General features: G+C 60.8%; 4 protein-coding genes and 2 long non-coding RNA genes across 6 annotated transcripts; 3 read left to right on the top strand and 3 right to left on the bottom strand.

The window, feature by feature from the left end:
• Window positions 1-22,689: 22,689 nt before the first annotated feature.
• Window positions 22,690-23,772, bottom strand: LOC309600847. The gene is made up of 3 exons (XR_014230479.1): window positions 23,686-23,772; window positions 23,281-23,369; window positions 22,690-22,708 (listed from the first exon to the last, which is right to left on the bottom strand). It is a non-coding gene; the product is annotated as an uncharacterized lncRNA (long non-coding RNA).
• Window positions 23,773-23,882: 110 nt separating this feature from the next.
• LOC309600893 (adenylate cyclase type 10-like) lies at window positions 23,883-27,050 on the bottom strand (the record flags this gene model as incomplete). The annotated part of the gene is made up of 4 exons (XM_082333522.1): window positions 26,781-27,050; window positions 25,641-25,679; window positions 24,867-25,010; window positions 23,883-24,112 (listed from the first exon to the last, which is right to left on the bottom strand). The coding sequence occupies exons 1-4, from the start codon at window positions 26,797-26,799 to the stop codon at window positions 23,883-23,885; spliced, it is 432 nt and encodes a 143-aa protein (XP_082189648.1). The 5' UTR covers window positions 26,800-27,050.
• A 7,361-nt stretch (window positions 27,051-34,411) lies between these two features.
• On the bottom strand, window positions 34,412-69,102 carry LOC309600891 (adenylate cyclase type 10-like). The gene is made up of 31 exons (XM_082333518.1): window positions 69,084-69,102; window positions 67,959-68,416; window positions 66,824-67,063; window positions 65,845-66,076; window positions 65,487-65,571; window positions 60,918-61,061; window positions 54,392-55,090; window positions 52,854-52,958; window positions 51,717-51,755; window positions 50,943-51,086; window positions 49,983-50,188; window positions 49,452-49,545; window positions 49,047-49,135; window positions 48,282-48,473; window positions 48,046-48,167; window positions 47,473-47,549; window positions 46,979-47,168; window positions 45,996-46,048; window positions 44,796-44,949; window positions 43,897-44,089; window positions 43,255-43,341; window positions 42,589-42,872; window positions 41,832-41,968; window positions 40,843-40,968; window positions 39,746-40,000; window positions 38,718-39,056; window positions 38,429-38,480; window positions 37,713-37,935; window positions 37,206-37,319; window positions 36,869-37,047; window positions 34,412-36,206 (listed from the first exon to the last, which is right to left on the bottom strand). Exons 7-31 carry the CDS (start codon window positions 54,576-54,578, stop codon window positions 36,023-36,025), a joined length of 3,825 nt encoding a protein of 1,274 aa, XP_082189644.1. The 5' UTR covers window positions 54,579-55,090; window positions 60,918-61,061; window positions 65,487-65,571; window positions 65,845-66,076; window positions 66,824-67,063; window positions 67,959-68,416; window positions 69,084-69,102; the 3' UTR covers window positions 34,412-36,022.
• A 1,068-nt stretch (window positions 69,103-70,170) lies between these two features.
• LOC309600835 lies at window positions 70,171-77,206 on the top strand. The gene is made up of 3 exons (XR_014230476.1): window positions 70,171-71,665; window positions 76,552-76,713; window positions 76,865-77,206. It is a non-coding gene; the product is annotated as an uncharacterized lncRNA (long non-coding RNA).
• A 131-nt stretch (window positions 77,207-77,337) lies between these two features.
• LOC309600890 (adenylate cyclase type 10-like) lies at window positions 77,338-96,893 on the top strand. Its single transcript, XM_082333517.1, has 25 exons — window positions 77,338-77,389; window positions 78,340-78,444; window positions 79,542-79,580; window positions 80,211-80,354; window positions 81,109-81,314; window positions 81,752-81,845; window positions 82,162-82,250; window positions 82,822-83,013; window positions 83,128-83,249; window positions 83,746-83,822; window positions 84,129-84,318; window positions 85,279-85,331; window positions 86,366-86,519; window positions 87,225-87,417; window positions 87,973-88,059; window positions 88,442-88,725; window positions 89,346-89,482; window positions 90,346-90,471; window positions 91,314-91,568; window positions 92,258-92,596; window positions 92,834-92,885; window positions 93,379-93,601; window positions 93,995-94,108; window positions 94,267-94,445; window positions 95,108-96,893. The coding sequence occupies exons 2-25, from the start codon at window positions 78,426-78,428 to the stop codon at window positions 95,289-95,291; spliced, it is 3,552 nt and encodes a 1,183-aa protein (XP_082189643.1). The 5' UTR covers window positions 77,338-77,389; window positions 78,340-78,425; the 3' UTR covers window positions 95,292-96,893.
• Window positions 96,894-104,313: 7,420 nt separating this feature from the next.
• Window positions 104,314-109,521, top strand: LOC309600889 (adenylate cyclase type 10-like; the record flags this gene model as incomplete). Its single annotated transcript, XM_082333516.1, has 9 exons — window positions 104,314-104,534; window positions 105,632-105,670; window positions 106,301-106,444; window positions 107,199-107,404; window positions 107,842-107,935; window positions 108,252-108,340; window positions 108,913-109,104; window positions 109,219-109,340; window positions 109,515-109,521. The coding sequence occupies exons 1-9, from the start codon at window positions 104,516-104,518 to the stop codon at window positions 109,519-109,521; spliced, it is 912 nt and encodes a 303-aa protein (XP_082189642.1). The 5' UTR covers window positions 104,314-104,515.
• Window positions 109,522-130,314: the final 20,793 nt, after the last annotated feature.

The following is a 130,314-nucleotide window of genomic DNA, read 5'->3' as shown; positions in this document are numbered from 1 at the left end:
TATTAATTCATTAATTATCGTCATTATTGATATAAATAATTAATTATTTTAATTTGATTTAATTTATTAATTTATTAATTGTTATATATTATTATATATTATTGTATATTATCATTAAATAATTTATTAATGTAATTATTTAAATGATTACTTTAAAATTTAATAATATAAAATTTGATAATTTATATAGGAATCTATTTAATTATCTTATTAAATAATTAAAAGTAATAAATTAATTTATTGTTAATTAATATTTAATTAATTTATTAATTTATTGTTTTACAGTTCCAATTTCAGTGTTTATTAATTTATTAATTAGGAAAGGCTTAAAATGTATCCTTAATCATAGTATTAAAGAGAATGATGCGAGCGTTATTACTTTCTCACATTTATCGTGATGGAATTCTATGGATTCTTTGGAATCATACAATAATTCTGTATTAGTAAACGTTATTAGTTATAATATTAATAATGAACGACGAATCATCTCGTATTTAGGCCGATCTGGGTGAGGGGGGTCCCGGGGGGGGAGTCCCCGGACCCCTGGGTGCCCCGGGGGGGGTGGGGGCCCCTCCCGGACCCCTGGGTGCCCCCACACAAACTGGACGAGATCCTGGCCGCCGCCCAGCAGAGCATCAGCGCGGGGGAGGGGCCGGGGCCCCCCTGCCCCCCCCGGGCAAGAGTCGCCCCAAGGGCTTCTTCAGCCCCGAGGTGGGTGGCCCCTGGGTGCCCTGGGGGTGGGGGTTCCAAACCTCTGGGTGCCCTGGGGGTGGGGGTCCCAGACCCCTGGGTCCCTTGGGGGTGGGTGGGGGGGTCCCTGACACATGGGTCCCCTGGGGATGGGGGTCCCCAACAGCTGGGTCCCTTGGGGTGGGGGTCCCAGTCCCTGGGTAGGGGTCCTGGGGCCATGGGGGGGGGGGCCCGGGGCCATGGGGGGGTCCCAGATGCCTGGGTCTGGGGGGGGGGGGGGGGTGTGTGTCCCGGACGCCTGGGTGCATGGGCGGGGGGGTGCCCGGGTCCCCCGTCCATGACCTCGGATTAGGAGGAGATGGGTGAAGGGGGATCCGGGGGGGGCACCTGGGGGGTGGCACCTTGGGGGAGGGCACCCTGGGGGGGGGTCCTGGGGGGTCCCTGGGGGAGTTTGGGGGGGCTGAGGGTTCCCAAGGGGGGGCACCCTGGGGGGAGGGGCCTGGAGGGTCTGGCGGTGGCGGGGGGGGAGTGCTTGGGCTGGACCTGGGGGTTCGGGGGCGCCCAGGGGGGTAGGTGGGGTGTCTGACCTCTGCCCTCTGCCCCCATCGGCCCCGCAGTGGAGAAGGGTGAGTGGGGGAGGGGCAAAGGGGAGGGAGGGGCGGTCCGGGGGTTCCCCCCACCCAGGACACCCTCCCCCCCGCGACCCCTTTGACCTTGAAGGGTCCTTGACCCCCCGTGACCCCCCCATGACCCCGGCCCCGCCCCCGTAACAGCCTCTCCTGTCTCCCCAGTCTCCCCCTGGAAGAAGTTGAGCCGTGAGTGGGGCTCCCGTGACCCTCGCACGCCCTTTGCACGCGCGCCTCTGTGCACCGCTCGCACGGGCCTTGCACACTCATTGCACCTCCGTGCTCTGCTCGCACGGTTCTCGCACACTCATTGCACTTCCCCTCTTGCACATTCATTGCACTTCCAGGGTCTTGCACACTCATCGCACCCCCATGCACCACTCACACCGGCCTCATGCACTCATTGCACATGTGTGACTCCTTGCGCACTCATCAGACCCCCAATTCTTGCACGCTCATTCCACCCCCTCGTGCATGGCTCGCACAGGCCTTGCATACTCGTCGCACCCCCGGACTTGCACACTCATTGCACCCCCTCGTGCACAATCATTACACCCCCGTGCGCTGCTCGCTCAGGCCTCGCACACTCATTGCACCCCCCCCGTCTTGCACACTCATTGCACGTCTGTGACTCCTCACACACTCATCGCAACCCGTTCATGGCTCACACAGGCCTTGCGCACTCATCGCACCCCCTGGGCCCTACACACTCGTTGCACCACCATCTTGCACACTCATTGCACCCCGTGCACCGCTCACACCGGCCTCGCACACTCATTGCAGCCCGGGCCTTGCACCCCCATTGCGCTCCCAGCACCCCCAGCACCCATCACCCCCCCTCCCCCGCCCCCACTGCCCTGGTTTCAGCCGGGACCGAGTTCATTCTCTCCTTGGGAGCGGGGGCGGGGCTGTGCTTTGGGTTTAGGGTGAGAGCCATGGCGATGATGCCCGGATGCTTTGGTTCTTGCTAAGCGGCGCTAAGCTGGTGCTACAGCGGTGCCGAGGGGGGCTCACACCGGTCAGGGCCTTTTGAACCCTTCCCATTGATTTGACTTCAGGTATTCAACTGTTCTTGGCTCAACCCACGAGTTTTCTCCCTTTTACCCTTCCGATTCTCTCCCCATCCCAGTGGTGGGGAGCGAGCGAGCGGCTGCGTGGGGCTTAGTTGGTGGCTGGGGTTAAACCACGATACCCACCCACCAGCCCCCCCGGCACCCATCGCCCCCACCCCCCATTGCTCCACCCAGCACCCAGCCCCCCCATCCTCCCCAGCACCCATCCCCACACCATCGGCCCTCCCAGCACCCAGCCCCCCCAGCACCCACCCCCCCCCTCCCCAGAGCAGGACCCCTCCTCGGCCACCGAGAAGCGGCGGACGGTCTGTCAGATGGCCCTCAGTGAGGGGGGGGCATGGGGGAGGGGGGCTTGGGGGGGGGGGGTCCCAGAAACCTGGGTGCCCTGGGGGGATCCCTTGGGTGGGGGTCCCTTGGGGGGAGGTCACTGGGTCCCTGGGGGGTCCCTTGGGGTTGAGGGGGGTCTCGGACACCTGGGTGCCCTGGGGGGGTTTCCCCGGGGGGGTCCTGGACCCCTGGGAGTCAAGGGGGGGTCCCTTGGGTGGGGTTCACCTGGGGGGGGGGTCCCCAGGCCCCTGGGTGCCCCAGGGTGGGGGTGTGTGTGGGGGGGGTCCCTCCCGGATGGCTGGGTGCCCTGAGGGGGGGTCCTGGGCACCTGGGTCCCAATGGCGGGGTCCCTTGGGTGGGGGTCCCCTGCACTTGGGGGTCCCCTGGGTGAGTGGGGGTCCCTCCTGGGCACCTGGGTCCCAAGGGGGGGGGGGTCCCCAGACCCTTGGGTGCCCAGGTGGGGGTCCCTGAACCCTTTGGTGCCCTAAGGGGGGGTCCCCGGACCCCTGGGTGCCCCGGGGGGGGGTATGGGGGTCCCTCCCGGACCCCTGGGTGCTCCCACACAAACTGGACGAGATCCTGGCCGCCGCCCAGCAGAGCATCAGCGCGGGGGAGGGGCCAGGGGCCTCCTGCCCCCCCTGGGCAAGAGTCACCCCAAGGGCTTCTTCAGCCCCGAGGTAGTGGCCCCTGGGTGCCCTGGGGGTGGGGTCCCAAACCTCTGGGTGCCCTGGGGGTGGGGGGTCCCAGAGCCCTGGGTCCCTTGGGGGTGGGTGGGTGGGGTCCCTGACACATGGGTCCCCTGGGGATGGGGGTCCCCAACAGCTGGGTGCCTTGGGGTGGGGGTCCCAGTCTCTGGGTGGGGGTCCCCAACAGCTGGGTCCCTTGGGGTGGGGGTCCCAGTCCCTGGGTAGGGGTCCTGGGGCCATGGGGGGGTCCCGGGTCCGTGGGTGGGGTCCCAGAAACCCTTGCACGGGCCTTGCACACTCATCTCACCCCCGTGCACTGCTCACAATGGCCTCGCACACTCATTGAACATCTATGACTGCTTGCACACTCACTTGAACCCCAAGTCTTGCACACTCATTGGAGTCCCCCTATGCACAGCTTGCACGGGCCTTGCACACTCATCGCACCCCGTGGGACTCACACACTCAGCGCACCCCCTGGGCCTTGCACACTCATTGCACCCCCCTGTACACCGGTCACACCGTCCTCGCGCACTCAGTGCACCTCCATGACTCCTTGCACTCATTGCACCGCCCCATGCACGGCTTGCACGGGCCTCGCACACTTAATAAGCATTTTCAGAATATCATCCAGAGATCTGCCCCAAGGCTGGATAGTTAGGAGTGGCAGGGTGTGGGGGAGGGTATGGGCAAATGCCGAGGACGGTGGGCCCCTCCAGACTTTTGGAATTTCACCCCTGAACAAGTGCAGAATCCTGACAAATTAGTAGAACATTTGGAGAAAGTATGCTGTCATCCTGACAATTGTAGGGAGACGCAAACCACTGCAATGTGCTGGGGCCTGGCCCACGCCTACCGAGCCGTATTAAACACCATTCAGAACCCTCAAGGGGAAGAGAAGGTCTCTGGACCCGACAACAAAACGACGGGCGCTGCGGCTACGCCAGCCCCGGCAACAGACACTGCGGCTACGCCAGCCCCTGTGACGGGCGCTGCCGATACGCCAGCCCCAGCGACAGGCGCCGTGGCTATGCCAGCCCCCGTGGCAGGCTCTGTGGCTATGCCAGCCCCGGCAACAGGCACTGCAGTTATACCGGTCCCGGTAACAGGCACTGCGGCTATGCCAGACCCCGTGACAGGCTTCGTGGCTATGCCAGTCCCGGTAACAGGCGCTGTGGCTACACCAGAGAACCAACCTGTGCCAGTATCATTTGCCCCTAGACAGAAGAAAAAATACACGAGAAAATCAACTCGTTTAGTAAGGGCTGATGAGGAACCAGGGCCATCACAAGAACAGGAGGAGGAAGAGGCAGAACCCACAACTGAGATGGTGACAACCCGATCTCTGTCCCTGAGTGAGCTGCGAGAAACGCGAAAAGATTTTAGTCGTCATCCAGGCGAGCACGTCATCCCTTGGCTGCTCCGATGCGGGGATAATGGGGCCAGTAGCCTGGAATTAGAGGGTAGGGAAGCCAAGCAGCTGGGACCCATTTCGAGGCAAGGGGGCATTGACAAAGCGATTGGAAAAGGGGCAAAAGCCCTCAGCCTCTGGAGGCGACTCCTGGCAGCTGTGAAGGAGAGGCATCCCTTCAAGGAAGAGTTTTACGTCAGCCAGGCAAGCGGACCGCCATGGAGAGAGGTATCCAGTACCTGAGGGAATTAGCCGTGCCGGAGGTGACGCATAATGACCTGGACAACGAGCAGTTATCCAAAGAGCCAGATGAAGTCCAGTGCACACGACCCACGTGGCGGAAGTTTGTACGGAGCGCACCGTCATCGTACGCAAACTCTTTGGCAGTAACGACCTGGAAAGATGAAGAGGGACCAACAGTGGAAGAATTGGCTGGCCAACTCCGACAATACGGAGAAAGCCTCTCTTCCTCCCCACGGGCCTGCGTCTCGGCTGTGGAGAAACCGCCTGACGTGCTAGCTGAGAAATTATCCCGGGAGTTCCAGCGATTCAGGAGGATGTGTCCTACTCCTCACCTGTACGGACCAGTATCTCAGCCATCAGGAGTAAGCGTCCCTCTCAAGAGAGAAGATACAGTGGATACACACCACGGGCCACCCTGTGGTTTCATCTGCGTGACCGTGGAGAGGACGTGAGGAAGTGGGACGGAAAATCGACCTCGACCCTACAGGCACGGGTACGTGAGTTGCAAGGAAAAACAACTACAAAAGGGGGTTCTGCCAGGAAAATTGCTGCTCCGGTTTCCAGTGAGCAGTTCCCCAGGCAGGGCAGAAGGGCTGATTTTGCTTCCGATCTCAATAAAGGGGTTTTTGAGTCGCATTTACAAGAAGCGAGTAACGAGTGCTGTGACCAGGACTAGAGGGGCCCTGCCTCCAGCCAGGTGGAGGAGAGGGACGACCGGGTGTACTGGACTGTGTGGATTCGATGGCCTGGCACATCAGCCCCACAGGAGCAGAAGGCTTTAGTAGACACCGGTGCACAGTGTACCCTCATGCCATCAAGCTGTAAAGGGGCAGAACCCATCTGTATTTCTGGAGTGACGGGGGGATGCCGACAGCTGACTGTATTGGAGGCCCAAGTGAGCCTAACCGGGAAGGAGTGGCAGAGGCACCCCGTTGTGCCCGGCCCAGAGGCTCCGTGCATCCTTGGCATAGACTGCCTCAGGAGAGGGTGTTTCACGGACCCAAAAGGGTACCGGTGGGCTTTTGGTATAGCTGCCTTGGAGACGGAGGAAATTAAACAGCTGTCTGCCCTGCCCGGTCTCTCGAAGGACCCTTCTGTTGTGGGGGTGCTGAGGGTCAAAGAACAACAGGTGCCAATCGCTACCACAACGGCGCACCGGCGGCAATATCGCCCCAACAGAGACTCCCCGATTCCCGTCCATAAGCCGATTCGTCAGCTGGAGAGCCAAGGAGTGATCGGCAAGGCTCGCTCACCTTTTAACAGTCCCCTATGGCCAGTGCGAAAGTCTAATGGAGAGCGGAGACTGACAGTAGACTGTCGGGGCCTGAACGAAGTCACGCCGCCACTGAGCGCTGCCATGCCGGACGTGCCGGAACTTCGATACGAACCGGAGTCAAAGGCAGCCAAGCGGTGTGCCACCACTGACATCGCTAACGCGTTTTTCTCAGTCCCTTTGGCGGCAGAGTGCAGGCCACAGTTTGCTTTCACTTGGAGGGGGGCCCAGTACACCTGGAATCGACTGCCCCAGGGGTGGAAACACAGCCCCACCATTTGCCATGGACTGATCCAGACTGCGCTGGAACAGGGTGGGGCTCCGAACATCTGCAATACATTGATGACATCATCGTGTGGGGCAACACAGCAGCAGCAGTTTTTGAGAAAGGGAAGCAAATAGTCCCAATCCTTCTGGAGGCCGGCTTTGCCATAAAACAAAGTAAGGTCAAGGGACCTGCACAGGAGATCCAGTTTTCAGGAATAAAATGGCAAGATGGGCGTCGTCAGGTCCCAATGGATGCGATCAACAAAATCACAGCCATGTCCCCACCAACCAGCAAAAAGGAAGCACAGGCTTTCTTGGGCGTCGTGGGTTTTGGGAGAATGCATATTCCAAATGACAGTCTCGTCGTAAGCCCTCTCTATCAAGTGACCCGGAAGAAGAACGATTTCAAATGGGGCCCTGAGCAACGACAAGCCTTTGAGCAAATTAAACAGGAGACAGTCCATGCAGTCGCCCTTGGGCCAGTCCGGGCAGGACAAGATATTAAAAATGTGCTCTACACTGCAGCCGGGGAGAACGGCCCTACCTGGAGCCTCTGGCAGAAAGCACCGGGGGAGATTCGAGGTCGACCCCTAGGGTTTTGGAGTCGGGGATACAGAGGATCCGAGGCCGGCTATACTCCAACTGAAAAAGAGATATTGGCAGCCTATGAAGGGGTTCGAGCCGCTTCGGAAGTGGTTGGTACTGAAGCACAGCTCCTCCTGGCACCCCGACTGCCAGCGCTGGGCTGGAGGTTCAAAGGGAGGGTCCCCTCTACACAGCACGCAACTGATGCTACGCGGAGTAAGTGGGTCACACTGATCACACAACGGGCTCGAATAGGAAACCCCGGTCGCCCAGGAACCTTGGAAGTGATCATGGACTGGCCAGAAAGCAAAGATTTCGGCATATCACCAGAGGAGGAGGTGACGCGCGCTGAGGAGGCCCCACCGTACGGTAAACTATCAGAAAATGAGAAGCAATATGCCCCGTTCACTGATGGGTCCTGTTGTCTTCTGGGGAAGCATCGGAGGTGGAAAGCTGCTGTATGGAGTCCTGTAGGACAAGCTGCAGAAACTGCTGAAGGAGAAGGTGAATCAAGTCAGTTGGCAGAGGTGAAAGCCATCCAGCTGGCTTTAGGTATTGCCGAACGAGAAAAGTGGCCAGTGCTCTATCTCTGTACTGACTCACGGATGGTGGCAAATGCCCTGTGGGGGTGGCTGCAGCAATGGAAGCAGAGCAACTGGCAGCGCAGAGGCAAACCCACCTGGGCTGCCGCATTGTGGCAAGGTATTGCTGCCCGGGTAGAGAGCCTGCTTGTAAAAGTACGTCACGTAGATGCTCACGTACCCAAGAGTCGGGCCACTGAAGAACATCAAGACAACCAGCAGGTGGATCAGGCTGCTAAGATTGAAGTGGCTCAGGTGGAGCTGGACTGGCAACAGAAGGGTGAATTATTTCTAGCTGGGTGGGCCCGTGACACCTCAGGCCACCGAGGAAGAGATGCAACATATAGACGGGCTCGTGATCGAGGGGTGGACCTGACCACGGACGCTATTGCACCGGTTATCCATGAATGCGAAACACGCGCTGCAATCAAGCGAGCCAAGCGTTCAAGCCTCTCTGGGATGGAGGACGATGGCTGAAATATAAATACGGGGAGGCCTGGCAGATTGATGATAGCACACTCCCACGAACCCGCCAAGGCAAGCGCCATGTGCTTACAATGGTGGAAGCAACCACCGGATGGCTGGAAACACATCCCGTGCCCCATGCCACCGCCCGGAACGCTATCCTGGGCCTTGAAAAGCAAGTCCTGGGGCGACGTGGCCCCCCAGAAAGAACAGAGTCAGACAACGGGACTCATTTCCCAAACAGCCTCATAGACCCCTGGGCCAAAGGCACGGCACTGAGCGGGTACGGCACATCCCCTATCACGCACCAGCCTCCGGGAAAATCGAACGATACAATGGACTGTTGAAGACTACGCTGAGAGCAACGGGCGGTGGGACATTCAAACACCGGGATACACATTTGGCAAAGGCCACCTGGTCAGTCAACACCGGGGGATCTGCCCATCGAGCTGGCCCTGCCCAGTCAGGACTTTTACGCACTGTAGAGGGGGATAAAGTCCCTGTAGCGCACCTAAAAAACATGACAGGGAAGACGGTCTGGGTTACTCCTGCTTCAGGCAGAGGTAAGCCCATTCGTGGGATTGCTTTTGCTCAAGGACCTGGATGCACTCGGCGGGTGATGCGGGAGGATGGGGAAGTCCGATGTGTACCTCAAGGGGATTTGACTTTGGGTGAAAATAGCCAATGAAGCGAATTGTATCGTGTTAGTTGCTATGTAATACTGGATGTCATCACTGCTATGGTTGCTATATGCCATGTCAACAGTACACAGCAAGAATCACCCAAATTAATGAAGAACGAACTTTGAGGAAACCGAGCAAAGTGCGGCGGGGATGGAACCAGAACTGGCTCCAGCATGCAACACTCCAACACCGCACCCCAGCTCTCCTGCCCTGGAAGACTGTTAGGACAGATGGAGCCCAAAGTCATGGACCAAAGGAACTCAACAAACATTTGTGGAGGGATAGCCTATAGACTAGGAAAACTATATCTATATGTGTGTGTATATATATCTATAAAAATAGATCAAAAGACTGGAAAAGTGGTAGCGATTAACTGGAATGTATTTGAAAGTGTAAGACCTGGGCATGACGTATATGGTATGGAATAAGGGCTGGATACGGTCCTGGTTTTGGCTGGGACCGAGTTCATTTTCTCCCTAGCAGCGGGCACAGCGCTGGGGTTTGGATTTAGGCTGAGAATAACGTTGAGAACGCCCCGGTGTTTGAGTTGTTGCCGAGGGGGGCTCACACCGGTCAGGGCCTTTTCAGCTTCCCCTGCTCTGCCGGGGGCACAAGGAGCTGGGAGGGGGCACAGCCGGGGGGGCTGACCCCGACTGGCCCCAGGGCTGTTCCATACCCTATGGCGTCCTGCCCAGTATAGAAACTGGGGGGAGCTGGCCGGGGGGGAGCGATCGCTGCTGGGGAACGGGCTGGGCATCGTCGGGGGGTGGTGAGCAATTGTGTCGCGTACCACTCGCTTTGTGTATTATTATTGTATTATGTTGTTATTATTATTACTACTCCTACCATTCTGTTCCATTTGACTTCAGTTACTGAACTGTTCTTATCGCAGCCCACGAGTGTTTCTGACTTTCCCCCTTCCAGGTCTCTCCCCCGCCCCACCGGGGGGGCAGCGAGCGAGCGGCTGCCTGGTGCAGAGTTGCCGGCTGCGGTTAAACCACGACAACCGCTCACACCGGCCTCGCACACTCAGTGCACATACGTGACTCCTTGCACACTCACTGGACCCCCAATTCTTGCACACTCATTGCACCGCCCCATGCACGGCTCGCATGGGTCTTGCACACTCATTGCACCCCCTCGTGCACACTCATGGCACCCCCGAGCACTGTTCGCACGGGCCTTGCACACTCATTGCACCCCCTGCGCCTTGCACACTCATCGCATCCCCATGCACTGCTCACACCGGCCTCGCACACTCATTGAACATTTGAGAATCCTTGCACACTCATTGGACCCCCCGTTCTTGCACACTCATTGCACACCCCGGTGCAATGCTCGCACGGGCCTTCCACACTCATCGCACCCCCCCGTGCACCGCTCACACCGGCCTCGCGCACTCAGTGCACACCCGTGACTCCTTGCAGACTCACTGGACCCCCAGTTCTTGCACACTCACTGCACGGCCCCATGCACGGCTCACACGGGGCTTGCACACTCATCGCACCCCCCGGGCCTTGCACACTCATTGCACCCCCCCGGCCTTGCACACTCGTTGCACAGCTGTGACTCCTCACACACTCATTGCCCCCACGTCTTGCACACTCATTGCAGCCCCTGGGCCTTGCACACTCACTGCACCCCCGTGCACGGCTCGCACCGGCTTCGCGCACTCAGTGCACATCCATGACTCCTTGCACACTCATTAGACCCCCAGTTCTTGCACACTCATCGCACCCCCGTGCACTGCTCGCACGGGCCTCGCCACTCATTGCACCCCAGGTCGTGCACACCCATTGTGCCCCCATCGCCCCCAGCACCCATCGCCCCCAGCACCCCCGCCCCCACCAGGCCCCCGGCACCCACCCCCCCCCGCCCCCTCCCCCCCAGCCCCCCCCGCCCCTACCCCCCCCACCCCATCGCCCCCCCAGCACCCAGCCCCCCCCAGCCCCCTGTACAGAACCGGTACCAAATGCGGCCGTGTCGCGACACGGCCGCTGCGGCGCCCCCCGCCTCGCGCTCCGAGAAGCCGCTCTTCTCCGCGGTCCCGAGCACAGCGCCCGCGTGCGCCTGCGCGGGGACGAAAGGCGCGAAAAGCGCCGAGGCGGGGGCAGCGCGGCCGTGGCGAACCGCACGTGCGCACTTGTGACCCGCGCGTGCGCGCCAGCCCCGGCGTGAGGAGCCCCGCGGTGCCCCGCGGCGGGGGGCGGCGGCGCGAGGCCGCTCCTTCCGTTCCTGCGCCCCCAAGGCCGCCCCCCCCCCCCCCCCTTCGGTCCCCGACGAATCCCGAGGCCGCCGCAGACCCCGCGGAAGATCCTCGGACCGAGGCGGTGGTGAGAAACTCCTCCTCCTCTTTCTGACTCTCTCTCCCCTGTTCTTTCCCTCTCCGCCCTCGCCCGCCCTCCTCCCTCCGTTCTCTTCTCCCCTCGAGCAGAAGTGAGAGGTGGTGCGGCATCTGGCCGCTTCCAGCCTCTTCATCTCGTCCTTGGGATCGGATCGAAACCTCCCCCGACGCTGGATCGGGACACCGAGGCACCCGAATCCCACCCAAAAAGGGACCCAGGGCACCCAAATCTGACCCAAAAGGGGATCGAGGCACCCAAATCCCCCCAAACGGGACCCAGGCACCCCAATCCCACCCAAAACTGGACAAGGGCACCCAAATCCCACCCAAAAAGGGACCCAGGCACCCAAACCCCCCCCAAATGAGACCAGGGCACCCCAATCCCACCCAAAACTGGACAAAGGGCACCCAAATCCCTCCCCCGCCACGGGACCCAGGCACCCGGGCCCTTCCCCCGCCCCCCCCCGGGGTCTGGGGTCCCCGGCCCCCGCACCCAGCACCCACCGATGGGTTTCTGGCGCCGCATCAGCCCGGGGGGGCCCGGGGGGGAGGAAGGGGCGGTCGCAGCCCCCCGGCCCCATGCAGGGCGCCTCGAAGGGCGCCTGGGCGGCTGTCAGGGACCTGGTGTCTGGGACCCCCCCCCCCAGGGCACCCACCCAGCAGGGACCCCCACCCCACCCCCGGGGGACCCCGGTGTCCGGGACCCCCACCCTAAGGGACCCCAGGCATCAGGGACCCCCACCCCAAGGGACCCAGGGGCTTGGGACCCCCACCCCCAGGGCACCCAGGGGTCCGGGACCCCCCCCATCAGGGGACCCAGGTATTCGGGACCCCCACCCACAGGTTTCTGGGACCCCAGGGGTCTGCGACCCCCACCCCAAGGGACCCAAGCATTCGGGACGCCCACCCACAAGGGACCCATGGGTCTGGGACCCCTCCACCCCCCCCGGCATTAGGGACCCCCACCCCCAGGGGTCTGGGACCCCCCACCCCCAGGGCACCCAGAGGTTTGGGACCCCCACCCCCAGGGCACCCAGGGGCCACCCACCTCGGGGCTGAAGAAGCCCTTGGGGCGACTCTTGCCCGGGGGGGGCAGGGGGCCCCCGGCCCCTCCCCCGCGCTGATGCTCTGCTGGGCGGCGGCCAGGATCTCGTCCAGTTTGTGTGGGGGCACCCAGGGGTCCGGGAGGGACCCCCACCCACCAGGGGACCCCCAAGTCCAGGGGACCCCCACCCAAGGGACCCCCCCATTGGTACCCAGGTGCCCAGGGCCCCCCCTCACGGCACGAGGGGGGCATGAGGGGTGGGGGGGGGCCGGGGGGTCCCAGGCCCCGTGGGCACCCATGGGTGGGTTCCCATCCCCCGTGGGTGGGTCCCTGCCCCCAGTGGGTGCCCGTGGGTGGGTTCACATCCCCCGTGGGTGGGTCCCCATCCCCCGTGGGTGGGTCTCAGGCCCCGTGGGCACCCGTGTGTGGGTTCCCAGCCCCCGCTGGTGGGTCCCTGCCCCCCGTGGGTGGGTCCCCATCCCACGTGGGCGCCCATGGGTGGGTTCCCAGACCCCGCGGGTGGGTCCCCGCCCCCCGTGGGTGGGTCCCTGCCCCTCATGGGTGCCCGTGGGTGGGTTCCCATCCCCCGTGGGTGGGTGCATGCCTCCAGTGGGAGCCCGTGGGTGGGTCCCTGCCCCCCGGCAGTGGGTCCCAGCCCCCGTGGGCACCCATGACTGGCTTCCCAGCCCCCGCGGGTGGGTTCCAATCCCCGTAGGCACCCATGGGTGGGTTCCAGCCCCCGCTGGTGGGTCCCCGCCCCCCGTGGGTGCCCGTGCTTGGGTTCCCATCCCCCGTGGATGGTTCCCTGCCCTCACGGGTGCCCATAGGTGTGTCCCTGCCCCCCGGGAGTGGGTCCCATACCCCGTGGGCATCCATGGGTGGGTCCCCGTCTCCCGTGCGTGGGTCACCGCCCCCATGGTTGGGTCCCTGCACCCCATGGGTGGCTCCCGGCCCCCATGGGCACCCATGAGTGTGTTCCCAGCCCCCGTGGGTGGGTCGCTGCCCTCATGGGTGCCCATGGGTGGGTCCCTGCCCCCCGGGAGTGGGTTTCAGCCCCCGTGCGCTCCCATGGGTGCATCCCCGTCTCCCGTGGGTGGGTCTTCGTATCTCGTGGGTGCGTCCCCGTTCCCAGTTGGCGTCCAGGGGTGGGTTCCCAGTCCCCGCGGGTGGGTCCCCGCCCCCCGTGGGTGGGTCCCCCTCCCCCGTGTGTGCCCGTGGTGGTTCCCAGCCCCCCTGGGTGGGTCCCAGCCCCCGTGGGCATCCATGGGTGGGTTCCCATCCCCTGTGGTTGTGTCCCTGCCCCCCGGGAGTGGGTCCCAGCCCCCGTGGGCATCCATGGGTGGGTCCCCGTCTCCCGTGCGTGGGTCACCGCCCCCATGGTTGCGTCCCTGCCCCCCGAGAGTGGGTCCCAGCCCCCATGGGCACCCATTGGTGGGTTCCCAGCCCCTGTGGCTGGGTCCCTGCCCCCCGTGGGTGCCCATGGGTGGGTCCCTGCGCCCGTGGGTGGGTGCATGCCCCCAGTGGGAGTCCGTGGGTGGGTCCCTGCCCCCCGGCAGTGGGTCCCAGCCCCTGTGAGCACCCATGGGTGGGTTCCCATCCCCTGTGGTGGGGTCCCTGCCCCCCGTGGGTGGGTTCCAATCCCCGTGGGCACCCATGGGTGGGTTCCCAGCCCCCGCGGGTGGGTCCCCGCCCCCCGTGGGTGCCCGTGCTTGGGTTCCCATCCCCCGTGGATGGTTCCCTGCCCTCATGGGTGCCCATGGTTGGGTCCCTGCCCCCCGGGAGTGGGTCCCAGCCCCCGTGGGCACCCATGGGTGGGTTCCCATCCCCTGTGGTTGGGTCACCGCCCCCATGGTTGGGTCCCTGCACCCCATGGGTGGCTCCCGGCCCCCGTGGGCACCCATGAGTGTGTTCCCAGCCCCCGTGGGTGGGTCCCTGCCCTCATGGGTGCCCATGGGTGTGTCCCTGCCCCCCGGGAGTGGGTCCCATACCCCGTGGGCATCCATGGGTGGGTCCCCGTCCCCCTGAGGTGCCCATGGCTGGGTTCCCAGCCCCAGCGGGTGGGTCCCCAGTCCCCGTGGGTGCCCGTGGTTGCGTTCCCATCCCCCGTGGGTGGGTCCCTGCCCCGATGCGTGCCCATGGGTGCGTAACTGCCCCCCGGCAGTGTGTCCCATACCCAGTGGGCACCCATGGGTAGGTCCCCGTCTCCCGTGCGTGGGTCACCGCCCCCATGGTTGGGTCCCTGCACCCCATGGGTGGCTCCCGGCCCCCGTGGGCACCCATGAGTGTGTTCCCAGCCCCTGTGGGTGGGTCCCTGCCCTCATGGGTGCCCATGGGTGTGTCCCTGCCCCTCGGGAGTGGGTCCCATACCCCGTGGGCATCCATGGGTGGGTCCCCGCCCCCCTTGGGTGGGTCCCTGCCCCTCATGGGTGCCCGTGGGTGGGTTCCCATCCCCCGTGGGTGGGTGCAAGCCTCCAGTGGGAGCCCGTGGGTGGGTCCCTGCCCACCGGCAGTGGGTCCCAGCCCCCTTGGGCACCCATGGGTGGGTTCCCATCCCCTGTGGTTGGGTCTCTGCCCCCCGTGGGTGGGTTCCAATCCCCGTGGGCACCCATGAGTGGCTTCCCAGCCCCCGCGGGTGGGTTCCAATCCCCGTGGGCACCCATGGGTGGGTTCCCAGCCCCCGCGGGTGGGTCCCCGCCCCCCGTGGGTGCCCGTGCTTGGGTTCCCATCCCCCGTGGATGGTTCCCTGCCCTCATGGGTGCCCATAGGTGTGTCCCTGCCCCCCGGGAGTGGGTCCCATACCCCGTGGGCATCCATGGGTGGGTCCCCGTCTCCCGAGCGTGGGTCACCGCCCCCATGGTTGGGTCCCTGCACCCCATGGGTGGCTCCCGGCCCCCGTGGGCACCCATGAGTGTGTTCCCAGCCCCCGTGGGTGGGTCGCTGCCCTCATGGGTGCCCATGGGTGGGTCCCTGCCCCCCGGGAGTGGGTTTCAGCCCCCGTGCGCTCCCATGGGTGCGTCCCCGTCTCCAGTGGGTGGGTCTTCGTATCTCGTGGGTGCGTCCCCGTTCCCAGTTGGCGTCCAGGGGTGGGTTCCCAGTCCCCGCGGGTGGGTCCCCGCCCCCCGTGGGTGGGTCCCCCTCCCCCGTGTGTGCCCGTGGTGGGGTTCCCATCCCCCGTGGGTGAGTCTCAGCCCCCCTGGGTGGGTCCCAGCCCCCGTGGGCATCCATGGGTGGGTTCCCAGCCCCTGTGGCTGGGTCCCTGCCCCCCGTGGGTGCCCATGGGTGGGTCCCTGCGCCCGTGGGTGGGTGCATGCCCCCAGGGGGAGCCCGTGGGTGGGTCCCTGCCCCCCGGCAGTGGGTCCCAGCCCCCGTGGGAACCCATGGGTGGGTTCCCATCCCCTGTGGTGGGGTCCCTGCCCCCCGTGGGTGGGTTCCAATCCCCGTGGGCACCCATGGGTGGGTTCCCAGCCCCCGTGGGTGGGTCCCCGCCCCCCCTGGGTGCCCGTGCTTGGGTTCCCATCCCCCGTGGATGGTTCCCTGCCCTCATGGGTGCCCATGGTTGGGTCCCTGCCCCCCGGGAGTGGGTCCCGGCGCCCGTGGGCACCCATGAGTGTGTTCCCAGCCCCCGTGGGTGGGTCCCTGCCCTCATGGGTGCCCATGAGTGGGTCCCTGCCCCCCGGGAGTGGGTCCCAGGCCCCGTGCGCACCCATGGGTGCATCCTCGTCTCCCGTGGGTGGGTCTTCGTATCTCGTGGGTGCATCCCCGTTCCCAGTTGGCGCCCAGGGGTGGGTTCCCAGTCCCCGCGGGTGGGTCCCCGCCCCCCGGGGGTGGGTCCCTAACCCCATGGGTGCCCGTGGGTGGGTCCCCCTCCCCCGTGTGTGCCCGTGCGTGCCCGTGCTTGGGTTCCCATCCCCCGTGGGTGAGTCTCAGCCCCCCTGGGTGGGTCCCAGGCCCCGTGGGCACCCATGGGTGGGTTCCCATCCCCTGTGGTTGGGTCACCGCCCCCATGGTTGGGTCCCTGCACCCCATGGGTGGTTCCCGTCCCCCGTGGGCACCCATGAGTGTGTTCCCAGCCCCCGTGGGTGGGTCCCTGTCCTCATGGGTGCCCATGGGTGTGTCCCTGCCCCCCGGGAGTGGGTCCCATACCCCGTGGGCATCCATGGGTGGGTCCCCGTCCCCCTGAGGTGCCCATGGCTGGTTTCCCAGCCCCTGTGGTTGAGTCCCTGCCCCCCGTGGGTGCCCGTGGTTGCGTTCCCATCCCCCGTGGGTGGGTCCCTGCCCCGATGGGTGCCCATGGGTGCGTCACTGGCCCCCGGCAGTGTGTCCCATACCCAGTGGGCACCCATGGGTAGGTCCCCGTCTCCCGTGCGTGGGTCACCGCCCCCATGGTTGGGTCCCTGCACCCCATGGGTGGCTCCCGGCCCCCGTGGGCACCCATGAGTGTGTTCCCAGCCCCCGTGGGTGGGTCCCTGCCCTCATGGGTGCCCATGGGTGTGTCCCTGCCCCTCGGGAGTGGGTCCCATACCCCGTGGGCATCCATGGGTGGGTCCACATCACCCGTGGGTGAGTCCATGCCCCCCGTGGGTGCCCGTCGGTGTGTCCCTGCCTCCCGTGAGTGGTTCCCCGTCCCCCTTAGGCGCCCATGGCTGGGTTCCCAGCCCGCACGGGTGGGTCCCCAGTCCCCGTGGGTGCCTGTAGTTGGGTACCCATCCCCCGTGGGTGGGTCCCTGCCCTGATGGGTGCCCATGGGTGTGTCCCTGCCCCCCGGCAGTGGGTCCCAGCCCCCGTGGGCACCCATGGGTGGGTCCCCATCCCCTGTGGTTGGGTCACCGCCCCCATGGTTGCGTCCCTGCCCCCCGGGAGTGGGTCCCAGCCCCCATGGGCACCCATTGGTGGGTTCCCAGCCCCTGTGGCTGGGTCCCAGCCCCCGTGGGCACCCATGGGTGGGTCCCCGTCTCCCGTGCGTGGGTCACCGCCCCCATGGTTGCGTCTCTGCCCCCCGGGAGTGGGTCCCAGCCCCCGTGGGCACCCATTGGTGGGTTCCCAGCCCCTGTGGTTGAGTCCCTGCCCCCCGTGGGTGCCCGTGGCTGGGTCCCTGGCCCCCGGGAGAGGGTCCCAGCCCGTGTACGCACCCATGGGTGCGTCCCCGTCTCCCGTGGGTGGGTCCCCGTATCTCACGGGTGGGTCTGCGCCCCCATTGTCAGGTCACTGCCCCACATGGGTGGGTCTCAGCCCACGTGGGCACCCATGAGTGTGTTCCAAGCCCCCGTGGGTGGGTCCCTGCCCCCCGTGGGTGCCCGTGGGTGGGTTTATGCCCCCGTGGGTGCGTCCCAGGTCCCGTGGGCACCCCTGGGTGGGTTCCCTACCCCTGTGGCTGGGTCCCTGCCCCACGTGGGTGCCCGTGCTTGGGTTCCCATTCCCCGTGGGTAGGTCCCTGCCCTCATGGGTGCCCATGGGTGGGTCCCTGCCCCCCGGGAGTGGGTCCCAGGCCCGGTGCGCACCCATGGGTGCATCCTCGTCTCCCGTGGGTGGGTCTTCGTATCTCGTGGGTGCGTCCCCGTTTCCAGTTGGCGCCCAGGGGTGGGTTCCCAGTCCCCGCGGGTGGGTCCCCGCCCCCCGGGGGTGGGTCCCTAACCCCATGGGTGCCCGTGGGTGGGTCCCCCTCCCCCGTGTGTGCCCATGCGTGCCCGTGCTTGGGTTCCCATCCCCCGTGGGTGAGTCTCAGCCCCCCTGGGTGGGTCCCAGGCCCCGTGGGCACCCATGGGTGGGTTCCCATCCCCTGTGGTTGGGTCACCGCCCCCATGGTTGGGTCCCTGCACCCCATGGGTGGTTCCCGGCCCCCGTGGGCACCCATGAGTGTGTTCCCAGCCCCCGTGGGTGGGTCCCTGCCCTCATGGGTGCCCATGGGTGTGTCCCTGCCCCCCGGGAGTGGGTCCCATACCCCGTGGGCATCCATGGGTGGGTCCCCGTCCCCCTGAGGTGCCCATGGCTGGGTTCCCAGCCCCTGTGGTTGAGTCCCTGCCCCCCGTGGGTGCCCGTGGTTGCGTTCCCATCCCCCGTGGGTGGGTCCCTGCCCCGATGGGTGCCCATGGGTGCGTCACTGGCCCCCGGCAGTGTGTCCCATACCCAGTGGGCACCCATGGGTAGGTCCCCGTCTCCCGTGCGTGGGTCACCGCCCCCATGGTTGGGTCCCTGCACCCCATGGGTGGCTCCCGGCCCCCGTGGGCACCCATGAGTGTGTTCCCAGCCCCAGTGGGTGGGTCCCTGCCCTCATGGGTGCCCATGGGTGTGTCCCTGCCCCTCGGGAGTGGGTCCCATACCCCGTGGGCATCCATGGGTGGGTCCACATCACCCGTGGGTGAGTCCATGCCCCCCGTGGGTGCCCGTCGGTGTGTCCCTGCCTCCCGTGAGTGGTTCCCCGTCCCCCTTAGGCGCCAATGGCTGGGTTCCCAGCCCGCACGGGTGGGTCCCCAGTCCCCGTGGGTGCCTGTAGTTGGGTACCCATCCCCCGTGGGTGGGTCCCTGCCCTGATGGGTGCCCATGGGTGTGTCCCTGCCCCCCGGCAGTGGGTCCCAGCCCCCGTGGGCACCCATGGGTGGGTCCCCATCCCCTGTGGTTGGGTCACCGCCCCCATGGTTGCGTCCCTGCCCCCCGGGAGTGGGTCCCAGCCCCCATGGGCACCCATTGGTGGGTTCCCAGCCCCTGTGGCTGGGTCCCAGCCCCCGTGGGCACCCATGGGTGGGTCCCCGTCTCCCGTGCGTGGGTCACCGCCCCCATGGTTGCGTCTCTGCCCCCCGGGAGTGGGTCCCAGCCCCCGTGGGCACCCATTGGTGGGTTCCCAGCCCCTGTGGTTGAGTCCCTGCCCCCCGTGGGTGCCCGTGGCTGGGTCCCTGGCCCCCGGGAGAGGGTCCCAGCCCGTGTACGCACCCATGGGTGCGTCCCCGTCTCCCGTGGGTGGGTCCCCATATCTCACGGGTGGGTCTGCGCCCCCATTGTCAGGTCACTGCCCCACATGGGTGGGTCTCAGCCCACGTGGGCACCCATGAGTGTGTTCCAAGCCCCCGTGGGTGGGTCCCTGCCCCCCGTGGGTGCCCGTGGGTGGGTTTATGCCCCCGTGGGTGCGTCCCAGGCCCCGTGGGCACCCCTGGGTGGGTTCCCTACCCCTGTGGCTGGGTCCCTGCCCCACGTGGGTGCCCGTGCTTGGGTTCCCATTCCCCGTGGGTAGGTCCCTGCCCTCATGGGTGCCCATGGGTGGGTCCCTGCCCCCCGGGAGTGGGTCCCAGGCCCCGTGCGCAGCCATGGGTGCATCCTCGTCTCCCGTGGGTGGGTCTTCGTATCTCGTGGGTGCGTCCCCGTTTCCAGTTGGCGCCCAGGGGTGGGTTCCCAGTCCCCGCGGGTGGGTCCCCGCCCCCCGGGGGTGGGTCCCTAACCCCATGGGTGCCCGTGGGTGGGTCCCCCTCCCCCGTGTGTGCCCGTGGTGGGGTTCCCATCCCCCGTGGGTGAGTCTCAGCCCCCCTGGGTGGGTCCCAGCCCCCGTGGGCACCCATGGGTGGGTTCCCAGCCCCTGTGGCTGGGTCCCTGCCCCCCGTGGGTGCCCATGGGTGGGTCCCTGCGCCCGTGGGTGGGTGCATGCCCCCAGGGGGAGCCCGTGGGTGGGTCCCTGCCCCCCGGCAGTGGGTCCCAGCCCCCGTGGGCACCCATGGGTGGGTTCCCATCCCCTGTGGTGGGGTCCCTGCCCCCCGCGGGTGGGTTCCAATCCCCGTGGGCACCCATGGGTGGGTTCCCAGCCCCCGCGGTTGGGTCCCTGCCCCCCGTGGGTGCCCGTGCTTGGGTTCCCATCCCCCGTGGATGGTTCCCTGCCCTCATGGGTGCCCATGGTTGGGTCCCTGCCCCCCGGGAGTGGGTCCCGGCGCCTGTGGGCACCCATGAGTGTGTTCCCAGCCCCCGTGGGTGGGTCCCTGCCCTCATGGGTGCCCATGAGTGGGTCCCTGCCCCCCGGGAGTGGGTCCCAGGCCCCGTGCGCACCCATGGGTGCATCCTCGTCTCCCGTGGGTGGGTCTTCGTATCTAGTGGGTGCATCCCCGTTCCCAGTTGGCGCCCAGGGGTGGGTTCCCAGTCCCCGCGGGTGGGTCCCCGCCCCCCGGGGGTGGGTCCCTAACCCCATGGGTGCCCGTGGGTGGGTCCCCCTCCCCCGTGTGTGCCCGTGCGTGCCCGTGCTTGGGTTCCCATCCCCCGTGGGTGAGTCTCAGCCCCCCTGGGTGGGTCCCAGGCCCCGTGGGCACCCATGGGTGGGTTCCCATCCCCTGTGGTTGGGTCACCGCCCCCATGGTTGGGTCCCTGCACCCCATGGGTGGCTCCCGGCCCCCGTGGGCACCCATGAGTGTGTTCCCAGCCCCCGTGGGTGTGTCCCTGCCCTCATGGGTGCCCATGGGTGTGTCCCTGCCCCTCGGGAGTGGGTCCCATACCCCGTGGGCATCCATGGGTGGGTCCACATCACCCGTGGGTGAGTCCATGCCCCCCGTGGGTGCCCGTCGGTGTGTCCCTGCCTCCCGTGAGTGGTTCCCCGTCCCCCTTAGGCGCCCATGGCTGGGTTCCCAGCCCGCACGGGTGGGTCCCCAGTCCCCGTGGGTGCCCGTAGTTGGGTTCCCATCCCCCGTGGGTGGGTCCCTGCCCCGATGGGTGCCCATGGGTGTGTCCCTGCCCCCCGGGAGTGGGTCCCAGCCCCCATGGGCACCCATTGGTGGGTTCCCAGCCCCTGTGGCTGGGTCCCAGCCCCCGTGGGCACCCATGGGTGGGTCCCTGTCTCCCGTGCGTGGGTCACCGCCCCCATGGTTGCGTCTCTGCCCCCCGGGAGTGGGTCCCAGCCTCCGTGGGCACCCATTGGTGGGTTCCCAGCCCCTGTGGTTGAGTCCCTGCCCCCCGTGGGTGCCCGTGGCTGGGTCCCTGGCCCCCGGGAGAGGGTCCCAGCCCGTGTACGCACCCATGGGTGCGTCCCCGTCTCCCGTGGGTGGGTCCCCGTATCTCACGGGTGGGTCTGCGCCCCCATTGTCAGGTCACTGCCCCACATGGGTGGGTCTCAGCCCACGTGGGCACCCATGAGTGTGTTCCAAGCCCCCGTGGGTGGGTCCCTGCCCCCCGTGGGTGGGTTCCCGTCCCCCTTAGGCGCCCATGGCTGGGTTCCCAGCCCGCGCGGGTAGGTCCCCACTCCCCGTGGGTGCCCGTGGTTGTGTTCCCATCCCCCGTGGGTGGGTCCATGCCCCGATGGGTGCCCATGGGTGCGTCACTGGCCCCCGGCAGTGTGTCCCATACCCAGTGGGCACCCATGGGTAGGTCCCCGTCTCCCGTGCGTGGGTCACCGCCCCCATGGTTGGGTCCCTGCACCTTATGGCTTGCTCCCGGCCGCCGTGGGCACCCATGAGTGTGTTCCCAGCCCCCGTGGGTGGGTCCCTGCCCCCCGTGGTTGCCCGTCAGTGGGTCTATGCCCCACGTGGGTGCGTCCCAGGCCCCGTAGGCACCCATGGGTGGGTTCCCTACCCCTGTGGCTGGGTCCCCGCCCCACATGGGTGCCCATCGTTGGGTTCCCATCCCCAGTGGGTAGGTCCCTGCCCTCATGGGTGCCCATGGGTGGGTCCCTGCCCCCCGGGAGTGGGTGCCATACCCCGTGGGCATCCAGGGGTGGGTCCATTTCACCCGTGGGTGAGTCCATGTCTCCCGTGGGTGCCCGTCGGTGTGTCCCTGCCTCCCGTGAGTGGGTCCCCGTCCCCCGTGTGTGCCCGTGGTGGGGTTCCCATCCCCCGTGGCTGGGTCCCCGCCCCCCGTGGGTGCCCGTCGTTGGGTTCCCATCCCTGCCACCTCTCAGGGCACTGCCTCCTGCCTGCCAGGGACAAGGCAGGGCAAGCTAGAAGGCACATCTCTTTCTGGTAAAGGTCCCCTGCACTGTCCCAGGCAGCGTGCACGCCCCCGCCCCGCCACACGCTGACTCACTGTATCTCCACGCGCATCGTGGAGCACAAGGCGAAGATCTGAAGAGCGCTCTGCAAGGCGTGAAGGCTCTCACAGGGCAGCTTTACTCCAGGGAGTCCAAACAGACAGAGGAACGTGCAGCCCTGCCAAGGACAGATGCAGCACGCCTTGCTACAATGCCCAAGAGGGAGTCGCTCCCTCTTGTTCGCTGCCCACCCTCTCGGGGCACGGGGAGGCGATCGCTCCCCCACACTCACTTTATCAAACAGGAGGTCTTTGTTCACTTCAGCCTTGTGAGGACTGAGGATTTCTAGCGTCATCCTGCTGACGTTGTGGAGGATGGTGCACAGATCCACTGCGTTGATATCTGCAGCCAGCTGCAGGTGGACGAAGAGGCTGGTGACTGGCCGTAGCTCAGAGAAGAGGTCCAGCGGCACTCTGTCATCAAGCTGTAAGACAAGAGCACGACAGCTTCGCCATCCTGCTCTCCCGGGGGCTCGCTGCCCACACCAGATACCGAGGGAGAGCAGGCGTACTGGCAAGAGCAGGTACTACCGGAGGAAGGGATAATCCTCCTCCCGGTGCAAATGGCGGGCAGGCTGCCCAGCCTGCGGCAGGCAGATACCGAACCATAACACAAATGACAAAGGAGAGAAAGGCGCTCCAGTGACACCCCATCTTGGGACAGGCATGGACATGAGGGAAGACCCTCAGGGATGCTCTAGGCGCTTCAGGAGAATCTCCCTTTTAGCCCACTGCCACGTCCGCAGCACATCCAGGACCACACCCATGGAAAAGACGGAGCGACGCAAGACCGCCTCCCGCCACCCGTCTCTCTCCGAGGACAACATGCGCAACGGTGCGGCACCAGTGCCCCTCAGCTCCGATTCCCTGCCATGTCGTCTCAGGGTGCGTTTTCTTTTGTTGGTCTGTTCTCGTGAGAACTCCATCTCTGCCACGCACCCCTTCTTCTGCCCTCCAAAAATGCAGCAGCCCCCCCGCAGCGGTGGCCTGGCCGTACCTTCCTGAGAGCAGCTTCTGGGATGTACTTCATAATCACCTCCTCCGCATCAGGATCAGTGGGCAAGAGAAGAGCAGGACTCGGGGCACCTGAGGAGAGAAAACGCAGGTGATCGCTGGGAGGATGGGACTACGAGGTGTTGGAAAGCAGGGGCCGGCACTGGAAATGGGGCAGAAAGAGTCTTGTGCGTTTGCTCGTGTTGCCACCTCCAGACGCTCCGGGCGGAGCTGTCCCCTGGAAGGAGGCGGCGGCAGCAGCGATGCCCCAGCTCACGCACAGGAGGACCAAAAGCACGAGTGCTGCCTGAAAGGGGGAAGAGGGTGGCGGTGCTTCCTCTCTGGCCCCCAAAGCGGCCAGGCCCCCCCTTCCTTGGCAATCGCAGAACAAGGGGAAGGTTGCACTCACTTTCCTCTTCCGAGGGGCGACTCATTTGGCGGTGTACAAGCTTGCGTAAAGCGTCTTGGCATTCTGACTGAGACATCTGATCCATGCCGCTTCAGCCGCCTGCCCGCTTTCACAGCTACAGCTGTGAGCCACATTCAGCTCCTCAGCCTTCTGACACCTCCCTCCTTGGTGGCCAGGTCCGGCTCCTCAGAATGGCTCTAGAGGCCGTCCCATCCACCTACCTTCACAGCTCTTTTGCCTTCAAGATGCTTGGTCCTGAGCCGGCGCTGCACACAGAGCTCCCAGGCGGTGGCTGAGAGGACAACTTCACCTGCATTCGCAAGCTCCTCGGCCTCACGAACTTCAGCCAGGGCCTGGCCATAGATACAGAAGTACTGCCGCCTCCCGTCTCCGGCAATCAGGAGGCTCATGGGCCCCGCGGAGATGCCTGGTGAGAGAGAGAGAGGGAGAAGCACAACTGACACAGGGTACGTTTGGAGCTCTACAGTCCCCAGCATCTCAGCTGTTCAGAAGCTCATCTGAAGCCCAAGCGGGGAGACGGGCGTTGTGGAGGGGGAGGGCTTCCTACTCGGGGGGTACCGACACAGGTCCCTGAAACGGGGGTCTAGAAACGGACAAAGTCGACGTTGACAACGTGTCGCTGAGACGCGAGAGTGCCAGGCGTCTTACCCAGCTGCCCGTCCCAGACGCCCAGCAAACCAGCGGGCTTGAGCACCGCCTGCTCCGTTTACATGCAGGCAGGTTGGAGCTGTCTGCTGGAGACAACACAGCGGCCTGCAAAAGCCCTTCTCACAGCTGTAAGCAAAGCGGGGCCCTTTTGCTCTTTGTCAAAGGCAGGGGAGAATCCAGCAGGGGAAAGGATGCAAAGCTGCCCCAGCTGGAAAAAGGAAAGGCTAACTGCCTCCCCCAGACATCTGCGCTGAAGCAGCCATTCAAAGACCCCAATACTTGATCTGAGCCCCGCTCTGCCTTTAAGCTTCCTCTGCACCTGCAAAGGCACGCAAACCCAGCAGTCCTGGTCTCCCATCCCTGCTCCGACTACAGCTGGCCCCTTGAACGCTGGCAGGAGATGCTTTCCTTTGGCGCTAGCCCCAGCAGGGATCCCCGCGTTCCCTGCCGGTGCGAAGCACCCTGTGGCACGGCAGAGTGCCACGCATCTGCGCCTGGCACAGCACCCGTACCTATCTTCAGCTGGATCTTCAGACCCACGGGCGTGTCGCGACTCCCGTACTTCTTCTGGATCTGCTGGCTACATTGCAGCACCAGGCTGATGGTCTTAGCCAGCTCCTGGAGCGACGTTCTCCACAGCACCAGCACAGCATCCCCTGGGAAAAGCGAGGGGAAGGCAAAGGCTCTGCCGAGACCTGACTCTCCCCGACCTACGCTCAGTGGCAGGGACGGCAGAACCCGCACAACGTGCGGAGGAAGATGGGCTCGTGGGAGGGCAGCGTCCTGGAGGACCACGCCCTGGGCGCCGGGCCACCTCTCCTCTCCCGGGCCAGCCACAGCAGCAGCCAGCCGGCGGCGGTGCCAGCCCCTGCCCCGAGCGCTCCTCTGCAGCTGCGGCACGCCAGGGACTCCTCCTCCCCTCGCGGCCTGGCAGCCCCAGCTCTGCATCACCAGGGCCTCCCTGCCCCTCGCTGCCACCCCAACACGCGCCTTGGGCTGCGCTTTCTAGGGGGTCTCCTCCTCTCAGTGCTTCCTTGCCCCCAGGGCCCTGCAGGCGGGGGCAGAGGGAGGGGAGCCACAGCCCTTGCAAAGCCAAACCGCAGGCAGGCCCGGGGCAAAGGGAAGCCTGGGGAAAGGGCGCTGCAGCGGGGGGGGTGTGCGTGGCCAGAAAGCTGGCTCAAGGTGCTGCACAGAGCCTCTTGAGAAGGAGAGCAGAGCAAACGGCCGCCACATCAGTTAAATGCTGCAGATCAGTACGCGTGGGCATCATCGTCCCGAGTACGTACCGGCAAACTTCAAGATGTCTCCTCCAAAACTCAGCATCTCTGCGGACAGAGGGAGGAAAAGGAAGAGTCGTGCGGCCACCTTCTTCCAGAAGCCACAGAGCAAGCCCCTCTGCCCGGAGAGGAGCACCTGGGCGAGGGTGCACCGTGGGGCACAGCTCAGGAAAGCACCACTCCGGCCCGTCTCCCAGGCTCACAGTGGCCCCAGCCCTGGCACCCACACAGCAGGCAGGGAGGCAGGGCCTCGAGATGCCACCAAGTCTCGGAAAGGTGGAGGCTGGAAGGGACCTCTGGGGTCTGTCTGGTCCAACCACGCTGCTCAAGCAGGGCTGCGCGGTGCCAGCTGCCCAGGACGGTGGCTAGATGGCTTTTGAATAGCTCTGAGGAGGGCGACTCCACAATCTCCCTGGGCAACCTGGGCCAGTGCTCAGTCACCCCCACAGTCAAAAAGTGCTTTCTGACGTACGGAGGGACCCTCCTGTGTTGCAGAGCGTGCCCACGGTGTGGCCTCTGCTGCTGACACTGCGCACCACTGGAAAGAGCCTGGCTCTGTCCTCCTTGCACCCTTCCTTCAGCTTTTAGACACATTCCTAAGATCCCCCTGAGCCTTCTCTCCTCTAGGCTAAGCGGTCCCAGCTCTCTGAGCCTTTCCTCGTAGCAGAGATGCTCCAGACCCTTCCTCACCTTTGAGGACTCCCTTGCTTTGCTCTACAAGTGCTGCTGAAGGGGTGGCCATGATGTGCTCACGGTCAGCTCGGAAGAGTCACGATGTCCCCTGTGCTGAGGGGCTTGTGAGGGTCACACACAAACACACACACACACACATCAGCGCCAGCATCCTCGGGTCGCTTGCGCACTGGCACTTGCCGGATGCCCTCAGCCTGCTGGGGGCCCTAACGCATCACGGAGCCGGGTGTTCACGCCAGAGGCACAGAGGTGGCTGCTGAGAAAGCGGGGAGCAGAAAGGACCTGCGCTGGTCCTGACTCGCCAGGAGACCCTGGCTGCTCTGGCTGTTCCTCTGGGCCACAGAAAGCCCCAGCCCTTCCTCGGAGGCAGGACCAGGCTGCCCAGCATGTCGGCCTCCACCCTCCACGAGCAGCCTCACAGCCCAATGCCAGAGAGTCCGACAGCACGGCCCTTACCCTTCAAAATGTCACACATGTAGTAATTGAGGGTTTGCGCCAGCTCATCAGTGCCTCTCTCTGTGCTGCTCCGCTGGAGGAATTTCTCTGTCAAAGCAGTGAAACCTGTAAAAGGGACACCCAGCAATCACGAAGTGCCCGTGTGGGCCTAAGGACCTGGCAGCCAGTTCCACGCTGTTCTCCAGGATGAACAACTCCAGCTCTTTCAGCCTTTCCTCATAGCAGAGGTCTTCCAGCCCTCTCATCACTTTTGTGGCCTCCTCTGGACCCTCTCCAGCACCTCCAGGTCCTTCCTGTGCTGAAGAAAAGAGCTACCATCCAGAGCTACCTTTCCGTGCCACCGCACAGTTCCACTACCGATGGTGTGCAGGCTCATCCATAAGGAAAATAATACAACCCACCAGCCTAGGAGTCAGACAGGTATGGAGGGAGGGCAAAAGGAAGAAGGAGGAGAGTACGTCAAGGGTGCAGAGAGGATGACGCGTGCTTGTCCAACTTAAAGCCAGCACCTACAGGGAGACCGCTGCCATGGCCTCCATAGAAGGACACAGTCCATTCCACTTCCCACCCACCACCAAGCTCTCTTGTGGTCGCACTATACACTTTTAAGTCCCTTTTAAGTTCTGTGTCTAATAGAAAACACCTGGCTAAGCCTGGGTGCCACCAGAAACACCCCAGCCTTCACTCTAGATTGTCAGCACATCAACATTCAGGGATGAGCACCAGCCACGTCCGTCGCCTTTGGGCATTCCCAAAAGCCAAGCCTGCTGGTGAAGCCCTTCCTCACAGCAGTCGTTCCCCATTTCTGGACATCACCCCTCCAAGGAACAGAGGGGAAGAGACAGAGGCACACCCGCCAGAGGGACCCCAGTCCTGCTCGACGCCGGTGTGAAGCAACGGAAGCTTTCGGAGCAGGAGGCGAGGCACAGCTGTAAGCTCGGCCTGCCTGGCGTTCCTGGGGTGGCCATGGCAATTCTGTGCTACGGAGGGTGCCAGAAGCAAAGCTGCATCTGCAGAGCTCCTGCAGGTGACTGGAAGCTCCCGGAATGAAGCCCCTGCCATCCTGCAGGTCCCAAACGGAGCTGCAATTAATAGGTAAAGCCAAAGTGAGCTACAGCGGATGTGCAGAAACAGACTCCCCAGCCCGTAAGGCTGTAAAGTAGGTATGTTTATTCCGCGCTGGGCAGCACGGGGGTCATCCCGCCAAAGTCGTGCGCGCCCACGTGGTGGCTTGTCCCGGATTTATACGACAAAGTGTTACATATACATAAGGTTTCCCAATACGCCTACACATATGCACTGCCTGTCCCCGCTTCATATTAAAATTCGCCCCCAGAGGTCGTTTCCATAAACCCCTCCCAACTCTGCTTGCGCGGTGCCTCCTGGTGGGGGTCGCGGGGTTCGTGGGGATGAAGGCTGATGACTCTTCTTCGTCACCGCTGGCAACCCCTTGTTCTTGCTCAGACTCAGTTGCTCCTTGACTCTTGTCCAAGCTGCAGGGTCGGTTTCAGCTGGTTTTTAGGACAAGTTGCTGTTCTGATCAGGAACTGTCCTTTGCTGAGAGATTGCAATCCTTTTGTACAATAGGTAAACTTTTGTAGTTACACTCTAAAGCCCCTTTTCAGTCCCCCCTTTTCTATATAGTTAGTAAATTCTTTTACTATAGCTTATTTTTAATAGACTGTTTCTTTATGTAGCATCTTCTCAAAATATTTGTTAGATTCTAGTTTTCGTCGAAGTTGGTTCTTTTTCCTTTCGCTGTAGGAATCCCCTGTGCTCTGGCAATACCACCAAGCACACCGAAGTATCACACACAGGGCCATAGACAGAATTGCAACTCTAATAGTCGCAATAAACAATTGGTTTAACCGTGCCAAGTTTGGTAACCAAGGTGTTAGTGTTCCTATTAAGTCACTAAATCCCCAAGATGTGTTATCTTGGGCCGCTTCATGCAAGAGTTTGGGTTTTTCCCAAATTTGAGATAAATCCTATTTAATCCTCTTGGTTAACATAGGTACAGCAATGTTCACCGAGAACCGTATACAATCCTCCTTCTTTAGTAAAAAGCAAATCCAGCCCTAGCCTGTTTTGAAGTGTTACTTGTCTTAAGGAAGAAATTTCTTTCTGTAGAGCCGTGAGCGCATCAGCTGTAGCATTACTGATCATTTCCATTGTAGCTGAAATGTTAACTAAGGCCTTTTCTCATTCACTAACTCCTAACCATGGAAGAAACCACCTCGCAAAGCTATGAAACCTGGTTGGCCTCGTTATTAAAGGGTTCAGTTTTCTCTTGATTGGATGGGTTACAGGTTTCATATAGGTGCGTAATAGGCCAAGCGTGCGTAAACTGGTTACGTCCTGTGCAATCGTAACGTTAGGAACTATGGTCCCTACAGCACATTGGCCCTTCCACCCTAAAGGCAATCCCTTATATCCCCACTTCCCACAGATCCAATACCATCCCTGACCTACAGGAGTCGGCCAGCCTTTGGGGATACTGCTGGCGTTTCTCCGAGTCTGCTTGCTATCCCACATATTTGCACCTCCATACTTGATGTAACTAGTGCAATTGGAGTAGGCCCCAACAAAATTCCACAATGTCTGTCTGTGCTATTCCCTCCCGTGTTCTGGGTGGTGTTTTCTAGGTAGCACCTCTGGACACAAGGTACTCCTTCCGTCTCGTTCCAGAGTAGGCTTAAATCTCTCTGCCATTCGAGATTCCTTTTTGGTATCTCTGCGTGCTCGGGGAGGGATATATTGTCAAAGGCATTAGCTATCTCTGAAAAATTGGGGAAAATGATAGCGACCACGGGGTGGCCATGTCTTGCGTTTGTGGGCAAGTGTGAGCAAATCCAGCAGTCAGACCAATTTATGGTACTAGCAATTTTGTCACGTAGCTGCAAAAAGGTATTACTCTCTCATGCCCCCAGTCTTCCTATTAGGCTTACAATCAGCGTCGTGACAAGGTAAGCTTTCCTTGCTGTACTTGCCGTGAGGTAAGGAGCACCTGGAAAGATCCTTCCCACCGTGGTTCTTTCTGCAAAAGACCTCATATAGACATAATCTCCAGGTTGGATATTATGTACAGGTCCATCCAAACATCTACTCCGAGTCCCGACCACATGTTCCTCAACTTTGTTGAGTTGTTTGCTTAATGCTGCCATGTAAGAGGTTATAATTTCATCCCCAGCCTGTGCGGCCATCCCTTTCTGTATTCCATGGGGTCGTCCACGTAAGATTTCAAAGGGCTCGGTTCTTCCTTTGCTCTTGGCCTAGTTCGTATGCGCAAGAGAGCCAAAGGGAGAGACTGAGGCCAAGCAAATTATTCTCCTGTCCCAATTTCACCGTCTGCTCTTTGATTAAGCGGTTCATTTTTCTACTTGGCCTCTCGACTGCGGGCGATATGGGGTGTGAAGCTGCCGATCTATACGCAAATGGCGGCTAACTTGTTGTACTACCTTTGAGATAAAATGTGGTCCTCTGTCAGAGGATACGGTTGCTGGAACCCCAAAACGTGGTATTATCTCTTGCAGTAATAGTCTAGTTACCTCCCGAGCCTTGGCTGTCCTGGTAGGGAATGCTTCTGGCCAACCTGAAAAAGTGTCAGTTAATACTAGCAAATACCTGTAACCCCCTTCTCTGGGGAGTTTCGAGAAATCTATCTGCCAATTTTGACCTGGAACATTTCCTTTGCTGATATTGCCAAATTTCACATGGTTTTCTACTTCTGGGTTGTTCTTTAAGCATACTTCACTTCTGTTAACTACAGTCTTTAGAGTCCGATATAAATGTCTAGCTACAATTTGAGAGTTGTATAAGGCTTCAGTTCCCCGGTGAGTTTTGTTGTGCTCTGTTTTTATAAGTTACCATAATATGCTAAAGAGAACTATTATTCTGGTCTCTTTCAACAGTGCCCATCCTGATGGGCTGATTTCAGCTCCTAAGTTAGGGACCAGCTTCTGATCCTTTTCATCATATTCGATGGTTTCAGGTAGTGGCAAAGATTTTTCAGGATTTATACTTAATACCTCCCCTTGTTCCACAGCTCGCCTTGCCTCCTAATCGGCCAATTTATTTCCCACTTCCCTGTCAGTGTTACCTTTCTGATGTCCTTTGCAGTGCATAATTGCCACTGCTGATGGAAGTTGTACGGCATAAATCAGATCAGCATGTTTTATACCTTTCCCTTGAGCAGTCAAGAGTCCTCATTCCTTCCAAATTGCTCCATGGGCGTGGACTACACCAAAGGCGTATTTTGAATCCGTCCATTTACTCGCAGCCCTTCGGCCAGCTCCAACGCTCTCGCTAGGGCAGTTATTTCAGCTCGCTGTGCAGATGTGCCCTTAGGGAGTGACTTTGCTTCCACCAGTCGGTCTGTGGTGGTTCCAGCATAGCCTGCCATTCCAGCTCCATTCTTTACGAAACTGCTCCCATCAGTGTACCACCTTCGGTCGGCTTCCTCCAGTGGCTCCTCCTCCAAGTCTGGTCTGCTCGCATATAGAGTCTCAATAGTTTCTATACAATCATGCACGACAGTCTCCATTTCCTGCTTATCGCTTAAAAAGGAAGCAGGGTTGATAACTGTAGATGTGTCTATATCATCCTGTTCCATCAAAACTGCTTGATAGTTCAAGACTCTTGATGTGGAAAGCCAGTGTCCCCCTTTTTGTTCTAAAACGGAGGTTACACAATCATCCTTTGTCCCAAAGTGAATTTTCAAGTTTCTTGGATAGTCAAAACAACGGTGGCCACTGCCCGAAGGCATCCCGGCCATCTTTTGCTTACTTCATCCAATTGGTTAAAGACGTATGCTACAGCTCGTTTATAAGGACCCAGCTTCTGGGCCAGAATTCCCAGAGCCACCCCTTGCCTTTACATCTCGGAGGTCCAAAGCTGGAGCCTTCATTAGCTCCAATTTCGGTTCCTTGCAACCATAATCAGCACCAACCTGTCATTCCCAGAAAGGTCCGAGGCTCTTTTACCATGGTCGGTCCTGGAGCCCTGCAGATAGCTTCCTTTCGGTCATTGCCGAGCTGTCTTTGTCCCTTAGAAATCACGAATCCCAGGTACATCACTTCCTTCTTCAGGATTTGGGCTTTCTGTAATGAGACTCGATAACCACTTAGTCCCAGAAAATTCAACAAGCTCGCAGTCCGTTCCTTACACTTTTCAGCCTTTTCTGTGGTTATTAAGACATCATCCACATATTGCAAAAGAATCCCATTTCCTGGGGGCCTCTCCCAGGTCTCCAGTTCCTTAGCTAATTGATGTCTAATAATGGTAGGGCTCTTTTTAAATCCTTGGCGCAGCACTGTCCAGGTCAGTTGGGTTTTTCATCCTGTATCGGGGTTTTCCCATTCAAAGGCAAATAAATTGTGGCTTTCTGGAGCCAAGGTAAGGCAAAAGAATGCATCCTTTAAATCTAACACAGTAAACCATTCATAGGTTTCTTTTAAACCAGTCAGCAGAGTACATGGGTTTGCCACTACCGGATACAAATCGTCACCTATTTGTTTTGTAGCCCGCAAATCTTGCGCCAATCGATAAGTTTTGCCATCAGGCTTTTTGACGGGCAGAATGGGAGTGTTATATTCTGAAGAGCATTCAATTAATAGTCCAAATGTTATAAACTCTTCTATAATACTTTTTACCCCTCGCCTATCTTCCAATTTCAAGGGGTATTGCTTTAACCAAACTTAACATTCCAATGTGATTTTCATCTGGTATTTTAAATTCAATTTCCCCATTTCTATATTTTATTTCGGGATTTAGTTGTTCTAATAGGTCCCTCCCCAGTAATGGTCTAGGAGCCTCAGGCAGGTAGAGAAGTTTGTGAATCCCCACACTCTTCCCAATTCTAAATTTTAATGGTCTCAAGAAAAAGCCTTTTCAACCTGCCCAGCGTTCCCACATCATTAACATTCTGTTTAACAAGGTTTGAGTCAATGCAGAGAATGTGGCACCTGTGTCTATTAAAAATTCGACAGGTTTCTCTTCTTTCCCTAGCTGAACTTTTACCAAGGGTCCCGCGAGGGAGGATTCCCCTGGTCCCCGGCAATCGTTCTCTTGTACTTCTTGCCACAGTCTTCAAACTACGTCTCTGCTGGGTCATGCTTTTTCCAGTGTCTGAACCCTTTACAATAAGCACATTGCTTATATCTCAAACTACCCCTTCCTCTACTGTTCCGTCCTCTCCCTGTTTGCCCAGTTCCTCCTGGTTGCATTCTTTCCAAATTTTGCTGAGCTAACGCAGCCGCTATCTCCTTTCCCAGTTTCCTTCTGTCCTCCCCCTCCCCATTCCGATATACTCGCCACGCTTCCTCCAGCGACTTTCTAAATTCCTTATATCTGGTTTCTGAAGTTTCTTTCTGATATCGTTAGTGGATTGTCCCAAAACCAGATACACCAACTGCTGTGTGGCAGCTTCTGACTCCAGTTCCATAGTAATAAATCTTCTCACAGCAGCCCGTAAGCGATCTAAAAAGCTCCGTGGGCGTTTCAGTCTGCCCCTGCTTGATAGCATCCAGAGCAGACCAGTTAACTGCCTTTGGGCTACGTGAGCTCGGGCCGCCTTTAACACAAGCTGCTGCTCAGTTTCAGTCATAGCATCTAAGATAAGATCCACATCTTTCCAATCCGGGGCCAAATTCTTAGTAATCCACTCAAACCTTTGCACAACCCCACTTGGGTCCTCCCTGTACCCCTTAACTGCATCCTTCCACTTCTGCACACCACCCATCTGGAAAGGCACTTTTCTTCCGCCTCTCTGGGTTTCCCTTTCACCTTCAAACACCTCTGTCCAATGCTACGTGCTGAACAACACCGCTTCACCTTCTCTAACTCTTTCTGATTTTCCTTTTCCAAAGCCAACACCATGGGATCTTGGGGAGCAAAATTAAAACCACAATCTTTCTGCCACTCAGGGTAATTTCGGAGGGTGAAAAACATACCTGCATACAGAGCTTGGTCCCATTTTCCCTCTCTCCTTAAAAATAACAGGAGTTGCAGCAAGACATTATGCTTCATCATCTAATTTATACAATGGCCATCACTGATTACAATACTTAATTAGAGTTTATTTATTCACATTTCCTCCCGGAGGACCCCCATGTCCTTCCAGCGATATAAAATACAACCAATGGAGATTTCTTTGGTATCTTTTTACTTTGCTGGGACCCTCCCATTTTATCGGTCCCAGTTCTCTCCTGTATTCCCACAGTATCTTAACAGTTAGTTCCACGGTCCACACTTTACCACTTAGAGGGTTACAGAGTTACTGTTTTACATCCTTACAACCTTTTTCTTTCGCTTCGTCCGTCTCCGGCCGTTTCCCTCGCGGGACAACGAAACAGCGGATCAGGACCCCGCACTCACTTCACAGCGATGCTGTGTCTCAAACACACGTACAGACAAATTTTCATACAATACATACATATAATATGTGCAATAGCCGGGTAAATGAATTATCGCTCCAGTTGATATCCCTTCAGCAGCTGCAAAGATTTAAAGAATTTTTGGTGAGAGGTCCGCTTACCCTTCTCCTGCTTCTTATACAGTCATTAGCAGGTCCATCCTGGCTCCCGATACCAGGATGCAGCGGTGACCTCAGATTTGCTCGATCTACCCCCAAGATCGCTAGCGGCCGCTCTAACGCTCAGCAAATCTCCTTGGCCACTCTATCGGCCAGCAAATTTCTTTGGCCGCTCTATCGGCCAGGGTACCCTCCTCCCCTACGGGGACTGTGCTGCACGCCAGACGTCTCTGTGCGGTTTACCAGCAGCCCCGGCCAAGCGTACGACTTACTGGCCCTTCTCGTTAAACATACCGTTTAATCCGCGGCTTCAGGAGGTTGTTGTCTGCTCCGCGGGGAGCGGCTGGCAGCGGAGGCTCCTCCGAGGAAGGTGCTCGGGGCGCGCCCAGGAGCGTCCGCTCCGCAGTCGAGACTCGCCTGCCTGGCTCGCCAAACGGACGTGCGGAAACAGACTCCACAGCCCGTAAGGCTGTAAAGTAGGTATGTTTATTCCGCGCTGGGCAGCACGGGGGGTCATCCCGCCAAAGTCGTGTGCGCCCACGTGGTGGCTTGTCCCGGATTTATACGACAAAGTGTTACATGTACATAAGGTTTCCCAATACGCCTACACATATGCATGGCCTGTCCCCGCTTTGTATTAAAATTCGCCCCCAGAGGTCGTTTCCATAAACCCCTCCCAACTGCGCTTGCGCGGTGCCTCCTGGTGGGGGTCGCGGGGGGTCGTGGGGATGAAGGCTGATGACTCTTCCTCCTCACCGCTGGTAACCCCTTGTTCTTGCGCAGACTCAGTTGCTCCTTGACTCTTGTCCAAACTGCAGGGTCGGTTTCAGCTGGTTTTCAAGACAAGTTGCTGTTCTGATCAGGAACTGTCCTTCGCTGAGAGATTGCAAGACTTCAATCCTTTTGTACAATAGGTAAACTTTTGTAGTTACACTCTAAAGCCCCTTTGGTTAAGCCCCTTTTCACAGCGAGCAGCTGTGTGGGGCTTAGTTGCCGGCTGGCGTTAAACCACGACAGAAGCGCAGAAGACAACCTCCAGATGCAAACCTTTCTCCTGCCAAAGCCCTTGGTAGGCAGCTGGAGGGGACGAACCCAAGGAATTCTTCCGCCAGAAGGAGCGCGGCCAGCTGGAAGGGCAGAGGAGCAGACGTACGACCTGCCTGCGTGCTGTGTCCCCACATTCTTCCCCAGTCTCTGCGGCGCTGCTTATAGACCATAATTGCTTGCAGAGTTTTGGCACTGACACGGGGGCAACGCTAGGCACAAGGGTGTGTTGTTTCACGCCCCCCGATGAGCTCAGTCAAGGCAAAACCTTTGGAGATACCTGCCCAAAGTCCCCTGGGCGTCTGGGGCGTTTCCTGTCACCCTGGCCTTATTAAACAGGTTTCTCCTCCCCTTTAGCTGGGGAAAGGTGGGGAGCAGCAGTAGGCGGCTGACCGTACGTGGGTGGTGAGGAACAAGAGCAACAGAGAGGGCTAGGCTTTGAGAGGGTCTCTGGCTTTAATGTGACCTCCAATCAGCAGCGTCTTCAATCACGACTCTGCACCAGGGCCTGCGAGAGAGCTGTAGGCATCACAGCTGGAGCCACGGTAGCCCTCAACAGAAAGAAGACGACAGCGTGTCTTTTCGTGCCTCAGAAAGAAAGGCCCGACAAGAAAGGTCTTCCAAAAGGAGATGTTTAATGAGAGAACTTCATTTCCCCCCTTCTGTTCTAACGCTGTCTGTGGTGGGAGTCTGCCGCCTGATAGGCGTCCGCTGCCCTGTCCGTGTTGGCCTTCATGCGCGCTGCCAGGCGGGAGAACGTCCGTCCGCTGGAAGTGCCCTCCAGGCTGAAGAGGTGCTCCAGTAAGGAAAGGCAGCAGCTCTGCCGCAGCAGCCAGGCGAGCCTCTTCCTCCTGCCACACAAGAGAAACGGCTGGGCCCCGAGGCACCGGACACCTGGCCCGGAGGCAGGGCGGCCGATCAGCCAGGAGACACCTCCCTGGAAGAAAGGGAGTTGCTGGAGCGAGGGCTGCTGGAGCGGAAGGGGGCAAACAAAGAAGTGCTGCTGGGGGAAGCTGACCGCTCGAGGGGGCGTCTACAGCGCCGGGGGGGCACCAAGCAAAGCCGGGAACTGGCAGGAAAAGGGGCATCGCCCTCGGAGCTTCCTCACCCTCACACCTCCCCTCCACCTACTGCTCCTTCCCCATGTCCTGCTCCTGCCTCCAGACCCCCTGCCCCTCTTCAGCCTCTGCTCCCTGCTTACAGCTCTCTCTTCCCAGCCACCCCCAACCCCCTGCCGCAGCCAACACCTGCCGGCAGACGCATCCCCAGCTGCAAGCTGCTTTTTGCCCAAGGGCGTGCTTTGTTCCCATGACTGCGCAGGGAGGGAGGGAGGGAGTGTGGGGCTCTGCAGTTCCCTGTTCTACCCGCACATGGCTCCTTAATGCCTCCGTCCGGCGAAGGCCTATGCGTCTGGTTAGGCGCGGCCTCAGGTCCAGGCAGGTCTGGGCCCGGACGCCTGCGACCGGGCAGGACATGGCTCTTCCTCCCCTGAGCTCTCAGTTCTGCTTCTCACCGGGCCTCCTGCGGAAGGGAGGATGCTCTTCTGGCAGCAAAGGCGGCACACGGCAACTTTTCCACCTGAGACTTGACAAAGGCTCCAACGGAGGTCCGGGGGAACTGCCTTCTGAGCAGGCGCAAAGCCTCCCTGATCATTTTCTTTGCCAGCTTCGCGTGTCCCATACGACAGCAGACCTGCACGGGGAAAGGGAAGCATCCCGATGTGGACGAGTTGCCCAAGAGCCTGCAGGAATCTGCCAGTGGCGGGAGAGGCCAGGGATATCCCCTGCAACCGGGGAAGACATCCAGCCCTGTCCCCCAGGAGATCCCTCCAGACCTCCCGGTCTCTTTACCTCCCCTTTGAGGCTGAAGAAGGTGGCCTCTTCAAAGCAGGCTGTCCCATTCCCATCCGCTTTCTTCTCTAGTGAGTTCCTCAGGACCTCCGCTTCATTCAGCTTCAGCAGGGCCTTGCGCAAGCACACAGAGAGCAGGTGAGCGTGGGCGCAGAGCCCGTGGCCAGCCTCATCCTCCCCCGTTGCCTCTGGCATCTGTCTTAAGAGGGCCTGTTTCTGCCCCTGCTGATGCCCGCCCAGACGCAGTCCCGCTGGCTCAGAGCACAGGCACCAGGGATCCTTTTGCCCGCCTCCCTGCTAACGCCCCTGGTGCTAAGGGCACGGTGCCCTGTGTCTCTTACTGCACAAGAGGCAAACCAGAGGCAAAAGTCAGGGTCCGACCCCAGCGGTTCCCTTCCAAGGCCCTGCGAAGGCACGCCCTATTGCAACGGGGAAGTTGTCCTGCCCAGAGCCAGGCGCCTGAGAGGACTCCACGCGCAGCGGGTGCTGGCAAGCAGGGCAACTCACCATGTAGCTGTTGGAGACGTGCAGGTAGGCAGCCGCACACTCCAGAAGGTAGTAGAAGGCTCTGGCAGCGTCGCCCATTGCCATGTAGTGGCGAGCCAAAGGCACAAGCACCGATTCCACGATGGCTTTGCATTCACACGAGCGCACGCCGTTGTGCTGCCCCTTGGTCTTGCTGGGCAGCTCAGCTGTCTGTTCGCTCTTTGCCAGAAACCACCCTGCCGCACTAGTCAGGGGCCAGTGCCCAGGGGAAGAAGAGAGCAAAGAAGACACGGCCGTCACTTGTACTGCTCTTTCTCCCCCCAGAGACGGCATCAAAAGCCCTTTGTTCAAAGCAGAGCACGAGGCCACGGGCAGGCGTGACTCCTACGGGTGCTTTGTAGGTAGGGAGAAAAAGACAAGCTGGGCTTTCTGTCACCTCCCACAGGCAAACCACCCGAGTCCCTGGGGTGGCTTTTGCCCTGCACATTTTGCAGCGCTGCTCTAGGAACTGGGAAGCAAGGGCTGCTCCAGTGGAGTGTGACGACCGCTCTGAGCCCACGGGCTGCCTCGAGCACTCCCTCCTCTCCATGGCCATCTCCTCCCAGCTCCCACCCCACAGAAAGCCTCTTCCCTAAGCTAGGCTCACAACCGGCAGCCAAATGCCAGCGCGTCCTTTGTCTCCTCTGGAGACCCTCAGCTCACTGGCTTCAAAAAGAATCAAAACCTTGTCCGCTCACCCAACATCCTCCTCCGGGAAAGCCTGCTGCTGCTGCAGAGCATCTGCAGCACCTGCAAAGAAAACGGGGGGCTAGAGACCTCCTCGCCTACCCTGGGCTAAGAGCTGCTCTCCCTTTCCCAGCAGGCTCGCAAGGAGCCTTGCAAGGGTCCCGACGCACTGAGGAAAGACTGTAGCGGTCGTCCTCACCGCCGGGGCTCATCCCTAGCAGATCTACTCCCACCCGATGCCCAGCACACACCCCTGGGCTCCTGGAGGGCCCGGGCTGCGGAGCATGGCGCGCAGCATACCCTCAGTGGCGCGGGTCCTGTCCCTCTTCAGCCGTTCTCCTGCCAGCACCAAGGCCTCCCAGCTGCGTGAGTCGCCCTGGTCAGCAGGGCCCTGACAGCTCCCTCCGTCCTGGGGGCTGGTGGCGGCGAAGCGGTGGAAGGCAACAAAGTCCCCTTGGCTGCAGCTCTTGCACTTGTGCGCGTGCTGCTCCAGGAAGGCGGCACACTTGCGGTGCAAGACCACCCGCTGTTTCTCGGGCCACAGCTCGTAGGCAGCCTCCCGCAGCAGCGGGACACAGAAGGCCAGGACGCCAGACTGCTGCTCCGCGGTCTTCTTGCTGGGAGAGGGCCTCTCCGCACCTGCAAGGCAAAGGGCCTTTGCATCAGCCAGGGCTGGGGCCACGGCTCAGGGCCGTCCCAGCCGGGGCACCAAAGTCGTGCCTTGGTGCGCATCCTTGGCAGCGAAGCAGCGCTGCTGCACACCGAGCCTTGCAGCGTGGGGCGAAAGGGCCCGGCTGGCCTTGCTGATGGTAGCACCGCCCTGGGACACAGCGCTCAGCTGCGCTCCAGGCGGGACCTGGGGACGTCGCCACCAGCCGAAGGAGGCCTCGGCTAGCGCTTTCTCCCCGCTCTTGGCAAGGCAGCCCCCGGCCTCCTGAGCTTCCCCTCCCTGCGCCACAGGGGAATCCAAGCTGAATAAGAGCCTGTCGAAGGCCTTGGGGCACTCTGGAGGGCATCTTTGATCCGGATGCGGCAGGCGGCTGGGAGAGGATGACAGGGATCCCTACGCCCTCCCGTGCCTGCGCTGCGAGCAGCGCTTGGAGGCAGGGGAGCAGGGGCACTTGGGACGGCTGGTGGGAACTTCCCTCCAGCGCAAAGCGAGCGTGCTTTGAGATTGACTTGGAAGATCTTTGAACAACCCGTCCCCAACAGCCATGCCTGCCTGAGCTCTGCCTACCCAGCAGCAAGGGGGACGCGCACCGTGCCCTGGGGAGCCCCGCCAGGACACAGCTGGGAGCTGCCTTGTCCGCCTTACTGCTACCACTTACTGCTCTCCGCCTCCGGGGAGGTGGCTGGCCCCGTGGGAGGATCCTGGACACCTCCTGGCACCTCTGGGTTTTTCAGCCACTTCAGGATGTTGTCGTGCACCAGCATGTCCAACAAGCAATTCATCTTGTGCCTGAAGCCCGTGGGCAGGATGTGCGACAGCAGCTGGGTGGTAAACACTGGCCCGATGACAGCTGCAAACTTCAGAAGCATCCGCTTCAGCGGCTTTATCTGGTCCAGCTGAGCCAGCACAATCTCTGTCAAAAAGAAGCAACGCGTCTCTCTCTTGCCTCTTCCCCATGCTGAGGCTGGAGTGGCTGGAACGGTTCCGCACATGACACGGGCTAGACTTTGGCCTCCTCTCCTCGGGACCGCGCCTGCTGGGCAATCGCAGCCCGGGGCAGGCGTCTTCAAAACGGCTCCGCTCCTGGTGGAATCGCAGGCCAGGGGAAAAGCGAGACGCTCAAACAAACACTCCCCCACCAAGGGTGAGGAGGGCAGGATCCAGCAGGCACCTGCATCCCGTGCCGTGCCCTACCAGATCTGGAGTAGGTTTTTGCCCAAGACTGCACGCAGGGAACAGAGAACTTTCCCCCCCTCAGAGGGGGACTCAGAGCTCCCCACAACGGATATCTTAAGTATTCCTTTCTTTCCGAGCCAACCCACAGCAAAAAAAAGGGATTTGGTTAGGATGAAGTGCCTTGAGTCCAGCGTTAGCTGGGGAGCTTCCCAACAGAACAGGGAGGTAGAAGCCACGTTCCAAGTTGAATCAGAGGCAAGGCAAAGACTTTTCCCAGCAAAGGCTTTGTTTCTCTGAGGAAAGGGAGTCATTTTAGTGTTGCACCAATAACCCTTTCCCTCCTGCCTGCTGCTGGAGAGCAGCCAGCAGGCTCACAGCTGGTCCGCAGCCAGGAGGGGAAAACGGCTGCCCGCAGCCCCAAGCCTGTTTCTGGTGGGACCGGAGCCACCTTCCCAGCAGAGCCCCCAGGCTGAGAGGGTGACTCTGCAGCACCCAGATGCCCAGCCTCCCTCTAGCTGATGCCCCGGGAAGGGGCCCCGGCACAGCCGCCAGCCGGCAAAGCGGCGCTCGGCCCCTCACCTTTCAAGGTGGCAGGCAGCACGGTGTTCTCCAGGTTCACGTCTGGTCTGACGACGCAGACCCTGCCGTCGTTCCCCGCGCCGGAGCTCGAGGCTGCTGCAAGGGCTGAAGCCTCGGCCGCAGAAGCTGGGTGGAGCAAGAGAGCACAAATAAGGCAATTTGCAAAGTGACTTGCAGCTTGCAAACCTTTCAAAACGCACCCGAGATGGGACAGGTCCCACCTTGCGTGGTCCAGTGCGGGCGCATGGACCTGCCTGCGCTGAACGTGGCCATTAAGCAGAGCAAAACAGTTCCCAGTGCGAGCGCCTCTTTGCGTAGCCCTCCCAAAGGCGTTCTGCCTTCAGACCCGCTTTCCCAAAGAGTCCTTCGGTCACAGCTTCCAGACTTCCCGGGGGGCGACGGAGCGCCCCGGGACAGAAAGCAGCAGCATTGCTGCCTTTGACAGCGCTACCTCCACGCCCAGGGAAATTGCTGGTGATAATGCAAAAGGTAGCGTCCGTCCTGGCTCTTCCCCAGGCCACGGCGCTCCGGCTGGCACTGCTCTCTCGGTGGCGTTACCGCTGCTTTCTTCCATGACCAGCACCCTTGTGGGGATTTATGGCTTTGGATTCAAGTTTCCCAGGCCTGTCCCTCACCTCAAGCTGGGATTTGTTCTCAAGTGAGCTGGCGTTTGGCCAAGGTTACTTGCGTGCCCATTAGAATGCTTAAGACATACCAGGAACACATGCGCTCTGGAACCATTTCCCCTGTGTTTTAGCCCCCCAGCCCCCACCCCAAGAATTCAGGCCCCTCCGAGCCACCACAACTCGCTAGTCCCCGCTTTGGCTGTCCCAACAGCAAGGCTTGCAGGAGCCCACGCCTCCGCCACACCAAGTTCTGCACTGCTGCAAGAGCCGACTCTGCCAACATCCACGGGGGAACAACGGGGCAAGACCGTGCTGCGGACAACGCGCCACAGCAACTCGCTAGTCAGCAGCAAAGATGCTTACTGATCAGGCTCTCCCAGTTGTCCTCTGCTTTTACACCCCGCCTCCGGGTGCGGAACAAGAGCACGTCGTTGCAACGAAGCCAGCGCAGCAGCTCCTCGCAGTAATAGGGGATCCCCGAGCTTCTTTGGATCAGGAACCTGGACAGGAGTAGATCCGGCAGCGAGCAGCACAAGGAAAGTAAGGCGCAACACAGTTCAGGTGGGCGGCGAGGCACTCGAGCCTAACAGGGCAGCCAGCATCTTCGTCACAGCTACACCTCACTTTTGAAAGGGACGGTTCTCCCACTGGCTTGGGCTTTTTGGCCCCCGTGAACCTCCAGCCTTCGCTGAAGTCCACGGGAGAAGCATTGCGCACGATGCCCAAAGCACAGAGCAGCGAGCCCTGCCTTTCCTCTCCTCAGGAGCCTAGCTCCTCCCTGGCAGCAGGCCGGACCTCTGGCCCGGCGAATCTCCCCCACAGCCTGGCCACCCAGACCAAGGCCTTTTCACAGCCCGGCCACGCTTGGGTTCGAGACTCTTCCTCCCTTCCTCCCTCCCTGTGCAAGAGCGAAGGGCTGACAGCTCCCACGCGCTGTGAATAGGGGATTGCCCGCTCTCAGCTCACACCTGCCAGGGCGAGGCGTAACAAGCAGCCCACGGCCGCTGCTCGCTAGAGCCAGCCATGCTTCTAGCGGCCCGGCGCTCCCTCTCCTGGGGGGTTGATTCCCTCCCATGGTCTGCATAGGTTCAAGCCCTCTGGAAGAGCTCCTCGAACTTACCTCGCTAGATCCCTGGCGATGCTGACCACTCCAAGGGCCTGGCAGACCTTCTGCACCACAGCGGAAGGTTTCAGCTCGGCCAGATGAAGATAGGCGATTTCCTGGGATGTTGCGTTGCCTGCTGCGGCTTTGCAAAAGCTCTCCATTCTCACGCAGCCTGGAGCTAAGCTCATGACCATGAAGTGGGAGACATTTTGGAGCGCACGTGACATGAGAGACCAGGAGGCAGGGTCGATGAAATGGGCGTTGTCGATGACAAATATGCCAAATTCTCCTCCAATGACCTGAAAAAAGCAGGTTGTTCTGAGGGGAAGCCGGTGGATTCTCACGGGTCTTCCAGGGGAGGAGATTTAGCCTCTGTCTCTTGAGAGGATGCTCGGAGGTCTCTCCCCAACCACTTCCCTGCTCAGAAGCTTACCGACTCTTAATTTCTTTGAGACTTGAAGGTCACACCTAGCATCACTTGCCCTGCACAAGGAGGGAGCTTGGGCAAGGGAACGCAGAAGACATCGTTCCTCCTCCAGGGCCACTTTCCAGGAAGAAAATTATTGGGTGTGTTTTTCCCGGCGGCTCACACTGCTGTGGTACAGAGCCCAGAGGCAGCAGGGCTGTTGTCCTTCTCTGACCCAGGAGGAAGGAAGGAAGGAAGGAAGGCGAAACGCTCACCTTCTCAAGCACCTTCACCCACGTCGAGCACAGTTCTGCTTTTCTTTGCATTTCACACATCTCGCGAACCTTGTCCGAAACGGGAAACTGGCCAGAAAAGCAGCAGAGTCAGGGAGCAACATCACGCCGGGGCTAGGCACACCTACCCGCCAAGCAAGGGCGCCGAGCAAACCGCCACTGCTGGCCTCGGCACCTTAACTCTCCCCAACAGAGGTGCAAGGAGCCCCACTGGGGCCTTCACCTAGAGCCTAAAGCAGAGGCCCTCTGCTGAGGGTGTCTGGCAGAGCTGGGGCTTGGGGGTGGCCTCAAGAGCTGCTTCTCTGGCTGCGGGAATCTTGGGCTGGCTGGAGCAGACCACTCGCACACCGGTGACCTCAGCACGAGGTCGGCAACAGCCTCTCTCCAATGCCACTTCCAGGGTGCTGAACAAGGCAGCGGGCACTGCCGCATGCAGCGCGGGACATGAACTCGGCACAGAAAGCGAGCCCCCCGGGCCCGGCAACGGGAAACGTGTGCTATGACCCCTGCGACTCCCACCCCCGAGCTAAGGCACTCCTCCCAGCAGCGTGCCCACACGACGTCAGACCCAGAAAAGCTGAGGAGAAGGCCTTCTCCAGGGCCAGAGAGGCCTCTCGCTCTCACCTGGACAAGGAAGCTGTCGTTGAGGAGGCAATAGCTGCTCTCTTCGATTGCCCCTCGGAGCTCTGTCCGCAGCACGCGCTGCTTGTCGCTGCAGTTTTCACAGTCCTGGAGGCCCAGGGCCCTGGCCACCAGCGTAGAGACGGCAGAGAAGGACTGCCTGACGTTGACCTCTAGCAGCTCCATGGCAACCACCCTGCCGTGCAAAAGCAAAAGGGACTGAGATCCCCAACAGCCCAAGCCTTCTGGACAAAACGGGTGGAGATGTCCTTGGCGGGGGCTCTTCTGCCACCCATCCCAAGGTGCTTCCCAGAGAAGGCCAAGCTTCTCACTCCTCGTACGAGAAAGGGCACAGAGGGGCGCTTGCTGCCAAGGCACTGGGAGAGCCGGGTCGAGAGCCCGTGTCTCCGCAGCGCCGGCCCAGCTCTCGCTACGTCCCCGCTGCAGAGGAACTGACGGGGCTAAGAGGCAAGGATGGAGCGAGTGGTGAGTTTGCCTTTGGGCTCCAGACCTCAGCAGTCTGCCTGCCAGACCGCAGGAAGGCTTTTCTGCCCCAGCGCTCCTCCTGGGAAACAGGCAGAGGGCAAGCAGGGCTTCTGAGACAGGCCACTGTGCTGTCTGTTGGGTCTGGAGTCGGATGAAAAGCCCTGAGCTTGGGCACTTTCCTTCCAGCTGTGCCCAGCCCAGAGGTGAGGAGGAAAGGCCATGGCTCAAGAAGCCACCGCCAGCTCCCCGAAGAGCTGGCAGAGCACACGGGAGCTCCTAGGGAGTGTCTCCAGGAGGCTTTTTGGGGAGGCTGCAGTCCAAGGGCCAGGCGCACCGGCAGAGGGGCGGGAGCGTTCCATGGCTGTCAGGGGACGGGCAGGGGCAGTGTCCCAAAGCTACACATTCAAAACCCGTACGTGTGGCCAGCAGCCTGGCCTAAATAGGCCAGTTCAGTAAGTAAGTGGCTCTTCCCGGAGCCCATCGTGCCCTCAAATGCCAGGATGTGCCTTTGTCCTAAATCCTCATAGGCTTTCAAGCAGCTGACAAAGAGGTCAATCTCCTTCTCCCGACCTGTGAAGACAAACAAGAAAACGAGCTGCTGGGGCGTGCCGACAAGCAAAGAGTCGCCCCTCGTGCTGGCACCCTCCACCGCAGCTTCCCTCCCCGCCACCACAGCCGCCAGCCTGCCTACACCCAGGCCTCCTTCCCGCCCGCTCATCCCAGGCGGGCAGGGGGTCCCGCTACCTCTGCCTTCCTGGGAGCGGCAGCGGGACCCCCTGCCCGCCTGCCCCACGGCACACCTCCCATGCCCTCTTCCCCGCCTGCCCCCCTCCCAAAGGCCCAGAGATTCAGCCGGCCCCGTGCAACTCCCCACAGTGATCCAGCACCAGACTGGAAGGGATGCTTTGAGTCGCTGCAGGCAGCTGCGTCCCAAACGGACTCAAAGCATCTCCTCACCGCACCATGAGCCACAGAGCACTTCCCAGTAGCTAAGGCAGCGTCTTCAGGCCTGGACTGGTTTGGGCTGGGCTAGAGTTAATTTTCTTTGGTAATAGCTCGTGTGGTGCTATGTTTTGGACGGCTGACCAAACATCGGTGGGGCTAACACAACGATGTTTTAGTTATTGCAGAAGAGCGCTTGCGCAGCGTCAAGGCCTTTTCCGTTTCTCACGCCGCCCCGCCAGCGCGCAGGCTGGGGGTGCGCAAGAAGCTGGGAGGGGGCACAGCCGCGACCGCTGACCCCGACTGCCCAAAGGCCTATTCCACACCATAGGACGCTGTGCTCAGCAAGAAAAGCTGCGGGAAAGAAGGAGAAGGGGGGACGTTCGGAGTTACGGCGTTTGTCTTCCCGAGGCACCGTTACGCGTGATGCTTTCCTGGAAATGGCTAGACACCTGCCTGCCGACGGGAAGCAGGGAACGAACGCCTGAGTCTGCCTTGCGCACATGCGCAGCTTTTGCTTTACCTACGAAGCTGTCTGTATCTCAGCCCACCAGCGTTAGGGCCGCTGCAGGCAACACCATCCCTGGCAAAAGCTTCTCCCTTCCCAGCGTGGCACTAAAAGTTACCAAGGGGAAGAACCCGGGGTTCAGAAGAGCAAGGCGTTCTCTACCTACCCAGCAAGGGGACGTACTCTGACCTCTCCTTGGTAAGACCCATGCCAAACATGCTAGAAGCAGGGCAAAAGAAAACACAAGTCAATTAGCTGGCAGTCAATTAGTCAAGCAGCCTGGCCTGGAGGGGCAGGGCGTGCTCCTCGGGTACCTGCTTTTCTTTCGAGCAGCGTGTTATTCTCTGCACGCTCCCCCAGCCAAAGTTCAGGCTGCACGCTAGGACAGCTTCAAGCATACCGAAGCCCAACGGCCATGGCGGGACGGGAGAACGTATCGAGAGCCCATCACCAGAGGCCAAACCCAGAGAAACCGGAGACACGCGAAAGAAGCCAGGCCGTGTTGTTGGCTAGCAGACAGCTCTACCTCATTGGCCAACAAAAACAAGTGTCTTGGAAAGAAGGACTTGTGTCCCTGAATGGGTGGGGATGCCAAGCACCCGGCACCTTTGGCTCAAGTCTTCCTGTAGCTTCCAAGAGATGGCAATGTTAACGTTCAAACCGTCATCCAAAGAGGTGGTCAAATCCTGGCTCAGAGGAAGAGCCGGAGATTTCAGCAGGAAGACAGGAGGAAGAGTGGCCCGTTAAGTCCCCGTGTCCCCATGGGAAACTGGACTGGTTGGACACGGACATGGACAACATGGACTGGCCTAAAACTTCCCGCTCAGAAGCAGCCGGGACAAAAGCCTCCTTGGGCACGTGGTGGAGCAAGCACAGTCAAAAGCCATTTGTACAGAGCCTGCGAGGCCAGGTTGCGTCTACCGAGACAGACGAACCTTCTCCATCCCTGTGGCTTCGCTCCCGCCCTCTCAGCAGCAGGAGACAGCAGGGGAGAGAGGCAGAAAGCCTCCCACGCCAGGGCTTCCGACCGTCTCAGCCAGAGGGAGGGGAGAGCAGCTTGGTCTCTCTCTGCAGGACTCCTCTTTGCAGGCCAAGGCTGCGCCTTTGGTGCCACCGTCCCCTCAGGCAGCCCTCTCAGAGGACCCTCACCTCTCCTTGGTGATCCCCACGTATTGATAGAGAGTGCCAGCATGGCTAACGCCTTTCATCTCTCTCTCCGGCAGCTCCTTGAAGCAGCAAGGGGGCAGCCGAGAGGCGGCGTAGGTCACTGCATCACAGGACACCAGCCCAGGGTAGTGCACCATCATCCGGGCTGCCAAATTCACCTTCTGGCCAATGGCTGGAGAGAGAGAGAGAGGGAGAGCACGTGTTGCTGGACCTGTGCCACCAGCCCTGCGGTGCCCTTCCAGGCCAAGGGCTGCCTCGCCTCCGGCACAGGCCAACCCCGCAACGGGGTCAGCAGAACCCAGGGGAACAACCGGCCACGGAGCCCCTTCTCCCGCCCCGCGCCAGGACCGGCGCTGCCTAGGCCCTTCCTGGCCGGCTGCTGGGCAAGCCCTCTCCCAGCGCGCCTTCTTCTTCCAGACTGCTGTGCTTAAGCAGGCCCACGCCAGCCTCCCGCGCCTCTGACACACGCCTCGTACCTGTGTATTCATGCCTCTGAGGGTGGCCAGTGACTCCGCAGAACACCGTCCCGCTGGTCACCGCAACAGACACCGCCCTGGCACACCGGGAAACAGGGCGGCTTCAGCAGCGCCCCAGGCGCGGTCCTGCCCACCCAGCTTCATCCCTTCCCGCACCTCCCCTCGGCGCTAGCCTGGGCCGCCTGCTGTCCTGCCCTGCCGGCACGGGTCTTGGGGCCATGGAGAGCTCGGGGGCGCAACATACCCATGTTGCAAGGGACAAGGGACGGGGTAGAGCGCACGCAGGAATTTTTGGACACTGCCCCCGAGGCCACGTTCCCTGAGCTGCGACCTGCAGCAGGCCGCAGCCCTCTCGTGAGCAAAGAGGGAGGGAAGGTGGCGCCCACGATGTCACCACCTGCGGCGACAGAAACTTGACCTCAGGCGGCTGGGCCCTGCCACCTCTCAGGGCACTGCCTCCTGCCTGCCAGGGACAAGGCAGGGCAAGCTAGAAGGCACATCTCTTTCTGGTAAAGGCCCCTTGCACTGTCCCAGGCAGCGTGCACCCCCCCGCCCCGCCACACGCTGACTCACTGTATCTCCACGCGCATCGTGGAGCACAAGGCGAAGATCTGAAGAGCGCTCTGCAAGGCGTGAAGGCTCTCACAGGGCAGCTTTACTCCAGGGAGTCCAAACAGACAGAGGAACGTGCAGCCCTGCCAAGGACAGATGCAGCACGCCTTGCTACAATGCCCAAGAGGGAGTCGCTCCCTCTTGCTCGCTGCCCACCCTCTCGGGGCGCGGGGAGGCGATCGCTCCCCCACGCTCACTTTATCAAACAGGAGGACTTTGTTCACTTCAGCCTTGTGAGGACTGAGGATTTCTAGCGTCATCCTGCTGACGTTGTGGAGGATGGTGCACAGATCCACTGCGTTGATATCTGCAGCCAGCTGCAGGTGGACGAAGAGGCTGGTGACTGGCCGTAGCTCAGAGAAGAGGTCCGGCGGCACTCTGTCATCAAGCTGTAAGACAAGAGCATGACAGCTTCGCCATCCTGCTCTCCCGGGGGCTCGCTGCCCACACCAGATACCGAGGGAGAGCAGGCGTACTGGCAAGAGCAGGTACTACCGGAGGAAGGGATAATCCTCCTCCCGGTGCAAATGGCGGGCAGGCTGCCCAGCCTGCGGCAGGCAGATACCGAACCATAACACAAATGACAAAGGAGAGAAAGGCGCTCCGGTGACACCCCATCTTGGGACAGGCATGGACATGAGGGAAGACCCTCAGGGATGCTCTAGGCGCTTCAGGAGAATCTCCCTTTTAGCCCACCGCCACGTCCGCAGCACATCCAGAACCACACCCACGGAAAAGACGGAGCGACGCAAGACCGCCTCCCGCCACCCGTCTCTCTCCGAGGACAACATGCGCAACGGTGCGGCACCAGTGCCCCTCAGCTCCGATTCCCTGCCATGTCGTCTCAGGGTGCGTTTTCTTTTGTTGGTCTGTTCTCGTGAGAACTCCATCTCTGCCACGCACCCCTTCTTCTGCCCTCCAAAAATGCAGCCGCCCCCCCCGCAGCGGTGGCCTGGCCGTACCTTCCTGAGAGCAGCTTCTGGGATGTACTTCATAATCACCTCCTCCGCATCAGGATCAGTGGGCAAGAGAAGAGCAGGACTCGGGGCACCTGAGGAGAGAAAACGCAGGTGATCGCTGGGAGGATGGGACTACGAGGTGTTGGAAAGCAGGGGCCGGCACTGGAAATGGGGCAGAAAGAGTCTTGTGCGTTTGCTCGTGTTGCCACCTCCAGACGCTCCGGGCGGAGCTGTCCCCTGGAAGGAGGCGGCGGCAGCAGCGATGCCCCAGCTCACGCACAGGAGGACCAAAAGCACGAGTGCTGCCCGAAAGGGGGAAGAGGGTGGCGGTGCTTCCTCTCTGGCCCCCGAAGCGGCCAGGCCCCCCCTTCCTCGGCAATCGCAGAACAAGGGGAAGGTTGCACTCACTTTCCTCTTCCGAGGGGCGACTCATTTGGCGGTGTACAAGCTTGCGTAAAGCGTCTTGGCATTCTGACTGAGACATCTGATCCATGCCTGTAACCTGAAGACACACAGAATGAAAGCACTGCCACTGGCCTCCCCAGCAGTCCCAGGGGACAGAGCCTGCCCTCCACCGTCACTGCCCAGGAAAGGGGAGAACAAGCCCACCCGGCGCGATGGGACTGCAGCGCTTCCTCAGAAGCACCGGAGCTGGGCAGGCATCCTCCAAGCATCCCCAGCTGTCAACAACAGCTCCGTGACCCACAGAGGACACTGCTGGTGGGCCCAAAACCCGTCCAGTGCCTCCCGACCCCTCACACCAAGCAAGCCCGGCCCACAGTTACCCCCGAGAGGGAAGGACAAGAGCTTCAGCCGCCTGCCCACTTTCACAGCTACAGCTGTGAGCCACATTCAGCTCCTCAGCCTTCTGACACCTCCCTCCTTGGTGGCCAGGTCCGGCTCCTCAGAATGGCTCTAGAGGCCGTCCCATCCACCTACCTTCACAGCTCTTTTGCCTTCAAGACGCTTGGTCCTGAGCCGGCGCTGCACACAGAGCTCCCAGGCGGTGGCTGAGAGGACAACTTCACCTGCATTCGCAAGCTCCTCGGCCTCACGAACTTCAGCCAGGGCCTGGCCATAGATACAGAAGTACTGCCGCCTCCCGTCTCCGGCAATCAGGAGGCTCATGGGCCCCGCGGAGATGCCTGGTGAGAGAGAGAGAGGGAGAAGCACAACTGACACAGGGAACGTTTGGAGCTCTACAGTCCCCAGCATCTCAGCTGTTCAGAAGCTCATCTGAAGCCCAAGCGGGGAGACGGGCGTTGTGGAGGGGGAGGGCTTCCTACTCGGGGGGTACCGACACAGGTCCCTGAAACGGGGGTCTAGAAACGGACAAAGTCGACGTTGACAACGTGTCGCTGAGACGCGAGAGTGCCAGGCGTCTTACCCAGCTGCCCGTCCCAGACGCCCAGCAAACCAGCGGGCTTGAGCACCGCCTGCTCCGTTTACATGCAGGCAGGTTGGAGCTGTCTGCTGGAGACAACACAGCGGCCTGCAAAAGCCCTTCTCACAGCTGTAAGCAAAGCGGGGCCCTTTTGCTCTTTGTCAAAGGCAGGGGAGAATCCAGCAGGGGAAAGGATGCAAAGCTGCCCCAGCTGGAAAAAGGAAAGGCTAACTGCCTCCCCCAGACATCTGCGCTGAAGCAGCCATTCAAAGACCCCAATACTTGATCTGAGCCCCGCTCTGCCTTTAAGCTTCCTCTGCACCTGCAAAGGCATGCAAACCCAGCAGTCCTGGTCTCCCATCCCTGCTCCGACTACAGCTGGCCCCTTGAACGCTGGCAGGAGATGCTTTCCTTTGGCGCTAGCCCCAGCAGGGATCCCCGCGTTCCCTGCCGGTGCGAAGCACCCTGTGGCACGGCAGAGTGCCACGCATCTGCGCCTGGCACAGCACCCGTACCTATCTTCAGCTGGATCTTCAGACCCACGGGCGTGTCGCGACTCCCATACTTCTTCTGGATCTGCTGGCTACATTGCAGCACCAGGCTGATGGTCTTAGCCAGCTCCTGGAGCGACGTTCTCCACAGCACCAGCACAGCATCCCCTGGGGAAAGCGAGGGGAAGGCAAAGGCTCTGCCGAGACCTGACTCTCCCCGACCTACGCTCAGTGGCAGGGACGGCAGAAACCGCACAACGTGCGGAGGAAGATGGGCTCGTGGGAGGGCAGCGTCCTGGAGGACCACGCCCTGGGTGCCGGGCCACCTCTCCTCTCCCGGGCCAGCCACAGCAGCAGCCAGCCGGCGGCGGTGCCAGCCCCTGCCCCGAGCGCTCCTCTGCAGCTGCGGCACGCCAGGGACTCCTCCTCCCCTCGCGGCCTGGCAGCCCCAGCTCTGCATCACCAGGGCCTCCCTGCCCCTCGCTGCCACCCCAACACGCGCCTTGGGCTGCGCTTTCTAGGGGGTCTCCTCCTCTCAGTGCTTCCTTGCCCCCAGGGCCCTGCAGGCGGGGGCAGAGGGAGGGGAGCCACAGCCCTTGCAAAGCCAAACCGCAGGCAGGCCCGGGGCAAAGGGAAGCCTGGGGAAAGGGCGCTGCAGCGGGGGGGGTGTGCGTGGCCAGAAAGCTGGCTCAAGGTGCTGCACAGAGCCTCTTGAGAAGGAGAGCAGAGCAAACGGCCGCCACATCAGTTAAATGCTGCAGATCAGTACGCGTGGGCATCATCGTCCCGAGTACGTACCGGCAAACTTCAAGATGTCTCCTCCAAAACTCAGCATCTCTGTGGACAGAGGGAGGAAAAGGAAGAGTCGTGCGGCCACCTTCTTCCAGAAGCCACAGAGCAAGCCCCTCTGCCTGGAGAGGAGCACCTGGGCGAGGGTGCACCGTGGGGCACAGCTCAGGAAAGCACCACTCCGGCCCGTCTCCCAGGCTCACAGTGGCCCCAGCCCTGGCACCCACACAGCAGGCAGGGAGGCAGGGCCTCGAGATGCCACCAAGTCTCGGAAAGGTGGAGGCTGGAAGGGACCTCTGGGGTCTGTCTGGTCCAACCACGCTGCTCAAGCAGGGCTGCGCGGTGCCAGCTGCCCAGGACGGTGGCTAGATGGCTTTTGAATAGCTCTGAGGAGGGCGACTCCACAATCTCCCTGGGCAACCTGGGCCAGTGCTCAGTCACCCCCACAGTCAAAAAGTGCTTTCTGACGTACGGAGGGACCCTCCTGTGTTGCAGAGCGTGCCCACGGTGTGGCCTCTGCTGCTGACACTGCGCACCACTGGAAAGAGCCTGGCTCTGTCCTCCTTGCACCCTTCCTTCAGCTTTTAGACACATTCCTAAGATTCCCCCTGAGCCTTCTCTCCTCTAGGCTAAGCGGTCCCAGCTCTCTGAGCCTTTCCTCGTAGCAGAGATGCTCCAGACCCTTCCTCACCTTTGAGGACTCCCTTGCTTTGCTCTACAAGTGCTGCTGAAGGGGTGGCCACGATGTGCTCACGGTCAGCTCGGAAGGGTCACGATGTCCCCTGTGCTGAGGGGCTCGTGAGGGTCACACACAAACACACACACACATCAGCGCCAGCATCCTCGGGTCGCTTGCGCACTGGCACTTGCCGGATGCCCTCAGCCTGCTGGGGGCCCTAACGCATCACGGAGCCGGGTGTTCACGCCAGAGGCACAGAGGTGGCTGCTGAGAAAGCGGGGAGCAGAAAGGACCTGCGCTGGTCCCGACTCGCCAGGAGACCCTGGCTGCTCTGGCTGTTCCTCTGGGCCACAGAAAGCCCCAGCCCTTCCTCGGAGGCAGGACCAGGCTGCCCAGCATGTCGGCCTCCACCCTCCACGAGCAGCCTCACGGCCCAATGCCAGAGAGTCCGACAGCACGGCCCTTACCCTTCAAAATGTCACACATGTAGTAATTGAGGGTTTGCGCCAGCTCATCAGTGCCTCTCTCTGTGCTGCTCCGCTGGAGGAATTTCTCTGTCAAAGCAGTGAAACCTGTAAAAGGGACACCCAGCAATCACGAAGTGCCCGTGTGGGCCTAAGGACCTGGCAGCCAGTTCCACGCTGCCCGGCCCGAGAGCCTGTAGGTCACACCTTGCCATGCCCCGGCTCAGGGCCGGTGGCAGCAGTGGTTGACCGCCCAAGATAACCCATCCTGCTCTCTCTGGGCATCCCAGCAGAAGAGCTCAGCAGCGACAAGATGGCCACTCTGGCTGAGGGGCAAGGGCACGGCTCCAAAGGGCCTGCTCTGTCCCAAAATGGCTCATGTCCATGGCTGCTCCTCCCTGCTCACCCCACCTGAAATGTCCGCAAAGAGCAGCACTCCGTGGACGGGCTGAACGAGGTGGCTGCTCTGGAGGGAGTCCTCAGCAAGGAGACTGGGGAGGAAAGCTGCTGCTCTGTCCAGGGTTGAGTGGTGACGTTTGCTGTCCCAGGCAGAAGCCATCGTCGGCGCCCTGTGGCACACGGGGTCCCTCAGGAGAAGACGGCCGTGCTCAGCTGGAGGAGGACGAGGACCTCACCGCACAGTGCGAGTCGCACAGTGAGCCCGGGGCCTCTGCGGGACGACTGGCCCTCTGCCCTCACGGGGGTAGTCACAATCGCCTGGCAGTGACCTCCTCTGTAGGTCACCGCTTACCCATCAGCTGTCCTCGGGCGACACAACCAGCTAACGGTGACATCGTCCGTATGTCATCGCCTGCTGAGCGGCTGCCTCCTTGCTGCTGAGCCACTCGCTCAGAGGCGGCCAGCGCCACCCCACTTCTTCGAGGACAGTGCCAAAGGGAGGCTCCTGCAGCGACCGCTTGCTCAATTTGCAGCTGCTTGCCCCGTTCCCAAGGGCCAGCTGCCTCGGGCACACACAGCTGTTGGCTAGCACTGGTCCTTCCCCCTGCAGAGAGGCAGCCTGTGGCCATCTTCCCAGCAGGCTCGCTCCTTTCTTGCTCCCGTGCTCCCTCCCCGAGCCCCCAGCTGCCTCAGCTCAGACAGGGCAGCCCTCCAGCTCCCCCATCCCTCCGGCCGCACAGTGCCTGTGACGGAGGGTGGCCTGCCTCTGGCAGAGACAGCAGCTCCTGAGCTGCCCCTTTCCCTGGGCTGGGAGAGAGCTCCAGCATGCGGAGGCAGGCCTCTTGCCTCGGAGGGCTATCAGCCCTTCTTGGGAAGACAAATGCCATCACGCCGACTGTCCCCCCCTTCCTTCTTCTTCCCCCAGCTTCATACGCTGACCATGACGCCATACGGTAGGGAATAGCCCCTTGGCCAGTCTGGGTCAGCCCCCCTGGCTGTGCCCCCTCCCAGCTTCTCGTGCGCCCAGCAGAGCAGGGGAAGCTGAAAATCCTTGACTGGTATCAACACTACTGAGCAACAACTAAAACATCAGGGTGTTCTCAACATTGTTCTCAGCCAAAATCCAAACCACAGCACCGTACCAGCTACTAAGAAGAAAATCAGCTCAATCCCAGCCGAAACCAGGACAGCTTCCCATGGAGGCACCTCTAAGTTGGTGGCAGAATTCAAACTTGTGGGCATAGCTACGGGTGTGCTCACGGAGATGGGCAGGAGCTCACAGGCCCATTGCAGCTCCGTTTGGGACCTGCAGGATGGCAGGGGCTTCATTCCGGGAGCTTCCAGTCACCTGCAGGAGCTCTGCAGATGCAGCTTTGCCTCTGGCACCCTCCGTAGCACAGAATTGCCATGGCCACCCCAGGAACGCCAGGCAGGCCGAGCTTACAGCTGTGCCTCGCCTCCTGCTCCGAAAGCTTCCGTTGCTTCACACCGGCGTCGAGCAGGACTGGGGTCCCTCTGGCTGCACATAACGGCCTCCCCGCTGCCAGCGGGGACCGTCACTACGTACGTGGCATCTGCTTCGGTGGCCACTTGTGCCTTCAGCTAGGAAGGCTGTGGCTGTGCCACAAGCGATTGCCTTCCTCCTCACGTTTCTGTCTTCCAGGGCATGGATTTGGACGTCCACCTGGCTGTTTGAACGCTGTAGATTTTCACCGGCACTGGCATGCGCTGCTGTCCTCAGACTAGCTCCTTGCAAACTCCACCATCTTTTCCATCCTTTCAAAAAGGTTGAGATATATTGCAAAGGGACACCTGCACGTACCTGAGAGTAACATAAAGGGCTGGTGGGAAAAATAAAATCAAATAATAGAAACATATCTACTTGTCCATAGCCCCTTCTTCTTCTTCCTCCCGCTTTTTCCTCTCCCCTCTTCTTTCTTCTTTAATTTCTACTCGGCTTCTGTTGCCAGCTACCCTGTGTCTGGTCTCTCTCTGAAGCCCACCCTTGCACTTGGAACAGCATCCCCACCCCACGCTGCTGCCATTGCCCCCAGTACCTGCAGCCCCCACCCCGCTAGGAGCCACCCCCACAAGTACCTCCCGGGGTCCCCCACAAGGGGACACCCCAGGGGCTCCCGTAGGAAAATCTCATGCCCCAGCTATGGCACCAATTCATCTGGAGAGGATGGAACTGGATCAAGTTCCTTAAGTGACAGAGAGAGAGAGATACAGCTAGTTGACACTGTACACTGCACAGCCACGGTTCAGTCAGCATGACTAAGGGACCCCAGCTCATTGCAAGGAGAAGGACGGCCCCCACCCCAAAGAAGAAAGGACACCCCTGGACTACCCAGATCACGCCAGCATCCCAGCCCCTCCAACACCTCTGGGAAACCCTCCCCTTATCTGGCATCAGAGATAGGGAACCGCAGCAAGACCGACTGCAGGGACGCCTGGATCAAGAAAGACGCAGATGGATGACGACGCCACAGAATGAGAGTTGCTTTGCAAAGCAGCAGCTTGTGTGTGTGTTAAGTAGCGATTGGTCAAATGGCGTTGGACCTGAACGCTTGAAAGGTAGAAGAACCATGTGTACGGCCGCATTTGGGGTGCCCCTGAGTGGATGGGACAGCTCGTAGGCATGAATGCCAGAATTCCTCTTGTCATGCTATGCTTTGCCTCCCAGCGTATCTCCTCGGTCGGCACGGGCCACTTGCCGAATTTTCCTGACAGCTCCCCCTCAGGGCCACACGGCACCCGCACCGGCACCGCCACAGCTGGGAGCAGCAGTTGCCTCCCTGGGGCAGAGAGGGGGAAGACCAAAACAAACCAAAAGCACCCCATCCCCACCAGCAGCACAGACATGGTGGCATTGCAGGGCCACCAGTGCCAGCCCCATCCCTTCCCCTTGGGCAGGAAATTCACCTCCCCACAAAAATCAGGTGTGGGGTGGGAAATCGTGGGGATGGGAAACCATCACGGGGCTGGGAAAATATCATTGGGATGGGCAACCATGGTGGGGATGGGCAACCAGCTTTCAGGACAGGAAACCATCAGCAGGATGGGCAATCCTTGAGATGGGAAGCTGTTGTGGTAGGAAAAATCAAACCAGCGCAAGGCTGGCTGAAGGAGGTGCTGGCGGAATCGTCACCATGGGGACGGACCCCCCCAGAACACTGTTTCCCAAACAAACCCCACCCTGACCAAGCGCCATGGCAGGTACAGCAGCAGGCTCCCGCTCCTCCTGGTGCTCCTGCCCTCCAGGTAGCCCCCCAGCCGGCTCTGCCCACCCATATCTCATGGCATTGCTCCTCTTCGCTCCCCGCAGCAGACAGGTTCCCTCTCCGACTGCCAAGGGCATCGGAGGTGCCCAGCGTGAGCTCCACTGTCTGGCAGGGGGTGCCGGGGCCCCTGGGGGCCCCGGGCAGCTGATGCAGCTCCCTGGCGTGGTGCCGCTTCCCCCTGTGGTGTGGCTCCTCCCGATGGCGCGGCTCCCCCATGGGGTGCAGCTCCCTCGCGGGGTGCACCTCCCCACCGTGCCTGCTCCCTGTCCCCCTGCCTATGGCTGGGGACAGCAGGTGCTGACAGGGACGCTGCTGCCCCACCAGCCCATGGGCCTGGGACCGTGGGCCGTGGTCCAGGGGGAGCCCCTCTACCCCACGGGCTCCTGCCTGCTGCACGGCCCTGCCTGCCCCGGCCCCCCGCCACCCCGCGGCTCAGCACTGGCTGCAGGGCCCCCCTGTGCTCCACACCCTGCCCCACAGTGCCCAGAAGCCGCCAGAGGCCTTCAAGAAGGATGCGTCGGCCATCCAGGACAGCCACCCTGCTGCCAGCCCCCACCAGCCTGCCCTGGCTCCGCTGACTGGCAGAACCACGATGAAGCCCAAAGGTGAGGACCCGCGGGTGGCAGAGCCTGCGGGCGGGTGGCCCGCGCCCAGGAAAGCTTGCATCGCCACGGGCTTGAGTTGGCTTTGTTTGCTTTTTCAGCAGCGGTGACCAACTTGGCGGCCCTGGAGAAGCCCGCGGACCTGTCCGAACAGGGGCCACGCACCTTCGCCGAGGCCTTTCCTCAGCAGCCGGCTGACACCAACGTCAACGAGACGCTCGCCTGCCTCAAAACCGCGCACGGCACGGAGACCGTCCCCGACATCTCCGACAGCCCCAGCTTGACTGCCATGGTCCATCAGCTCCCTGACCTCTCCCAGTATGTGGCAAAGGGCGGCTGCCCCAAGGAGCGAGCAGTGCTGGCGGGGCTGGGGGACGGCGAGGACACCGTCCCCGATGGCCCCGACGGCCCTGACTTGACCACCCCCCTCATCAAGCTCCCTGACCTCTCCGAGTACAGGGCAGGGGGCCTTGGCACCAAGGAGCGAGCAGCGGCGCCCATGCTGGGGGACAGCGAGGCCACCGCCCCCGATGTCCCCAGTGGCCCCAACAGCACCGCCTTCCTCAACCGGCTCCCCAACTTCCCGCAGTACAGGGTGGAGGGCGACTGCCCCGAGGGCCAAGCGGCAGCAGCGATGCTAGGGGACGCCGACCCCTCCTGGGCAGGGCTGCCGACGTCCCCCTCGCTGGACCCCAAGAGGAAGCCCCACCAAGAGGAGGCAGCCCCGCGTGGTTTTGACCTGCTTGCCGCTGCCGCCGGGCGTCACCTCCTGCTGGGTGGTGCCCAGATCGGGCAAGGCGGGCGGCAAGCAGGCCAAGCACCCTGTGCCGGCTGGCACCCCCAAGATGCAAGACACCTCCCCGTGGGACAACATGCCGCCCAAGAACAAGAAGACGGTGGTGTGCCGGGTGGCAAAACACTCAAAAACCCCGCGGGAGGGGAAGCCGGACAGGGACGGCAAGGCGGCGGGTGGCAGCGGGCAGCAGGTGGGCGGCGGCGGGCACCAAGCGGGTGGCACCAAGCACAGGGCATTTGAGGACACCAACGGGCCTGCCTTGGTGCTCGAGTGACCCAGAAGCCCTGGGGACGCCGGGGGGCAAAGCGCCCCGCCCACCCCGCCCGCTGCTGGTCGAGAAGGCGCGCAGCACGCATCCCCGCGCCATGCGACCCCACGACAGGCTGCTGCACAAAAACGTCCAGGCCAAAACACTGCGGGGGCTGAGGATGCCCCGCACCGACCTGAGGGTCCACCTGCTGGCCTCCATCCAAAGCTTCCACCCGCTGGGGCAAAGGGTGAAGGCGGTGGGGCCGGTGCGCCAACCGCCCGAGCCGGAGCCCCAGGCCGGCCCCAGCGTGCCCCCCAGGGTCCCCAGGCCCCTGCCCCTGGCCCCGACACCCAGCGCGGGGCTGGCTGCCTCCAAGCCCCCGGCTGACGGCGAGAAGGAGACGGCACCGGCGGCGGCATCGAGCAGCAAGGCGCGCACCGGGGCTGCCGCCAAACCCAAGCGGCCCAGCTGGCTGCACCTGTCACCCACGGGGGGCCAAACCCCGCGGGAGGGGCTGCCGCAGCAGCTGCACATGCCGCCGCAGCTGCCGCGCCCTCCCGCCAACTCCGCGCTGCCGGCTGACTCCCGCTGGCCCCGGGCTATGCCCACCCCGCTGGAGGAGCAGGAGGAGTCGGTGCCCATCACGCCTGAGCAAGGGCCCGAGCGGGAGCGCCTGAAGAAGCTGGCTCAGGAGGAGCGGGAGCAGGCGGCCCTGCAGATGACACTGGGGCAGCTGCAGTTTTTTTGCAGAGGGAGATCGACATGGAGATAGCCGACGCATATGGTTACCCATAACCCACCGCTCCAGCACCGTCCCCCCTAGCACCCATGCGCAGAGCAGATCCACAGGCAGGGACCTGCACCCACCCGCTCCAGCCCCAGCCCTCTCCCACATCCCCCCATTTCATGCGTAATTCATTAAAAGGGATGGGGTTTAACACAGCCTCTGCCCACCCCGCGGGTGGCTGAGCTGGGCTGGGGATGGCCACCGAGACCATGGGTAGACGGGGCATCGCTCCGGGTGGCGGGCGCCCGTGGGAGAAACCGCACTGATTCGCACCAGCGCCGGGAGGCCGGAGGCCTCCATCACCGCCCCGGTACCGGCATCACCAGCACTGCCCCAGCACCAGCATCACTGCCCGTGAGCTGGATCCGGCCCTGGGAAGCAGCCACAGCCGCCCCAGAGGGACAGGCAGAGACCGGCCGAGCGCAGAAAACGCGCCTCGTCCCTGGCCGGCGAGCAGGCACTGCTGGCTGAGGCTGGCGTGCCAAAATCCTGCAGCTGCCGCTGCAGTGGCTGCACGGCTCGCTCGGCCCCCCTCTATGGCCTCGTCTGGTGCTGCCCGGACCTCATCCACCAAAAACCCCTGCCCACAGGCCAGCCCGGAGCCGCTCTCACCAGCGATTCGCAAACGGCCCGTGCCGACCGAGGCCAGAGGCTAGGACGCAAAGTATAGCAATACAAGGGCCAATATTCTTTCACGCACGTGCCGTGTGCCAGCCCAACTGGGGCAGCCCCAGCGTGCCTTTACACACGGTTCTTGTACCCTTCAATCGTTCAGGCACCAGACGACTTGACTGATCACTCCCACCCACACTACTGATTACCAATCCCAGTCAAACTTTGCAAAGCAGCTCTAGTTTTGCAGCATTCTTGCTGCTTGTCTGCTGAGCCGCGTGTCCCTGGAGTCAGTCTCCCTAGAGTTACTGATCTACTGATGCCGGACGACGCTGGGAGGGTTTCAAAGACTTTCCAACATGGCCACCTGGCAGCCCCATACCCCAGGGGTACAGCTCCCGGCGTGCCCTGGGGTGCTAATTCCTGCTGTCTGACCCTGCTGGGACACTGCCTGCCGCCGCGGCTGGGCCCCGCCCCCCCGCAGGCCCCATGGCCGCCTCCCTGGGGCTGCCTGGGTCCCAGACCCTGGTGGGGCAGGGAGGAGAAGGAGAGAGGGACAGAGTGGTAGAGAGGGGTGGGACAGGGTTGTGGGACGGCCAGAGAGAGGACAGGAGCAGGACAGAGGGACAGAAGACAGACAGAGGGATGAGGAGGACTGGGGGATGGAGCTGGGCAGGGAGTGGAGAAAGGAAAGCCCTGGTGAGGAGCGAGCACAGGGACAGGGAGAAGGGGACGGCGGGGAAGGGGGCCGGGGGCGGCCAGGATCACGGTGATGAGCAGCGGGACAGAAGGACAGAGAGAGCAGAGCAGGGCAGGAGGAAGGACAGAGGGACGGACCAACACAGGCAGGGTGAGGGAACCAGACAGAGGGAAAAGGACGAGAGGGAAAAGGAAGGGGAGAGAGAAAGGGAGAGGCAGGGACGGAGAGCCGGACACAGAGAAGAGAAGCAAAAGATCTGTAAAGCAGCCAGTACTGTAAACTGGCAGCCAACTGCCTCTTCTCTGAAAAGATGTGAAAACTGCTCTTAATGATGACACAAGCAGTTGCACAAGCCAGGGGCCTGCTCCTGCCCTATCACCTGCTCAGCAATCGGTGACAGCAGAAGAAGCGTCGCAAGCCAGCTGACTTCTCATACCTAGAAAGCTAGTCAGGCACCAGGGACCTCACAAGCACCCGCACAGCAGGAGCGTCCTCACTTCCAACACCCTGCATTTTGCCCCTCCATCTCCATCTCGGTGTCTCCCATCTCCCCGTGCTCTCCTCTCTCCCAGGCACCTTTCTCACCCACTCCACCACCTCCCAGTGGCTGTCGCTGGGTCTCTGTGGCAGATCTTACCTCGGCAGCAGTGTCCCAGCCGGGTCACCTGCATCTCCTTCTCTTCCTCCTCCGCTGTCATCGCAACTGCGCCAGGTGCCTGATGCACTTTTTGACCTCAAAGGGCATTTCGTCCTGCCTCCCTTCTGCTGCTGAATCCTGGTCCTGCAAGAGAAGTGACAACCACTTGCTGGCCCTCTGCGGCATCTTACCTGCACCTTCCTGACCTGGACAGCTGCTGGGAGCTGCCACCATCGGCCCTGGCTCTGCTTGAAGGCTTCTCCTGGCACAGGCGCAGCTCTGGCTGTGCCTGGTGCGGGCCGTGCTTCCTGAAGGAGGACAGCAACGCTCACAGTTACTCCTGGGCAGTGTCCAGCTGGGAAAAGCTGATTTGAGGCAGGTTTGCCACAGGTCCTGAGCCTGGTCCGGGCGTGCTCCTTGTCCCCCAGCTCGGCCACAGGTCCCACATCTGGCTCCTTCCAGCAGGAGCTTGGAAAGCCCCTTCCCAGCTGGGAGCGCCAGGCCAAGGCCACGGGGCAGAAACAGCCCCCTCCCCCGGGCACCCCAGCCCCCGACTGGCCTCTGCTCCCAAACTCCTACAAATTCCAAACAGGCTCGCCCTCTAACTAAGCCATCTTCAGTTTCATGAAAAGAAACGGTGTACTTCCAGATTCAGTACTCCGACTAAGACTGTTAGAGGGCGATTTGGGCTTCAGCTCCAGAACAAAAGAATTCCCATTACAGAATCTCAACTGCCAACTCCATGACCATCTTGTCACTGACACACAAACACTCTGTTGTAAAAAATCTTACGGCCAATTAAAATTATCCTCCCCTCCCCAAATCTTTGTTCTTCTTATACCCTCAGACTGCCACAGCAATAATCATGTCATTATTCTGTAATTACCACCGATCAGAAACCCCTCCAAAGCATTACTCCCTGACGGGACTGACAGCACTGCTGGTAAGGGAGAACCATCACTCACCACGCACCCACCTGTTAGGGCCTTTTGCCTCTGCGACCGAGCGTGTCTACATGGACGTCTCTGCCTGACAGGAGAAGACCAGCCCCCCCCAGAATATCTGACATTTCCTTGGCTCTAGAGTAAGCAAGGGATCTAGGAGAGTGATGCAAACGAGTTCAAGAGAAAGCAGGATAGCGGAAAAAGCAGAAAATGTGATATGTCTCACCCACCTCCAATTTCAGAAGAAAGTTTCAAGGGCGGCTTTTTCTGTTTGGTTTGGTTTTTTAACCACTGCATAGCACAAGCTGAAAACACCTACGTTTTAAGGAGAACTGTAAACTACAAGAGTAAAACTATCCAGTCTATGTAATTACACTTCTTTCCAGGATACATCCGTCATTTTTCTTACATTTCACTGGAGAGATTTATGCTAAAATCCCTGAGTTCTGATGTGGAAATAGCAAAACGTCATCTGTAAGTCTTTGACAAGAACACCACATTGAAGGAAAACTGTTCATAGAAACTGTAAATGACATGTTTCTGCTGTCAAAGCTTATAATGCTTTGGAGTATCTTTGCCGTCTTCATCTTCTTTGTCTTCACTTTCTTCTGACGACATTATAACTACTGTACCTCAACATAACGTTAAACTGTTCGAGCACTCTTGCACATTATATGAAATCCAAAATGCCTTACTGTACTGGCTTTGGCTGGGATAGTTAAATTTCTTCAAAGCAGTTTTTATGGGGCTGTGTTTTGGATTTCTGCTGAAAACACTGTTGATAACGCACCAATGTTTTAGTTACTGCTGAGCAGTGCTGACACTGCGTCAAGGCCTTTTCTGCTCCTCACACTGCCCTGCCAGCGAGCGGGGCAGAGGTGCACAGCAAGTTGGGAGGGGACACAGCTGGGACAGCTGACCCCCGCTGACCCAAGGGCTGTTCCGTACCATATGACATCGTGCTCAGCAATAAAACTGAGGGGGAGAGTGGCAGGGGCTCCCTGCTCAGGTACCGACTGACTATCGGTCGGTTGGTGGTGAGCAATTGTTTTCATTTGCATCCCTTGTTTTTCTTGGGCTTTATTTTCCTCTCTCTTTCCCCCCCCCCCCCCCCCCTTTCCCTACAATATTTTTAAAAAATTTCTTTTCAATTATTAAACTGGTTTTATCTCAGCCCACGAGTTTCTTTCTCACTTTTACCCTTCTGATTCTCAACCCCATCCAACCGGGTTTTGTTATTACCATCATGTCAATGACACACTAGATCCTGCCAAACCTACAACCTGCAAAACCAAAAGACCAACTTATGCAAGACACGTTCCAGAAATTACCATCAGCACAGAGAAGCATACGTATCCATCTTGTTCTGTCCTTGCCAGAACTGCTGGCTGACCTGTCATCAGCCTCGGTGACTAACAGCAGGCAAGACGCTCTCATCTGCCTTAGCTCAGATGCAGCTCCTAGGAAGACAGCTATTTCAGAAAGTCATGCCTTGTTATTTTGGGAAAGTGTTTCAAGGAAATGTTTTTAATACTCTAGAATGGTAAGACTAAGCATGGTAATCTCACTCCAAGTTCAAGCTCTGCTACAGATTACCTTTTTTTTTTTTCCCCCCTCCCTCTTTTCCCCAAAAGGGTGGCACTTCTTCCTGAACACAAGATGAGTTACATGGGGTATACAGATAGCCCACGGAAAACTGAGAAATGAGCCTGTGATCACTTCCATCCCCATTCCTTGGCACTCCAGCACTCCTTTCACACTCCTCTCCTCGCCAGCAGTCAGGCCTTATGCAGGCTGTGCCACACGTACAAGACGCCGACTTCGCCAGATATTGCCCAAATCATTTCCTACTTGAGATCTGATGGGCTCAACTACTGCCACAGCCTTTTCTGTCCCTACATGCAGTCTTGCCCCCTTCTGACCCATCCAGAAAGCTCCTCAAAGGATCATCTCACTCACTGCCTTCATTGCAACTAACAGTCTCCTTAACACCCCAAAGTTGTTTCCCTCACTCACACATCGAGTTAATATGGCCTTTCAAGACTTAGCTTCCTCCCTCGTTATTTCCCACCGAGTACCACGACGACAGCTCCTAATTACAGGCCCCGAGAGCAGCTTCCACCGACTGCCGCCTGCTACACACCAACAGGAACGGCACAGTCTTCTCCCATGCCCGTCTCCGTGCTCGGGAGGACCTGCTCACACCCCCGGCAGCCGGCCTTGGTGCCTGAAAAGCCTTGCTGTGCTGCTCAAGGCCATGAAAACTGTCACGCTACGGCTGTACCCACATCACTGTTCCTCTTTCTGAGTAACACTGCCCATTTCTGTCTATTCCCACCTGCCCACAGCCATCTCTTGTTTTCAATCTTTTTTTTTTAATACCTTCTTTGGACCTCACTACGGTACAGGCTCAGAGTCCATGACTATGGCTGGGAAAGTCTGTAGCAATACAGAATTGTGTAGGGAGGAAAAATCCCCAGTAATTCAGCTCATTTCAATTGTTTAAGAGAAGGCTTTTGGCTAGAACACAGTCAAGAAAATTAGAAACCATAGAATCATAGAATATCCTGACTTTGAAGGGACCCACAAGGATCATCGAGTCCAACTCCTGTACCTGCATAGGACAACCCCAAAAACCATACCGTATGGCTGAGGGCGTTGTTCAATTGCTTCTTGAATGTTGTCAGGCTTGGTGCCATGACTACCTCCCAGGGGAGCTTGTTCCAGTGCTCCACTACCCTTTGGGTGAAGAACCTTTTCCTAATGTCCAACCTAACCCTGCCCTGGCATACCTTCCTGCCGTTCCCTCGGGTCCTATCATTGGTCATCAGGGAGAAGAGATCAGCGCCTGCCTCTCCTCCTTCCCTCGTGAGGAAGCTGTAGACCGCGACGAGGTCTCCCCTCAGTCTCCTCTTCTCCAGGCTGAACAGACCAAGTGACTTCAGCCGCTCCTCATACGGCTTCCCCTCTAAACCCTTTACCATCTTTGCGCCTCTCCTCTGGACGCTCTCTAGGAGCTTTGTATCCTTTTTCTACTGTCGTGCCCCAAACTGCACACAGGACTCAAGGTGAGGCCGCACCAGTGCGGAGCAGAGCGGGACAATCGCCTCCCTCGACCGGCTAGCAATCCAGTGCTTGATGCACCCCAGGACACGGTTGGCCCTCTTGGCTGCCAGCGCACACTGTTGGCTCATCTTCAACTTGCCGTCGACCAGAACCCCCAGATCCCTCTCCGCGGGACTGTTCTCCAGCCTCTCGTTCCCCAGGCTGTAGGTACATCCAGGGTTGTTGCCATGTCCCAGATGCAAAAGCCAGCACTTGCCCTTGTTAAACTTCATATGGTTGGCGACTGCCCAGCTCTCTGATTTGTCCAGATCTCTCTGCAGGGCCTCTCTGCCCTCGAGAGTGTCAACGGCTCCTCCCAGTTTTGTGTCATCGGCAAACTTTGATAACAAACCTTCGAGTCCTCCGTCCAAGTCATTTACGAAGATATTGAAGAGCACTGGCCCCAAGATGGATCCCTGTGGAACCCCGCTAGTGACTGGTTGCCAGCCCCATGTAACCCCATTTACCGTAGCCCTTTGAGCCCGACCCGTCAGCCAACTGCACGCCAACCAGAACTAACCTACACTCCCTCCTTGACTGGCACCTCTTTCTTCATCAGGTCGCTGCATTTCTATAGTTCCTGGGGAGTACATATCAAGATTTTCCTGTTCAAAAGAAACAAGAAACATCAGTCACAAATATGCAGAAAACCTGCCATTCACATACACGGGGCCCGCGCAGGAGCATTATCAAGGCCCTGCACATATGCAAAAGATTAAATTCATGCACCGGGGAGGAGAGAGCAGGAACAGCGCTCCGGCGCCCATGATGAGTAACAAGAATTTCTGCTCTGAACTGGGGCTTAGTAAATGTGCAAGTACACTGCTGATCCGGACACAAAACTAAGCCTGTCACTTCATCCCAGGTGCCACACACACCGTCCGTTCTTCCATCGCCTCCCGCCGGTGAATTGTTTTCCAGGCTCTTCCATCTCATCGCAGCTTAGACACCTGCACTCTGGCTCCGGGCTGACTGGGGGAACTTCTCAGTGCCTTAACTTTGCTTTGGGCTTGGTACGAGCACGAGGCTTCATCCCTCTGGCTTGGGCCCCAGCAGAAGGTGGGCAAGCGGCAGGTTTGCAAGTGGCTTGATGGAACGGAGCTTGGACACCTACCGGAGATTAAAAACCAACCAAAGAAAAAGCCCAGAGAAACTGTGTTAGAGAGGAGCAGAAAGAAACCTCAGGGCTGATCCCTGTTTAACACACAGGGTTTGGAATTTCTGAGACTGGAGCTCCCAACAGACTCGGCTCTTGCAATGGAAACATCCTTTAGCTTTTGAGCCTGACAGAAATATTACAGACTGCCCCCAGCTCTACTTTGCAGCTGCCTGAAGCGTTTGCTTGTCCATGCCCAGTGCTCTTCCATGCTTACAAGGTATGTTTAATCTGCAAAACAGTCAGTACTACAAACTGGTAGCCGCTTCTCTCAAAGATGTGAAAACTGCTGTGAAAGACAACACAGCTACCATGACAAGCCTTCTGCTCTGGGCTAGGTTTTAAAAAGCAAGCTCTTCTGAACCTCTGTTTTCCAGCTGCCACCAACAGCTGCAGAAAGGGTCTGGTTTTGACCAGCTGGATGATCAAGGCTACCTACCAAAATCCAGTACAGGACGTTACACCTCAGGCTTCAGATTTTGAGTCTAACCCAAAGGACTGAATAACCTCCCTCCTGCCATTGGGCTGACGGCAGTATTGCACATCCCCTGGCTTCTCCAGCTCTTCCCCGGCAGCCTCCTCCTGACCACTCTGCTATAGGCTGCTATACGGTCTCAGGGAACCATGTTCCGGATCCACTCTGGCATCTCCCGTCAATGAGGATGCAGAGATGCTCTCCCAGCACACTGGGCTCCTCTCACCTGTTCTGCTCTCTCTGCATTGTCCTTTCCTCATCTCCAGGCACCGGTTTGGACCTTCAGCCAGATCTCCACTGCTTGTAAAATTCCCCTGTCTCAAGGAAATCAGCAAGATGACCACGTCCTCCTGATCCCCGGCTCTCATGGGAACTTTGCTCTGGCAACCGATACAGAAACTGGCAGTGGGATCACAAAACCATCAAGGCTTGCACCGCAGTAGGTGGGATGAGATTTGCTGCTGTTCTGCAGGGAAGCACAGCACAAAGAAAACCTGGTGAGGTCTGAGCATTAACAACTTTATTGGGCTTTACGGGGCTTTTGCTGCCTTCTGCAGACCTCTCGGCTGTTAACATGCCAAACTTCCCAGCCCCCTGGGTACTGAGGTGGCTCGTTTTGGCTTGGACTAGAGTATCGGTTAACACCTGCACTGCTGAACCCTCATAGACCCGAGCGCGCTCCTCACAGCTCCGTACCGCTGTACCCTGGGGGAAGGGAGGCTCAGGTGAGCAGCGCTGCACAGATATGTGCTGGAAGGCAGCGCAATGGGAATACAGATACGAGACTGGTGGGGGAAAGGTCAAGTATCGACACTGGGAAGCGTGATGCCAGTTCAGTGTCTGCAGCAGGATCCGGGCAGCCACAGAGCTGAGCAGCGACTCTCTCTGGAGACCAGGAGGCAACGGGTACCCTCACTCCCACAACCCGCTCTAGATGGCATCCCACTTCTCGCATCCTTGCCCTCCCTTTCCCCTCCAGCTTTCCAGACGGTGGCAGTCGTCCTCTGAGGGTAAGACAAGAGAAAGCACCCCTTGCTGAACCGCCTCCATTGCCTCCACTGGAACCACCCTGGCTCTGCACGCAAGGACGTACGGCAGTGGCAGCAGTTCACTCCCGTTCTGCTCCCTACAGACCCCCTTGATGACCTGGAGGAAGTCTGCTCCCGGCATCTTCCTCGTGCCCACACCAGCCTCCTTGAAGAAGTCGACTCTCAGCCACTTCTGCCTGCGCAGGAGCTTAGGCAGCATGACAACATCCTGGGGTGCACGAAGAAGGGGGGTGCTGCCCTTCCCCCAGGGCCATCGGCTCTCCGGTGGTGAGCGCTGGAAAAGGTGACAAAACACCCTGAGAGCACCCTTACCCAGAGTCACCGAGCCAGGAGGTGTGACACCATCGGGGGTAAAGCAGCGCAACTCTCCGGATCTGTTCTGCTCTCTCCAGCCTTCCTTTTCTCCCGAGGGTTTTCGTCAGCAGGGTTTGCTCCCGAGTTCTTGCAGATGCAAACAGAAACCCTTCTGTTACGGCTGAGGAACTAACTCACCCGTGAGCTATTTTTCAGAAAGGGCTACGGTTACTTGTCTGGCATAAGCAATGCCCAAACAGAGTTTCTGATGCCCCTCCTGAGCACGCAGACAAGGGACTGATAAGACTCAGAGTAACTCACATCATTTCAGAACCCACAATAGGCAACTGAATGTGAAAATGAGCACAAAGAAAGGGGTCTTTTCAGAATCACTATCTATTTCTTTTTCATGTCCATATTTTCCTCACCGCAGCGAGGAAACACAGACTCTGCAGCTCCTGCAGTCAAATACGGTTCTGTGGGACAGAGGGGAGAAGAAAGCAGAGAGACCTCAACAGGGAATTTTCAAACCTGTGAACAATCAAGTAGAAACGGTTGCAAAGCGTAGCATCAATTTACAGAAATTTAAACCTGATGGAGCCGAGTAGTAGAAGCGAGCGTTACAGAGAACTACAAGGGAGCACTGCAATCAAAAGGGTGAGCAACGCAGACAGCTCTAACGGCACATTTTCACCTGATTGCCTTAAACAGAACAGGCCTGGGATCCCCACTGCTCACTTCACCCTGGAACAGTCCCATTCCTCATCTGAAAGCTACCGCGTGCTTGGCTGAGGACAGACACAATCCACACAGAACACAATCAGAGCTCAACCCTGAACTTGCCTTGGTGAAGTTTCCTCGGAAAAAATACATTTCAAGAAAAACCCCAAACTGTTACTGCCAGAACCAGGCAGAAAAAAAATCCCTGACAGGTTGACTGGAACTTCCCAGCTGTGGTAAAACCATCCGCCCTCAGTACCCCCATTTCCCAAAAGCCGGCAGCACAGCTTGGGTGGGGGGAAAGGCAGGCATCAGACCCTGGGGCCCAGAGAGGGGCACAAGCATCTGCCAAGGGAGCTGCATCCAGCCAGGAGCGCTCCCCACTGCCTTCTCTGGCAACACAGCCCCGGCGCGTGCTCTCACCTGGAGAAAGAAAAGACTTCCATGTCTTATCCAAGGCTGTCAGCACAGATGGGGCTGTCCATCAGCACGAGACCCACACGAAGGCCCCCGGCCTGTCCCCACCACAGCATGCCTGCTCCAAAGCCTGCAGCCGCCTGGGGAGAGGAGGCCGCTCTGCCTTCCCCTGGCCTGCGGACATCAAACACCGACCCCCAGCTCTCAGGGCTGGGGCTGGCGACCCTCGGGGCAGAGCAGGGACCGCTCTGACCCTGCTGCTGGGGCCCAGGGCTGGGGACTGGGCCATGGCGGGGCCCGTGGGCAGCGAGGCCTCCACGTCCCTCCCCCCAGGCCCGTCCGCACCGGCAGATACCTGTTCCTGCTCCTGTTCCTGTTCCTGTTCCTGCAGCGGCCCCGGCCCCGGCCCCGGCCCCGGCCCCGGCCCCGGCCCCGGCCCCGGCCCCGGCTGCCCCCGCCCCGGCTCCGCCCCTTTCTCCTCAGGCCGCTCGGCCTCCGCCCCCTCCGGCCCCGCCCCACCCGGCTCTGACTGACCGGCCGCCTCCGGCTCCGCTGATTGGCTCAGCCGTGGCCAATGGCGCGGCTGTTGCCGGGCGGGCTCAGGCAGCCCGGGCCTCTCCTCCCAGCGCCGCCCTGCGCCCGCTGCCCCCGCAGCGCAGCGGCTCCTCAGCCCGCCGGGACACGGGGCCTGCGGAGAGACGGCCTCCAGAAGGGCCATGGCGCCGGGAGCTGCTCTCTCAGCAGCGCAGGGGGGTGTGTGTGCACAGCTCTGCCGTCCCTCGGTCCGCTCGGGGGTCTGGGCCTGCGCGGGAAGGGAAGGGCAGGGAAGGGAAGTGGGGGAAGGGCAGGGAAGGGAAGAGGAAGGAAGGGGAGCTGCCCTGGATTTGCTCTGGATCGACAAGGCTTTCCCAAACTGCGGCTCTGTCTGTGCTCCAGCCCCAGCCCTGGCCAGGAGGAGCTGCGTGGCGGGAGCCGCTGGCGTGGGCCAGGCCGGCAGCTGGCAGGAGACGGGGCTCTGCCCCCGGTCCCAGCGCCCGTGCTGAGCCCAGCACCCAGGGCCTCCCTCAGGCCTCGCTTCCCCCGGGCGCTGAGGAGGAGAGACGCCCTGTGCTGGCGGGGCCCAGGGCCTCCTCCTGCGGCCAGAAGGAAGGACGGAGCCCCGTCCCTCTCCCTGCAGGGGCTGACCACTGTCCTTGGCTTCTGTCCCCAGGGCTCCCCAGCGCTGGCAGGCCTCGCGGGGCCTCGGGGCCAAGCAAATGCCGGGGCACCAGGGGCTCAGGGCAGCCTTGGGCATCTGTGAAGCTGAGGTGTGGCTGCCCCTTTGCTTCTGCAGATGCAGTTGTTTTCCACGCCCTTAGTGGTCCAAGGTGTTTCTCCTCGTGGCACGTGGGCTGGACGGATGCCACATCCCTGTTAGTCTGGGAGGACTTCAGGGAAACGAGGAATTCCCAGTATGCACACAGGTAGGAGGAGAGTGAAAAGGAGGTGGGTCGAGGTTTTTCTGCTGTTTCACGTCTGAACTCGGACGCCTGCGTGCATCAAAGTCATCTCTTTTTCCTCCAAACTGCGCAACTTGTTGCCAGTAAAAGCAAGGTGGGCTGAGGTGGTCTTTGGGATAACTCTGCTCCTTTCTTTTTTAGTTGTGTGCCTACGCTTTTCTCCACCTTTTCTTTCTTCCTCTTTCTCCCCCAGTTGCATTCTCTGTTAAAGGCAATTCTGATTTGGCTTTCTGGACACATCATTGAGGAAGTAGATCCAGGAAATAGAGGCTGGTCTGTACCTTCAGAGCTGTAGGCTACAGACTACTGGATAGATACGGGCTCCAGGTAGAATTACTATTGGCTAATGATAATTTCTTTTCCATATTCTACACTAGCTAAGCATGGGGACAGCAGTGTAGTCCTCCTACTGAGAGGTTGGGCTCAGTGTAGAATGACAAGAAGCCCACCCTGAGTGATACGGTGGGAAACAAGACGGAAGAAGAGCATGGCCAAGAGAGCCATTAAGGTAGCAGCTGAAAGCCAATCACTCCTGCATACAAAGTGGGAAAGGGTGGGTCGTGGAGCCAGAGGGCTCTGCTGCTAACGCTGGCAACAGGCAAGCAGCAGGTCCTCTTCAGAGAAGGTGACACGCGTCTGAGCCTTTCTAAAGGGCCCTGGTAATTGCTGGGAACTGGGGCCCTGTGACAGTGATGGTAAGGCCGTCAGCCTGAAGGGAATGAGACACGGACTCCGCATACGAGTTCAGGCGAAGACAAGCGAAGAGCCTTTACTTTTACAATCTCTCCCTTTTATAATATGATCTAGTGTTCACGAGCAAGCAAACCCCATTTCATCGGCTACTGTCTTTCGTCCACGCGTCTCTTCAGCGTTACTTATTGGTTCTTCAGGCTGGTGCATGCGAATTCCTCTTTCAGGAATGTCTCCAATCTCATCCTTATTTTTCTGCCTCTAAGTTTCACAAACTTGTTTGTAACAAGCCTCAAGGGCACAGCTGCATTCCTGCGAACCTGTAACAAGCCTCAAGGGCACAGCTGCATTCCTGCGAACCTGTAACAAGCCTCAAGGGCACAGCTGCATCTCGTCAAAGTAAGACACAATGTCATTTATTCCTACAAAGCCCCCTTTTTGTTTTTCTGTCACAAAAGCTTGTTTAATCATATTCTATAGCATTTTCTGTACCCAAGACACTAGACAAGAAACTATCATTATTATAGTGCAAAATATTAGTAACAAGAAAAAACCCATTTTGATTAGAGACGTTATCCACCCGCCAATTCCCCAACTTGTTAGTAAGTGGTTCAGCCAATCAAATCCATCACTGACTTGTAATTTGCTAACTTCAAATCTTTGATTGCTTTACGGATTAATTTGGAGTTATCTAATAAGTCATTCCCCATCAGTCTTCTTGGAGTTCAGTGTCTTCTGCTGTTGGTTCTTGTTATCCGATGCAAGAGCCGGTCTTATGCACCTTGCAGGTACCCACTTAGGTCCTACATCTGTTGAGACACAAGCATACCCTCGACCCCAAGTTAGTAGCTGCTATGGCCCTTCCCACCACCCAGTATTTAAATTTTTCATCATTGCCATTGCCTTCTCCTGTGGTATATGTGCCATTCCCGACTCCATAGCTTTAAAATGTTTGACTATGGGTGTGACATCTTCATGTTGAAAAGGCAGCGATAAACGGTTTAGTACATATATAGCTTTTCCTAATCTGTTTTGGGGAGATTCCTGAGCTTCCCCCTCTTTTTGTTTTTGCAATAGAGTTTTGAAGGTTCTGTGTGCACGTTCTATAATAGCTTGCCCTGTGGGGGAATGGGGTATCCCTGTCTTATGAGTGATACCCCACGTGTGGAAAACTTTTTGTGTCGCATGGCTGACATATGCAGGGCCGTTACCTGTTTTTATTTCTTTTGGAATACCAAGCGCTGCAAAGGCAGCTCGGAAATGGCTTTGTACGTGCCGGCTAGTTTCACCTGTCGTTGCAGTGGCCCAGATTGCATGGGAGTAGGTATCTATGGAAACGTGAACATATCTCTGCCGACCAAAGTCGGGTACATGAGTCACGTCAGTTTGCCAGAGCTGAAGGGAAGAGAGTCCCCTAGGGTTTGTCGCAAACAGTGGGCGGGATGGTTGTTGTTGACAGTCTGGACATGTTTGCACAACGAGTTTTGCATCCCCCCCTAGAGATTGCCAATTGTTTCACAAGAGCTTTGGCAGATTGGTGGAAAAATTGATGCGATAATTGAGCTTGAGAAAGTGTGTTTGGTACTGGGGTATGTAATGCAATGTTCGTTAGGTAGTCGGCTCGTGCGTTTCCTTCTGTAAAGAACCCGGGTAAGTTTGTATGGCTTCTAATGTGGATTACACAAGAGGGATGTTTTTGTTGTTCTATTAAGAATAATAGCTCCTTAAACTTCAAAAACAAGGCTTCTTTCAGTATATGTTTTAGTTGTGCCCTTTCAATGTGTTGCACAATTCCTACAGCGTATAGTGAGTCTGATACAATATTTAATGGAGTTAGAGGCCATTCTCTAAAAGCCATGGTAATGGCGTGCAACTCGACTAATTGCGGTGAACCCTCAATTTGTTCTATTTTGTGTTGCCATTGACCTTCTTTTTGCCATGTGATGACTGCTTTTCCTGTTTTCCCTGAGCCATCGGTGAACACCGTTTGACCCTTAACCGGTTGCCACTGGTATAGTGGTGCCTCTTCAATTTTCACATTATTGTAAAAGGTGAACATTTGGGGGGGGGGGGGGGGGCGATGAGTATCAGTTCTTCCACTAAACCCTGCTAAGGCCATTTGAAGCTCTAGACTATTTTGTAAGCACCAATCTAAGTAGTCCTTTACGACAGGAAGGACAATGAGATGAGGCTCTTCTCCAGCCATTTCTACAATTCGTTCTCTGCCCTTTTTTATCAAGGCGGCGAACGTTTCGATACGAGTAGCCAGGGTTTTCGCAGGTTGATGTGGCAAAACCACCCATTCCAACATCATGAGAGGGTCTACTCCTTTGTTCTCCCATTGTCCGATGATTGCTAGAGGCTGTTGGTTTTGGTTGCAGATATATAATTGTATGGGTAAATTTTCAAGTCGTCGGTGACATTGTTGCAGTGAGAGTTTTTCATTTATGATTCTCAGTGCGTTTTTTGCTTCGGTCGTCCATTGGCGTGGTGTGTTAATATCGGTATCTCCTTTAAGTAGCTCAAATAAGGGTGTTAATGTGTAGTTATCAATACCACACTGCGCTCTAATCCAATTTATGTTTCCCAATAGTTTTTGTACATCATTCGAGGTTTTTATGTCTGCTGAAATGATCACATTTTGAGGTTGGATTCTTTGTTGTAAGATTTTCCACCCAAGATATTGCCATTTGAATTTTTTCTGGTGCGATTTGCAGTCCTTTGCTTTGCAATGCATATTTTAAAACAGGTAGTGCTTCACGCACCATGGTGTTCGTGGGGCCTGCTAGTAAAATGTCGTCCATATAGTGATAGATATACATTTCCGGGAATTTTAGTCGTACAGGACGTATGGCTTTAGCCACATATGTTTGACAGATCGTTGGAGAATTCTTCATTCCTTGAGGCAGGACAGTCCAGAGGTATCTATCCATTGGCTCGCCTCAGTTAATTTTTGGTACCGAAAACGCAAACCGCGGTGCATCCATAGGATGTAGGGGGATAGTAAAGAAGCAGTCTTTTAAATCTACTATGATTATGTCCCAGTTTCGGGGTATCGTTGTTGGCGAGGGCAAGCCGGGTTGGAGCGCTCCCGTTTCTTCCATAGCTTCGTTTATTTGTCTCAAGTCATGTAGCAGTCGCCATTTTCCACTCTTCTTTTTTATAACAAATACAGGAGAATTCCAGGGGCTGGTTGTAGGAGTGATATGTCCTTGTTGAAGTTCTTCTTTGACCAGTTCTTGAAGGGCAGCGACCTTTTCTTTGGGGAGCGGCCATTGATCTATCCAAATGGCTGTTTCTTTTTTCCAAATAAGTTTCATTGTCGGTCGCTCATCAATGGCCGCTACTGAAAATTTTCAGGGCAATTTAAGGTGAAGCCGCAGTGGGACATTACTTCTCGCCCCAACAGGCTCATGGGCAAATTTGTCACATATGGCCGTACAGTAAATGTAGACCCTTCTTGGGTATTGATATTGAGCAGGTGGGTACTTTGAAAGGTTTGAGAAAGGCCGCCGACTCCAATCAAGCCCTCTGTGGGGGTGGCTATTAAATCTTTTGATTGAAGAGACAGAAAATGAGAGATAATAACAGGAATATTATTTTCGGACATATTCAGGTAGTTTAACACATCCGCAGCTTTACTTAGTCTGTCTGCTGGAGTGGCTCCTGGCATTCCCCCTTTTTGTTTTTGCAGGTTCAATGGCTCGTTGCAAGATTTTCCAGCCCAGATATTTCCAAGGCTCAGTTTTTTGTGCTTTTTCAGGGTCTATTTCAAGTCCATATCTGTTTAGAGCTCGTCGTACCTCTTTTTCTTAGTTGTGGGCAATCTCTTTTAAAATGTCCCGTTTTACCACAGGAGAAGCATGGTTGCTGTACTTTCATTGCAGTGGCAAAAGCTGTAGCTAATGTTTCCATATGATGGGACATTGACTCCACCTTTTGGGTAGCTTCTATCATATCCATTAAGGAGGGATTTTTTTAGAGGCAAAAGCACTTTTTTTACAGTCCATATTCGCATTTTCAAAGGCTAATTTTAAGAGTAGGACCTCTCTCGCTTCTGCATTTTCGACTTGTTTTTCCAAAGCCTCCTATAGACGATCTAAGAATGAGATAGATCCCTCTCCTCTCCCTTGCTTTATTAACGTAAATTATTTTGTTGCTCTTCTGGCATCCGGCACTTTTAGTAATGCCTGTAAAGCAAGGTCTCTGCCTTGTGCTAATATCTCTGGTCGTAATCGTGCCTGTAACGTTGGGTGATTTAACGGCGGATCCCCCATAAGCTGGGGGAGTCCTGCCCCTTGTAAAGGGTCGCCTTGTTGTCGCTGCATATTGATAATTGTGGCGTTTTGGCAGGCGGTACGCCAGGTGCTTTCAAAGATCACCTTTTGCGTTGGGGTCAATATAAGATTAGTAAGCGTGCATATATCCAATGGTACTATTTCATTTGTCAGTATTCCCCGTAGCAGGGATTGTGTAAAAGGAGAACCCAGTCCATGCACGGCAACTGTTTGTCGTAGATCTTTTAAAACATTATAGCCAAAAGGTTCCTGCTCATCGGGGACGTTTGCGTTGCTGCGTATGACAGGACACGCTATCGCTGAACAAAAAGCTGTATCTCCCGCTTGCAATGCTTGGTGTCTAATCTTTTGCCACCTTGTAGCAGGGGCTGACACCCCCCATTCCTCGGGTGGCAATTGATGATGGGTTTGTGGAGTATCGGTATCAGGAGCGGTAGAGAAAGGCGGTAAGAATGCCGACGCAGCAGGGGCCGGGGGCGGGCGGGCGGGGAAGTGGAGGGGTACCGATCGCAGGGATCGGAAGGTCTAGCAGAGGTGTTGAAGCCATAGGAGCAGGTGAAGGAGAAAACGGCGCGGAGGGTAGCGGCGGGGCGGGGGTGGCTGCTGTTATCTTGTACCCGCACCGGAAGCACGAACCCCGCGGTTTCTCCATCTTTCAACGCTTCCCTACGGAGCTGCTCCCACCGATCCCGGGGGTCGAAGGCTCGCTCAGGCTGTGCTACAGCCTGCGGTGCGGGCGGCTGCATCGGACACGGGGGACAGGACGGAGTGGATTTCATTGGAATGGAACTTGGGGGAGGCGGTCTGAGTCCTGCTCCCTTGGTTGTTTCACCCAAGTTCTCGTTCTTTTCATTTTCCCCCGAGTCTATAAGAGCTTCCTTGTCTTGGGGCTTGCTTTCACTCACTTCATCATTCCTTATCTGCGCCGCTTGAGCGACTGCATTTTGTACCTTTTTTTTTCCTTTTTTTTTTTTTTCTGTTTTTCAGCTTGTCATGAGTACAAGGTCTCAGTCACTAATCACCAAGTGGTCATGACTTCGGTGGTGGTGGTGTCCCCTCTGGACGCCGCCTCCCAAATCGTCTGCCCTGCCTGTTCCCAAGTTTTCACATCAAATACTGCAGAGACTGTAGAAGGAGTCCCTTGCTTTTGTAAGAACTTCAGTAATAATTTTATTTTATATGCGTCATACTTCACTCCTCGTTTCGCTAATAGCTGCATTAAAAGTTTAACTATAGCTGCTTCTTGAGCTGATATGTTAGCTCCCATGATTACTGCCCAGCTGCTCACCTGTTTCTTAAGGTGATGTCCCGGGATTAAAGCCGCGGTCCTGCCGTCAGCTTGAGTCGTTCAGCTGGGGTTCCCTCCGGACGCTACTTGCAGCGCTGCCTCCTCCGGATCACGTCGTGGTCACCATTTGAAGGGAATGAGACACGGACTCCGCATACGAGTTCAGGCGAAGACAAGCGAAGAGCCTTTACTTTTACAATCTCTCCCTTTTATAATATGATCTAGTGTTCAAACCCCATTTCATTGGCTACTGTCTTTCGTCCACGCGTCTCTTCAGCGTTACTTATTGGTTCTTCAAGCTGGTGCATGCAAATTCCTCTTTCAGGAATGTCTCCAATCTCATCCTTATTTTTCTGCCTCTAAGTTTCACAAACTTGTTTGTAACAAGCCTCAAGGGCACAGCTGCATTCCTGCGAACCTGTAACAAGCCTCAAGGGCACAGCTGCATTCCTGCGAACCTGTAACAAGCCTCAAGGGCACAGCTGCATTCCTGCGAACCTGTAACAAGCCTCAAGGGCACAGCTGCATCTCGTCAAAGTAAGACACAATCTCATTTATTCCTACAGTCAGCCTGCAGCTCTGTGGCAGTTAAAACTCCCACTGAAACAGTTTGGGTGGTGGATGCTGTTCTGTTTTGTTTTGGGTACTCGTTTCATTGAGCTAGAATTATTTCTTTGCAATTAGGTGGCGGGGATCTTCTTGCACGGGTCTTCTCTTGCTGGAGCACGTCCTGACAGCCTTTGTCATCCAGAGCTTTCCCCTCTGTTCCTGCGAGGGGTGATGTCCGCAATGGGGAACGGCTGCTGTGAGGAAGGGCTTCACCAGCAGGCTTGGCTTTTGGGAATGCCCAAAGGCGACGGACGTGGCTGGTGCTCATCCCTGAATGTTGATGTGCTGACAATCTAGAGTGAAGGCTGGGGTGTTTCTGGTGGCACCCAGGCTTAGCCAGGTGTTTTCTATTAGACACAGAACTTAAAAGGGACTTAAAAGTGTATCGTGCGACCACAAGAGAGCTTGGTGGTGGGTGGGAAGTGGAATGGACTGTGTCCTTCTATGGAGGCCATGGCAGCGGTCTCCCTGTAGGTGCTGGCTTTAAGTTGGACAAGCACGCGTCATCCTCTCTGCACCCTTGACGTACTTGCCTCCTCCTTCCTTTTGCCCTCCCTCCATACCTGTCTGACTCCTAGGCTGGTGGGTTGTATTATTTTCCTTATGGATGAGCCTGCACACCATCAGTAGTGGAACTGTGCGGTGGCACGGAAAGGTAGCTCTGGATGGTAGCTCTTTTCTTCAGCACAGGAAGGACCTGGAGGTGCTGGAGAGGGTCCAGAGGAGGCCACAAAAGTGATGAGAGGGCTGGAAGACCTCTGCTATGAGGAAAGGCTGAAAGAGCTGGAGTTGTTCATCCTGGAGAACAGCGTGGAACTGGCTGCCAGGTCCTTAGGCCCACACGGGCACTTCGTGATTGCTGGGTGTCCCTTTTACAGGTTTCACTGCTTTGACAGAGAAATTCCTCCAGCGGAGCAGCACAGAGAGAGGCACTGATGAGCTGGCGCAAACCCTCAATTACTACATGTGTGACATTTTGAAGGGTAAGGGCCGTGCTGTCGGACTCTCTGGCATTGGGCCGTGAGGCTGCTCGTGGAGGGTGGAGGCCGACATGCTGGGCAGCCTGGTCCTGCCTCCGAGGAAGGGCTGGGGCTTTCTGTGGCCCAGAGGAACAGCCAGAGCAGCCAGGGTCTCCTGGCGAGTCAGGACCAGCGCAGGTCCTTTCTGCTCCCCGCTTTCTCAGCAGCCACCTCTGTGCCTCTGGCGTGAACACCCGGCTCCGTGATGCATTAGGGCCCCCAGCAGGCTGAGGGCATCCGGCAAGTGCCAGTGCGCAAGCGACCCGAGGATGCTGGCGCTGATGTGTGTGTGTGTTTGTGTGTGACCCTCACGAGCCCCTCAGCACAGGGGACATCGTGACCCTTCCGAGCTGACCGTGAGCACATCGTGGCCACCCCTTCAGCAGCACTTGTAGAGCAAAGCAAGGGAGTCCTCAAAGGTGAGGAAGGGTCTGGAGCATCTCTGCTACGAGGAAAGGCTCAGAGAGCTGGGACCGCTTAGCCTAGAGGAGAGAAGGCTCAGGGGGATCTTAGGAATGTGTCTAAAAGCTGAAGGAAGGGTGCAAGGAGGACAGAGCCAGGCTCTTTCCAGTGGTGCGCAGTGTCAGCAGCAGAGGCCACACCGTGGGCACGCTCTGCAACACAGGAGGGTCCCTCCGTACGTCAGAAAGCACTTTTTGACTGTGGGGGTGACTGAGCACTGGCCCAGGTTGCCCAGGGAGATTGTGGAGTCGCCCTCCTCAGAGCTATTCAAAAGCCATCTAGCCACCGTCCTGGGCAGCTGGCACCGCGCAGCCCTGCTTGAGCAGCGTGGTTGGACCAGACAGACCCCAGAGGTCCCTTCCAGCCTCCACCTTTCCGAGACTTGGTGGCATCTCGAGGCCCTGCCTCCCTGCCTGCTGTGTGGGTGCCAGGGCTGGGGCCACTGTGAGCCTGGGAGACGGGCCGGAGTGGTGCTTTCCTGAGCTGTGCCCCACGGTGCACCCTCGCCCAGGTGCTCCTCTCCAGGCAGAGGGGCTTGCTCTGTGGCTTCTGGAAGAAGGTGGCCGCACGACTCTTCCTTTTCCTCCCTCTGTCCACAGAGATGCTGAGTTTTGGAGGAGACATCTTGAAGTTTGCCGGTACGTACTCGGGACGATGATGCCCACGCGTACTGATCTGCAGCATTTAACTGATGTGGTGGCCGTTTGCTCTGCTCTCCTTCTCAAGAGGCTCTGTGCAGCACCTTGAGCCAGCTTTCTGGCCACGCACACCCCCCCCGCTGCAGCGCCCTTTCCCCAGGCTTCCCTTTGCCCCGGGCCTGCCTGCGGTTTGGCTTTGCAAGGGCTGTGGCTCCCCTCCCTCTGCCCCCGCCTGCAGGGCCCTGGGGGCAAGGAAGCACTGAGAGGAGGAGACCCCCTAGAAAGCGCAGCCCAAGGCGCGTGTTGGGGTGGCAGCGAGGGGCAGGGAGGCCCTGGTGATGCAGAGCTGGGGCTGCCAGGCCGCGAGGGGAGGAGGAGTCCCTGGCGTGCCGCAGCTGCAGAGGAGCGCTCGGGGCAGGGGCTGGCACCGCCGCCGGCTGGCTGCTGCTGTGGCTGGCCCGGGAGAGGAGAGGTGGCCCGGCGCCCAGGGCGTGGTCCTCCAGGACGCTGCCCTCCCACGAGCCCATCTTCCTCCGCACGTTGTGCGGTTTCTGCCGTCCCTGCCACTGAGCGTAGGTCGGGGAGAGTCAGGTCTCGGCAGAGCCTTTGCCTTCCCCTCGCTTTCCCCAGGGGATGCTGTGCTGGTGCTGTGGAGAACGTCGCTCCAGGAGCTGGCTAAGACCATCAGCCTGGTGCTGCAATGTAGCCAGCAGATCCAGAAGAAGTACGGGAGTCGCGACACGCCCGTGGGTCTGAAGATCCAGCTGAAGATAGGTACGGGTGCTGTGCCAGGCGCAGATGCGTGGCACTCTGCCGTGCCACAGGGTGCTTCGCACCGGCAGGGAACGCGGGGATCCCTGCTGGGGCTAGCGCCAAAGGAAAGCATCTCCTGCCAGCGTTCAAGGGGCCAGCTGTAGTCGGAGCAGGGATGGGAGACCAGGACTGCTGGGTTTGCGTGCCTTTGCAGGTGCAGAGGAAGCTTAAAGGCAGAGCGGGGCTCAGATCAAGTATTGGGGTCTTTGAATGGCTGCTTCAGCGCAGATGTCTGGGGGAGGCAGTTAGCCTTTCCTTTTTCCAGCTGGGGCAGCTTTGCATCCTTTCCCCTGCTGGATTCTCCCCTGCCTTTGACAAAGAGCAAAAGGGCCCCGCTTTGCTTACAGCTGTGAGAAGGGCTTTTGCAGGCCGCTGTGTTGTCTCCAGCAGACAGCTCCGACCTGCCTGCATGTAAACAGAGCAGGCGGTGCTCAAGCCCGCTGGTTTGCTGGGCGTCTGGGACGGGCAGCTGGGTGAGACGCCTGGCACTCTCGCGTCTCAGCGACACGTTGTCAACGTCGACTTTGTCCGTTTCTAGACCCCCGTTTCAGGGACCTGTGTCGGTACCCCCCGAGTAGGAAGCCCTCCCCCTCCACAACGCCCGTCTCCCCGCTTGGGCTTCAGATGAGCTTCTGAACAGCTGAGATGCTGGGGACTGTAGAGCTCCAAACGTTCCCTGTGTCAGTTGTGCTTCTCCCTCTCTCTCTCTCACCAGGCATCTCCGCAGGGCCCATGAGCCTCCTGATTGCCGGAGACGGGAGGCGGCAGTACTTCTGTATCTATGGCCAGGCCCTGGCTGAAGTTCGTGAGGCCGAGGAGCTTGCGAATGCAGGTGAAGTTGTCCTCTCAGCCACCGCCTGGGAGCTCTGTGTGCAGCGCCGGCTCAGGACCCAGCGTCTTGAAGGCAAAAGAGCTGTGAAGGTAGGTGGATGGGACGGCCTCTAGAGCCGTTCTGAGGAGCCGGACCTGGCCACCAAGGAGGGAGGTGTCAGAAGGCTGAGGAGCTGAATGTGGCTCACAGCTGTAGCTGTGAAAGTGGGCAGGCGGCTGAAGCTCTTGTCCTTCCCTCTCGGGGGTAACTGTGGGCCGGGCTTGCTTGGTGTGAGGGGTCGGGAGGCACTGGACGGGTTTTGGGCCCACCAGCAGTGTCCTCTGTGGGTCACGGAGCTGTTGTTGACAGCTGGGGATGCTTGGAGGATGCCTGCCCAGCTCCGGTGCTTCTGAGGAAGCGCTGCAGTCCCATCGCGCCGGGTGGGCTTGTTCTCCCCTTTCCTGGGCAGTGACGGTGGAGGGCAGGCTCTGTCCCCTGGGACTGCCGGGGAGGCCAGTGGCAGTGCTTTCATTCTGTGTGTCTTCAGGTTACAGGCATGGATCAGATGTCTCAGTCAGAATGCCAAGACGCTTTACGCAAGCTTGTACACCGCCAAATGAGTCGCCCCTCGGAAGAGGAAAGTGAGTGCAACCTTCCCCTTGTTCTGCGATTGCCGAGGAAGGGGGGGCCTGGCCGCTTCGGGGGCCAGAGAGGAAGCACCGCCACCCTCTTCCCCCTTTCGGGCAGCACTCGTGCTTTTGGTCCTCCTGTGCGTGAGCTGGGGCATCGCTGCTGCCGCCGCCTCCTTCCAGGGGACAGCTCCGCCCGGAGCGTCTGGAGGTGGCAACACGAGCAAACGCACAAGACTCTTTCTGCCCCATTTCCAGTGCCGGCCCCTGCTTTCCAACACCTCGTAGTCCCATCCTCCCAGCGATCACCTGCGTTTTCTCTCCTCAGGTGCCCCGAGTCCTGCTCTTCTCTTGCCCACTGATCCTGATGCGGAGGAGGTGATTATGAAGTACATCCCAGAAGCTGCTCTCAGGAAGGTACGGCCAGGCCACCGCTGCGGGGGGGCTGCTGCATTTTTGGAGGGCAGAAGAAGGGGTGCGTGGCAGAGATGGAGTTCTCACGAGAACAGACCAACAAAAGAAAACGCACCCTGAGACGACACGGCAGGGAATCGGAGCCGAGGGGCACCGGTGCCGCACCGTTGCGCGCGTTGTCCTCGGAGAGAGACGGGTGGCGGTCTTGCGTCGCTCCGTCTTTTCCATGGGTGTGGTTCTGGATGTGCTGCGGACGTGGCGGTGGGCTAAAAGGGAGATTCTCCTGAAGCGCCTAGAGCATCCCTGAGGGTCTTCCCTCATGTCCATGCCTGTCCCAAGATGGGGTGTCACTGGAGCGCCTTTCTCTCCTTTGTCATTTGTGTTATGGTTCGGTATCTGCCTGCCGCAGGCTGGGCAGCCTGCCCGCCATTTGCACCGGGAGGAGGATTATCCCTTCCTCCGGTAGTACCTGCTCTTGCCAGTACGCCTGCTCTTCCTCTTCCTCGGTATCTGGTGTGGGCAGCGAGCCCTCGGGAGAGCAGGATGGCAAAGCTGTCGTGCTCTTGTCTTACAGCTTGATGACAGAGTGCCGCTGGACCTCTTCTCTGAGCTACGGCCAGTCACCAGCCTCTTCGTCCACCTGCAGCTGGCTGCAGATATCAACGCAGTGGATCTGTGCACCATCCTCCACAACGTCAGCAGGATGACGCTAGAAATCCTCAGTCCTCACAAGGCTGAAGTGAACAAAGTCCTCCTGTTTGATAAAGTGAGCGTGGGGGAGCGATCGCCTCCCCGCGCCCCGAGAGGGTGGGCAGCGAGCAAGAGGGAGCGACTCCCTCTTGGGCATTGTAGCAAGGCGTGCTGCATCTGTCCTTGGCAGGGCTGCACGTTCCTCTGTCTGTTTGGACTCCCTGGAGTAAAGCTGCCCTGTGAGAGCCTTCACGCCTTGCAGAGCGCTCTTCAGATCTTCGCCTTGTGCTCCACGATGCGCGTGGAGATACAGTGAGTCAGCGTGTGGCGGGGCGGGGGGGTGCACGCTGCCTGGGACAGTGCAAGGGGCCTTTACCAGAAAGAGATGTGCCTTCTAGCTTGCCCTGCCTTGTCCCTGGCAGGCAGGAGGCAGTGCCCTGAGAGGTGGCAGGGCCCAGCCACCTGAGGTCAAGTTTCTGTCGCCGCAGGTGGTGACATCGTGGGCGCCACCTTCCCTCCCTCTTTGCTCACGAGAGGGCTGCGGCCTGCTGCAGGTCGCAGCTCAGGGAACGTGGCCTCGGGGGAAGTGTCCAAAACTTCCTGCGTGCGCTCTACCCCGTCCCTTGTCCCTTGCAACATGGGTATGTTGCGCCCCCGAGCTCTCCATGGCCCCAAGACCCGTGCCGGCAGGGCAGGACAGCAGGCGGCCCAGGCTAGCGCCGAGGGGAGGTGCGGGAAGGGATGAAGCTGGGTGGGCAGGACCGCGCCTGGGGCGCTGCTGAAGCCGCCCTGTTTCCCGGTGTGCCAGGGCGGTGTCTGTTGCGGTGACCAGCGGGACGGTGTTCTGCGGAGTCACTGGCCACCCTCAGAGGCATGAATACACAGGTACGAGGCGTGTGTCAGAGGCGCGGGAGGCTGGCGTGGGCCTGCTTAAGCACAGCAGTCTGGAAGAGGAAGGCGCGCTGGGAGAGGGCTTGCCCAGCAGCCGGCCAGGAAGGGCCTAGGCAGCGCCGGTCCTGGCGCGGGGTGGGAGAAGGGGCTCCGTGGCCGGTTGTTCCCCTGGGTTCTGCTGACCCCGTTGCGGGGTTGGCCTGTGCCGGAGGCGAGGCAGCCCTTGGCCTGGAAGGGCACCGCAGGGCTGGTGGCACAGGTCCAGCAACACGTGCTCTCCCTCTCTCTCTCTCTCTCCAGCCATTGGCCAGAAGGTGAATTTGGCAGCCCGGATGATGGTGCACTACCCTGGGCTGGTGTCCTGTGATGCAGTGACCTACGCCGCCTCTCGGCTGCCCCCTTGCTGCTTCAAGGAGCTGCCGGAGAGAGAGATGAAAGGCGTTAGCCATGCTGGCACTCTCTATCAATACGTGGGGATCACCAAGGAGAGGTGAGGGTCCTCTGAGAGGGCTGCCTGAGGGGATGGTGGCACCAAAGGCGCAGCCTTGGCCTGCAAAGAGGAGTCCTGCAGAGAGAGACCAAGCTGCTCTCCCCTCCCTCTGGCTGAGACGGTCGGAAGCCCTGGCGTGGGAGGCTTTTTGCCTCTCTCCCCTGCTGTCTCCTGCTGCTGAGAGGGCGGGAGCGAAGCCACAGGGATGGAGAAGGTTCGTCTGTCTCGGTAGACGCAACCTGGCCTCGCAGGCTCTGTACAAATGGCTTTTGACTGTGCTTGCTCCACCACGTGCCCAAGGAGGCTTTTGTCCCGGCTGCTTCTGAGCGGGAAGTTTTAGGCCAGTCCATGTTGTCCATGTCCGTGTCCATGGCCTGTGCCTCACCTCCGGCACAGGCCAACCAGTCCAGTTTCCCATGGGGACACGGGGACTTAACGGGCCACTCTTCCTCCTGTCTTCCTGCTGAAGTCTCCGGCTCTTCCTCTGAGCCAGGATTTGACCACCTCTTTGGATGACGGTTTGAACGTTAACATTGCCATCTCTTGGAAGCTACAGGAAGACTTGAGCCAAAGGTGCCGGGTGCTTGGCATCCCCACCCATTCAGGGACACAAGTCCTTCTTTCCAAGACACTTGTTTTTGTTGGCCAATGGGGTAGAGCTGTCTGCTAGCCAACAACACGGCCTGGCTTCTTTCGCGTGTCTCCGGTTTCTCTGGGTTTGGCCTCTGGTGATGGGCTCTCGATACGTTCTCCCGTCCCGCCATGGCCGTTGGGCTTCGGTATGCTTGAAGCTGTCCTAGCGTGCAGCCTGAACTTTGGCTGGGGGAGCGTGCAGAGAATAACACGCTGCTCGAAAGAAAAGCAGGTACCCGAGGAGCACGCCCTGCCCCTCCAGGCCAGGCTGCTTGACTAATTGACTGCCAGCTAATTGACTTGTGTTTTCTTTTGCCCTGCTTCTAGCATGTTTGGCATGGGTCTTACCAAGGAGAGGTCAGAGTACGTCCCCTTGCTGGGTAGGTAGAGAACGCCTTGCTCTTCTGAACCCCGGGTTCTTCCCCTTGGTAACTTTTAGTGCCACGCTGGGAAGGGAGAAGCTTTTGCCAGGGATGGTGTTGCCTGCAGCGGCCCTAACGCTGGTGGGCTGAGATACAGACAGCTTCGTAGGTAAAGCAAAAGCTGCGCATGCGCGCAAGGCAGACTCAGGCGTTCGTTCCCTGCTTCCCGTCGGCAGGCAGGTGTCCAGCCATTTCCAGGAAAGCATCACGCGTAACGGTGCCTCGGGAAGACAAACGCCGTAACTCCGAACGTCCCCCCTCCTCCTTCTTTCCCGCAGCTTTTCTTGCTGAGCACAGCGTCCTATGGTGTGGAATAGGCCTTTGGGCAGTCGGGGTCAGCGGTCGCGGCTGTGCCCCCTCCCAGCTTCTTGCGCACCCCCAGCCTGCGCGCTGGCGGGGCGGCGTGAGAAACGGAAAAGGCCTTGACGCTGCGCAAGCGCTCTTCTGCAATAACTAAAACATCGTTGTGTTAGCCCCACCGATGTTTGGTCAGCCGTCCAAAACATAGCACCACACGAGCTATTACCAAAGAAAATTAACTCTAGCCCAGCCCAAACCAGTCCAGGCCTGAAGACGCTGCCTTAGCTACTGGGAAGTGCTCTGTGGCTCATGGTGCGGTGAGGAGATGCTTTGAGTCCGTTTGGGACGCAGCTGCCTGCAGCGACTCAAAGCATCCCTTCCAGTCTGGTGCTGGATCACTGTGGGGAGTTGCACGGGGCCGGCTGAATCTCTGGGCCTTTGGGAGGGGGGCAGGCGGGGAAGAGGGCACGGGAGGTGTGCCGTGGGGCAGGCGGGCAGGGGGTCCCGCTGCCGCTCCCAGGAAGGCAGAGGTACAAAAGCTGGGATGAGCGGGCGGGAAGGAGGCCTGGGTGTAGGCAGGCTGGCGGCTGTGGTGGCGGGGAGGGAAGCTGCGGTGGAGGGTGCCAGCACGAGGGGCGACTCTTTGCTTGTCGGCACGCCCCAGCAGCTCGTTTTCTTGTTTGTCTTCACAGGTCGGGAGAAGGAGATTGACCTCTTTGTCAGCTGCTTGAAAGCCTATGAGGATTTAGGACAAAGGCACATCCTGGCATTTGAGGGCACGATGGGCTCCGGGAAGAGCCACTTACTTACTGAACTGGCCTATTTAGGCCAGGCTGCTGGCCACACGTACGGGTTTTGAATGTGTAGCTTTGGGACACTGCCCCTGCCCGTCCCCTGACAGCCATGGAACGCTCCCGCCCCTCTGCCGGTGCGCCTGGCCCTTGGACTGCAGCCTCCCCAAAAAGCCTCCTGGAGACACTCCCTAGGAGCTCCCGTGTGCTCTGCCAGCTCTTCGGGGAGCTGGCGGTGGCTTCTTGAGCCATGGCCTTTCCTCCTCACCTCTGGGCTGGGCACAGCTGGAAGGAAAGTGCCCAAGCTCAGGGCTTTTCATCCGACTCCAGACCCAACAGACAGCACAGTGGCCTGTCTCAGAAGCCCTGCTTGCCTCTGCCTGTTTCCCAGGAGGAGCGCTGGGGCAGAAAAGCCTTCCTGCGGTCTGGCAGGCAGACTGCTGAGGTCTGGAGCCCAAAGGCAAACTCACCACTCGCTCCATCCTTGCCTCTTAGCCCCGTCAGTTCCTCTGCAGCGGGGACGTAGCGAGAGCTGGGCCGGCGCTGCGGAGACACGGGCTCTCGACCCGACTCTCCCAGTGCCTTGGCAGCAAGTGCCCCTCTGTGCCCTTTCTCGTACGAGGAGTGAGAAGCTTGGCCTTCTCTGGGAAGCACCTTGGGATGGGTGGCAGAAGAGCCCCCGCCAAGGACATCTCCACCCGTTTTGTCCAGAAGGCTTGGGCTGTTGGGGATCTCAGTCCCTTTTGCTTTTGCACGGCAGGGTGGTTGCCATGGAGCTGCTAGAGGTCAACGTCAGGCAGTCCTTCTCTGCCGTCTCTACGCTGGTGGCCAGGGCCCTGGGCCTCCAGGACTGTGAAAACTGCAGCGACAAGCAGCGCGTGCTGCGGACAGAGCTCCGAGGGGCAATCGAAGAGAGCAGCTATTGCCTCCTCAACGACAGCTTCCTTGTCCAGGTGAGAGCGAGAGGCCTCTCTGGCCCTGGAGAAGGCCTTCTCCTCAGCTTTTCTGGGTCTGACGTCGTGTGGGCACGCTGCTGGGAGGAGTGCCTTAGCTCGGGGGTGGGAGTCGCAGGGGTCATAGCACACGTTTCCCGTTGCCGGGCCCGGGGGGCTCGCTTTCTGTGCCGAGTTCATGTCCCGCGCTGCATGCGGCAGTGCCCACTGCCTTGTTCAGCACCCTGGAAGTGGCATTGGAGAGAGGCTGTTGCTGACCTCGTGCTGAGGTCACCGGTGTGCGAGTGGTCTGCTCCAGCCAGCCCAAGATTCCCGCAGCCAGAGAAGCAGCTCTTGAGGCCACCCCCAAGCCCCAGCTCTGCCAGACACCCTCAGCAGAGGGCCTCTGCTTTAGGCTCTAGGTGAAGGCCCCAGTGGGGCTCCTTGCACCTCTGTTGGGGAGAGTTAAGGTGCCGAGGCCAGCAGTGGCGGTTTGCTCGGCGCCCTTGCTTGGCGGGTAGGTGTGCCTAGCCCCGGCGTGATGTTGCTCCCTGACTCTGCTGCTTTTCTGGCCAGTTTCCCGTTTCGGACAAGGTTCGCGAGATGTGTGAAATGCAAAGAAAAGCAGAACTGTGCTCGACGTGGGTGAAGGTGCTTGAGAAGGTGAGCGTTTCGCCTTCCTTCCTTCCTTCCTTCCTCCTGGGTCAGAGAAGGACAACAGCCCTGCTGCCTCTGGGCTCTGTACCACAGCAGTGTGAGCCGCCGGGAAAAACACACCCAATAATTTTCTTCCTGGAAAGTGGCCCTGGAGGAGGAACGATGTCTTCTGCGTTCCCTTGCCCAAGCTCCCTCCTTGTGCAGGGCAAGTGATGCTAGGTGTGACCTTCAAGTCTCAAAGAAATTAAGAGTCGGTAAGCTTCTGAGCAGGGAAGTGGTTGGGGAGAGACCTCCGAGCATCCTCTCAAGAGACAGAGGCTAAATCTCCTCCCCTGGAAGACCCGTGAGAATCCACCGGCTTCCCCTCAGAACAACCTGCTTTTTTCAGGTCATTGGAGGAGAATTTGGCATATTTGTCATCGACAACGCCCATTTCATCGACCCTGCCTCCTGGTCTCTCATGTCACGTGCGCTCCAAAATGTCTCCCACTTCATGGTCATGAGCTTAGCTCCAGGCTGCGTGAGAATGGAGAGCTTTTGCAAAGCCGCAGCAGGCAACGCAACATCCCAGGAAATCGCCTATCTTCATCTGGACGAGCTGAAACCTTCCGCTGTGGTGCAGAAGGTCTGCCAGGCCCTTGGAGTGGTCAGCATCGCCAGGGATCTAGCGAGGTAAGTTCGAGGAGCTCTTCCAGAGGGCTTGAACCTATGCAGACCATGGGAGGGAATCAACCCCCCAGGAGAGGGAGCGCCGGGCCGCTAGAAGCATGGCTGGCTCTAGCGAGCAGCGGCCGTGGGCTGCTTGTTACGCCTCGCCCTGGCAGGTGTGAGCTGAGAGCGGGCAATCCCCTATTCACAGCGCGTGGGAGCTGTCAGCCCTTCGCTCTTGCACAGGGAGGGAGGAAGGGAGGAAGAGTCTCGAACCCAAGCGTGGCCGGGCTGTGAAAAGGCCTTGGTCTGGGTGGCCAGGCTGTGGGGGAGATTCGCCGGGCCAGAGGTCCGGCCTGCTGCCAGGGAGGAGCTAGGCTCCTGAGGAGAGGAAAGGCAGGGCTCGCTGCTCTGTGCTTTGGGCATCGTGCGCAATGCTTCTCCCGTGGACTTCAGCGAAGGCTGGAGGTTCACGGGGGCCAAAAAGCCCAAGCCAGTGGGAGAACCGTCCCTTTCAAAAGTGAGGTGTAGCTGTGACGAAGATGCTGGCTGCCCTGTTAGGCTCGAGTGCCTCGCCGCCCACCTGAACTGTGTTGCGCCTTACTTTCCTTGTGCTGCTCGCTGCCGGATCTACTCCTGTCCAGGTTCCTGATCCAAAGAAGCTCGGGGATCCCCTATTACTGCGAGGAGCTGCTGCGCTGGCTTCGTTGCAACGACGTGCTCTTGTTCCGCACCCGGAGGCGGGGTGTAAAAGCAGAGGACAACTGGGAGAGCCTGATCAGTAAGCATCTTTGCTGCTGACTAGCGAGTTGCTGTGGCGCGTTGTCCGCAGCACGGTCTTGCCCCGTTGTTCCCCCGTGGATGTTGGCAGAGTCGGCTCTTGCAGCAGTGCAGAACTTGGTGTGGCGGAGGCGTGGGCTCCTGCAAGCCTTGCTGTTGGGACAGCCAAAGCGGGGACTAGCGAGTTGTGGTGGCTCGGAGGGGCCTGAATTCTTGGGGTGGGGGCTGGGGGGCTAAAACACAGGGGAAATGGTTCCAGAGCGCACGTGTTCCTGGTATGTCTTAAGCATTCTAATGGGCACGCAAGTAACCTTGGCCAAACGCCAGCTCACTTGAGAACAAATCCCAGCTTGAGGTGAGGGACAGGCCCGGGAAACTTGAATCCAAAGCCATAAATCCCCACAAGGGTGCTGGTCATGGAAGAAAGCAGCGGTAACGCCACCGAGAGAGCAGTGCCAGCCGGAGCGCCGTGGCCTGGGGAAGAGCCAGGACGGACGCTACCTTTTGCATTATCACCAGCAATTTCCCTGGGCGTGGAGGTAGCGCTGTCAAAGGCAGCAATGCTGCTGCTTTCTGTCCCGGGGCGCTCCGTCGCCCCCCGGGAAGTCTGGAAGCTGTGACCGAAGGACTCTTTGGGAAAGCGGGTCTGAAGGCAGAACGCCTTTGGGAGGGCTACGCAAAGAGGCGCTCGCACTGGGAACTGTTTTGCTCTGCTTAATGGCCACGTTCAGCGCAGGCAGGTCCATGCGCCCGCACTGGACCACGCAAGGTGGGACCTGTCCCATCTCGGGTGCGTTTTGAAAGGTTTGCAAGCTGCAAGTCACTTTGCAAATTGCCTTATTTGTGCTCTCTTGCTCCACCCAGCTTCTGCGGCCGAGGCTTCAGCCCTCGCAGCAGCCTCGAGCTCCGGCGCGGGGAACGAGGGCAGGGTCTGCGTCGTCAGACCAGACGTGAACCTGGAGAACACCGTGCTGCCTGCCACCTTGAAAGGTGAGGGGCCGAGCGCCGCTTTGCCGGCTGGCGGCTGTGCCGGGGCCCCTTCCCGGGGCATCAGCTAGAGGGAGGCTGGGCATCTGGGTGCTGCAGAGTCACCCTCTCAGCCTGGGGGCTCTGCTGGGAAGGTGGCTCCGGTCCCACCAGAAACAGGCTTGGGGCTGCGGGCAGCCGTTTTCCCCTCCTGGCTGCGGACCAGCTGTGAGCCTGCTGGCTGCTCTCCAGCAGCAGGCAGGAGGGAAAGGGTTATTGGTGCAACACTAAAATGACTCCCTTTCCTCAGAGAAACAAAGCCTTTGCTGGGAAAAGTCTTTGCCTTGCCTCTGATTCAACTTGGAACGTGGCTTCTACCTCCCTGTTCTGTTGGGAAGCTCCCCAGCTAACGCTGGACTCAAGGCACTTCATCCTAACCAAATCCCTTTTTTTTGCTGTGGGTTGGCTCGGAAAGAAAGGAATACTTAAGATATCCGTTGTGGGGAGCTCTGAGTCCCCCTCTGAGGGGGGGAAAGTTCTCTGTTCCCTGCGTGCAGTCTTGGGCAAAAACCTACTCCAGATCTGGTAGGGCACGGCACGGGATGCAGGTGCCTGCTGGATCCTGCCCTCCTCACCCTTGGTGGGGGAGTGTTTGTTTGAGCGTCTCGCTTTTCCCCTGGCCTGCGATTCCACCAGGAGCGGAGCCGTTTTGAAGACGCCTGCCCCGGGCTGCGATTGCCCAGCAGGCGCGGTCCCGAGGAGAGGAGGCCAAAGTCTAGCCCGTGTCATGTGCGGAACCGTTCCAGCCACTCCAGCCTCAGCATGGGGAAGAGGCAAGAGAGAGACGCGTTGCTTCTTTTTGACAGAGATTGTGCTGGCTCAGCTGGACCAGATAAAGCCGCTGAAGCGGATGCTTCTGAAGTTTGCAGCTGTCATCGGGCCAGTGTTTACCACCCAGCTGCTGTCGCACATCCTGCCCACGGGCTTCAGGCACAAGATGAATTGCTTGTTGGACATGCTGGTGCACGACAACATCCTGAAGTGGCTGAAAAACCCAGAGGTGCCAGGAGGTGTCCAGGATCCTCCCACGGGGCCAGCCACCTCCCCGGAGGCAGAGAGCAGTAAGTGGTAGCAGTAAGGCGGACAAGGCAGCTCCCAGCTGTGTCCTGGCGGGGCTCCCCAGGGCACGGTGCGCGTCCCCCTTGCTGCTGGGTAGGCAGAGCTCAGGCAGGCATGGCTGTTGGGGACGGGTTGTTCAAAGATCTTCCAAGTCAATCTCAAAGCACGCTCGCTTTGCACTGGAGGGAAGTTCCCACCAGCCGTCCCAAGTGCCCCTGCTCCCCTGCCTCCAAGCGCTGCTCGCAGCGCAGGCACGGGAGGGCGTAGGGATCCCTGTCATCCTCTCCCAGCCGCCTGCCGCATCCGGATCAAAGATGCCCTCCAGAGTGCCCCAAGGCCTTCGACAGGCTCTTATTCAGCTTGGATTCCCCTGTGGCGCAGGGAGGGGAAGCTCAGGAGGCCGGGGGCTGCCTTGCCAAGAGCGGGGAGAAAGCGCTAGCCGAGGCCTCCTTCGGCTGGTGGCGACGTCCCCAGGTCCCGCCTGGAGCGCAGCTGAGCGCTGTGTCCCAGGGCGGTGCTACCATCAGCAAGGCCAGCCGGGCCCTTTCGCCCCACGCTGCAAGGCTCGGTGTGCAGCAGCGCTGCTTCGCTGCCAAGGATGCGCACCAAGGCACGACTTTGGTGCCCCGGCTGGGACGGCCCTGAGCCGTGGCCCCAGCCCTGGCTGATGCAAAGGCCCTTTGCCTTGCAGGTGCGGAGAGGCCCTCTCCCAGCAAGAAGACCGCGGAGCAGCAGTCTGGCGTCCTGGCCTTCTGTGTCCCGCTGCTGCGGGAGGCTGCCTACGAGCTGTGGCCCGAGAAACAGCGGGTGGTCTTGCACCGCAAGTGTGCCGCCTTCCTGGAGCAGCACGCGCACAAGTGCAAGAGCTGCAGCCAAGGGGACTTTGTTGCCTTCCACCGCTTCGCCGCCACCAGCCCCCAGGACGGAGGGAGCTGTCAGGGCCCTGCTGACCAGGGCGACTCACGCAGCTGGGAGGCCTTGGTGCTGGCAGGAGAACGGCTGAAGAGGGACAGGACCCGCGCCACTGAGGGTATGCTGCGCGCCATGCTCCGCAGCCCGGGCCCTCCAGGAGCCCAGGGGTGTGTGCTGGGCATCGGGTGGGAGTAGATCTGCTAGGGATGAGCCCCGGCGGTGAGGACGACCGCTACAGTCTTTCCTCAGTGCGTCGGGACCCTTGCAAGGCTCCTTGCGAGCCTGCTGGGAAAGGGAGAGCAGCTCTTAGCCCAGGGTAGGCGAGGAGGTCTCTAGCCCCCCGTTTTCTTTGCAGGTGCTGCAGATGCTCTGCAGCAGCAGCAGGCTTTCCCGGAGGAGGATGTTGGGTGAGCGGACAAGGTTTTGATTCTTTTTGAAGCCAGTGAGCTGAGGGTCTCCAGAGGAGACAAAGGACGCGCTGGCATTTGGCTGCCGGTTGTGAGCCTAGCTTAGGGAAGAGGCTTTCTGTGGGGTGGGAGCTGGGAGGAGATGGCCATGGAGAGGAGGGAGTGCTCGAGGCAGCCCGTGGGCTCAGAGCGGTCGTCACACTCCACTGGAGCAGCCCTTGCTTCCCAGTTCCTAGAGCAGTGCTGCAAAATGTGCAGGGCAAAAGCCACCCCAGGGACTCGGGTGGTTTGCCTGTGGGAGGTGACAGAAAGCCCAGCTTGTCTTTTTCTCCCTACCTACAAAGCACCCGTAGGAGTCACGCCTGCCCGTGGCCTCGTGCTCTGCTTTGAACAAAGGGCTTTTGATGCCGTCTCTGGGGGGAGAAAGAGCAGTACAAGTGACGGCCGTGTCTTCTTTGCTCTCTTCTTCCCCTGGGCACTGGCCCCTGACTAGTGCGGCAGGGTGGTTTCTGGCAAAGAGCGAACAGACAGCTGAGCTGCCCAGCAAGACCAAGGGGCAGCACAGCGGCGCGCGCTCGTGTGAATGCAAAGCCATCGTGGAATCGGTGCTTGTGCCTTTGGCTCGCCACTACATGGCAATGGGCGACGCTGCCAGAGCCTTCTACTACCTTCTGGAGTGTGCGGCTGCCTACCTGCACGTCTCCAACAGCTACATGGTGAGTTGCCCTGCTTGCCAGCACCCGCTGCGCGTGGAGTCCTCTCAGGCGCCTGGCTCTGGGCAGGACAACTTCCCCGTTGCAATAGGGCGTGCCTTCGCAGGGCCTTGGAAGGGAACCGCTGGGGTCGGACCCTGACTTTTGCCTCTGGTTTGCCTCTTGTGCAGTAAGAGACACAGGGCACCGTGCCCTTAGCACCAGGGGCGTTAGCAGGGAGGCGGGCAAAAGGATCCCTGGTGCCTGTGCTCTGAGCCAGCGGGACTGCGTCTGGGCGGGCATCAGCAGGGGCAGAAACAGGCCCTCTTAAGACAGATGCCAGAGGCAACGGGGGAGGACGAGGCTGGCCACGGGCTCTGCGCCCACGCTCACCTGCTCTCTGTGTGCTTGCGCAAGGCCCTGCTGAAGCTGAATGAAGCGGAGGTCCTGAGGAACTCACTAGAGAAGAAAGCGGATGGGAATGGGACAGCCTGCTTTGAAGAGGCCACCTTCTTCAGCCTCAAAGGGGAGGTAAAGAGACCGGGAGGTCTGGAGGGATCTCCTGGGGGACAGGGCTGGATGTCTTCCCCGGTTGCAGGGGATATCCCTGGCCTCTCCCGCCACTGGCGGATTCCTGCAGGCTCTTGGGCAACTCGTCCACATCGGGATGCTTCCCTTTCCCCGTGCAGGTCTGCTGTCGTATGGGACACGCGAAGCTGGCAAAGAAAATGATCAGGGAGGCTTTGCGCCTGCTCAGAAGGCAGTTCCCCCGGACCTCCGTTGGAGCCTTTGTCAAGTCTCAGGTGGAAAAGTTGCCGTGTGCCGCCTTTGCTGCCAGAAGAGCATCCTCCCTTCCGCAGGAGGCCCGGTGAGAAGCAGAACTGAGAGCTCAGGGGAGGAAGAGCCATGTCCTGCCTGGTCGCAGGCGTCCGGGCCCAGACCTGCCTGGACCTGAGGCCGCGCCTAACCGGACGCATAGGCCTTCGCCGGACGGAGGCATTAAGGAGCCATGTGCGGGTAGAACAGGGAACTGCAGAGCCCCACACTCCCTCCCTCCCTCCCTGCGCAGTCATGGGAACAAAGCACGCCCTTGGGCAAAAAGCAGCTTGCAGCTGGGGATGCGTCTGCCGGCAGGTGTTGGCTGCGGCAGGGGGCTGGGGGTGGCTGGGAAGAGAGAGCTGTAAGCAGGGAGCAGAGGCTGAAGAGGGGCAGGGGGTCTGGAGGCAGGAGCAGGACATGGGGAAGGAGCAGTAGGTGGAGGGGAGGTGTGAGGGTGAGGAAGCTCCAAGGGCGATGCCCCTTTTCCTGCCGGTTCCCGGCTTTGCTTGGTGCCCCCCCGGCGCTGTAGACGCCCCCTCGAGCGGTCAGCTTCCCCCAGCAGCACTTCTTTGTTTGCCCCCTTCCGCTCCAGCAGCCCTCGCTCCAGCAACTCCCTTTCTTCCAGGGAGGTGTCTCCTGGCTGATCGGCCGCCCTGCCTCCGGGCCAGGTGTCCGGTGCCTCGGGGCCCAGCCGTTTCTCTTGTGTGGCAGGAGGAAGAGGCTCGCCTGGCTGCTGCGGCAGAGCTGCTGCCTTTCCTTACTGGAGCACCTCTTCAGCCTGGAGGGCACTTCCAGCGGACGGACGTTCTCCCGCCTGGCAGCGCGCATGAAGGCCAACACGGACAGGGCAGCGGACGCCTATCAGGCGGCAGACTCCCACCACAGACAGCGTTAGAACAGAAGGGGGGAAATGAAGTTCTCTCATTAAACATCTCCTTTTGGAAGACCTTTCTTGTCGGGCCTTTCTTTCTGAGGCACGAAAAGACACGCTGTCGTCTTCTTTCTGTTGAGGGCTACCGTGGCTCCAGCTGTGATGCCTACAGCTCTCTCGCAGGCCCTGGTGCAGAGTCGTGATTGAAGACGCTGCTGATTGGAGGTCACATTAAAGCCAGAGACCCTCTCAAAGCCTAGCCCTCTCTGTTGCTCTTGTTCCTCACCACCCACGTACGGTCAGCCGCCTACTGCTGCTCCCCACCTTTCCCCAGCTAAAGGGGAGGAGAAACCTGTTTAATAAGGCCAGGGTGACAGGAAACGCCCCAGACGCCCAGGGGACTTTGGGCAGGTATCTCCAAAGGTTTTGCCTTGACTGAGCTCATCGGGGGGCGTGAAACAACACACCCTTGTGCCTAGCGTTGCCCCCGTGTCAGTGCCAAAACTCTGCAAGCAATTATGGTCTATAAGCAGCGCCGCAGAGACTGGGGAAGAATGTGGGGACACAGCACGCAGGCAGGTCGTACGTCTGCTCCTCTGCCCTTCCAGCTGGCCGCGCTCCTTCTGGCGGAAGAATTCCTTGGGTTCGTCCCCTCCAGCTGCCTACCAAGGGCTTTGGCAGGAGAAAGGTTTGCATCTGGAGGTTGTCTTCTGCGCTTCTGTCGTGGTTTAACGCCAGCCGGCAACTAAGCCCCACACAGCTGCTCGCTGTGAAAAGGGGCTTAACCAAAGGGGCTTTAGAGTGTAACTACAAAAGTTTACCTATTGTACAAAAGGATTGAAGTCTTGCAATCTCTCAGCGAAGGACAGTTCCTGATCAGAACAGCAACTTGTCTTGAAAACCAGCTGAAACCGACCCTGCAGTTTGGACAAGAGTCAAGGAGCAACTGAGTCTGCGCAAGAACAAGGGGTTACCAGCGGTGAGGAGGAAGAGTCATCAGCCTTCATCCCCACGACCCCCCGCGACCCCCACCAGGAGGCACCGCGCAAGCGCAGTTGGGAGGGGTTTATGGAAACGACCTCTGGGGGCGAATTTTAATACAAAGCGGGGACAGGCCATGCATATGTGTAGGCGTATTGGGAAACCTTATGTACATGTAACACTTTGTCGTATAAATCCGGGACAAGCCACCACGTGGGCGCACACGACTTTGGCGGGATGACCCCCCGTGCTGCCCAGCGCGGAATAAACATACCTACTTTACAGCCTTACGGGCTGTGGAGTCTGTTTCCGCACGTCCGTTTGGCGAGCCAGGCAGGCGAGTCTCGACTGCGGAGCGGACGCTCCTGGGCGCGCCCCGAGCACCTTCCTCGGAGGAGCCTCCGCTGCCAGCCGCTCCCCGCGGAGCAGACAACAACCTCCTGAAGCCGCGGATTAAACGGTATGTTTAACGAGAAGGGCCAGTAAGTCGTACGCTTGGCCGGGGCTGCTGGTAAACCGCACAGAGACGTCTGGCGTGCAGCACAGTCCCCGTAGGGGAGGAGGGTACCCTGGCCGATAGAGCGGCCAAAGAAATTTGCTGGCCGATAGAGTGGCCAAGGAGATTTGCTGAGCGTTAGAGCGGCCGCTAGCGATCTTGGGGGTAGATCGAGCAAATCTGAGGTCACCGCTGCATCCTGGTATCGGGAGCCAGGATGGACCTGCTAATGACTGTATAAGAAGCAGGAGAAGGGTAAGCGGACCTCTCACCAAAGATTCTTTAAATCTTTGCAGCTGCTGAAGGGATATCAACTGGAGCGATAATTCATTTACCCGGCTATTGCACATATTATATGTATGTATTGTATGAAAATTTGTCTGTACGTGTGTTTGAGACACAGCATCGCTGTGAAGTGAGTGCGGGGTCCTGATCCGCGGTTTCGTTGTCCCGCGAGGGAAACGGCCGGAGACGGACGAAGCGAAAGAAAAAGGTTGTAAGGATGTAAAACAGTAACTCTGTAACCCTCTAAGTGGTAAAGTGTGGACCGTGGAACTAACTGTTAAGATACTGTGGGAATACAGGAGAGAACTGGGACCGATAAAATGGGAGGGTCCCAGCAAAGTAAAAAGATACCAAAGAAATCTCCATTGGTTGTATTTTATATCGCTGGAAGGACATGGGGGTCCTCCGGGAGGAAATGTGAATAAATAAACTCTAATTAAGTATTGTAATCAGTGATGGCCATTGTATAAATTAGATGATGAAGCATAATGTCTTGCTGCAACTCCTGTTATTTTTAAGGAGAGAGGGAAAATGGGACCAAGCTCTGTATGCAGGTATGTTTTTCACCCTCCGAAATTACCCTGAGTGGCAGAAAGATTGTGGTTTTAATTTTGCTCCCCAAGATCCCATGGTGTTGGCTTTGGAAAAGGAAAATCAGAAAGAGTTAGAGAAGGTGAAGCGGTGTTGTTCAGCACGTAGCATTGGACAGAGGTGTTTGAAGGTGAAAGGGAAACCCAGAGAGGCGGAAGAAAAGTGCCTTTCCAGATGGGTGGTGTGCAGAAGTGGAAGGATGCAGTTAAGGGGTACAGGGAGGACCCAAGTGGGGTTGTGCAAAGGTTTGAGTGGATTACTAAGAATTTGGCCCCGGATTGGAAAGATGTGGATCTTATCTTAGATGCTATGACTGAAACTGAGCAGCAGCTTGTGTTAAAGGCGGCCCGAGCTCACGTAGCCCAAAGGCAGTTAACTGGTCTGCTCTGGATGCTATCAAGCAGGGGCAGACTGAAACGCCCACGGAGCTTTTTAGATCGCTTACGGGCTGCTGTGAGAAGATTTATTACTATGGAACTGGAGTCAGAAGCTGCCACACAGCAGTTGGTGTATCTGGTTTTGGGACAATCCACTAACGATATCAGAAAGAAACTTCAGAAACCAGATATAAGGAATTTAGAAAGTCGCTGGAGGAAGCGTGGCGAGTATATCGGAATGGGGAGGGGGAGGACAGAAGGAAACTGGGAAAGGAGATAGCGGCTGCGTTAGCTCAGCAAAATTTGGAAAGAATGCAACCAGGAGGAACTGGGCAAACAGGGAGAGGACGGAACAGTAGAGGAAGGGGTAGTTTGAGATATAAGCAATGTGCTTATTGTAAAGGGTTCAGACACTGGAAAAAGCATGACCCAGCAGAGACGTAGTTTGAAGACTGTGGCAAGAAGTACAAGAGAACGATTGCCGGGGACCAGGGGAATCCTCCCTCGCGGGACCCTTGGTAAAAGTTCAGCTAGGGAAAGAAGAGAAACCTGTCGAATTTTTAATAGACACAGGTGCCACATTCTCTGCATTGACTCAAACCTTGTTAAACAGAATGTTAATGATGTGGGAACGCTGGGCAGGTTGAAAAGGCTTTTTCTTGAGACCATTAAAATTTAGAATTGGGAAGAGTGTGGGGATTCACAAACTTCTCTACCTGCCTGAGGCTCCTAGACCATTACTGGGGAGGGACCTATTAGAACAACTAAATCCCGAAATAAAATATAGAAATGGGGAAATTGAATTTAAAATACCAGATGAAAATCACATTGGAATGTTAAGTTTGGTTAAAGCAATACCCCTTGAAATTGGAAGATAGGCGAGGGGTAAAAAGTATTATAGAAGAGTTTATAACATTTGGACTATTAATTGAATGCTCTTCAGAATATAACACTCCCATTCTGCCCGTCAAAAAGCCTGATGGCAAAACTTATCGATTGGCGCAAGATTTGCGGGCTACAAAACAAATAGGTGACGATTTGTATCCGGTAGTGGCAAACCCATGTACTCTGCTGACTGGTTTAAAAGAAACCTATGAATGGTTTACTGTGTTAGATTTAAAGGATGCATTCTTTTGCCTTACCTTGGCTCCAGAAAGCCACAATTTATTTGCCTTTGAATGGGAAAACCCCGATACAGGATGAAAAACCCAACTGACCTGGACAGTGCTGCGCCAAGGATTTAAAAAGAGCCCTACCATTATTAGACATCAATTAGCTAAGGAACTGGAGACCTGGGAGAGGCCCCCAGGAAATGGGATTCTTTTGCAATATGTGGATGATGTCTTAATAACCACAGAAAAGGCTGAAAAGTGTAAGGAACGGACTGCGAGCTTGTTGAATTTTCTGGGACTAAGTGGTTATCGAGTCTCATTACAGAAAGCCCAAATCCTGAAGAAGGAAGTGATGTACCTGGGATTCGTGATTTCTAAGGGACAAAGACAGCTCGGCAACGACCGAAAGGAAGCTATCTGCAGGGCTCCAGGACCGACCATGGTAAAAGAGCCTCGGACCTTTCTGGGAATGACAGGTTGGTGCTGATTATGGTTGCAAGGAACCGAAATTGGAGCTAATGAAGGCTCCAGCTTTGGACCTCCGAGATGTAAAGGCAAGGGGTGGCTCTGGGAATTCTGGCCCAGAAGCTGGGTCCTTATAAACGAGCTGTAGCATACGTCTTTAACCAATTGGATGAAGTAAGCAAAAGATGGCCGGGATGCCTTCGGGCAGTGGCCACCGTTGTTTTGACTATCCAAGAAACTTGAAAATTCACTTTGGGACAAAGGATGATTGTGTAACCTCCGTTTTAGAACAAAAAGGGGGACACTGGCTTTCCACATCAAGAGTCTTGAACTATCAAGCAGTTTTGATGGAACAGGATGATATAGACACATCTACAGTTATCAACCCTGCTTCCTTTTTAAGCGATAAGCAGGAAATGGAGACTGTCGTGCATGATTGTATAGAAACTATTGAGACTCTATATGCGAGCAGACCAGACTTGGAGGAGGAGCCACTGGAGGAAGCCGACCGAAGGTGGTACACTGATGGGAGCAGTTTCGTAAAGAATGGAGCTGGAATGGCAGGCTATGCTGGAACCACCACAGACCGACTGGTGGAAGCAAAGTCACTCCCTAAGGGCACATCTGCACAGCGAGCTGAAATAACTGCCCTAGCGAGAGCGTTGGAGCTGGCCGAAGGGCTGCGAGTAAATGGACGGATTCAAAATACGCCTTTGGTGTAGTCCACGCCCATGGAGCAATTTGGAAGGAATGAGGACTCTTGACTGCTCAAGGGAAAGGTATAAAACATGCTGATCTGATTTATGCCGTACAACTTCCATCAGCAGTGGCAATTATGCACTGCAAAGGACATCAGAAAGGTAACACTGACAGGGAAGTGGGAAATAAATTGGCCGATTAGGAGGCAAGGCGAGCTGTGGAACAAGGGGAGGTATTAAGTATAAATCCTGAAAAATCTTTGCCACTACCTGAAACCATCGAATATGATGAAAAGGATCAGAAGCTGGTCCCTAACTTAGGAGCTGAAATCAGCCCATCAGGATGGGCACTGTTGAAAGAGACCAGAATAATAGTTCTCTTTAGCATATTATGGTAACTTATAAAAACAGAGCACAACAAAACTCACCGGGGAACTGAAGCCTTATACAACTCTCAAATTGTAGCTAGACATTTATATCGGACTCTAAAGACTGTAGTTAACAGAAGTGAAGTATGCTTAAAGAACAACCCAGAAGTAGAAAACCATGTGAAATTTGGCAATATCAGCAAAGGAAATGTTCCAGGTCAAAATTGGCAGATAGATTTCTCGAAACTCCCCAGAGAAGGGGGTTACAGGTATTTGCTAGTATTAACTGACACTTTTTCAGGTTGGCCAGAAGCATTCCCTACCAGGACAGCCAAGGCTCGGGAGGTAACTAGACTATTACTGCAAGAGATAATACCACGTTTTGGGGTTCCAGCAACCGTATCCTCTGACAGAGGACCACATTTTATCTCAAAGGTAGTACAACAAGTTAGCCGCCATTTGCGTATAGATCGGCAGCTTCACACCCCATATCGCCCGCAGTCGAGAGGCCAAGTAGAAAAATGAACCGCTTAATCAAAGAGCAGACGGTGAAATTGGGACAGGAGAATAATTTGCTTGGCCTCAGTCTCTCCCTTTGGCTCTCTTGCGCATACGAACTAGGCCAAGAGCAAAGGAAGAACCGAGCCCTTTGAAATCTTACGTGGACGACCCCATGGAATACAGAAAGGGATGGCCGCACAGGCTGGGGATGAAATTATAACCTCTTACATGGCAGCATTAAGCAAACAACTCAACAAAGTTGAGGAACATGTGGTCGGGACTCGGAGTAGATGTTTGGATGGACCTGTACATAATATCCAACCTGGAGATTATGTCTATATGAGGTCTTTTGCAGAAAGAACCACGGTGGGAAGGATCTTTCCAGGTGCTCCTTACCTCACGCAAGTACAGCAAGGAAAGCTTACCTTGTCACGACGCTGATTGTAAGCCTAATAGGAAGACTGGGGGCATGAGAGAGTAATACCTTTTTGCAGCTACGTGACAAAATTGCTAGCACCATAAATTGGTCTGACTGCTGGATTTGCTCACACTTGCCCACAAACGCAAGACATGGCCACCCCGTGGTCGCTACCATTTTTCCCAATTTTTCAGAGATAGCTAATGCCTTTGACAATATATCCCTCTCCGAGCATGCAGAGATACCAAAAAGGAATCTCGAATGGCAGAGAGATTTAAGCCTACTCTGGAACGAGACGGAAGGAGTACCTTGTGTCCAGAGGTGCTACCTAGAAAACACCACCCAGAACACGGGAGGGAAGAGCACAGACAGACATTGTGGAATTTTGTTGGGGCCTACTCCAATTGCACTAGTTACATCAAGTATGGAGGTGCAAATATGTGGGATAGCAAGCAGACTCGGAAAAACGCCAGCAGTATCCCCAAAGGCTGGCCGACTCCTGTAGGTCAGGGATGGTATTGGATCTGTGGGAAGTGGGGATATAAGGGATTGCCTTTAGGGTGGAAGGGCCAATGTGCTGTAGGGACCATAGTCCCTAACGTTACGATTGCACAGGACGTAACCAGTTTACGCACGCTTGGCCTATTACGCACCTATATGAAACCTGTAACCCATCCAATCAAGAGAAAAATGAACCCTTTAATAACGAGGCCAACCAGGTTTCATAGCTTTGCGAGGTGGTTCCTTCCATGGTTAGGAGTTAGTGAATGAGAAAAGGCCTTAGTTAACATTTCAGCTACAATGGAAATGATCAGTAATGCTACAGCTGATGCGCTCACGGCTCTACAGAAAGAAATTTCTTCCTTAAGACAAGTAACACTTCAAAACAGGCTAGGGCTGGATTTGCTTTTTACTAAAGAAGGAGGATTGTATACGGTTCTCGGTGAACATTGCTGTACCTATGTTAACCAAGAGGACTAAATAGGATTTATCTCAAATTTGGGAAAAACCCAAACTCTTGCATGAAGCGGCCCAAGATAACACATCTTGGGGATTTAGTGACTTAATAGGAACACTAACACCTTGGTTACCAAACTTGGCACGGTTAAACCAATTGTTTATTGCGACTATTAGAGTTGCAATTCTGTCTATGGCCCTGTGTGTAATAGTTCGGTGTGCTTGGTGGCATTTTCAGAGCACAGGGGATTCCTACAGCGAAAGGAAAAAGAACCAACTTCGACGAAAACTAGAATCTAACAAATATTTTGAGAAGATGCTACATAAAGAAACAGTCTATTAAAAATAAGCTATAGTAAAAGAATTTACTAACTATATAGAAAAGGGGGGACTGAAAAGGGGCTTTAGAGTGTAATTACAAAAGTTTACCTATTGTACAAAAGGATTGCAATCTCTCAGCAAAGGACAGTTCCTGATCAGAACAGCAACTTGTCCTAAAAACCAGCTGAAACCGACCCTGCAGCTTGGACAAGAGTCAAGGAGCAACTGAGTCTGCGCAAGAACAAGGGGTTGCCAGCGGTGACGAAGAAGAGTCATCAGCCTTCATCCCCACGACCCCCCGCGACCCCCACCAGGAGGCACCGCGCAAGCAGAGTTGGGAGGGGTTTATGGAAACGACCTCTGGGGGCGAATTTTAATACAAAGCGGGGACAGGCCATGCATATGTGTAGGCGTATTGGGAAACCTTATGTACATGTAACACTTTGTCGTATAAATCCGGGACAAGCCACCACGTGGGCGCACACGACTTTGGCGGGATGATCCCCCCGTGCTGCCCAGCGCTGAATAAACATACCTACTTTACAGCCTTACGGGCTGGGGAGTCTGTTTCTGCACATCCGCTGTAGCTCACTTTGGCTTTACCTATTAATTGCAGCTCCGTTTGGGACCTGCAGGATGGCAGGGGCTTCATTCCGGGAGCTTCCAGTCACCTGCAGGAGCTCTGCAGATGCAGCTTTGCTTCTGGCACCCTCCGTAGCACAGAATTGCCATGGCCACCCCAGGAACGCCAGGCAGGCCGAGCTTACAGCTGTGCCTCGCCTCCTGCTCCGAAAGCTTCCGTTGCTTCACACCGGCGTCGAGCAGGACTGGGGTCCCTCTGGCGGGTGTGCCTCTGTCTCTTCCCCTCTGTTCCTTGGAGGGGTGATGTCCGCCATGGGGAACGACTGCTGTGAGGAAGGGCTTCACCAGCAGGCTTGGCTTTTGGGAATGCCCAAAGGCGACGGACGTGGCTAGTGCTCATCCCTGAATGTTGATGTGCTGACAATCTAGAGTGAAGGCTGGGGTGTTTCTGGTGGCACCCAGGCTTAGCCAGGTGTTTTCTATTAGACACAGAACTTAAAAGGGACTTAAAAGTGTATCGTGCGACCACAAGAGAGCTTGGTGGTGGGTGGGAAGTGGAATGGACTGTGTCCTTCTATGGAGGCCATGGCAGCGGTCTCCCTGTAGGTGCTGGCTTTAAGTTGGACAAGCACGCGTCATCCTCTCTGCACCCTTGACGTACTTGCCTCCTCCTTCCTTTTGCCCTCCCTCCATACCTGTCTGACTCCTAGGCTGGTGGGTTGTATTATTTTCCTTATGGATGAGCCTGCACACCATCAGTAGTGGAACTGTGCGGTGGCACGGAAAGGTAGCTCTGGATGGTAGCTCTTTTCTTCAGCACAGGAAGGACCTGGAGGTGCTGGAGAGGGTCCAGAGGAGGCCACAAAAGTGATGAGAGGGCTGGAAGACCTCTGCTATGAGGAAAGGCTGAAAGAGCTGGAGTTGTTCATCCTGGAGAACAGCGTGGAACTGGCTGCCAGGTCCTTAGGCCCACACGGGCACTTCGTGATTGCTGGGTGTCCCTTTTACAGGTTTCACTGCTTTGACAGAGAAATTCCTCCAGCGGAGCAGCACAGAGAGAGGCACTGATGAGCTGGCGCAAACCCTCAATTACTACATGTGTGACATTTTGAAGGGTAAGGGCCGTGCTGTCGGACTCTCTGGCATTGGGCCGTGAGGCTGCTCGTGGAGGGTGGAGGCCGACATGCTGGGCAGCCTGGTCCTGCCTCCGAGGAAGGGCTGGGGCTTTCTGTGGCCCAGAGGAACAGCCAGAGCAGCCAGGGTCTCCTGGCGAGTCAGGACCAGCGCAGGTCCTTTCTGCTCCCCGCTTTCTCAGCAGCCACCTCTGTGCCTCTGGCGTGAACACCCGGCTCCGTGATGCATTAGGGCCCCCAGCAGGCTGAGGGCATCCGGCAAGTGCCAGTGCGCAAGCGACCCGAGGATGCTGGCGCTGATGTGTGTGTGTGTTTGTGTGTGACCCTCACGAGCCCCTCAGCACAGGGGACATCGTGACCCTTCCGAGCTGACCGTGAGCACATCGTGGCCACCCCTTCAGCAGCACTTGTAGAGCAAAGCAAGGGAGTCCTCAAAGGTGAGGAAGGGTCTGGAGCATCTCTGCTACGAGGAAAGGCTCAGAGAGCTGGGACCGCTTAGCCTAGAGGAGAGAAGGCTCAGGGGGATCTTAGGAATGTGTCTAAAAGCTGAAGGAAGGGTGCAAGGAGGACAGAGCCAGGCTCTTTCCAGTGGTGCGCAGTGTCAGCAGCAGAGGCCACACCGTGGGCACGCTCTGCAACACAGGAGGGTCCCTCCGTACGTCAGAAAGCACTTTTTGACTGTGGGGGTGACTGAGCACTGGCCCAGGTTGCCCAGGGAGATTGTGGAGTCGCCCTCCTCAGAGCTATTCAAAAGCCATCTAGCCACCGTCCTGGGCAGCTGGCACCGCGCAGCCCTGCTTGAGCAGCGTGGTTGGACCAGACAGACCCCAGAGGTCCCTTCCAGCCTCCACCTTTCCGAGACTTGGTGGCATCTCGAGGCCCTGCCTCCCTGCCTGCTGTGTGGGTGCCAGGGCTGGGGCCACTGTGAGCCTGGGAGACGGGCCGGAGTGGTGCTTTCCTGAGCTGTGCCCCACGGTGCACCCTCGCCCAGGTGCTCCTCTCCAGGCAGAGGGGCTTGCTCTGTGGCTTCTGGAAGAAGGTGGCCGCACGACTCTTCCTTTTCCTCCCTCTGTCCACAGAGATGCTGAGTTTTGGAGGAGACATCTTGAAGTTTGCCGGTACGTACTCGGGACGATGATGCCCACGCGTACTGATCTGCAGCATTTAACTGATGTGGTGGCCGTTTGCTCTGCTCTCCTTCTCAAGAGGCTCTGTGCAGCACCTTGAGCCAGCTTTCTGGCCACGCACACCCCCCCCGCTGCAGCGCCCTTTCCCCAGGCTTCCCTTTGCCCCGGGCCTGCCTGCGGTTTGGCTTTGCAAGGGCTGTGGCTCCCCTCCCTCTGCCCCCGCCTGCAGGGCCCTGGGGGCAAGGAAGCACTGAGAGGAGGAGACCCCCTAGAAAGCGCAGCCCAAGGCGCGTGTTGGGGTGGCAGCGAGGGGCAGGGAGGCCCTGGTGATGCAGAGCTGGGGCTGCCAGGCCGCGAGGGGAGGAGGAGTCCCTGGCGTGCCGCAGCTGCAGAGGAGCGCTCGGGGCAGGGGCTGGCACCGCCGCCGGCTGGCTGCTGCTGTGGCTGGCCCGGGAGAGGAGAGGTGGCCCGGCGCCCAGGGCGTGGTCCTCCAGGACGCTGCCCTCCCACGAGCCCATCTTCCTCCGCACGTTGTGCGGTTTCTGCCGTCCCTGCCACTGAGCGTAGGTCGGGGAGAGTCAGGTCTCGGCAGAGCCTTTGCCTTCCCCTCGCTTTCCCCAGGGGATGCTGTGCTGGTGCTGTGGAGAACGTCGCTCCAGGAGCTGGCTAAGACCATCAGCCTGGTGCTGCAATGTAGCCAGCAGATCCAGAAGAAGTACGGGAGTCGCGACACGCCCGTGGGTCTGAAGATCCAGCTGAAGATAGGTACGGGTGCTGTGCCAGGCGCAGATGCGTGGCACTCTGCCGTGCCACAGGGTGCTTCGCACCGGCAGGGAACGCGGGGATCCCTGCTGGGGCTAGCGCCAAAGGAAAGCATCTCCTGCCAGCGTTCAAGGGGCCAGCTGTAGTCGGAGCAGGGATGGGAGACCAGGACTGCTGGGTTTGCGTGCCTTTGCAGGTGCAGAGGAAGCTTAAAGGCAGAGCGGGGCTCAGATCAAGTATTGGGGTCTTTGAATGGCTGCTTCAGCGCAGATGTCTGGGGGAGGCAGTTAGCCTTTCCTTTTTCCAGCTGGGGCAGCTTTGCATCCTTTCCCCTGCTGGATTCTCCCCTGCCTTTGACAAAGAGCAAAAGGGCCCCGCTTTGCTTACAGCTGTGAGAAGGGCTTTTGCAGGCCGCTGTGTTGTCTCCAGCAGACAGCTCCGACCTGCCTGCATGTAAACAGAGCAGGCGGTGCTCAAGCCCGCTGGTTTGCTGGGCGTCTGGGACGGGCAGCTGGGTGAGACGCCTGGCACTCTCGCGTCTCAGCGACACGTTGTCAACGTCGACTTTGTCCGTTTCTAGACCCCCGTTTCAGGGACCTGTGTCGGTACCCCCCGAGTAGGAAGCCCTCCCCCTCCACAACGCCCGTCTCCCCGCTTGGGCTTCAGATGAGCTTCTGAACAGCTGAGATGCTGGGGACTGTAGAGCTCCAAACGTTCCCTGTGTCAGTTGTGCTTCTCCCTCTCTCTCTCTCACCAGGCATCTCCGCAGGGCCCATGAGCCTCCTGATTGCCGGAGACGGGAGGCGGCAGTACTTCTGTATCTATGGCCAGGCCCTGGCTGAAGTTCGTGAGGCCGAGGAGCTTGCGAATGCAGGTGAAGTTGTCCTCTCAGCCACCGCCTGGGAGCTCTGTGTGCAGCGCCGGCTCAGGACCCAGCGTCTTGAAGGCAAAAGAGCTGTGAAGGTAGGTGGATGGGACGGCCTCTAGAGCCGTTCTGAGGAGCCGGACCTGGCCACCAAGGAGGGAGGTGTCAGAAGGCTGAGGAGCTGAATGTGGCTCACAGCTGTAGCTGTGAAAGTGGGCAGGCGGCTGAAGCTCTTGTCCTTCCCTCTCGGGGGTAACTGTGGGCCGGGCTTGCTTGGTGTGAGGGGTCGGGAGGCACTGGACGGGTTTTGGGCCCACCAGCAGTGTCCTCTGTGGGTCACGGAGCTGTTGTTGACAGCTGGGGATGCTTGGAGGATGCCTGCCCAGCTCCGGTGCTTCTGAGGAAGCGCTGCAGTCCCATCGCGCCGGGTGGGCTTGTTCTCCCCTTTCCTGGGCAGTGACGGTGGAGGGCAGGCTCTGTCCCCTGGGACTGCCGGGGAGGCCAGTGGCAGTGCTTTCATTCTGTGTGTCTTCAGGTTACAGGCATGGATCAGATGTCTCAGTCAGAATGCCAAGACGCTTTACGCAAGCTTGTACACCGCCAAATGAGTCGCCCCTCGGAAGAGGAAAGTGAGTGCAACCTTCCCCTTGTTCTGCGATTGCCGAGGAAGGGGGGGCCTGGCCGCTTCGGGGGCCAGAGAGGAAGCACCGCCACCCTCTTCCCCCTTTCGGGCAGCACTCGTGCTTTTGGTCCTCCTGTGCGTGAGCTGGGGCATCGCTGCTGCCGCCGCCTCCTTCCAGGGGACAGCTCCGCCCGGAGCGTCTGGAGGTGGCAACACGAGCAAACGCACAAGACTCTTTCTGCCCCATTTCCAGTGCCGGCCCCTGCTTTCCAACACCTCGTAGTCCCATCCTCCCAGCGATCACCTGCGTTTTCTCTCCTCAGGTGCCCCGAGTCCTGCTCTTCTCTTGCCCACTGATCCTGATGCGGAGGAGGTGATTATGAAGTACATCCCAGAAGCTGCTCTCAGGAAGGTACGGCCAGGCCACCGCTGCGGGGGGGCTGCTGCATTTTTGGAGGGCAGAAGAAGGGGTGCGTGGCAGAGATGGAGTTCTCACGAGAACAGACCAACAAAAGAAAACGCACCCTGAGACGACACGGCAGGGAATCGGAGCCGAGGGGCACCGGTGCCGCACCGTTGCGCGCGTTGTCCTCGGAGAGAGACGGGTGGCGGGCGGCGGTCTTGCGTCGCTCCGTCTTTTCCGTGGGTGTGGTTCTGGATGTGCTGCGGACGTGGCGGTGGGCTAAAAGGGAGATTCTCCTGAAGCGCCTAGAGCATCCCTGAGGGTCTTCCCTCATGTCCATGCCTGTCCCAAGATGGGGTGTCACCGGAGCGCCTTTCTCTCCTTTGTCATTTGTGTTATGGTTCGGTATCTGCCTGCCGCAGGCTGGGCAGCCTGCCCGCCATTTGCACCGGGAGGAGGATTATCCCTTCCTCCGGTAGTACCTGCTCTTGCCAGTACGCCTGCTCTCCCTCGGTATCTGGTGTGGGCAGCAAGCCCTCGGGAGAGCAGGATGGCGAAGCTGTCGTGCTCTTGTCTTACAGCTTGATGACAGAGTGCCGCCGGACCTCTTCTCTGAGCTACGGCCAGTCACCAGCCTCTTCGTCCACCTGCAGCTGGCTGCAGATATCAACGCAGTGGATCTGTGCACCATCCTCCACAACGTCAGCAGGATGACGCTAGAAATCCTCAGTCCTCACAAGGCTGAAGTGAACAAAGTCCTCCTGTTTGATAAAGTGAGCGTGGGGGAGCGATCGCCTCCCCGCGCCCCGAGAGGGTGGGCAGCGAGCAAGAGGGAGCGACTCCCTCTTGGGCATTGTAGCAAGGCGTGCTGCATCTGTCCTTGGCAGGGCTGCACGTTCCTCTGTCTGTTTGGACTCCCTGGAGTAAAGCTGCCCTGTGAGAGCCTTCACGCCTTGCAGAGCGCTCTTCAGATCTTCGCCTTGTGCTCCACGATGCGCGTGGAGATACAGTGAGTCAGCGTGTGGCGGGGCGGGGGCGTGCACGCTGCCTGGGACAGTGCAAGGGGCCTTTACCAGAAAGAGATGTGCCTTCTAGCTTGCCCTGCCTTGTCCCTGGCAGGCAGGAGGCAGTGCCCTGAGAGGTGGCAGGGCCCAGCCGCCTGAGGTCGTTTCTGTCGCCGCAGGTGGTGACATCGTGGGCGCCACCTTCCCTCCCTCTTTGCTCACGAGAGGGCTGCGGCCTGCTGCAGCGTGGCCGCGGGGGGCAGTGGCCTCGGGGGCAGTGTCCAAAACTTCCTGCGTGCGCTCTACCCGTCCCTTGTCCCTTGCAACATGGGTATGTTGCGCCCCCGAGCTCTCCATGGCCCCAAGACCCGTGCCGGCAGGGCAGGACAGCAGGCGGCCCAGGCTAGCGCCGAAGGGAGGTGCGGGAAGGGATGAAGCTGGGTGGGCATGACAGGGACCAACCCATAAGGGGTAGGACGGATGGGGGAAGACACCAACCCACGGAGAACGGGAGACCCACCTATGGGCCACAACTGGAGAAGGAAACCAACCCACGGGAGAAGGGGACCCACCCATGGGTGCCCACGGGGTATGGGACCCACTGCCGGGGGCCAGTGACGCACCCATGAGCACCCATGAGGGCAGCGAACCACCCACGGGGAATGGGAACACAAGCACGGGCACCCACGTGGGGTGGGGACCCAGCCATAGGGCTAGGGAACCCACCCAGGGGTGGCCACGGGGCCTGGGAACCACCCACTTGGGCTAGGGACCCACCCACGGGCACCCACGGGGGCAGGGACACACCCGCAGGGGCTGGGAACACACCCATGGGTGCCCACGTGGGCTGAGACCCACCCATGTGGGGCAGTGACCTGACAATGGGGGCGGGGACCCACCCGCGAGATACGGGGACCCACCCACGGGAGACGGGGACCCACCCATGGATGCCCACGGGAGCTGGGACCCACTCCCGGGGGGCAGGGACACACCCATGGGCACCCATGAGGGCAGGGAACCATCCACGGGGGATGGGAACCCAAGCACGGGCACCCACGGGGGGCGGGGACCCAGCCACAGGGGATGGGAACCCACCCATGGGAGCCCACAGGGGATGGAACCCACCCACGGGGGGCAGGGACCCAACCACAGGGGATGGGAACCCACCCATGGGTGCCCACGGGGGGCAGGGACCCAACCACAGGGGCTGGGAACCCACCCATGGGTGCCCACGGGGGCTGGGACCCACTCCCGGGGGGCAGGGACCCAACCATGGGGGCCGGGATCCAGCCACGGGAGACGGGGACCCACCCATGGGTGCCCACGGCGGCTGGGACCCACTGCCGGGGGCCAGTGACGCACCCATGAGCACCCATGAGGGCAGGGACCCACCCACGGGGGATGGGAACCCAAATACAGGCACCCACGGGGAGTGGGGACCCACCCGCGCGGGCTGGGAACTCGGCCATGGGCGCTTAAGGGGGACGGGGACCCACTCCCGGGGGGCAGGGACATACCGACGGGCACCCACGGCGGGCATGGACTCACCCACGGGTGACGGGGACCCACCCATGGGTGCCCACGGGGTATGGGACCCACTGCCGGGGGCCAGTGACGCACCCATGAGCACCCATGAGGGCAGCGAACCACCCACGGGGAATGGGAACACAAGCACGGGCACCCACGGGGGGTGGGGACCCAGCCATAGGGCTAGGGAACCCACCCAGGGGTGGCCACGGGGCCTGGGAACCACCCACTTGGGCTAGGGACCCACCCACGGGCACCCACGGGGGCAGGGACACACCCGCAGGGGCTGGGAACACACCCATGGGTGCCCACGTGGGCTGAGACCCACCCATGTGGGGCAGTGACCTGACAATGGGGGCGGGGACCCACCCGCGAGATACGGGGACCCACCCACGGGAGACGGGGACCCACCCATGGATGCCCACGGGAGCTGGGACCCACTCCCGGGGGGCAGGGACACACCCATGGGCACCCATGAGGGCAGGGAACCATCCACGGGGGATGGGAACCCAAGCACGGGCACCCACGGGGGGCGGGGACCCAGCCACAGGGGATGGGAACCCACCCATGGGAGCCCACAGGGGATGGAACCCACCCACGGGGGGCAGGGACCCAACCACAGGGGATGGGAACCCACCCATGGGTGCCCACGGGGGGCAGGGACCCAACCACAGGGGCTGGGAACCCACCCATGGGTGCCCACGGGGCCTGGGACCCACCCAGGGGAGCTGGGACTCACCCACGGGGGATGGGAACCCCACCACGGGCACACACGGGGGAGGGAGACCCACCCACGGGCACCCATGGGGGCAGGGACCCACCCCCGGGGGGCGGGGACCCACCCGCGGAGACTGGGAACCCACCCCTGGGCGCCAACTGGGAACGGGGACGCACCCACGAGATACGGGGACCCACCCACGGGAGACGGGGACGCACCCATGGGTGCCCACGGGGGCTGGGACCCACTCCCGGGGGGCAGGGACCCACCCATGGGCACCCATGAGGGAAGGGAACAACCTACGGGGGATGGGAACCCAAGCACGGGCACCCACGTGGGGCGGGGACCCAGCCACAGGGGTAGGGAGCCCACCCATGGGTGCCCACGTGGGCTGGGACGCACTCCCGGGGGGCTGGGAACCCCACCACGGGCACACACGGGAGAGGGGGACCCACCCACGGGCACCCATGGGGGCAGGGACCCACCCACAGGGGCTGGGAACACACTCATGGGTGCCCACGGGGGCCGGGAGCCACCCATGGGGTGCAGGGACCCAACCATGGGGGCGGTGACCCACACACGGGAGACGGGGACCCACCCATGGGCACCCATCGGGGCAGGGACCCACCCACGGGGGATGGGAACCCAACTACCTGCACCCACGGGGGGCGGGGACCCACCCGCGGGGGCTGGGAACCCAGCCATGGCCGCTTAAGGGGGACGGGGACCCACTCCCGGGGGGCAGGGACTCACCCACGGGTGACGGGGACCCACCCAAGGATGCCCACGGTGTATGGGACCCACTCCCGGGGGGCAGGGACACACCCATGGGCACCCGTGAGGGCAGGGAACCACCCACGGGGGATGGGAACCCAAGCACGGGCACCCACGGGGGGCGTGGACCCACCCGCGCGGGCTGGGAACCCAGCCATGGGAGCCCACGGGTGACGTGGACCCACCCATGGATGCCCACGGGGTATGGGACCCACTCCCGGGGGGCAGGGACACACCCATGGGCACCCATGAGGGCAGCGAACCACCCACGGGGAATGGGAACACAAGCACGGGCACCCACGGGGGGTGGGGACCCAGCCATAGGGCTAGGGAACCCACCCAGGGGTGGCCACGGGGCCTGGGAACCACCCACGGGGGCAGGGACCCACCAACGGGGGGCAGGGACACACCCGCAGGGGCTGGGAACACACCCATGGGTGCCCACGTGGGCTGAGACCCACCCATGTGGGGCAGTGACCTGACAATGGGGGCGGGGACCCACCCGCGAGATACGGGGACCCACCCACGGGAGACAGGGACGCACCCATGGGTGCGCACGCGGGCTGGGACCCTCTCCCGGGGGCCAGGCACCCAGCCACGGGCACCCACGGGGGGCAGGGACAAAACCACAGGGGCTGGGAACCCACCCATGGGTGCCCACGGGGGCTGGGACCCACTCCCGGGGGGCAGGGACCCAACCATGGGGGCCGGGATCCAGCCACGGGAGACGGGGACCCACCCATGGGTGCCCACGGGGGCTGGGACCCACTGCCGGGGGCCAGTGACGCACCCATGAGCACCCATGAGGGCAGGGACCCACCCACGGGGGATGGGAACCCAAATACAGGCACCCACGGGGAGTGGGGACCCACCCGCGCGGGCTGGGAACTCGGCCATGGGCGCTTAAGGGGGACGGGGACCCACTCCCGGGGGGCAGGGACATACCGACGGGCACCCACGGCGGGCATGGACTCACCCACGGGTGACGGGGACCCACCCATGGGTGCCCACGGGGTATGGGACCCACTGCCGGGGGCCAGTGACGCACCCATGAGCACCCATGAGGGCAGCGAACCACCCACGGGGAATGGGAACACAAGCACGGGCACCCACGTGGGGTGGGGACCCAGCCATAGGGCTAGGGAACCCACCCAGGGGTGGCCACGGGGCCTGGGAACCACCCACTTGGGCTAGGGACCCACCCACGGGCACCCACGGGGGCAGGGACACACCCGCAGGGGCTGGGAACACACCCATGGGTGCCCACGTGGGCTGAGACCCACCCATGTGGGGCAGTGACCTGACAATGGGGGCGGGGACCCACCCGCGAGATACGGGGACCCACCCACGGGAGACGGGGACCCACCCATGGATGCCCACGGGAGCTGGGACCCACTCCCGGGGGGCAGGGACACACCCATGGGCACCCATGAGGGCAGGGAACCATCCACGGGGGATGGGAACCCAAGCACGGGCACCCACGGGGGGCGGGGACCCACCCACGCGGGCTGGGAACCCACCCATGGGAGCCCACAGGGGATGGAACCCACCCACGGGGGGCAGGGACCCAACCACAGGGGATGGGAACCCACCCATGGGTGCCCACGGGGGGCAGGGACCCAACCACAGGGGCTGGGAACCCACCCATGGGTGCCCACGGGGCCTGGGACCCACCCAGGGGAGCTGGGACTCACCCACGGGGGATGGGAACCCAACCACGGGCACACACGGGGGAGGGAGACCCACCCACGGGCACCCATGGGGGCAGGGACCCACCCCCGGGGGGCGGGGACCCACCCGCGGAGACTGGGAACCCACCCCTGGGCGCCAACTGGGAACGGGGACGCACCCACGAGATACGGGGACCCACCCACGGGAGACGGGGACGCACCCATGGGTGCCCACGGGGGCTGGGACCCACTCCCGGGGGGCAGGGACCCACCCATGGGCACCCATGAGGGAAGGGAACAACCTACGGGGGATGGGAACCCAACGACGGGCACCCACGTGGGGCGGGGACCCAGCCACAGGGGTAGGGAGCCCACCCATGGGTGCCCACGTGGGCTGGGACGCACTCCCGGGGGGCTGGGAACCCCACCACGGGCACACACGGGAGAGGGGGACCCACCCACGGGCACCCATGGGGGCAGGGACCCACCCACAGGGGCTGGGAACACACTCATGGGTGCCCACGGGGGCCGGGAGCCACCCATGGGGTGCAGGGACCCAACCATGGGGGCGGTGACCCACACACGGGAGACGGGGACCCACCCATGGGCACCCATCGGGGCAGGGACCCACCCACGGGGGATGGGAACCCAACTACCTGCACCCACGGGGGGCGGGGACCCACCCGCGGGGGCTGGGAACCCAGCCATGGGCGCTTAAGGGGGACGGGGACCCACTCCCGGGGGGCAGGGACATACCGACGGGCACCCACGGCGGGCATGGACTCACCCACGGGTGACGGGGACCCACCCATGGATGCCCACGGGGTATGGGACCCACTCCCGGGGGGCAGGGACACACCCATGGGCACCCATGAGGGCAGCGAACCACCCACGGGGAATGGGAACACAAGCACGGGCACCCACGGGGGGTGGGGACCCAGCCATAGGGCTAGGGAACCCACCCAGGGGTGGCCACGGGGCCTGGGAACCACCCACGGGGGGCAGGGACCCACCAACGGGGGGCAGGGACACACCCGCAGGGGCTGGGAACACACCCATGGGTGCCCACGTGGGCTGAGACCCACCCATGTGGGGCAGTGACCTGACAATGGGGGCGGGGACCCACCCGCGAGATACGGGGACCCACCCGCGAGATACAGGGACCCACCCATGGGTGCGCACGCGGGCTGGGACCCTCTCCCGGGGGCCAGGCACCCAGCCACGGGCACCCACGGGGGGCAGGGACAAAACCACAGGGGCTGGGAACCCACCCATGGGTGCCCACGGGGGCTGGGACCCACTCCCGGGGGGCAGGGACCCAACCATGGGGGCCGGGATCCAGCCACGGGAGACGGGGACCCACCCATGGGTGCCCACGGGGGCTGGGACCCACTGCCGGGGGCCAGTGACGCACCCATGAGCACCCATGAGGGCAGGGACCCACCCACGGGGGATGGGAACCCAAATACAGGCACCCACGGGGAGTGGGGACCCACCCGCGCGGGCTGGGAACTCGGCCATGGGCGCTTAAGGGGGACGGGGACCCACTCCCGGGGGGCAGGGACATACCGACGGGCACCCACGGCGGGCATGGACTCACCCACGGGTGACGGGGACCCACCCATGGGTGCCCACGGGGTATGGGACCCACTGCCGGGGGCCAGTGACGCACCCATGAGCACCCATGAGGGCAGCGAACCACCCACGGGGAATGGGAACACAAGCACGGGCACCCACGTGGGGTGGGGACCCAGCCATAGGGCTAGGGAACCCACCCAGGGGTGGCCACGGGGCCTGGGAACCACCCACTTGGGCTAGGGACCCACCCACGGGCACCCACGGGGGCAGGGACACACCCGCAGGGGCTGGGAACACACCCATGGGTGCCCACGTGGGCTGAGACCCACCCATGTGGGGCAGTGACCTGACAATGGGGGCGGGGACCCACCCGCGAGATACGGGGACCCACCCACGGGAGACGGGGACCCACCCATGGATGCCCACGGGAGCTGGGACCCACTCCCGGGGGGCAGGGACACACCCATGGGCACCCATGAGGGCAGGGAACCATCCACGGGGGATGGGAACCCAAGCACGGGCACCCACGGGGGGCGGGGACCCAGCCACAGGGGATGGGAACCCACCCATGGGAGCCCACAGGGGATGGAACCCACCCACGGGGGGCAGGGACCCAACCACAGGGGATGGGAACCCACCCATGGGTGCCCACGGGGGGCAGGGACCCAACCACAGGGGCTGGGAACCCACCCATGGGTGCCCACGGGGCCTGGGACCCACCCAGGGGAGCTGGGACTCACCCACGGGGGATGGGAACCCAACCACGGGCACACACGGGGGAGGGAGACCCACCCACGGGCACCCATGGGGGCAGGGACCCACCCCCGGGGGGCGGGGACCCACCCGCGGAGACTGGGAACCCACCCCTGGGCGCCAACTGGGAACGGGGACGCACCCACGAGATACGGGGACCCACCCACGGGAGACGGGGACGCACCCATGGGTGCCCACGGGGGCTGGGACCCACTCCCGGGGGGCAGGGACCCACCCATGGGCACCCATGAGGGAAGGGAACAGCCTACGGGGGATGGGAACCCAACGACGGGCACCCACGTGGGGCGGGGACCCAGCCACAGGGGTAGGGAGCCCACCCATGGGTGCCCACGTGGGCTGGGACGCACTCCCGGGGGGCTGGGAACCCCACCACGGGCACACACGGGAGAGGGGGACCCACCCACGGGCACCCATGGGGGCAGGGACCCACCCACAGGGGCTGGGAACACACTCATGGGTGCCCACGGGGGCCGGGAGCCACCCATGGGGTGCAGGGACCCAACCATGGGGGCGGTGACCCACACACGGGAGACGGGGACCCACCCATGGGCACCCATCGGGGCAGGGACCCACCCACGGGGGATGGGAACCCAACTACCTGCACCCACGGGGGGCGGGGACCCACCCGCGGGGGCTGGGAACCCAGCCATGGCCGCTTAAGGGGGACGGGGACCCACTCCCGGGGGGCAGGGACATACCGACGGGCACCCACGGCGGGCATGGACTCACCCACGGGTGACGGGGACCCACCCAAGGATGCCCACGGGGTATGGGACCCACTGCCGGGGGGCAGGGACACACCCATGGGTACCCATGAGGGCAGGGAACCACCCACGGGGAATGGGAACACAAGCACGGGCACCCACGGGGGGCGGAGACCCAGCCATAGGGCTAGGGAACCCACCCAGGGGTGGCCACGGGGCCTGGGAACCACCCACGGGGGGCAGGGACCCACCAACGGGCACCCACGGGGGGCAGGGACACACCCGCAGGGGCTGGGAACACACCCATGGGTGCCCACGTGGGCTGAGACCCACCCATGTGGGGCAGTGACCTGACAATGGGGGCGGGGACCCACCCGCGAGATACGGGGACCCACCCGCGAGATACAGGGACCCACCCACGGGAGACGGGGACCCACCCATGGGTGCGCACGCGGGCTGGGACCCTCTCCCGGGGGCCAGGCACCCAGCCACGGGCACCCACGGGGGGCAGGGACAAAACCACAGGGGCTGGGAACCCACCCATGGGTGCCCACGGGGGCTGGGACCCACTCCCGGGGGGCAGGGACCCAACCATGGGGGCCGGGATCCAGCCACGGGAGACGGGGACCCACCCATGGGTGCCCACGGGGGCTGGGACCCACTGCCGGGGGCCAGTGACGCACCCATGAGCACCCATGAGGGCAGGGACCCACCCACGGGGGATGGGAACCCAAATACAGGCACCCACGGGGAGTGGGGACCCACCCGCGCGGGCTGGGAACTCGGCCATGGGTGCTTAAGGGGGACGGGGACCCACTCCCGGGGGGCAGGGACATACCGACGGGCACCCACGGCGGGCATGGACTCACCCACGGGTGACGGGGACCCACCCATGGGTGCCCACGGGGTATGGGACCCACTGCCGGGGGCCAGTGACGCACCCATGAGCACCCATGAGGGCAGCGAACCACCCATGGGGAATGGGAACACAAGCACGGGCACCCACGTGGGGTGGGGACCCAGCCATAGGGCTAGGGAACCCACCCAGGGGTGGCCACGGGGCCTGGGAACCACCCACTTGGGCTAGGGACCCACCCACGGGCACCCACGGGGGCAGGGACACACCCGCAGGGGCTGGGAACACACCCATGGGTGCCCACGTGGGCTGAGACCCACCCATGTGGGGCAGTGACCTGACAATGGGGGCGGGGACCCACCCGCGAGATACGGGGACCCACCCACGGGAGACGGGGACCCACCCATGGATGCCCACGGGAGCTGGGACCCACTCCCGGGGGGCAGGGACACACCCATGGGCACCCATGAGGGCAGGGAACCATCCACGGGGGATGGGAACCCAAGCACGGGCACCCACGGGGGGCGGGGACCCAGCCACAGGGGATGGGAACCCACCCATGGGAGCCCACAGGGGATGGAACCCACCCACGGGGGGCAGGGACCCAACCACAGGGGATGGGAACCCACCCATGGGTGCCCACGGGGGGCAGGGACCCAACCACAGGGGCTGGGAACCCACCCATGGGTGCCCACGGGGCCTGGGACCCACCCAGGGGGGCTGGGACTCACCCACGGGGGATGGGAACCCAACCACGGGCACACACGGGGGAGGGAGACCCACCCACGGGCACCCATGGGGGCAGGGACCCACCCCCGGGGGGCGGGGACCCACCCGCGGAGACTGGGAACCCACCCCTGGGCGCCAACTGGGAACGGGGACGCACCCACGAGATACGGGGACCCACCCACGGGAGACGGGGACGCACCCATGGGTGCCCACGGGGGCTGGGACCCACTCCCGGGGGGCAGGGACCCACCCATGGGCACCCATGAGGGAAGGGAACAGCCTACGGGGGATGGGAACCCAACGACGGGCACCCACGTGGGGCGGGGACCCAGCCACAGGGGTAGGGAGCCCACCCATGGGTGCCCACGTGGGCTGGGACGCACTCCCGGGGGGCTGGGAACCCCACCACGGGCACACACGGGAGAGGGGGACCCACCCACGGGCACCCATGGGGGCAGGGACCCACCCACAGGGGCTGGGAACACACTCATGGGTGCCCACGGGGGCCGGGAGCCACCCATGGGGTGCAGGGACCCAACCATGGGGGCGGTGACCCACACACGGGAGACGGGGACCCACCCATGGCTACCCACGGGGGCTGGGACCCACCACCGGGGGCCAATGACGCACCCATGGGCACCCATCGGGGCAGGGTCCCACCCACGGGGGATGGGAACCCAACTACCTTCACCCACGGGGGGCGGGGACCCACCCGCGGGGGCTGGGAACCCAGCCATGGCCGCTTAAGGGGGACGGGGACCCACTCCCGGGGGACAGGGACTCACCCACGGGTGACGGGGACCCACCCAAGGATGCCCACGGTGTATGGGACCCACTCCCGGGGGGCAGGGACACACCCATGGGCACCCGTGAGGGCAGGGAACCACCCACGGGGGATGGGAACCCAAGCACGGGCACCCACGGGGGGCGGGGACCCACCCGCGCGGGCTGGGAACCCAGCCATGGGAGCCCACGGGTGACGTGGACCCACCCATGGATGCCCACGGGGTATGGGACCCACTCCCGGGGGGCAGGGACACACCCATGGGCACCCATGAGGGCAGCGAACCACCCACGGGGAATGGGAACACAAGCACGGGCACCCACGGGGGGTGGGGACCCAGCCATAGGGCTAGGGAACCCACCCAGGGGTGGCCACGGGGCCTGGGAACCACCCACGGGGGCAGGGACCCACCAACGGGGGGCAGGGACACACCCGCAGGGGCTGGGAACACACCCATGGGTGCCCACGTGGGCTGAGACCCACCCATGTGGGGCAGTGACCTGACAATGGGGGCGGGGACCCACCCGCGAGATACGGGGACCCACCCGCGAGATACAGGGACCCACCCACGGGAGACGGGGACCCACCCATGGGTGCGCACGCGGGCTGGGACCCTCTCCCGGGGGCCAGGCACCCAGCCACGGGCACCCACGGGGGGCAGGGACAAAACCACAGGGGCTGGGAACCCACCCATGGGTGCCCACGGGGGCTGGGACCCACTCCCGGGGGGCAGGGACCCAACCATGGGGGCCGGGATCCAGCCACGGGAGACGGGGACCCACCCATGGGTGCCCACGGGGGCTGGGACCCACTGCCGGGGGCCAGTGACGCACCCATGAGCACCCATGAGGGCAGGGACCCACCCACGGGGGATGGGAACCCAAATACAGGCACCCACGGGGAGTGGGGACCCACCCGCGCGGGCTGGGAACTCGGCCATGGGCGCTTAAGGGGGACGGGGACCCACTCCCGGGGGGCAGGGACATACCGACGGGCACCCACGGCGGGCATGGACTCACCCACGGGTGACGGGGACCCACCCATGGGTGCCCACGGGGTATGGGACCCACTGCCGGGGGCCAGTGACGCACCCATGAGCACCCATGAGGGCAGCGAACCACCCACGGGGAATGGGAACACAAGCACGGGCACCCACGGGGGGTGGGGACCCAGCCATAGGGCTAGGGAACCCACCCAGGGGTGGCCACGGGGCCTGGGAACCACCCACTTGGGCTAGGGACCCACCCACGGGCACCCACGGGGGCAGGGACACACCCGCAGGGGCTGGGAACACACCCATGGGTGCCCACGTGGGCTGAGACCCACCCATGTGGGGCAGTGACCTGACAATGGGGGCGGGGACCCACCCGCGAGATACGGGGACCCACCCACGGGAGACGGGGACCCACCCATGGATGCCCACGGGAGCTGGGACCCACTCCCGGGGGGCAGGGACACACCCATGGGCACCCATGAGGGCAGGGAACCATCCACGGGGGATGGGAACCCAAGCACGGGCACCCACGGGGGGCGGGGACCCAGCCACAGGGGATGGGAACCCACCCATGGGAGCCCACAGGGGATGGAACCCACCCACGGGGGGCAGGGACCCAACCACAGGGGATGGGAACCCACCCATGGGTGCCCACGGGGGGCAGGGACCCAACCACAGGGGCTGGGAACCCACCCATGGGTGCCCACGGGGCCTGGGACCCACCCAGGGGAGCTGGGACTCACCCACGGGGGATGGGAACCCAACCACGGGCACACACGGGGGAGGGAGACCCACCCACGGGCACCCATGGGGGCAGGGACCCACCCCCGGGGGGCGGGGACCCACCCGCGGAGACTGGGAACCCACCCCTGGGCGCCAACTGGGAACGGGGACGCACCCACGAGATACGGGGACCCACCCACGGGAGACGGGGACGCACCCATGGGTGCCCACGGGGGCTGGGACCCACTCCCGGGGGGCAGGGACCCACCCATGGGCACCCATGAGGGAAGGGAACAACCTACGGGGGATGGGAACCCAAGCACGGGCACCCACGTGGGGCGGGGACCCAGCCACAGGGGTAGGGAGCCCACCCATGGGTGCCCACGTGGGCTGGGACGCACTCCCGGGGGGCTGGGAACCCCACCACGGGCACACACGGGAGAGGGGGACCCACCCACGGGCACCCATGGGGGCAGGGACCCACCCACAGGGGCTGGGAACACACTCATGGGTGCCCACGGGGGCCGGGAGCCACCCATGGGGTGCAGGGACCCAACCATGGGGGCGGTGACCCACACACGGGAGACGGGGACCCACCCATGGGCACCCATCGGGGCAGGGACCCACCCACGGGGGATGGGAACCCAACTACCTGCACCCACGGGGGGCGGGGACCCACCCGCGGGGGCTGGGAACCCAGCCATGGCCGCTTAAGGGGGACGGGGACCCACTCCCGGGGGGCAGGGACATACCGACGGGCACCCACGGCGGGCATGGACTCACCCACGGGTGACGGGGACCCACCCAAGGATGCCCACGGGGTATGGGACCCACTGCCGGGGGGCAGGGACACACCCATGGGTACCCATGAGGGCAGGGAACCACCCACGGGGAATGGGAACACAAGCACGGGCACCCACGGGGGGCGGAGACCCAGCCATAGGGCTAGGGAACCCACCCAGGGGTGGCCACGGGGCCTGGGAACCACCCACGGGGGGCAGGGACCCACCAACGGGCACCCACGGGGGGCAGGGACACACCCGCAGGGGCTGGGAACACACCCATGGGTGCCCACGTGGGCTGAGACCCACCCATGTGGGGCAGTGACCTGACAATGGGGGCGGGGACCCACCCGCGAGATACGGGGACCCACCCGCGAGATACAGGGACCCACCCATGGGTGCGCACGCGGGCTGGGACCCTCTCCCGGGGGCCAGGCACCCAGCCACGGGCACCCACGGGGGGCAGGGACAAAACCACAGGGGCTGGGAACCCACCCATGGGTGCCCACGGGGGCTGGGACCCACTCCCGGGGGGCAGGGACCCAACCATGGGGGCCGGGATCCAGCCACGGGAGACGGGGACCCACCCATGGGTGCCCACGGGGGCTGGGACCCACTGCCGGGGGCCAGTGACGCACCCATGAGCACCCATGAGGGCAGGGACCCACCCACGGGGGATGGGAACCCAAATACAGGCACCCACGGGGAGTGGGGACCCACCCGCACGGGCTGGGAATTCGGCCATGGGCGCTTAAGGGGGACGGGGACCCACTCCCGGGGGGCAGGGACATACCGACGGGCACCCACGGCGGGCATGGACTCACCCACGGGTGACGGGGACCCACCCATGGGTGCCCACGGGGTATGGGACCCACTGCCGGGGGCCAGTGACGCACCCATGAGCACCCATGAGGGCAGCGAACCACCCACGGGGAATGGGAACACAAGCACGGGCACCCACGGGGGGCGGAGACCCAGCCATAGGGCTAGGGAACCCACCCAGGGGTGGCCACGGGGCCTGGGAACCACCCATGGGGGGCAGGGACCCACCAACGGGCACCCACGGGGGGCAGGGACACACCCGCAGGGGCTGGGAACACACCCATGGGTGCCCACGTGGGCTGAGACCCACCCATGTGGGGCAGTGACCTGACAATGGGGGCGGGGACCCACCCGCGAGATACGGGGACCCACCCGCGAGATACAGGGACCCACCCACGGGAGACGGGGACGCACCCATGGGTGCGCACGCGGGCTGGGACCCTCTCCCGGGGGCCAGGCACCCAGCCACGGGCACCCACGGGGGGCAGGGACAAAACCACAGGGGCTGGGAACCCACCCATGGGTGCCCACGGGGGCTGGGACCCACTCCCGGGGGGCAGGGACCCAACCATGGGGGCCGGGATCCAGCCACGGGAGACGGGGACCCACCCATGGGTGCCCACGGGGGCTGGGACCCACTGCCGGGGGCCAGTGACGCACCCATGAGCACCCATGAGGGCAGGGACCCACCCACGGGGGATGGGAACCCAAATACAGGCACCCACGGGGAGTGGGGACCCACCCGCGCGGGCTGGGAACTCGGCCATGGGCGCTTAAGGGGGACGGGGACCCACTCCCGGGGGGCAGGGACATACCGACGGGCACCCACGGCGGGCATGGACTCACCCACGGGTGACGGGGACCCACCCATGGGTGCCCACGGGGTATGGGACCCACTGCCGGGGGCCAGTGACGCACCCATGAGCACCCATGAGGGCAGCGAACCACCCATGGGGAATGGGAACACAAGCACGGGCACCCACGTGGGGTGGGGACCCAGCCATAGGGCTAGGGAACCCACCCAGGGTTGGCCACGGGGCCTGGGAACCACCCACTTGGGCTAGGGACCCACCCACGGGCACCCACGGGGGCAGGGACACACCCGCAGGGGCTGGGAACACACCCATGGGTGCCCACGTGGGCTGAGTCCCACCCATGTGGGGCAGTGACCTGACAATGGGGGCGGGGACCCACCCGCGAGATACGGGGACCCACCCACGGGAGACGGGGACCCACCCATGGATGCCCACGGGAGCTGGGACCCACTCCCGGGGGGCAGGGACACACCCATGGGCACCCATGAGGGCAGGGAACCATCCACGGGGGATGGGAACCCAAGCACGGGCACCCACGGGGGGCGGGGACCCAGCCACAGGGGATGGGAACCCACCCATGGGAGCCCACAGGGGATGGAACCCACCCACGGGGGGCAGGGACCCAACCACAGGGGATGGGAACCCACCCATGGGTGCCCACGGGGGGCAGGGACCCAACCACAGGGGCTGGGAACCCACCCATGGGTGCCCACGGGGCCTGGGACCCACCCAGGGGGGCTGGGACTCACCCACGGGGGATGGGAACCCAACCACGGGCACACACGGGGGAGGGAGACCCACCCACGGGCACCCATGGGGGCAGGGACCCACCCCCGGGGGGCGGGGACCCACCCGCGGAGACTGGGAACCCACCCCTGGGCGCCAACTGGGAACGGGGACGCACCCACGAGATACGGGGACCCACCCACGGGAGACGGGGACGCACCCATGGGTGCCCACGGGGGCTGGGACCCACTCCCGGGGGGCAGGGACCCACCCATGGGCACCCATGAGGGAAGGGAACAGCCTACGGGGGATGGGAACCCAACGACGGGCACCCACGTGGGGCGGGGACCCAGCCACAGGGGTAGGGAGCCCACCCATGGGTGCCCACGTGGGCTGGGACGCACTCCCGGGGGGCTGGGAACCCCACCACGGGCACACACGGGAGAGGGGGACCCACCCACGGGCACCCATGGGGGCAGGGACCCACCCACAGGGGCTGGGAACACACTCATGGGTGCCCACGGGGGCCGGGAGCCACCCATGGGGTGCAGGGACCCAACCATGGGGGCGGTGACCCACACACGGGAGACGGGGACCCACCCATGGGTACCCACGGGGGCTGGGACCCACCACCGGGGGCCAATGACGCACCCATGGGCACCCATCGGGGCAGGGTCCCACCCACGGGGGATGGGAACCCAACTACCTTCACCCACGGGGGGCGGGGACCCACCCGCGGGGGCTGGGAACCCAGCCATGGCCGCTTAAGGGGGACGGGGACCCACTCCCGGGGGACAGGGACTCACCCACGGGTGACGGGGACCCACCCAAGGATGCCCACGGTGTATGGGACCCACTCCCGGGGGGCAGGGACACACCCATGGGCACCCGTGAGGGCAGGGAACCACCCACGGGGGATGGGAACCCAAGCACGGGCACCCACGGGGGGCGTGGACCCACCCGCGCGGGCTGGGAACCCAGCCATGGGAGCCCACGGGTGACGTGGACCCACCCATGGATGCCCACGGGGTATGGGACCCACTCCCGGGGGGCAGGGACACACCCATGGGCACCCATGAGGGCAGCGAACCACCCACGGGGAATGGGAACACAAGCACGGGCACCCACGGGGGGTGGGGACCCAGCCATAGGGCTAGGGAACCCACCCAGGGGTGGCCACGGGGCCTGGGAACCACCCACGGGGGCAGGGACCCACCAACGGGGGGCAGGGACACACCCGCAGGGGCTGGGAACACACCCATGGGTGCCCACGTGGGCTGAGACCCACCCATGTGGGGCAGTGACCTGACAATGGGGGCGGGGACCCACCCGCGAGATACGGGGACCCACCCGCGAGATACAGGGACCCACCCACGGGAGACGGGGACCCACCCATGGGTGCGCACGCGGGCTGGGACCCTCTCCCGGGGGCCAGGCACCCAGCCACGGGCACCCACGGGGGGCAGGGACAAAACCACAGGGGCTGGGAACCCACCCATGGGTGCCCACGGGGGCTGGGACCCACTCCCGGGGGGCAGGGACCCAACCATGGGGGCCGGGATCCAGCCACGGGAGACGGGGACCCACCCATGGGTGCCCACGGGGGCTGGGACCCACTGCCGGGGGCCAGTGACGCACCCATGAGCACCCATGAGGGCAGGGACCCACCCACGGGGGATGGGAACCCAAATACAGGCACCCACGGGGAGTGGGGACCCACCCGCGCGGGCTGGGAACTCGGCCATGGGCGCTTAAGGGGGACGGGGACCCACTCCCGGGGGGCAGGGACATACCGACGGGCACCCACGGCGGGCATGGACTCACCCACGGGTGACGGGGACCCACCCATGGGTGCCCACGGGGTATGGGACCCACTGCCGGGGGCCAGTGACGCACCCATGAGCACCCATGAGGGCAGCGAACCACCCACGGGGAATGGGAACACAAGCACGGGCACCCACGTGGGGTGGGGACCCAGCCATAGGGCTAGGGAACCCACCCAGGGGTGGCCACGGGGCCTGGGAACCACCCACTTGGGCTAGGGACCCACCCACGGGCACCCACGGGGGCAGGGACACACCCGCAGGGGCTGGGAACACACCCATGGGTGCCCACGTGGGCTGAGACCCACCCATGTGGGGCAGTGACCTGACAATGGGGGCGGGGACCCACCCGCGAGATACGGGGACCCACCCACGGGAGACGGGGACCCACCCATGGATGCCCACGGGAGCTGGGACCCACTCCCGGGGGGCAGGGACACACCCATGGGCACCCATGAGGGCAGGGAACCATCCACGGGGGATGGGAACCCAAGCACGGGCACCCACGGGGGGCGGGGACCCAGCCACAGGGGATGGGAACCCACCCATGGGAGCCCACAGGGGATGGAACCCACCCACGGGGGGCAGGGACCCAACCACAGGGGATGGGAACCCACCCATGGGTGCCCACGGGGGGCAGGGACCCAACCACAGGGGCTGGGAACCCACCCATGGGTGCCCACGGGGCCTGGGACCCACCCAGGGGAGCTGGGACTCACCCACGGGGGATGGGAACCCAACCACGGGCACACACGGGGGAGGGAGACCCACCCACGGGCACCCATGGGGGCAGGGACCCACCCCCGGGGGGCGGGGACCCACCCGCGGAGACTGGGAACCCACCCCTGGGCGCCAACTGGGAACGGGGACGCACCCACGAGATACGGGGACCCACCCACGGGAGACGGGGACGCACCCATGGGTGCCCACGGGGGCTGGGACCCACTCCCGGGGGGCAGGGACCCACCCATGGGCACCCATGAGGGAAGGGAACAGCCTACGGGGGATGGGAACCCAACGACGGGCACCCACGTGGGGCGGGGACCCAGCCACAGGGGTAGGGAGCCCACCCATGGGTGCCCACGTGGGCTGGGACGCACTCCCGGGGGGCTGGGAACCCCACCACGGGCACACACGGGAGAGGGGGACCCACCCACGGGCACCCATGGGGGCAGGGACCCACCCACAGGGGCTGGGAACACACTCATGGGTGCCCACGGGGGCCGGGAGCCACCCATGGGGTGCAGGGACCCAACCATGGGGGCGGTGACCCACACACGGGAGACGGGGACCCACCCATGGGTACCCACGGGGGCTGGGACCCACCACCGGGGGCCAATGACGCACCCATGGGCACCCATCGGGGCAGGGTCCCACCCACGGGGGATGGGAACCCAACTACCTTCACCCACGGGGGGCGGGGACCCACCCGCGGGGGCTGGGAACCCAGCCATGGCCGCTTAAGGGGGACGGGGACCCACTCCCGGGGGACAGGGACTCACCCACGGGTGACGGGGACCCACCCAAGGATGCCCACGGTGTATGGGACCCACTCCCGGGGGGCAGGGACACACCCATGGGCACCCGTGAGGGCAGGGAACCACCCACGGGGGATGGGAACCCAAGCACGGGCACCCACGGGGGGCGTGGACCCACCCGCGCGGGCTGGGAACCCAGCCATGGGAGCCCACGGGTGACGTGGACCCACCCATGGATGCCCACGGGGTATGGGACCCACTCCCGGGGGGCAGGGACACACCCATGGGCACCCATGAGGGCAGCGAACCACCCACGGGGAATGGGAACACAAGCACGGGCACCCACGGGGGGTGGGGACCCAGCCATAGGGCTAGGGAACCCACCCAGGGGTGGCCACGGGGCCTGGGAACCACCCACGGGGGCAGGGACCCACCAACGGGGGGCAGGGACACACCCGCAGGGGCTGGGAACACACCCATGGGTGCCCACGTGGGCTGAGACCCACCCATGTGGGGCAGTGACCTGACAATGGGGGCGGGGACCCACCCGCGAGATACGGGGACCCACCCGCGAGATACAGGGACCCACCCACGGGAGACGGGGACCCACCCATGGGTGCGCACGCGGGCTGGGACCCTCTCCCGGGGGCCAGGCACCCAGCCACGGGCACCCACGGGGGGCAGGGACAAAACCACAGGGGCTGGGAACCCACCCATGGGTGCCCACGGGGGCTGGGACCCACTCCCGGGGGGCAGGGACCCAACCATGGGGGCCGGGATCCAGCCACGGGAGACGGGGACCCACCCATGGGTGCCCACGGGGGCTGGGACCCACTGCCGGGGGCCAGTGACGCACCCATGAGCACCCATGAGGGCAGGGACCCACCCACGGGGGATGGGAACCCAAATACAGGCACCCACGGGGAGTGGGGACCCACCCGCGCGGGCTGGGAACTCGGCCATGGGCGCTTAAGGGGGACGGGGACCCACTCCCGGGGGGCAGGGACATACCGACGGGCACCCACGGCGGGCATGGACTCACCCACGGGTGACGGGGACCCACCCATGGGTGCCCACGGGGTATGGGACCCACTGCCGGGGGCCAGTGACGCACCCATGAGCACCCATGAGGGCAGCGAACCACCCACGGGGAATGGGAACACAAGCACGGGCACCCACGTGGGGTGGGGACCCAGCCATAGGGCTAGGGAACCCACCCAGGGGTGGCCACGGGGCCTGGGAACCACCCACTTGGGCTAGGGACCCACCCACGGGCACCCACGGGGGCAGGGACACACCCGCAGGGGCTGGGAACACACCCATGGGTGCCCACGTGGGCTGAGACCCACCCATGTGGGGCAGTGACCTGACAATGGGGGCGGGGACCCACCCGCGAGATACGGGGACCCACCCACGGGAGACGGGGACCCACCCATGGATGCCCACGGGAGCTGGGACCCACTCCCGGGGGGCAGGGACACACCCATGGGCACCCATGAGGGCAGGGAACCATCCACGGGGGATGGGAACCCAAGCACGGGCACCCACGGGGGGCGGGGACCCAGCCACAGGGGATGGGAACCCACCCATGGGAGCCCACAGGGGATGGAACCCACCCACGGGGGGCAGGGACCCAACCACAGGGGATGGGAACCCACCCATGGGTGCCCACGGGGGGCAGGGACCCAACCACAGGGGCTGGGAACCCACCCATGGGTGCCCACGGGGCCTGGGACCCACCCAGGGGAGCTGGGACTCACCCACGGGGGATGGGAACCCAACCACGGGCACACACGGGGGAGGGAGACCCACCCACGGGCACCCATGGGGGCAGGGACCCACCCCCGGGGGGCGGGGACCCACCCGCGGAGACTGGGAACCCACCCCTGGGCGCCAACTGGGAACGGGGACGCACCCACGAGATACGGGGACCCACCCACGGGAGACGGGGACGCACCCATGGGTGCCCACGGGGGCTGGGACCCACTCCCGGGGGGCAGGGACCCACCCATGGGCACCCATGAGGGAAGGGAACAGCCTACGGGGGATGGGAACCCAACGACGGGCACCCACGTGGGGCGGGGACCCAGCCACAGGGGTAGGGAGCCCACCCATGGGTGCCCACGTGGGCTGGGACGCACTCCCGGGGGGCTGGGAACCCCACCACGGGCACACACGGGAGAGGGGGACCCACCCACGGGCACCCATGGGGGCAGGGACCCACCCACAGGGGCTGGGAACACACTCATGGGTGCCCACGGGGGCCGGGAGCCACCCATGGGGTGCAGGGACCCAACCATGGGGGCGGTGACCCACACACGGGAGACGGGGACCCACCCATGGGCACCCATCGGGGCAGGGACCCACCCACGGGGGATGGGAACCCAAATACAGGCACCCACGGGGAGTGGGGACCCACCCGCGCGGGCTGGGAACTCGGCCATGGGCGCTTAAGGGGGACGGGGACCCACTCCCGGGGGGCAGGGACATACCGACGGGCACCCACGGCGGGCATGGACTCACCCACGGGTGACGGGGACCCACCCATGGGTGCCCACGGGGTATGGGACCCACTGCCGGGGGCCAGTGACGCACCCATGAGCACCCATGAGGGCAGCGAACCACCCACGGGGAATGGGAACACAAGCACGGGCACCCACGGGGGGCGGAGACCCAGCCATAGGGCTAGGGAACCCACCCAG

Source organism: Platalea leucorodia (assembly GCF_965183815.1).
Source record: "Platalea leucorodia genome assembly, chromosome: 26".
Classification (NCBI taxonomy): Eukaryota; Metazoa; Chordata; class Aves; order Pelecaniformes; family Threskiornithidae; genus Platalea; species Platalea leucorodia.
Note: the sequence above shows the minus strand (reverse complement) of the source record. Positions and strands in the feature narration are given on the sequence as shown.

Excerpts from the sequence above, each read along its gene's own strand:
- LOC309600890 (XM_082333517.1), top strand. Across the intron at positions 79,581-80,210 it reads AGACATCTTGAAGTTTGCCG|GGGATGCTGTGCTGGTGCTG; the intron begins GTACGTACTCGG and ends CGCTTTCCCCAG. Across the intron at positions 92,886-93,378 it reads TTCCCGGAGGAGGATGTTGG|TGCGGCAGGGTGGTTTCTGG; the intron begins GTGAGCGGACAA and ends GCCCCTGACTAG.
- LOC309600891 (XM_082333518.1), bottom strand. The coding sequence starts at position 54,578 with ATGAAGCCCCTGCCATCCTGCAGGTCCCAAACGGAGCTGCAATGGGCC. Across the intron at positions 50,189-50,942 it reads GAAGATCCAGCTGAAGATAG|GCATCTCCGCGGGGCCCATG; the intron begins GTACGGGTGCTG and ends CTCTCTCACCAG. Across the intron at positions 39,057-39,745 it reads CTCCCCGGAGGCGGAGAGCA|GTGCGGAGAGGCCCTCTCCC; the intron begins GTAAGTGGTAGC and ends TTTGCCTTGCAG.